At 54.9% G+C, this 139,064-nt stretch overlaps 5 protein-coding genes and 2 long non-coding RNA genes across 17 annotated transcripts in view; 2 read left to right on the top strand and 5 right to left on the bottom strand.

The window, feature by feature from the left end:
* The first annotated feature begins 14,865 nt into the window (after nucleotides 1-14,865).
* On the top strand, nucleotides 14,866-34,678 carry GRAP (GRB2 related adaptor protein). Its single transcript, XM_004266799.4, has 5 exons — nucleotides 14,866-15,088; nucleotides 21,266-21,363; nucleotides 25,530-25,652; nucleotides 31,590-31,758; nucleotides 33,720-34,678. The coding sequence occupies exons 1-5, from the start codon at nucleotides 15,011-15,013 to the stop codon at nucleotides 33,903-33,905; spliced, it is 654 nt and encodes a 217-aa protein (XP_004266847.1). The 5' UTR covers nucleotides 14,866-15,010; the 3' UTR covers nucleotides 33,906-34,678.
* On the bottom strand, nucleotides 17,283-22,668 carry LOC117200316 (uncharacterized). The gene is made up of 3 exons (XR_004481798.2): nucleotides 22,544-22,668; nucleotides 22,119-22,171; nucleotides 17,283-18,124 (listed from the first exon to the last, which is right to left on the bottom strand). It is a non-coding gene; the product is annotated as an uncharacterized LOC117200316 (long non-coding RNA).
* A 370-nt stretch (nucleotides 34,679-35,048) lies between the features above and the next one.
* LOC125962090 (sodium/glucose cotransporter 5-like) lies at nucleotides 35,049-56,494 on the bottom strand. 2 transcript variants are annotated; one of them, XM_049702005.1, is made up of 9 exons: nucleotides 54,148-56,494; nucleotides 53,636-53,678; nucleotides 41,714-41,821; nucleotides 39,853-40,003; nucleotides 38,497-38,547; nucleotides 36,058-36,226; nucleotides 35,735-35,950; nucleotides 35,488-35,545; nucleotides 35,049-35,371 (listed from the first exon to the last, which is right to left on the bottom strand). In XM_049702005.1, the coding sequence occupies exons 1-9, from the start codon at nucleotides 54,169-54,171 to the stop codon at nucleotides 35,265-35,267; spliced, it is 927 nt and encodes a 308-aa protein (XP_049557962.1). In that variant the 5' UTR covers nucleotides 54,172-56,494; the 3' UTR covers nucleotides 35,049-35,264. The 2 variants fall into 2 exon arrangements, with proteins under 2 accessions (XP_049557962.1, XP_049557963.1); XM_049702006.1 differs by lacking the exon at nucleotides 53,636-53,678 and having other exon boundaries at nucleotides 54,148-56,493.
* FAM83G (family with sequence similarity 83 member G) lies at nucleotides 49,258-79,587 on the top strand. The gene is made up of 6 exons (XM_004266798.3): nucleotides 49,258-49,272; nucleotides 49,724-50,377; nucleotides 64,174-64,341; nucleotides 71,194-71,318; nucleotides 71,997-73,239; nucleotides 78,617-79,587. Exons 2-6 carry the CDS (start codon nucleotides 49,856-49,858, stop codon nucleotides 79,007-79,009), a joined length of 2,451 nt encoding a protein of 816 aa, XP_004266846.1. The 5' UTR covers nucleotides 49,258-49,272; nucleotides 49,724-49,855; the 3' UTR covers nucleotides 79,010-79,587.
* LOC101283063 (sodium/glucose cotransporter 5) lies at nucleotides 79,066-90,138 on the bottom strand. The gene is made up of 9 exons (XM_049701955.1): nucleotides 89,768-90,138; nucleotides 88,749-88,820; nucleotides 88,381-88,485; nucleotides 87,991-88,050; nucleotides 87,184-87,288; nucleotides 81,156-81,261; nucleotides 80,779-80,859; nucleotides 79,148-79,353; nucleotides 79,066-79,110 (listed from the first exon to the last, which is right to left on the bottom strand). The coding sequence occupies exons 1-9, from the start codon at nucleotides 89,879-89,881 to the stop codon at nucleotides 79,066-79,068; spliced, it is 894 nt and encodes a 297-aa protein (XP_049557912.1). The 5' UTR covers nucleotides 89,882-90,138.
* LOC125962092 (uncharacterized) lies at nucleotides 81,326-82,764 on the bottom strand. Its single transcript, XR_007473497.1, has 3 exons — nucleotides 82,677-82,764; nucleotides 82,527-82,601; nucleotides 81,326-82,450 (listed from the first exon to the last, which is right to left on the bottom strand). It is a non-coding gene; the product is annotated as an uncharacterized LOC125962092 (long non-coding RNA).
* An 11,972-nt stretch (nucleotides 90,139-102,110) lies between the features above and the next one.
* PRPSAP2 (phosphoribosyl pyrophosphate synthetase associated protein 2) overlaps nucleotides 102,111-139,064 on the bottom strand; it is a 38,867-nt gene continuing 1,913 nt past the window's right edge. For 2 of the 10 annotated variants that reach the window (XM_004266789.4, XM_012531957.3), the window contains exons 2-12: nucleotides 135,788-135,882; nucleotides 135,396-135,546; nucleotides 134,573-134,625; nucleotides 131,770-131,836; nucleotides 127,931-128,103; nucleotides 125,612-125,727; nucleotides 118,044-118,099; nucleotides 109,994-110,142; nucleotides 108,076-108,146; nucleotides 106,759-106,905; nucleotides 102,111-102,778 (exon numbers count right to left, since the gene is read on the bottom strand). In XM_004266789.4, the coding sequence (XP_004266837.1) occupies nucleotides 102,620-102,778; nucleotides 106,759-106,905; nucleotides 108,076-108,146; nucleotides 109,994-110,142; nucleotides 118,044-118,099; nucleotides 125,612-125,727; nucleotides 127,931-128,103; nucleotides 131,770-131,836; nucleotides 134,573-134,625; nucleotides 135,396-135,514 (1,110 nt within the window). In that variant the 5' untranslated portion in view covers nucleotides 135,515-135,546; nucleotides 135,788-135,882 and the 3' untranslated portion in view covers nucleotides 102,111-102,619. Of the gene's footprint in view, nucleotides 102,779-106,758; nucleotides 108,147-109,993; nucleotides 110,143-118,043; nucleotides 118,100-125,611; nucleotides 125,728-127,930; nucleotides 128,104-128,640; nucleotides 128,765-131,769; nucleotides 131,837-134,572; nucleotides 134,651-135,395; nucleotides 135,547-135,787; nucleotides 135,883-137,174; nucleotides 137,612-137,674 lie in introns of those variants that run through there. The other 8 variants (XM_049701998.1, XM_033422729.2, XM_033422728.2 and 5 more) reach the window with 7 other exon arrangements.

A 139,064-nucleotide genomic window follows, 5' to 3' on the forward strand; every position in this document is an offset into this window, starting at 1 on the left:
CCAATTGGAAGTCACCCTCATGATCACATTTCACCAATGAGGAAACTGAGGCACAGGAAGGCAAAGTGACACAGCTAAGAGGTGGCAGCCTGGGGCTTGGAACCCAGAGTCTGTGTCCTTACCCACTCCCTCCACAAACGGGGGCTGTAAATAGCACTTAGAGCCTGTCCTGTGTGCATGGGAACTGTGCTCACGTTCAATCACATTTGAAGACTCACTGACCACATGTCTGCACTGGTGCCCCAGAAGCCCAGCTAGAACAAGGATTCAAATGGAAGCTGTTCGTTTGGATGTGACCCCAGGAATCACCTTCAGGGGCGTGGGGAAATGAGACAGGGAAAGGGAGGAGCCCACAGCTGTGGGTGCCTGACACAGCCCTTTGCTGTGTGGTCCTGGACCAGCCACCATCCCTCTCTGAACCCAAGTTTCCTCTTCTATAAAGGAGGCCGCAGCCACCCAGGAGATAGAGTGGGAGGTCTCCCGGGACCGAGAAGGGTCCCGGCTCGGCTCCCAGCCCCAGTCCGAGCTCCAGGAAACAGAGGGTGCCCCAGCGAGGGCTGTGTGTGGGCGCAGAAACCACAGGAGGGCAGGCACAGCGCCCAGTGTTACCACAGGGGCTGCAGAGAAACCACATCACAGCCACCACAGCCTCCACCATCCCACGGCGACTTCCGCTGCTGCCTCTCTCAGGGAGCGTCTCCTCCCAGCAGTTAGCTGTCCCTTCCATCAGCACCTGCCCCAGGTGGCCCGGCAGCCTTACCAAGGGAGGCTGGCCGCTGTTCCGGAGGCTGTGCAGCTGCAGGCCCGCTTTAAAAAGTTACGGACACTCCTGCGGTTGAGCTCACGTCCCTGCGTTCCAGCACTTGTGACCTCAGGCCAGTCAATTCCCTGCCCTGATCCTCAGCGGCCTCCTGACCTAGTCCACTGTCCGGCAGCCGAGCCTCCTGCATCCTCTTGACTTTCAGCCTTTGCACTTGTTGTTTCCTCGTCAGTCGTGCAATGTCCTTGAGGGGTGGGGGGGTAAGCCCCCACTGGCCACCCTCCTCAGACTAGCTCGGCACCTTTCGCCTCCCCTCACCTACCCTCCCTCAGTAGCTCTGAGCCCAGGTTGTGAGGTAGTGCTTACCCCCTCGCAGCCTCTGACTCCCCCACTGCAAAGCCCATGAGAGCACAAACTTATCTTGCCTCCTGCCAGACCTCAGGGCCTAGCACAGGGACTGGCATACAGCAAGTGCTCAATAAATGCTCATCAAATAAATGAATTACTGTCTGAAACACCTGTCCTTGGTCAATGGCTTGGTCTCCCAGGACCAGACTTAAATGCCACCTTCTCCAGGCAGCCTTCCCTGATTGCTTCCGTGATTCCTTTTCTAGGTTTTCAGAATCCCCCGAAATTTTTTCCAAATCACAGTTGCCTAGCCTGTCAGGCGTTGCCATCCAGTTACCAGGACCCCAGCCTGCCCCCCATCCCCCCTTCTCCAAGCGAGGAAGAGAGAGCTGGAGGGGGAGGAGGGAGGAGGCGCAGACTGTGTAGGAGGTGGCGCGGGTGACCAGGCACTGCCCAGAGCGGAGAAGTGAGCAAGGCCCGCGGCCGGAAGGAGGTGGGGGAGGGGCGGGGAGGTCGGTGGTGGCGTCAGCCTCGCGGAGGGCGTTGGGGGTGTGTGTGTGTGCTGGTATTTCCTGAGGCTGCCCGGAAATGCCTGGGGCCGACCTGGGGCCCCAAGAGGGGGTGGCCGGCGAGGTCCACACCCTCCCTCCACGCCAGCCAGGCTTAGGTCACTGCGAGCCTTCCAAGCAGCCGCAGGCATGTTGCGGGCGTGTTGTTCGGTGCCCGTCACAGACAAGAGGAAACTGAAGCCCAGAGGCCCAGGCTGCGCCCTCCAGGCACCGCCCCCCCCACCCCCGCCCCGCGCCCCGTCAGGGCTGCGTCAGCCCCAGCCCCTTCATCCCCCCAGCGGGGAGGGACCAGACACGGAGGTGGAAGGGTTGGCGGTTGCGTGGCTGAGCCCTGGCCTGCTGGGCCAGCAGAGGCCAGCTCCTCGCGCTGGTACATCTCCGCCCCCACCGGGACCACAGAATGGCAGGCTCCCGGCGCGCCCCATTTCACACGGAGACTGAGGCCCCAAGAGGGGCAGGTGGAGGAGTCAGAGTCCATCCTGGGCCGGACAGCTTCTACCTGAGTTCAAATCCTGTTTCATCTCCTGTAGCCGTACGGCTGGACAAGCTGCTTTGCTTCTCTGAGCCGCGGTTCCTTCCCCTATGGTGGAGATATAGCCGGGCCTGGCTCCGAGGACTGCAGTGAGAAATAAGTTGATCTGTGTAAATTGCTGTGCAGGGCACATAGTGTGTTTTCAGTAAATGCCAGTTATTATCATAGAAACATGATCAGGCCTCCCCCACCTCCAAACAAAAAGCCTCTCCCCTTGACCTTTACCCTCCACAGACTCCTGCCTAGCCTCTCCTTCTCCCACGTCTTCTGAGTTCTATCAAATACACATCTTCTATAAAGTTAAGCATGTGTTTGACTACAAAAAATAGAAAACAGATCAGAGTGGCTCAGACAAATAGGAGTGCATTTTCCCCCATCCCAATGAGCCTGGAGATCAGCTATGGCTGGCATTGCTTTACCAGGCCAGTGATGTCAGGGTTCATAACTCTGCAATTTCTTGGCTTTTCCCTCTTGTTTGCAATATGGCTGCTAGTGCACCTGGTGTTGCATCTGCATTCACATTTAAGACAGGAAGGAAGAGGAATGGTTAAGTTTAGGGTGAATTGAAAGCATTTGTCCCTTTTATCATGAAGAGAAATAATTTTCCAGAACCTACCCCTACCCGCCCCCACCCCACCGACTCCTTAGATCTAATCAGCCAGAACTGTGTCACATGACCACTCCTAACTGCAAGGGAGACTGGGAAGGTGAGTCATTTCTCCTCTCCAGTCTCTTAAGTGGAAGGCAGCAGGGGAGGGGGTGTTGGGGATGGCAGATAGGTCAGTCAGCTGATGTGGCTGCCACACTTTCCCTCCATCTCCCTCTAGCTCGGCCACTCCCTAGGCCGTGCTCTCCTAGTCGCCCTGACCGTCTTCCTCATCCAGTGGCCACCCCATTTCCATTTCTCTTTGGAAATTGGAAGCTCTGACAACTCTGGGTCTGCCTGCACTTCTGCAGGGCAGCAATCTGCTGATGCTGAGCAGGGCTGCCCCTTTAGGTAGGATATGACTGTTCACCTCAGTCTCTACCACTCCCTAATGTCTCACATGTATTCATATTTCTTGTCTAGCTCTTGTTGGTGTTGGAATTTGCACCCCTGAATTAATGTATTCATTTCCCCCCCCTCGACCTTATTTCAGGAAAATAACACACAAAAACATCCTTTTAGGTATTTCATAGGTGTGCAGCAAGAAGTTTCCTTTCCACCACAGACCCCAGGCACCCAGTTCCTCTGCTTAGGGATAAATAATCAGTACCTTGTTTAAAACTTTAGAGATATTTTATACACATACAGGCAAATCTACCTGTATTTCCCATCCCCCAACCCCTTTTTCACTCAAATGTGACCATACACTCCACATTGTTCTGTGCTTGGTTTCCCCCCAATTTACAATATCTAACAATATCACTTACAGATCACTTCCTGGGACTTCCCTGGTGGTCCAGTGGTTAAGACCCTGTGCTTCCACTGCAGGGGGCACAGGTTTGATCCCTGGTCGGGGAACTAAGATCCTACATGCCAAGCATCAGGGCCAAAAAAAAAAAAAAAGAGAGAGAGAGATCACTTCCTATCTACACACAGCCACCCTCTTCATTCCTTTTTCTGGCTGCAGAGCAAGTGCCTCTGTTTCTTCCTTCATAGCGGGGGTCTGATAAATAATACCAACCCCAGAGGACCAGTGGGAGAATTCAGAAACATTGGTTTATGATGTCTCTGAGTCTGGGAGACCAGGTTTATTGCACACCCTGCTGAATGTGAGGCGAGAGTTTCCAGAACCAGGAGAGTCAGAGGCACCCAAGCGGAGCCCATGGAAAACCAGCAGTCAGGTGCTTTATGTGTATTGTTTTATCTAATCGTCACAGCAATCTTCTAAAGGAGGTGCTATGATCATCTCCGTTCTACAGAAGGGGAAACTGAGGCACAGAGCAGCTAGGTGACTTGCCTGGAATCACACAGCAGAGAGTGGTACAGTTAGGATTTTAACCCACAGCTGCCCTTCCAGTGCCAGCACCCAGGCAGCTGGGCACCATCCCCTGACCCAGGGCTGACCGCCCCCATCCAGATGAGCAGTGCCCAGGCTGAAGGGGGCCCTCCAGGTCACTCTGCCTGGGGGGAGACATCTGGGGCCACATTTGTCTCTGTGCTCAGAGCAGGCGAGGTTCAGGGTCTCTTTATCCGTGGTATGGGGCTGGGTCACTCAAGTGACCTTAGGAACCCAGAGGCTCTGGGGCCAGACTGCTCCATCCCAGCTGCGTGGCTTTGGACAAGTCACTTCCCTCTCAGAGTCTCAGTTTTTTCATCTGTAAAAGGGGACCAAAAATTGCTCTTCAGTCATGGTATTGTTGGGGGATAACTTATCTAATAAATATGTTCATCACTTAGGAAAGTTCCTGGAATATAGAAACATCAAAAAAAAAGCTTATTATTATTATTATTATCATTGACAACACTGTCCCTGGAAGCTCTTGCAGCAGAAAGTGGGAGGGTCACCCAAGGAGCCAATCCTTCCTGCTGGCCTTGGACCCAGGACCTGGAAGGGGCTTCAGGCCACCCCCCGACACCCCGTTCTAAGGGGATCAGACTCAGGCCTGGGGAGAGGCAGCCTCGGTGAGGCAGGCCCGGTACCGGTACCGGTACTGTAGGCGCTCCCCTGCCGGGCCCCCTGCCACCCCTCCCCCATCTCTCCAGGCTCTCAGGATGAGGTCACCTCAGCTTCTCCCCCAGTGACCACAGACCTTCCAGCCGTGCAGGCAGCCCCTTGACCTCTGACCTGCAGGGACTCCAGGCTCTGACCTCAGGCTGTGACTGAGCAACGGTTCTGCCCTCATCACCCCTCCATGCGGAGCAGGGGAGAGGGCGCTGTGTAGGCCCTGGGGACGCTCCCTGGCAGGAGGTGGACCCCATTGTCCAGACCTTCCCCGGGAGGGGGAGCTGGGGCCTGGGGGGGTGCCAGCAGGGGGGCGCCCCCGTGGGAGCACCCATGTCCCCATGTCCACGAGCACCGGAAAGGCTAAGCGCTGCGCCTACCCCCGTGCCTCCACCCCTTGGGGCCTGAGCACGCATCAGCTCCGGGGGCCACTCCTGCCGTCCGCCCAGATCGCCACGCTCCGCCATTTGCGCGCTTCCCCAGTCTCGGGGGGCCTCCCGGGCCTTCCCGCCCCTCCACCGGCTCCACCGGCACCCCCGGCCCTGCTCCAGCCCGCCACCCACTCATTTTGCAGGACAGTTAAAAAGTCACCTCCTGGGAAGCCTGCCCTCATCCTGCTTTCCCTCCTCAGGCTGGTAAAGGTCTTCCTGTTCCGGGAAGCCCGCTCCGGCCGGATCTCCCCGCCCCACCCGGTGCGGACGCTCGGGCCCTCTCCCGCGGGGTCAGCCCTCCAGCTCCGGGCGCCCTCTGGCGGCGACTCTCAGATCGCAGTGCCCTCCGCCCGCCGGGGACGCAGCCTCGGCACCTCGGGGTGCCGGAGCTGAGCTGGGCCCTGGGATTCGGCAGATCCGAGGATGCGCAAAGTCACCGCCTCAGGACGCAGACAGGGCCTAACGACAGTCAAGCCGCATACGGTGCGCTATAAAGAAAGGAGGGGGACAGAGCGTGGCCGAGGAGGTGCTTCGGATGGGGCATGCCGGGGGCGACCTCAGAGGGAGGGGAGGACAGTGGTGTCCCCGCCTCGGGCTGTCGTGGACGGCAGTGTGTCGCACACGCGTCCCTCACTGCCTGCAGTTCTCTGGGCTCCTCGGCTGGTTCCTCCTCCCCTTGCTGGTCTGTTCATGTCGGGGCGCCCCTGGCGCACCCTGGGCCTTTTCTCTGTCTACCCTAACTCCCCGGGGTGACCTCAGTCCAGAGTCTCTAAGCACCAGCTATGCCCTGACATTTCCTAAAATATCATCCTCGGACCTGGCCTCTACCCTGGACTCCAGGCTCATGCATCCAACACCCCCGCATCTGGAAACAAGCTCCCCGTCTTTCCACCCACCAGCTGCTCCATCTCTAAGACCTCTGTCCTGCCCATCGCTCAGGGCAAGAACTCTCTCTCTCTCATTCCCTGCGTTGGGTCCACCAGCGAATCCCATTGGCTACCAGCAGAGGGTACCTGGAACCTGACCCTGGCCCCCTCCCTGCCCCCAATGCCGGTCACCTGGACTACACAGTGCCCTCCTCACCTGCCTCCTGTCCTCCACCCGTGTCCCCAGTCTGATCCTCACCCCTAAGTCGGACCTCATCCCTCCGCCTCTCAGGACCCTGTCTGGGCTCCCAGCTCGCTTGGAGTCTTACTGTGGTCTGTGAACCACCCTCAGAGCAGGGCCAGGTTTTGTGGGGCCTGAAACTTCTGTAATATAGGAGGCCTTCTCTATGAAAAATAATACAACCTTACAAATACAAAACGAGGGAACCTGGGAGGAAGGGGGAGTCAGAGTGGCAGAGAGTGGTCTTAACCAGTTGTGATGAAGATAGCTTGCTTGTCTGGTACAGGCTCTTCGGAAAGCAGAATCTGCATTGTGAGGACTGAGGAGGGTGGTCACCCCGGGGACATGCTGGCAGAAGCAGGAGGCGGGCAGGGAGCTGGGCCTCTGTGGACACTCCTCGAGCCCCTCGTTTCTGACGTGGGCCCTTTCCCGTAGGCATATGCTACTTCCGTAGAAACGTTTCCTAAGAGGATAAAATGAATTAAATACAGGAAATTCATGAAATATTATCAAAGGAAACATATTACATCTCCAACCTGGGTTTCTTGCAAAATGTTTAAATTGCCTTTTTTAATGGAGCTCCAGGAAAGGCACTTGCACATTTTACAAAAGCTGTGACTGCGTGAGCTCATTGCAAGGTCCCTGCCAGTGCCTTGGACACCTGGGCAGCTGAGGGGACTGCAGGTTAAGCCTTGTCAGCTTCTCTGTGAATGTGCTCCCATTCCCCTGCCTGTCGCCTCCTGGCTTCATCCCCCACCCCTCACCCAGCAGCCTCCTCGCTGCTCCTCAAACCCCCGGCACGCTCCCACCGCAGGGCCTTTGCACCTGCTCTTCCCTTTGCCCGAATGCTCCTCCCCCAGGTCTTCCTGTGGCTCCCTCACCTCATACTGTTTGTGAGAAACAGTATCCAGCAGTATTTCATAACTGTCTTGGTTTTATCGTAGTTTCCTTGTTATTATGTGTAAAGCAACACTAATTTTCCACTTAAGAGTATCGATGTGCAAGTTCCCCCTTTCAATACATTTACTGACATTTTAAAAGACGTCTTCAAAAAAAAAGTCATCTGTTCGTGGAACCGTTTTCAGTTTTATTAAGTAGTATTAATTCAGGGAGGTGGGGTGCAAGTCCGAGAGTTGCGCGAACGACTTGAGGGAAAGGCCGCCGGCCCTGGCCTGGCCCCGCCCCGGTGGCTCGGCCCCCGTGGGACCCCAGACCCCGCCTCACTTCTCAGACAGGAAGGCGGCCTGCAGTTCCGAGAGACGCCGCGGGAGGGCAGACGCGGCCGCCGACCGAGGGATGCGGGCAGAGAAGCTGCGGCGCCCGGAGACCTTGGTTCGATCCCCGGATCCTCCGCTACCCAGGCTGCTCTTTAATCCCTCCCCCGGTAAAACGGGTTCCTGTAAAGGTTAAATACCGTGACTATAACATATAGTTTCTGAACCCGTTTTCCCCCCAACTTCATCTCAGATCGGAACTGTGGACTTCCCACAAGAGCTGGGGGAGGCCATTTAATGAGCTGGAATAATTTAAGGAATTTTTATTTAGCTGGTGTGTGTTACGGAGAGCGTGGGAGCAGAGAAACGACGTGATTAAACAATGCAGAAAAAAGAAAAGAAAGAAAAAAAGAAGAAACTGCACTTAAAGAAAGCTACCTATAATCCTATTTCTCATCAATAAGCATAAGGAAATTGGTATAAAGCTTTGTGGTCTTTTAAATTTTTTAAACTGCAAACACACATACACAAATATAAATATATGAATATTTGCCCACAGACTCAGGGGTGCAAGAAATGTCACATTAGTTCATTAAAATTTTTTCTTTACTTTAACTAATGACTTGTTTTTGTAAAAGTAATACACGCTCAACAGAAAGAAATCCAAGCAATTTAGAAAGTACAAAGAAAATAAGCAGTAGAAAATCATCACAAGTGGGACTGTATATTTCATGAGTATGTTATAGAACTCTCCCTACCCAGCTTCACTCACTTCTACAGGATGAATGAATAGATGGACAGATGTGACTATTAAGACTGGGGTGGTCGTGATCCATGTTTTTTTTTTTTTTTTGGGGGCGGCGCACCACCGTATGTGGAAGTTCCCCCACCAGGGATCCAGCCCGTGCCAGGCAGTGGAAGCGCACAGTCGTAACCACTGGACCGCCAGGGAAGTCCTGTGTGTGTAGTTTTAAATTAATTGATTGATTGGGGGTGGCGGTTTTAGGTTTATAGAAAAATTTAACAGACAGTACAGAGAATTCTCATATATCCCCTCACACCCCCCTCCCCCATTTTCCTATTAAAATTTTGCATTATAGTGTGGTGCATCTGTTGCAATTGATGAGCCGATATTGATATGTAATTATTAAATAAAGTTCATAGTTTACATTAGGGTTCACTTTTTGTGTTGTACTTTCTGTGGATTTTGACAAATGTCTAATGACATGTATTCACCATTATAATACCATGTGGATTAGCTTCACTGCCCCCAAAACCCCTGTGTTCCATGTATTCATCCCTCCCTCCCTTGAACCCGTCAACAACTGGCCTTTTTCTGATACCTTTTCTGTAATGTCATATAATTGGAACCATACAATCATCTAGATTTTCTCCTATGATATCAGCCTATGCTGCTCTTAAAATAAAAGCCTTAAAATTAATTTTATTGCAATTTAGAATATGAAGAACAGTGAAACTGAATAAATTCTGGATTTGCGATCAATTTTTTTAACCATAAGACATGTGAGTTCCAAAATGAAAATAAAATGAGAAGGGGGAGGGAGGGGAGGAGAGGAGAAAGGAAAGAGAAAAAAAGTGAGTTCCTTTAAAAGAATCCCTGTATGGTTAAGATAGAGTTTATGAAAGTCATTAACACATTGCAGTGCTTTTTTTTTTAACCATATATTTAAATTTTAAATATGAGTGTCTCTCTGCAACAAAAGATAAGGTGACTGGATTTTTTTTTTTTTTACACTGAACCCTGGCAACTTCTGTTGCTTTCACTCTGTTAACATTTATAACATATTCACGTTCTGTTCTGCAGCCCTGAATCTCCCAATTTTGTTCTCGTTCTGTGTTACAAGAGATTCAGTACTCACCTTCAGTCCTTTTCTCATGGCTTTTCTGTTTCTGAGTTCTTTATTTCAATTCCTCATAGGTTGGTCAGATTTCATTACTGAGTAGTTTTTTCAAGAAGGTCCACATGGTGCAGGATCTGCTGAGAGTGGCAGTCAGGGTCTAATCAGGAGACTGGACACCACAGTTTAAACAGAAGTCTGGAGAATGAATTATTAACTATGATCAAAGAGTCACATAAGGGGAGCCCGTATGATACCCTAGTGCTGAGGGAGGGTACCCCAAGAAGGACAGACTTGGAAGGGGTTCAGACCTCCTGGGGAAAGTGTGGTCTGACCACTGGATAACAGAGAATTTCTGGTTTAGCCAGGCTGAGCTGCTGGGCTGACAAGAGGGTTCTCTCTTTAATTAAAAAACTTCTTTTTTTTTTTATTCTTGTGATGAAGACTTTTAAGATCTATCCTCTTAGCAACTTTCAAACACCCTGGGTCATAAATCGCTCTACCAACGAACCCCGTCAAATTCTGGCTTTTTTGAAGGAATAGTGGATGATCCATTATTTGTTCTGACTCCAGACAGGCTCCTGCTACTGGGATCATTCCGCAATTGCCTCCTGAAAACTAGCCTGCCTACAGTCTCACCTGTGCCTTGACTCTTCCCCTCCATGCGTTACCTCCCGCAGAACCGACACTGTCCTTGAGAGATCTTTAGGCTTGAATTTCTTCGCTCTCTGTTGCAAATGAGGTCAGTCCCTTCAGGAAGAGAGTAGGAGCTATCCATTTTATGGCCGGTTTCTATCCCCAGGCAGAACCCAGGGCACAATGGCAGGCTGCTCTCTGAGTAACACCCCTGCTTCAGGACCTGAGGTCAGAGGGGAGGGGGGGGCAGCAGCCCGAGGAGCCATGAGGGACCACCAGGGTGGTCAGGGTGCCAGGAGGCCCAGCGCACTGCACTCAGGGTGGAGCCCTGTTCCACGAGAGGGGCACCTGCCCCCCCACCCAGTCTTAGCCTCGGCCAAGAGTAGCTTTAGAAAAGCTGACACCCTGCTCCTTCCAGGAAGAAAGGCCTACTGGGAGCTGGGGGAGGGGCCCTGTGTTCTGGGTCTGGGGGGAGGGGCCCTGTGTTCTGGGTCTGGGGGAGGGGCCCTTTGTTGTGGGTCTGGGGGAGGGGCCCTGTGTTGTGGGTCTGGGGGAGGGACCCTGTGTTCTAGGTCTGGGGAGGGGCCCTGAGTTCTGGGTCTGAGGGGAAGAGCTCTAAGTTCTGGGCAGGACAGTCTGGAGCGGAGAGTTAGCTCACAGAGCTGAGAGGAGACTGAAGGGAGGCAGTGGTTTTGGTTCAAATATCACAGACTCTCACCTTTCTTATCAAATTTTCGTTACCTGTTCTTGAACAGATGTTTCTTCATTTCTGTTTACCCTGTGGGCCATTTCCAGAAACTTTGAATATGTTTTTCGTTGTTTTCCTACTTTTCACCAGTTTCATGGGGAGCAAGTTGGTGGACCTCTGGAGCTTGTGCTGTCAGCGTTGGTCTCTGCAGGCAGAGGTCCTGGCACGGGTGCGCGCACAAGTCCAAGCTGGAGCTGGGTGCGGGAAAAGGCTTAGCAGCAGTTCTCCAGTGAACGGGTTTTCTCTCCGTTCTCCTGGTAGCCACCCCTCCCCCCAACAGGATGGAGCCCAGGGAGGTGCCTCGGGTGTTTCAGTCAGTGTCTGATAACAAAAGCTCCCACCGAGCCTCCCTAGAGCATCCAAGGGTCTGGTCCAGTCTCATAACTACTGAGCCCCAACTTCACTGCACCGCGGTCCCCCGAGCCGCCCCCCCAGCTCTGGGCCTGCGATGGGAGGGGGCGGTCAATTCCTGCTCTCTGTGCTCATGGCCTGGTCTCAGGCTTCCATTTCTGACTCACCCGGGACCAGCGCGAAGGAGGGGGGAGTGTTTGCTGCGGCTGCTGTGACGGGTCACCACGAGCTTCAGTGGCTTCCCAACATGAGATCATTCTCCACGTTTCTGGAGGCCAGAAGCCCGGCCCCGCACCCCTGGGCCCAGGAGAAGCCGTGTGCAGGGCTGGCTCCTCCTGGAGCCCCCCGGGCAGAGACCCTTCCCTGCCTTTTCAGCCTCCTGAGCTGCAATCCTCGCAGCCCTCGGCCCGTCGGGCGTCTCCCAGCCAGCAGCCGGGCATCCTGCTTCGGCCACGGAACCTGCTGCCACAGAACCTGCTGCTTCTGCCTGCCTCTCACGGGACACTGGAGATCACATTTCGGGCCCACCTGGGTATCCCGGGCCCACCTCCCCATCTCGAGATCCTCAGTGTAATCGTGTCTGCGAAGCGCCTTTGTCATCTGCGGGAACGCTCGCAGGCCCAGGGGGCTGGCCCTGCAGGCCTTTGGGCCTAAGGACTGAGATAGGCTTATGTGTTCCACCATGGCCTGGCATGGCCAGTGGCTGACAATGACTTCTCCTCCTGGGGGCGGCTTTTGACGGGCCTCCCATGGAGAGCCAGCTGCAGCCCGTGATGGGGCTCGATGCCCTGCCAGCTCTGCCCACTCCCCCTCATTCTAGGCCCCAGCATCCACCCTCAGTCGGGGTGCCAAACCCACCAGGGGTCCTCCCAGTCAAGCCCCACTTGCGGGGTCCTGGGTGGTGTTGGGGGTTGGGCGCACGTGCCCTCCTAGCAAGATGTGCTGCTTCCTGCCCACCCTGGCCCTGGCCCCGCGGCTCTCCTGACGCCCTGCGGCGGCTCTGGGCCTCGTTGCACGGGGCTTCCGGCGCTGCCGCCTACTAGCCGGAGACCTAGGGAGACCTACTCACCTTCTTGTACCTGACTCGGCACAGAATAAGTACTTTGGAAAACAGAAAATAAGCCAGTCCCCAGGCCCTCAGGCCCCAGAGGACACACACTCAGCTTCAGAAGGGGAGCCCTCCCCGCTCTTGCCTCCAGGCACCTCAGATTTGGGGCGGGGTGGATCCCCCCCACTCTCACTGCACCGTTCTGAGGCTTTGAAACCTCAGCTGAAACGGAGCCGGAAAGAAGCACCTGCTAACATCCTGTCGTCCTGGGGTCTGGGCTGACGGAGCAGGGGGTGCTGGGGGAGAGGCGAGGACGGGCCCTGGGCTGAGCCTGGGCTGCTACCGCCCCCGCCCCCGGCCTTTCGGGGGGCTCCAGGAAGGTGACGGCTTCTGCAGTCTTCCTCTTATTTTCCCTCAACTTTCTTTTTGTTTGTTTGAACTAAACCTTTAATTTTGAGATCTCTGTAGGGTCACATCTATCTTACCAACTTTGTACATGGAAAACTTTCAAACCCTAAGCAAAGCTGTGAGAACGGCATGACATCCACATACCCCTCACCTGCACTCACCAATTCATATCTGATGGAGTTCATGGTTTTTAATCTACTGATCTAATCTACTATTATCCATAGCTATATAGATACACATAGAGATAGACACAGAAATATGGACTCACTCTGTCCGCTAGGAGATAGGAGATATATTTATTAGTATTATTTTTTAATTGGAGTATAGTTGCTTTACAATATTGTGTTACTTTCTACTGTACAGCAAAGTGAGTCAGCTATATGTATACATATATCCCCTCTTTTTTGGATTTCCTTCTCATTTAGAGCATTGAGTAGAGTTTCCTGTGCTATACAGTAGGTTCTCATGAGTTATCTATTTTATACATAACATCAATAGTATATATACATCCATCCCAACTCCCAGTTCATCACACCCACCCCTTTCCCCCTTGGTATCCATACGTTTGTTCTCTACGTCTGTGTCTCTATTTCTGCTTTGTAGATAAGATCATCTGTACCAACTTTTTCAGATTCCACATATATGCGTTAATATATGATATTTGTTTTCCTCTTTCTGACTGACTTCACTCTGTATGACAGTCTCTAGGTCCGTCCATGTCTCTACAAATGACCCAATTTCGTTCCTGTTTATGGCCGAGTATACAGGAAATATATTTCTAAAAATACAAACACATATATATATAATGAGTTTATACATATATAATGAACTTGTGTGTATATATATAATAAATTTGGGTGTATATATATATATAATGAATTTGTGATATATATATAAAATGAATTTGTGTATATATATATAATGAATATGTACATATATATATATATATATATAAAAAATTTTATTTAATTTATTTTTTTCCTGCCTCTGTCTGCGGAGAGGGCCTGGAAACAGTGACACCTCCGTACTGATGAGCACACCCAACACCAGCTGAATCCTGGGTTCTAAACACTGTCCTCCACTAAAAATACCATCTTCCACCCCTCAGAGATGCCTGGTTCCAGCGCTGGGGCAGAAGTCCTGGAAGAGCATGAACCTACCGTCAGAGAGATGGGAAGAGCTCAGAGAATGGTGGGGATGTGTCAAAAGGACAAGGGGACATCTCGAAGGGGGGTCCAACTGGCCAAATCTGGGACAATGTAAGCATCAAGATTAAATAATAATAGTAATAGAGCATAATCCATTGACTAAAATCTGAAAGCATGACGTAACCCTATTGATATAAATGAAGAAGAAAAACTCTTTTTTTTTACAGAAAAAACCCAGTCTGACTTCACGCTGATTCATCCAATTCCCGTCCAACAACACAGGGCTCTTCCTCGCCTTCCTCTTCCAGGTACAGGTCTCCCTCCTTCCCTGGAGAGAACCCTGGTTCCAAACAGCTTTGCTGTATTTAGTCGTTTATGGTGTTTCCCACGATACTCACACACCTGTCCCAGAATTGCCACACTGATTCCACTGCCCATAGCAAACCTTAGCAAAGGTCAAGATTATTTTCAGTCCTTGTTGACCTTAGGATTGCCATCCCGCTGAAGGTGCCCGGTGTTTAAATCAGAAGAGGCATCTTCTGAACTGGGCTTTGATGGATGAATAGGAGTCTCCTGGGAAGTGAAAGGGGAAGAGAGCACCAGGCAGAGGGCCACGCATGTGGAAAGGCTGGAGGACGAAATGGACATGTGGGGTGTCCCTCGGCCGTGGCTGGAGCCCGTGTTTGTTCAGACAGTAGGGGAGTAACAAAGGATGAGTCTGGAGAACTGGGGGTGGGGGTAGCGGCTTGGAAGGGCCCTGGTTGTCAGGCAAGGAGCGTGGGGTCGATGCAGCAGGCAGTGGGAAGTCACAGGAGGCATCAGAGCTTAGAAATGGTGGAGGGGACATCGGCAAATGAGGGGGCGTGGCTGGGACCGCAAGACACAGTGTCTGAGCTGGGGATGGCTTTGCAGCGTTTCTGCTCAGGGTCCTCAGTTTTTATCATCTGTAATGTGGGTGCAGGAGGAGGACCCACTCCCAGGGCTGCCCGGGGACTCCCTGGGGTCTGAGGTGGGCCTGCGGCTCACACGCCCTGTTCCGGGACATCTCTGCTTCCTGTTTCTCCTGTCAGGGGAAGTCTCGGTCTCAGCTTCAAAAGCACAAACACGCTCTCAAAACAAAGGAAGACGGTCCTCGACTGCAGAGGAAGCAGGAAGCTACTGGCCCTGCTCAGAGCCCGGCTGCCGGGGCTCGGGGACGGCGGCATGGAGTCCGTGGCTCTGTACAGCTTCCAGGCCACAGAGAGCGATGAGCTGGCCTTCAACAAGGGGGACACACTCAAGGTAGGGTGGCCAGAGCCGGCTCAGCTGGCCTCGCATGGGATGGGGGGGTGCTTAAAACCAGGGCCCGGACAGCCCCCCAAACAGAGTCCAGTCTCTGGAGGAAGACGGGCCCAGCTTCTCCAGTTATCAAGTCTGTGACTCCGGACAATCCACCTCCACCCTCTGAGCCTCAGTTTCCCCATCTGAGAAACGGGGAGATAGTTAGTGATCCCTCCTTTGGGGGCCGTTGTGAGGGTTCAAGGAGACATCAGCCTAGAGCCTGGCAGGGGTTGAGTCAACATTGTTTCCCAGGAAAGAATTTGAAAAGACAGCTGGGGACAGAGAGAGAGAGGAAGAGGCAGAGACGGATGCAGAGGGACAGAGAGAGGGTCTTGGTTATGAAGTACACACACTAACCTATCGGGGCTAAAACAACTATGATTAGGGGTCCAGACGAGCTTCCCTGCAGATGAGAAAGGGGAAGATAAGCCTCAACACCGCTCGGGTCCCTTGTGTGGCCTCTGGAGGAACACACGTCTTCCAGGGCGACCCAGGCAGATGGGCTCCCGGGCTCTGTCTCTCAGGAAATGTCCCTGCTTTCAAGTCTGCATCTGGAAGCAGAGCTCAGGGCCCTGATTTGGGAGGGGCCGTGCCACAGGTCGGGCGCTGGAGCTGCCACCAAGTCACGCTCAGGAAGCCCCTGCCCTGCCCTGGGCCTCGGTCTCTGCACCAGCACGGTGGGCGTGAGGCTTCCAGTCTGAGCCGGGGCCCAGGAAGGGACAGAGCCCCGGGCCCGAGCTCAGCGGTGCGCATCTAAGCTGCTGAGGCCCCACTGCACAGGTGATTGAATGAGGCACAGGCCGGCGCCACAGCTTGCCTGGTGTGGGGTCAGAGGTGAACCCCCGTCCTTTGACTCTGGAACCTGCATCGGAACCCCGTGACACTGAACAGCTGGGCTAGGTCAGGAGGTGGGCGGTTCCTAGAAGAACCGCATCTTTTTGAGGATGTCCCCCTTTCTCTGTGCTGGGATGCCAGCCCTGGGCCCCCCTGAGTGGCTGGTGGGGGGACCCGGGGACGTGTGGCCAGCTGGGGATGGGGCAGGCTTGACACCGGCACCACCGGCTAGGGCACGAGACTCTTGAGATCCAGGTCTGTTTCAGAGGCCCCGTTTGCCGATCCGAGAGCGTTTGGAGTCTCTAGTTCCAGACTTGGGGCTTGAGAGGCCGTGGAACAGTGGGGAGCTTGGAATGGGATGACCGGTGGGTTCTACCTGAGGTTCAGAGGGATGAACCAGGGTGGGGGGAGCAGATCCGTGGGGTCCCCCAAGGCAAGTGTTGTAAAGACAGTGACACCCCCGCTTCCCTCCTCGATGCCTGTGCTCACCCCTGCCCACCCAAGATGGGCCACGTTTCCCACTGAGCTTTGATAGAGCATTGGCTGACTCCTGCTGTGTTTGCTTCTAACCGAGGCTCCTGAGGGCAGGGACATACAACAGTGCCTGGCACAGGGCAGGCCCTCAGCAAGACACGGGGGTGTCGAAGGAATGAAGGAAGGAAGGAAGGAGATGTTAGCCGAGACCCTGGCTAAGACCCCAATGGGATCTGCTCCTAGTGTCCGTGGAGACCCAGGAGGGGACTTTCAAGGAATGACAGGCCACCAGAGGGGCTGCTTTTTCCTTCCTTCATTCAACAAACCCTCGTCAAGCCCTCGAGCACCTGCTCAACATCAGGCATTGTCCTAAGTGCTGAGGACACAGCAGTGGACGAAGCCCAGTCCCTGCCCTCCCGGAGCGGACCTTCCAGAGGGTGCGTGCTGTCAGGAGGTGACAACTGGGTGGAAGAAATCACCTGGGGAGATGGAATGGAGAGGGTGGGTGGGAGGGAGGGGCAGAGGGACAGCTTTAGACGGCGGGAGCGGGGGTGGTGGTCAGGGCAGTCTCCCAAAAGAGATGACACCTGAGCTGAGAGCGGAAGGATGAGCAGGACCCAGCCATGCAAAGAGCTGGGGGAGGAGAGTGGATGGAGAGAATGCAGCAGGTGGGGCTGTGGGGCGTGGGTGAGTTTGCAGTGTGGACTCCCCCTAGCTACCTGCCCAGGGGTGGCACAAAATATCACACACCCTCTAAGAATGCTCTTTGGGGAGGGGGGCGTTTAACGACGTAAAAAGGCTCGTGAAGCAACGTTAAGCGGCAAAAAAGCAGAATGCAAAGGAACACGCACAGAGATAATCAATAACAATCGATAGATGTTAGTTTTAGGGATGGGAAACTGACATTCATGCGTTGGCTTTGTGCCTAGAAAAAAACACCAGAAAGAATGTCTTGAGGAGCTGGTGGTCACTCCTGGGAGGCGTGCTGTGAGCAGATCACGCTTCCTTGTTCACACGTCTGCCTCTCCTCACAGGACAGAGATGAGCAAGTGATCCTTCCAGGGCCAGACGTGGAGTTAGGGTCCTTCCTCTCACAGCTGCACAGGTGCTGGGTCAAAGCGTGTCTTGATTTAAGATTTTTCTTTTAATTTAAAAAAATATTAAAAATGTTTGGCCATGCTGCACGGTATGCAGGATCTCAGTTCCCCAGCCAGGTATTGAACCCATGCCCTCTGCAGTGGAAGCTTGGAGTCCTAACCACTGGACCCCGCGGGAAGTCCCTGATTTAAGAGTTTCATGGAGTTTTTTGCACTAAATTTTAAATAGACTATTTTAAAAAATTAATTAATTAATTTTTGGTTCCGTTGGGTCTTCGTTGCTGCACGCAGGCTTTCTCTAGTTGCGGCGAGCGGGGGCTACTCTTCATCGCAGTGCACGGGCTTCTCATTGCGGTGGCTTCTCTTGTTGCGGAGGACGGGCTGTAGATGCGCGGGCTTCAGTAGTTGTGGCACGTGGGCTCAGTAGCTGTGGCTCGCGGGCTCTACAGCGCAGGCTCGGTAGTTGTGGCGCACGGGCTTAGTTGCTCCGCGGCATGTGGGATCTTCCCGGACCAGGGCTCGAACCCGTGTCCCCTGCATTGGTAGGTGTATTCTTAACCACTGTGCCACCAGGGAAGCCCCTAAATAGACTCTTTTTAAAACAGTTTGAAATGTACAGAAAAGTCGAGAAGATGGTACAGAGGAATTCCAATCTGACACCCTGCCGCCCCTTCCCACCGCCCACACACACTCACTCGCACACCCTTGGTAACATTTTATATTATTAACCTGGTGCCTTGCTGCATGAACGGAGCAATATGGATACATTGTTATTAACTAACGACCATATTCAGAAATATTGGTTTTTTAACATATTCCTTTAAAATATTCTTTATCTTGATTCCTGACAGTTTTGGAGCTCTCTTAAAGTTTGTACCCAAAGTGCCTCACCCATCCCACGCTAGTCCAGGGTCTCATTTCTGTAACCATAAAAACGTGGCTGCGATGTCACCCTGTGTCCCCTCGCCCTCCCCCGGGCCGGGGACAGCGGGTGGGGCTGGTGGCTCAGCTCCACGACCTGTCCCTTCGTGAGCATGTTTCCTGCGCGCTGTCTGTGGGCCAGGCCTGTCCCAGCCCAGCAGTGACCGGCGGACACGTAGATCCCAGCCTCTGGGAGCCGGCAACGATGCTACTCTTCCAGTCTGAGCTCTGCTCTTAGACGAAAGCCCGGTGGCACGTGGACCCACTCTGGACAAGGGGCCCCAAATGTCACTTCCCTGGAACAAAGCCCCCCTCGCCGACAGGCAGGCGTTTCTGGGTGCACAGGACCCCACTGCTCCCCACTGGAGGAGAGATGTGGGTGGTGGCTTCACCTCCACCTCTTCACGCACAGCCTGGCCCCCAGGACCCAGACTCGGGGAGCCCACGGCCTCTTGGCATTTCCCCGGTGGTGGCCGGTGCACCTCAGGCCCGACCCAGCCACCCTGAGCTTCCCCACCTCCTCTCGCACCTGTTGCACAGCAGCTGACGGTCACGACCGCCTGCCCGCGCTCAGGCCCAGAGCCTGGGGTTGTCTCAGCTGCTTCCTCTCTGTCTTGTGTATCTCGCCTGTCAGCCACTCTGCCAAAACCTACCCCGGATCTGACCACGTCTCAGCAGCCCCAGTCCAGGCCCCGTTCACCGCTCACCTGGGCCTGCTCTTCACAGACCCCTTGTCCCCCCAGTCCCGGAGCACAAGACCTTCAAGCTCTCACCCTCCCCATTCAACTCACAGCACTGCCCCCCCACCCGCAGACACAGGGGCCTCCTTTCTGTTCCAGGACAGAGCTTGCTCCCACCTTAGGGCCTTGGCACCGGCTGTTCCCCCTGCCTTGGACACGGTTTCCCACATCTTCTCATGTCTCATTCCTTCCTGTAATTTGGGCCTCAGCTCATGTGCCACCTCCTCAGAGAGGCCTTTCTTGCCCACCCCCACCTGTCCCCTGTTGACTATCCCCCTGCCCCCAACCAGGCATCTTCCTTCTATGTCATCCTGACGTATATTTTCAGACCACAGAGCAGAACATTAAATTACCTTGTTTACTTGTGTCCTTCCTGTTTCTTGTCTGCCTCTGCCCACTAAAATGTGACCTCCTGCTTCCTGCTATATCACTGGGCTGGGCACAGCGCCTGGCACGCAGGAGGTGCTCCGTGGCCGCACTGGCCAGGGGACGGTGGCACAAGACAGCGCCCTGGAGAAGGGCACTGCAGGGGCAAAGCAGGGGCAGGCCGAGGTGTGAGCTTCACCAGGGAAGGTCGGGAATTCCCATGTCTCAGAGGGTCTGGGGGCTTTGAACAATGTCAACAACAAGAATTCAGCTAATACAACCAATCAGAACATTTCTGGGTCTTTCCCTGGAGTGGAGGTGACAGGAAAACAAAACCAAAACAAAACTGGGATAGATTAGATACGTCACATCCACATGTCCACACAGGATTCTGCAGGTCACAAAACACTGCCATGTGCCATGTAGGCCGTAGATGTGCCCATTTTACAGATGTGGAAACTGATGCCAGGGCTGTGGAGAGAGTCAGCGGCAGGCAGAGTGGTCTAGAGCCCAAGGCCCCCAAGAATCTTCACTGAGTCTGTGACCCGCAGGCCCTAATTTTCTCATAAGTTGGGGGAGTTTTTTGTTTTGTTTAGTTTTCAGCAAAAGTTATCCTGAGTCAGCCACCTGCTTCCGGCTTTCCCTGGGGACGCGGGTCTGGCCCAGACTGCGGGGGGGGGGGGGGGGGGGGCAGGAAGGAGGGGCTCAAGGGACCTGGCAGACAGACAGGGAGGGGCCAGGCCTGGGCCCAGGGGGCAAATCTCAGCTCCTCTTGGTAAAACCAAACCACCTGAGTTGCTGTCCCAGCCTTTGCTCCCACGGTGCTCCCTGCTTGGGCTGCGGATCTGCGTCTGATTTTTTGTCTCAACCAATATCCCCACTGGGGTTGACCTGACGTGGGGACCTGTTCTGGGACTTAGGGGAGAGATGACCCGCGGGTTGGGGTCCAGAGACAATGTGGGAGGAGGCCCAGGGTGAAGACCGGGGTGGGGGGACCCGGTCCTAAGACCCCTGCCGTGTGGCCCTGCTCCCCTCCCGTCTGGGCCTGTGTCCTCCTCTGTGAAGTAGCCTTTGGTGAAGGCGGCCTCGGGGGCTGGTGTGAGAAGGGGTGACACATGGCGAGCCTGCCCAGGGAGTGGGGAGGGAGCCCAAGCGTCCCACTCGCCCGCCCGTAGCGGCCCCCCCACCCGCTCAGGTTTCGGTTCCCCTTGGCCCACCTGCGAGGCGAGGGGGTGTCCAGGCCTCGGCCCCGCCGCAGCGCAGAGGCCTATCGTTCGCTCCCCGGTGTCTGAAGCCCCCGTCTGACCATCAGCCCTGAGCTCAGACGTGAAGCTTGTAGATGCAAGTGACCCCCGTGACCACCGCTCGGCGGGGCCTCCGCAGACCTACCCCCGACCCCCGGCTCTGTGCCTCGTATCAACTGCTGTGGGCCCCCATGCTCAGGGCCACAGCTCAGGGACTGAGGGGCCCCGGATCTGTCCCCCAGCACCCCGGGGGTCTGGGTGGCACGACCTGAGAGTCGCGCTCCAGCTCCCCCCGTAAGCTCAAGCCACCGACCAAATTCTCCTCTGTGACCCCCGGACCGTGGAGTCACCCTGCGACCTCGCTCTCCTCCGGGAACTGGGCCCCAGGGCTGGTGTGGGCCTTCAGCAGGGGACAGCTGTCCCTCACAGGTGACCAGGTGACCGTGTCTCTCCCGCCCGCAGATTTTGAACATGGAAGACGACCAGAACTGGTACAAGGCCGAGCTCCGGGGTGCAGAGGGGTTCGTCCCCAAGAACTACATCCACGTCAAGCCCCACCCGTGAGTGGCAGGTCCCACCCCCGTATGTCCGCAGGGACCCCCTCACCCCCGGCCCTGAAGCCAAACGTCCACACCCAGCCTGGCCCAGGCTGAGCTGAGCTGCCTGCAAGTCTGCAGCCCGGCCTCCCGCCATCTGTCTGGGGACCCCCGTCTCTTCCCCAAGCAGAGGTGGAGGACAGAGATGTTAGGACTTGTCCCAAGTGGTGGCAGTCGGGGCCAGCCCAGGCCACGACACTAGGACCTGGGATACCGGAGTGCATCCCGGTAGGGGCCCTGGATAGGACAGGGCGCTGGGTGCTCAGCCAGCGGGGCCCCTGGCTGCTGTGTGGCCTCAGGCAGACCCCTGCTCTCTCTGTTCCTCAGTTTCCCTACCTGCAACACAAGGAGGGCCAAGGCTCCTCTAAGAGGCCGACTCAGCCCTGTGCCGGGGTGGGGAGTGAGGGGCTGTGGAGGGGCAGGAAGGAGGCAGACCTGTGGGCAGGGGAGCCGACATGGGCTGAGCAGAGTCTGGGACACGGCGGAGAGGGAGTCACGAGGAGCCCAGGTATCCTTGGGCTTGGGACCAGCTGTCCCAGGGAAGCCCCCTTCAGGCTTCCAGTGCTGAAAGCCCTGTTCTCAGCCCCAGAACAGGCCTAAGTGGCCAAGAATCTGGGAGAAACCAAATGGATATTCACAGTGGTGGTTGAAGTAGCCCCAAGTCACAGTCGCTCGCTCGGTCATTCGCCCAACACCGGCCACTGCCCGAGGGGACTCACCTGGGCGATGCTGGGGACACGTGATGAGATGCTGGGGTCAGAGCAGTTGTGTCCTGTGGGAGAGACAGGACATAAAGAAACTATGACAAGGGAAGGCGGTCAGCATCGAGATAATTAACCAGGGAGGGCTTCTCAGAAGAGGTGGCAACAAGTGAGGTTTTGAAGCATGTGTGTAGGAGTTAGCTAATGAGGAAAAGAGAAGGGCATTCCTGGGAGCGGGAACAACGAGAACCCCTGGCAGTGGGACCAGCAGGAGGGCCTCAAACGCCCGGCGGAGGGTGGTGGGAGCCATGGAGGCATTTGAGCCGGGTGGGGAGTAGAACTCCTGCAAAGGTGAAGGCAGGTCAGGGCCCGTGTGTGGCTGTGGGGTGGACGGGAGGGAGGTGCAGGGCCAGGATGGGGCCTGGAGGTCATTTCCTCTTTACCTGTCTTCGAGTTATTTCCAAAGCTGCCACCACCTCGGACTTCCTGTGTTGGGCAAGGGCCCGACCCACCCAGGTCCCCTGCCTGGGCTCCAGGCCCGCAGGGTCCCTCTGGGCTGTGTGACCTTGGGCAGGGGCCTGCCCTCCAGCCTTAAAGACTTTCTGTCATAGAGGGAGAGAGACAGCGAGAACCCGGCCAGGGCCAGGCCAGCGGAGGACACGGGGGGAGCGGGAGCCTCCAGGTGGAGGCTGTGACCCGGTGAAGGCCAGGAGGCTGGGAGGTAGGAGGCCGCTGAGAAGCCTAAGCAGAGGCTTCTGTTTGCTCAGGAGGAAAGAAAAGCTGATAGATTTTGGGGCTACGCCTGTCGGGGCAACGCTGGTGGTTCAGGCAAGCCTCCACCAGGGCAGCTGGGGGCCACGGAGGGTTCCAGTGTCCGATGGCCCGGGGCTCCCTGGGGCTGGCTCTGGCCACGTGAGTCTGGGACAGAGTGGGGATGGGGGTCAGGCCGCATGCTCACCTGCCTGAGGCCGTGCCCAGATTTGATCTGGTGAGGAAGGGTCTTCCCTTGGTTAGCATCCTTGGCTAACCTCAGCCCCTGCCCTGGCCCCGAAATAGCAGTGGGGAAAGTCCAGCTCTGTGCCTGACTCAGCCCGTTGGGCTCCAGGGTGTGGGGCGGGGGCAGGGCAGGGGTCCCAGGGGGCCTTGTGTCTACACCAGGCCTCTCCTTCCCTGAGCTCCACCATCACCTCCGCCTGCCCAGGGAGCCCACGGAGGGGGGCCGTGAGCCTCACGGGCAGGGGTCACCGAGGCACCTGACGCAGCCGCGTGGCCGGTGGGCGTTGAGGAGGGCTTCCGGGAGGATGGCTTCCTGGAGGCCGGCTTCCTGGAGGACGGCTTCCTGGAGGAGGGCGTGGTCTGCTGGGCCTGGAAAGTAGAGTAGAAGTTTGCTGGGAGGGCCGCAGACAGGCTAATGGGTGACACGTGGGAGGAGTTCACAGCAGCAGCGGTGAACACCTGCAGGCGGCAGCGCCCTCCTCCTCCCAAGGGCCCTGCGAGCTGGGTGCTCTCGTCAAGGTCTAGTGGGCAAGGAGGTGGCGGCACAGAGAGGTTGAGTGGCTTGTCCGGGGTCACACAGCTGGCAAGAGGCAGAGTGAGATCTGCCGCCAGTGCTGTGGGCCCCGGCTGTGCTCACTGGGAGGGGATGGGGGAACTGTAAGAGCAGCTGGGGGAGGGGGTGGGCTGGGGGAGAGTCAGAGGCCAGAGAATTGCGGAGCAACTTTTGGGGATCCCTGCCCTTCCCTGGGCCTCAATTTCCACATCATTAAAGTGGGGACCAAGCGAGGTGTCCACGCGCGGAGCCAGCTGTGCTCTGGGGCGTCGGGAGTGCTGCTTTTCCGGCACCCTGTCCCCGGGCCACCGAGGACCTGGTCGGGGCAGGGCGGGCCTCCTCGAGGCTGCGGTTGCAAAATCCTTTGAGGGTGACAGCCGCCCACACGCTGATGCCTCCTGTGGAGTTCTGTGGGTTCTTTGGAAACTCCCACGCAGGGCCCTGTTGGACCCCTGCTCCTGTGGCAGCCCTGCACCTGGGGCCTGCTGGGGGCTCCCCGGAGGAACGCCCTTCCGGGGCCCCATGAGCTCAGCCTCCGGCTTGGAGGCCTCATCCGGGACTCCCAGACTCCAGAGACCCAGGCCGAGCTCTTGGAGGTTCCCTGGAGCCCCGCCTTCGGCCCCCACCTCCACTGCCTCCCCTCCACCCGCCCAGAGATGGGCCCAGGGTCCCCCCCATTTTGGGGGCCAGCGATGGGCTAGAACCTCACTTCTGGGTGGGGGGCTCCGAGACACCATGTAAAGACCAGGACTTTATTTCGGACTGGAAAGCGGGCAGAGAGGGAGCCGGTGGCACTGCCACTACTGGCGGCCCCGGGCAACGGGCTCTCCCTGTGGCCAGAACCAGGGAGCCGGCACCCGAGCTGCGTGTTTGTCCTCCTGCCCCCCTGTCATCACCTGAGAACATCCGGGGGCCCAACCTGCCCCGCACACAGGCCAATCACGTTAGTAAGAAGCCCTCGGAGGAACTGCAAGGGCTCACACGTGGCTGGCGGGTGGGGTTCCCGGCAGGACCCGGTCTGTGTGCACCTGAGCCTCTGTGCTGGGCCTGGAGGGCTCGCTGTCAACATCCTGATACAACAGGAAAAGTTCTGCCTCACATCCGCCCAGGGCCACGCTCAGACTCAGGAAGCTCGGTTGAAGGCGGGAAGGGAAATTGTACAGGGAAGGGAGGCTCCGGTGGCCCTCGGGGCACCAAGGTCCCACCGGGAAAGTCCACCTGCTCTGGGCCTCGGTTCCCCCACTAAGGGACTGGGCTCAAATCCGGGGGCCAAGAAGCCAGCCAGAGACCACCTGGACCCTCCGAGGGTGGGCGAGCCCCAAAGAGCACAGTGGGCAGGGCTGGAAGAGAAGCTGGATCCCGGCCTCTCACCCCCAGGCCCTGCCAGACCCTCGGCATTTACAAGGCACCTTCTGTATACCCAGTTCTGTTTGGTCAGAAAGAAAAGGGACTTGAACCTGTGAGAAAAAGTCCAGGTGGCCTCAGGCTGTGCATCTGTGAAACGGGTACAGGGAGAGACCCTTCCTCACCAGATCAAAGCTGCTATGTTTTTTTTTTGGGGGGGGGTCATCTTTTAAAATATTTTTTTACTTTTAAGAATCTGAAATGGAAAAGCCCAGCTGGGGTTGGCTGGGTTGGGGTTCACCGAGGTGTGTGTTTGCCTGGTGTGGTGGGAAATGCTTGGGCTCAGGAGCCAGAATGCTGGGACTGGGCCCAACTCCTGCCTTTCACAGCGCATGACCTTGGCCTCCCTGGGTAAAGTGGGTGCCGTTGTATTTCCTGTGTCTCGGGACTGCTGTGAGGACCTGGCAGTGTTGGGTGGCTGGCATAGGGGCAGGGTAACCTGGCCTCCCCCCCCCTCACCTGCCCCCTCTCTGCAGGTGGTACTCGGGCAGGATTTCCCGGCAGCTGGCAGAAGAAATTCTGATGAAGCGGAACCACCCGGGAGCCTTCCTGATCCGGGAGAGTGAGAGCTCCCCAGGGGAGTTCTCTGTCTCTGTGAAGTGAGTTCTGACCCAGGGTGTGTGGAGGAGGGTGGCCAGGGACAGGCCTGCAGGGTGTGGAGGGAACGACAAATGCCTGGAAGCAGGCGACCCTCTGGGGGTCGGGGATGATGCAGACCCCAGGGTGTGGCCCGGAGCAGGAGGGCTCCACGCGGCTTGGGCTGGCTGTGAGGCCTCGAGCGCCGGGCTGAAGGCTCGGCCATTGTTCTACAGCAGCAAGTCACCAGGGGAGATTGATGTGGTGGGGCTGGGGGTGGGAGAGCAGCAGGGCACCCGGGGCAGGTGTCCAGGATGTGCTCCAGACAGGGTTCCCCTGTGTGCTACATAGTGGACAGGATGGACCCTGGGGCCAGGCTGCTGGGGTTCAGATTCTGGCTCTGCCATTTCCTGACTGTGTGACTTTGGGCAAGTCCCTTAACTTCTCTGTGCCTGTTTCCTCACATGTAAAATGGGTTATTGCAAAAACTATATGAGTCATTTAGAACCATTAGAGTAGTGGCTGGCACGGAAGCAGGGTGGCAGCCTCTGGGCAGCTCAGGACCCAATCCCAAAGGTCACAATCGGGCAGTGGAGGAATCCAGGCTGGAAGGAAGGGGCAGGAACCAGGGTCGGGGGTAAAGGGGTCAGGGCCCCAGCTGGTCTCTGTCCTTCCTACTCCCAGCGCCTGGAACAGTAGGATCTAGGTGCAGCAATTCAAGGAATTGTCACTGAGCTACATGCCACGTGCCAGGCTGTTCTAGGGACTTGGGAAATGACAGTGAAAAAAAACAAAGTTGCTGCCCTTTGGGGTTTATGTCTTAGTGGGGGAGGCAGACTGAACACATGAAAAAAGGAGACAAATGAATATAGCAGGAGCCAGTGGGCAGGGATCTGAACCTGGCGGTGGAGGCCGCCTGGGGCCCAGGAGTGAGGATCCGGAAGGAGAGGCTTCCAGGCAGAGGGAACAGAAATTGCAAAGACCCTGGGGTGGGAATGCGCCTGGGGTGAGTGGGGCAGAGCCAGCAACGGGGGGTCACAGCCAGAGAGATGGGCCTGACAGGTCCCGATGGGAAACCCCAAGGCAACAGGGCCCTGCAGAGGGTCAGCCCAGATGGCTCAAACTTTGGGGGTGTGTGTGTGCAGGACAGGGGAGGAGTCCCCGAGGGAGCGGGGGCCCGGGGTCTCCATGACGCCCGACTGAGGGAAGTTCAGTGGCAGCAGACACTCCACAGGGTGGAGGAGGTGACATCTGAGCTGGGCCCCGAAGCACGAGTAGGAGTTTGGTGCACAAAGAGGGGAGAGGGGATGCCAGGCCCAGGGAACAGCATGTGCAAAGACCCAGAGGTGGGGCAGAGAGAGGTGGGCTTGGACAGCAAGGCATTTGTCTGACCAGGAGGGGAGACAGGCAGTTCTGCGGAGCCAGCACCAATGCTACCTTGGGAAGGGGTGTGGGAGTGTCCCTCTGAGAAATCCCAGCACAGGCCCCCTCCCCGCCACACCCCAGGCATCCTGGCCAAGCCCCTCCCCCAGCTCAGAACCGGAACCTTGGGCCCCAGGGCTGTGGTGTGCTCACAGGACCACCAGGTGGCGCCCTCCAGCCTCGGTTTCGTCCCCCGGGGCCAGGACCGGGTCCCGCCCCGACTCTGGTCCATCGTCTCTTACGGGGGGGCCTTTCAGGGCCCTTGGAGGGCCACTGGGCAGGGATCAGAGCAGGAAACAGACTCAGGGCAGCTAGGAGGGGGGCTTCTGAGCAAGAATCTCAGCTCTGGTACTTCTGTATAACCCTGGGCAAGGTACCCCAGCCTGTTTCCTCGTCTGTAAAATGAACATCTATGTAAGGTGCTTAGTGTGACGCCGGCACACGGTGAGTCCTCCCCAAATGCCAGCTATGTAATCATCATCATGTTGACCCTCCCAGGGCCACACCGCGCCTCCTGGCCCACGCCCCAGGGTCCCGGGCTCTTAGCAAAGGGCCAGTGGCCACATGGGGGCGGGGAGCCCGTTTCTCGCCCTGGCCTTGCCCTGGACCTGCTGCGTAACCTCAGCAGATCCCGTCCCCGTCAGCTGTAACGTCCTCATCTGCAACGTGGAGATAGTAGCCCTGGACATCATGAAGACCAGTGACCCGATGGCCACCCTTCTGGGTGACGGTCACGCAGATCCGTGTGTGAGAGCATTTCCGCCCTCGCTGGCTGCGCTCCTGGGGACTCTGACCGCGTAGGCGTGGCGTCTCCTGCACGCTCACGCCGAGTCTCATAAAGCTGTCGGAGGTGGGGTTCACGGGCCTTGTTCTGCCTCACGGAGTGATGGTGGCCACGGCTGGCTGCCCTTTACGAGTTTCCAGGGGGCTGCCCCCTCCACCTCGGGGAGCACGTCTGAGCTGGTGGCCAGTGGGCCGGGGCAGGGGCGCACTGCCTGGGCTGTGTTACTTTTGCCCCACACTCTGATCCAGGCTGCCGTGGGCTTCTGTGTCAGAAATGATGGTTTGCTCCCAAGTGAGATGTTTTACTTCTTTTCAGGCCAGGGGTGCCCTGGAGTCAATGATGTGTTTGCTCTGCTGCCCTGGTCGCTGAGCCCCTCCTGTGCGCCAGGCCCTGTGCCTGGCGCTGGGGATTCAACCACCAGCAAATCGGACGAAGCTCCCTGTCCTTTAGGCACTCACGTTCCACTGGGGTGACTGACGACTTTATACATGTATGTATGTATGTATGCATATATGTACATATATATAATTTTCTAAATGATTAGTAAAATATATAAAATTTTTGAAGATGATAAAGGCTCCTGGGAAAATGAAGCAGGAAAGAATGGGGGGGCACAATTTTATGCCCTCAAAGACAGGGAGGAAGTGACCCTGGAAGCCCAGTGTGCAGGTAAGGAAACAAAAGCTCAGAGACGTGCAGTAACTTGCCCAAGGTCACACAGCCAGAAAACAGTGGAGCTAGAGCCCACTGACCCTCTGTGACCTGAAAGACCAGGTCTACCGTTCCACTCTTCTTCCCTGAGGCCTAAAGACCCAGGGGGAGTCTGTCTCCACCGGCAGTCCCAAGGTCAGTTTGATTCTCTCACGTTGGCTGCTGGAGAGGGAATCCACCCCCTCCCTCTTCACAGATGGGAAAACTGAGTCTAGAGAAGGGCCACGCCTAACGGAGATCACCTAGCGGGCAGTTAGCACCCTGGCCTCCACCCCGGGGATCCACAGGCCCTGATTGGGGGTGGGGGTGTGGTGCTGGGGCTCCTGACCTAACCCCAGCCTTGTTTATCCTCCCTGGGCTGCCGCTGCCACTCTCACCTCTGCTGCTGCCGCCACCAAGCCGGAAGAACCTGCTGGGCAGGACCGGTGGCTGCTAGCATCAGGCCTGAGTTCATCCTTGGGGTCTTCCGACAGCCCAGGGGCCAGGCCCAGCCCTCAGCCCCCTGGGTAGGTGGGCATGGGGGTCACACATAGAGACAAACACACCCGTGGCGGCTCAGACAGGGATGTACACGTCCGGTCCCTCCCACAGAGCAGGGAGAGACACATGCACACACCCCAGGCTCTGCCCACTGTGGTGCACCAGCTCCAGGTGCCCCCTCTTCTGGCCACGCCCGGGCCAGCCCACCACCCCGTGACCCGGGTCTGCCCTTCCCTCCAGCTCAGGAGGGCTTACCCCGCAGGGCCATCCTCCTTGCTCAGGGGCCATCTGGACTCAGACTCGGGCCTGGGGAGGCGGGAGACAGGCTAGCTGGGAGAGGGAGAGACTGCCCAAGTGCTGGGTCCTCGGGCCTGTCACATGGAGGCGGGTCACTGGTCAGGCCAGGGGCTGGCGCAGCAGGACGGCCACACCCACTCACAGATGCGGCAGCTCAGCTGGGCCCCACTCTCCCACCACGAGCCACGCACAGGCTGGGGGGCTGGACCACAAGAGCATCCCAGGTTTGAGAATCTGCCGATTGTCAGGTTGCAAGGTTCTAGAACTCCTGGGTCCCTTGCCCCCTTCCCAGGTCTCACCCCCTGACCTGGGTGTGATCAGGAAATGCTCCGTTCTGGGTGACCCTCTGGGTAAGATAAGCTTTTGAAGATAAACTTCAAACACCAAAGTGTTCAGGGTTGTGCTCATTTGGGGCTGAGATCTTTTCAAACCTCCCACACTCTCGTCCGCCTCTTACCCAGAGGATGGGGGCCGCCCGCACCCCGGGCTCCTTCTCGGGGCCGGCACGGAGTCAGGGCCTTCTGCCTCCCAGAATACGGTCCAGGGACCGGAAGAACACTGAGCCCGCCGGAACAGGGCACTAGGGAGTCCCAGGCTCGGGGGCGGCCCCCAGGGCCGAGGCTGCAGCAGGCCAGATGGGGCGGGAGGCACCTGCCTGCCTGGCCATCCTCCTCCCATCCCGGGACATGGACACGCGCATCCCACAGCCGACAGAGTGGCGGCTTAGCCATCTGGGAACGATGCTTGCTTACGGCACATGAGCGGCTTTGTCTCAGGCTGGGGGAGATGGCTGTGTCTGGTCACAGAGTCTCAGGCCTTCTCTGGCCTCAGTTCTGTGCAGAGAGCTTGCTGCCCTGAGAGTGGACACTGACCCCTCGGGCCATGCTGCTTCGCCCCTGAGCCCAGCCTCTCCAGACTGGGCTAGAGCTGGGCCGCCTCCTGCCTCCCTGCCTCTGGGTGTCTGTGAGCAGCGGGTTACAGGCAGGCTGTACAAGGGGCCTAGGAACCCAAGGAGTCCCCGGACTCTGACTGAGGGCACCTGAGGCAGCTTGCAGAGGTTGGGCCATTTTATGCGGGCCTTGAAGCATGAGTAGGAGTTTGATTCAAGTTTGGAAGAAATAGTGTATTTTTCAAGCCTGGAGGCATGCTTGAAAGTGGAGAGAGAGGTTCTGTGTGGTTTGGATCCTTGACTTGGGCAGGGTGGGAGGATTCCCCCCTCCTCCCACCCCAGATACACACACAGAACAGAAGGTATTTACCTGGAATAAATCTCTATCTTAAATCTTGCATCTTAACCTTTAACAAGGCAGCACACCAGCCCCAGGGCTGATAGGTGGAGGGAGTAAGCCACAGGCAGGGATGGGCAACTGGGGAGATGGACACCATACTCCTGTCCACGCCCTAGAAACACTTGGACTGTGGGCCTGCAGGAACTCAGGCTGCTCCAAGCCTGCACAGCCCGTCCTGGCCTAGAACGTGCTGCGTGTTCCAGGCAGGCCCCTCTGCCCTGCTGGCCAGTCTGGGAGACGCAGGCTATCCCCTCTGTTGGGCTGGAAGGCACTTGGTGGTGGTGGGTTGCAAGGCTGGGCAAAGGCTGGGAGAGGAGGCATCAGAGAGTATTTGAAGGAAACGAGGCTGGACGTGTCATCAGAGCCAGAACTTGAGACTGAGGTGTTAAGATTTTGCCCTGAGGGCAATGGGGAGCCACAGAAGGTTCTTGAGGTGGGGAGAGAATGTGGGGCAGGGAAGGACAGGAAGCATCCCACAGGCCTGAGCTCCTCTCACACCGGTGGCAGGATGGTCTTAGGACTCACCCCTCAAGGGACTGTAAGGGCTGGGAGGGGACGAGGTGGGGGAGGGAGAGGAGTGTTGAGGCTGGGGGACGTTGGAGAGAAGAGATGCTGGCTGACCACCTCTCTCAGAGAACCATTTAATGTTGCCAGTACACGAGCACTTCCCCAGAAGGGAGGTATTATGAGGAAACCGAGGTTCAGAGAAGTTAAGTGATTTGCTTTAGGTCACATAGCAAGAAAGTGGCCTGGTCCAAGGCCCACATCCTTTACTCCACACTCCACTCCCCGGTGGGGACTCACCGTGTCTTTCACGGAGCCGGTCAATGGGGCCTGGGACCCCCTCCCCCCGCTCCTCTCCTCCTGACTCCAAGCCTCACCTGGCGAGAAAAAGGCCTGGTGGCGGGGGGCAGGGACGGGGGGAGGGCCCCAGCCGCCGTGGGCCCCTCTGAGGTGGTCTGTGTCCTCTCCCCTAGCTACGGGGACCAGGTGCAGCATTTCAAGGTGCTGCGTGAGGCCTCGGGGAAGTACTACCTGTGGGAGGAGAAGTTCAACTCTCTGAATGAGCTGGTCGCCTTCTACCGGACCAGAACCATCGCCAAGAAGCGGCAGGTCTTCCTGCGGGACGAGGAGCCCCTGGCCAAGGTGGGCGAGTGCGGCGGGCGGGCGAGGGGGCCTCTCCGCAGGGCCCCGACCCCCCTTCCCACGTGGCAGGAGGTGGGTCCAGCCCTGCTTCTAAGATTCCGCCCGGGCACTGCAGGGAGACAAGCAGGGCTGGGAAAGGGGAGGCGGGGAAGGCAGGGAAGGGGCAGGTGGAAACTCCCCGGGTAAACTGAGCCTGCTGGCTCTCAGCCAGGAGCGGTGCATGGCGCCCAGTCGGTGCTCAGTGGTTGTCTGTTGACTGAGTGAAGGTACTGACACCGGCTGAGCCTCCTGGGAGCCTCCTGGCCCCACCTACAGGTAGGACACTGAGGTTCAGGGAGTGATGTGACTACCCAAGGCCACCTGCCGGGTGGGGTCCTGCTGGCTTCTGCTCTGTGGGGCGCGGGGCAGTGTGAGCGCTCGTGGGCAAGGTCCTGGCCGGGTGGAGCGGCGTCCGGCCGCCCCGGTCCTCATAATAACAGCGATTTGCCAGCCAGCTCTTTCGTCCAGGGGCCCCAGGGACCAGCTCTCACACTCATTAGGATGACGACACCAGCCAGTGGGCTTACTAGCCCCGACGTGCACTTTTACTTGGGAGGGGGTGTCGGCAAGGCCTGGGGCTGGAGGTCGGGACCCTGGACAGCCCAGTGAACTCGAACTCTGCAGAGGACGGTGGGCACGGCCGTGGCCAAGGCCTGGGGAGGGGCTGCCGGGTCGCGGCTCCGGTCCTGCCTGTTCCTAGACTCCACCGCCTCGCCACGTGTGACCTTAGGGCCAGTTCATCCCTCACCTGGGCCTCAGTTTCCTCTCGGTCCGGTAGGGTGAACCCTGGGATCTGATATGTCGGGGAGTAAACAGTGTCTCAGGAGGAACCCCTGCCCCTGCCACTCACCCTCCGTCCCATCAGCGCACTCGGCCTGCTCTGCCCGGCCTGCCCCTGGGGGCCGGGCCAGCTCTAAGCTCAGTCTCAGGGACTCTTCGCTCCAGTCCCCGCTGGGCCTGCCTCTCAGACCTCCATCCCCTCCCGTCGCTGCCTGGGCCAGCTCTGCCCTTGGCAAGTGTGAGGGAGCCAGGATGGAGCTGGGGGCCGCCGGAGGGCTCCCTAACACCCACCACCTTGCTCTGGCCTGGCCCTGGGGTCACCGGCCCTGCAGGGCGACTCCAGAGCTGGCTCAGTCCCCTGGGACCCACGCCCCCTCTTCCTTCCTGGGCAGAGAACCGCTAATTAGCCTGTCCGTGACGGTATGGCCTGTGCCGGATAAGATTCCGCAGGCTTGGGGCAGAGAGCCTGGTGGGCAGGCCGGGCCGGGGCACTGGCTGTGATCCTCATGGTGATGCCAGCAGGGGGCCCTCGTCTAGCTGCCATCTGAAGGGGGGGGCAGGGAACCAAGGCCCCCAGAGGGCAGGGACTCACCCAAGGTCACCTTGGGGCATAGATGGGACTGGAACCAGGCCTGAGAGAGGAAAGCAGTGTAAAGTGACATCCTTGCCCTCGAAGCCTGGCCACGGGCAACAGCAGTGAACTGCTCGTAGCTACACAGCACTTTATAGTTTATAAGGCCTGTTCCTGTGGTTCTAGGGCCTGGGGTCAAAAGTTATCACGGCTGCTGCAGAGTGTGGAGAGAGACCCCGAGACGGGCAGGGTCCTAACCAAAGTCCCACGCTGAGGCCCAGGACTCAGGTCCTTTGACCACTGGCCCTGTGGTCCCTACTGGGCCGCCAGGACACTGGCTGTGCCCTGCGTAGACACAGGGTCTGTGCCGCAGACATGCAGGGGGTGGGCAGCGGGAGGCCCACGGGCAGGGTGGCCATCGTCTGGACCTGGATACAGAGCTGAGTTCGACCCCAGTTCTGCCCGAAAGACCCCTCTCCACCTGTGGGAAATCGCTTATCTTGGGGCCTCCGTGGGGACAGCCCAGCGGGGGCTCCTGAGGGGCCCCACTGACGGCTTCCTCTCCTCGCAGCCGCCCCGGGCCTGCTTTGCCCAGGCCCAGTTTGACTTCTCAGCCCAGGACCCCTCCCAGCTCAGCTTCCGCCGCGGTGACATCATTGAGGTCCTGGAGCGCCTTGACCCCTGCTGGTGGCGAGGCCGTCTCTGCGGGCGCATCGGCTTCTTCCCGCGGAGCTATGTCCAGCCGGTGCACCTGTGACCCAAGTGGGCCCAGGGGCAGAGCCAGTGGACCGGCCATCCACCGGGCACTGAGGCCCAGAGAGAGGACACGGGCACCCCCAGCCCAGGGCCTTGGACTGCAACATAGGCCTCCTGACAGTCCGGCCGACCTCCTGTGCTTCATGTCAACTGGGACGGGCCCAGCGCCCCGGAAAGACGGCCTCATTCAGGGCCCCTGGGCTAGGGGAGCTCCGGGGCCTCCGCCGGCCTCTTCCCATTGGCCATCAGCTGTGTGATGTCACAGGGTGGCCGGCAGGGCCCGCCCACTCCAAACACCAATGGCACCACCTCCAGGGAGGGCTGAGGACTCCTGGGTTCCACCTGCTGGGGGCTCAAGCCAAGGAACCACGGGCTGGGTGGGTGAGCACCTGCTGGGCCTGCCATCCCATCCATCCAAAAGCCCCACAGGCCGGCTACTGGGGAGGCGGCCAGGGCCCCGCACACCTGTGCCTGGACTTGCTGGACAGACTCGGAGACTTTGGGCTCCACCTGGGATCCAACGCCCCTGCCCACCACAGACACTTTGGGGGGGGCTAGAGCCCTGAGGGAGGGTGGGCAAGGGTGAAAGAAACGGAGGCTGCTGCTCCTCCGCTGGCCCCGCGGGACGGACAAGCTCTTAGGGGCCGGCCCTGGACGTGGCCACCTGGGAGACATAGCTGCACCTGCTCTTACTTGTGCAGGCCCAGGTTCTACCCAGACCGGGGCCTCGGGAAGCGTGGGGGACTACAGCCCAGGTGGGGAGTTGTGGCCAGAGCTGGGCTCTGAGGACCAGCGGCACCCAGAACGGGGCGGGCAGCCTCGGTGGAGCCCCGGCTTGAGGAAGGGCAGGGTGTCCACGGGGAAGGGGCCATCAGCGCGGTCCCAAGCAGGGGAGCCTGGGGCCCTCGGGGCGCAGGCAGACCGAGGGAGCTCGGAAAGGGCTCTGAATGCCAGGCCGGTGGTGGAGGGGCAGTGAGCAGGGAGAGGGCAGCAGGTGGGATGGGGCCGGAGCCAAGGGAGGGGGGGAGAGGGGCTCCCTCTGCCCAGCGCTGGCCCGAGACCCTGGAGCCCTGAGCTCTGGCAGATTCGCTGCTCACGACCTGGGCCCGTGAACTCAAAATAAAAACAGTGGAAGAGTAGAAGAATGCTCATCAGAAATCTCGTTTTCTTTCCAATTACGACTACTGTTTTGGAAGCACCACACATTCTTTTTTCCCATTTCCTCCCTAATTTTTCAGAGCTCCTGCTTTGCGGGCTCAGCCAGCCCCTGGGCACTGACCTGCCCTGTGGCCACGAGGGGCGCCACCCTCCTCTGGGCCTCCGTATCCTTGGTGGGGAAGGGGGGCTTCCGGGGACGGTGTCAGGCGAAGTAGGCGTAGAAGAAGACGTTGACACACACGAGGAGGATGGCGTTGAAGCCACAGACGCGGGCCCAGAAAGCATGTTTCTGGGATGCTCGGGGGTCACCTGGAGGGGGTGGGAGGCGGGGACAGATGAGGGCCACAGGCTCCCACCCGGGGCCCTTGCCTCCAGCCCCGCCGTGGGTGGGAGTGAGAGGGAGCGCCTTAGGGTCACACACACACCTGTTTTGGCTCCCGAGGGCAGGTCCTGAGCCAGGGTCCACCAGGTAAGGTTCTCGATCTGCAGGGAAGGGTGAGGGTGAGGGCGAGGGTGGCGGGACGGGGGTGGGCCCAGACGGGATCAGGGGTCAGTGATGGCGAGAGGGCAGCCAAGTTCAAAAAGGGCCAGGAACCAGGGCCGGATGGGGTTACGGGTCAAGAGCTAGAAAATTCCTGAGACGGAGAGGGTCAGGGGTCAGGCCAGGCTCACCTGGATGCCCTGGGGGGCTGGCGTCAGCAGGCTCCCAGCCACCACCACGGCCCCGCTGAGCACGAAGAGCGCCACGGCGAAGTGCAGGTAGTGGATGCTGTGCAGGACGGCAGGCCGGTCCTCGGGGTGGCCGCAGGGCGGGGCCGGGTGCAGGAACTCCAGCACCAGCCTGGTGGCACCCACCGCCAGCCCCGCCATCAGGCCCCAGAAGGCCCCCTGGGGGGAGGAGGCAGGGCAGCTGGGGCCTCGGGAGGAAGGCCAGGCTTCCCCCCGACCCAGGCACACAGGCGGCAGGGGGAGATGTGCGCCCAGCCCCACCCCACCTGCTCGTTGGCCCGCCGCCAGAAGATGCCCAAGACGAAGACCGCGGTCACCGGGGGGGCCAGGGAGCTGGTCACCGACTGCATGTAGATGAAGAGCTGCCCACTGTTGGAGCCCTGCAGGACCGGGATCCAGGCCACACTCACGCCGATGAGCACCACAGTGACCAGCCTGCGGGCGGCAGCAGCAGGCCGTCCCTCGAGACCTCTCCTCAGCCCTGCCTCGCCTCCCACCGGTCCCTAAGGCTTGCTCTCCATCTGTCCCCTGCTGCTCAGCTCCAGCCTCCTCCCTGGCCCCTGTCCACTCCTCCAGGGACCTGGCCGATCTTGCCCTCTCCAGACCCTTCCATGGCTCCCTGCTGCTGGCAGGAACCGCCCCTGACTCAGCCTGTGTTCTCACGCTCATCCCTGGGGTCTCACAGTGGCCCCCGTGGCCCCCCGGTTCTCCTGCCCACCTTCAAGGCACCGTCCCAACCTCTCTGTGCTTGCTGTCCATCTCCCACTCGCGGCGGCAGCAGCCTCATCCTGCTAGTTCACTGCTGCATCTCCCGGCACACAGTAGGTGCTCAATGCACATCCTTGACTGCACGAATGACCCCCTGCCCTCACATTCAGGCCAGACTGACCTCCCAGCGTTCCTCTAACCCTGGTGGGCCTTTGAAGGAGCCGTGGCCTCTGGTTGGCACCCCCCCACCCCCTACAGCCCTAGGCTGTGGACTCACATCCACTACTGGGCGACCTCCAGCCGGAGTGCAAGGTTTGGAGCCCAGAGGTCTCAGCTGCGAAGCCCCTTCCCCGGCCCACCCTGCGTGGAATCCTCCTCTCAGCTCCTGCCTGCCTCCCGCTGGGCGTGCCCCCCCCCCGCCCCCGCAGCAGGGACACCCTTCACTCGTTCCTCCACGAGGCATTCACGAGGAGCCCACCGGAGAGCAGGGCGTGGCTTAGGGACCAAGACTTGGTGCCGAGCAGGCCTGAGACTTGGTGCCGAGCAGGCCTGGTCCCTGCCCAGCACCCAGAGTGGAGCAAAGAAAACAGATGAGCCTGTTCTCCTGTGCTAAGGGCTGTGCTGAAGGAGCCCAGAGGAAGCATCCAACCAGGAAGGCTTCCAGGAGGAGGCGACCCTGCAGCTTTGAAGGGGTGTGGAACCTGGCTAAGGGGACAGAGCTGGGGCGAGGTGTCCGTATGCCTCTCCCTGGCTGAGAGCCCCTCGGCTGTGTCCTGGGTCAGCTGGACGCCCCTTACCCTCAGAGGTGGGTGATGCGTGAGACCCCCTGGAACCCCGGACAGCACAATAGGAATGACAGAGGCCGTGTGTGCGGCTGGGGCGGGTCCTCCTGCCTCCTGTCCTTCCCTTCCCTTCCACGCCAGAAGGAGAGGGTGGAGGAAGGAGGCACCCCCTTGATTAGGGCTAATTAACCCTCTGCCTGGCAGGCAGCCAGCGCTGCCCGCTTCAGAGGCACCGGCAGGCTCCACCCTGCCCTCCTCCAACAGGCCCCGCGTCCAACACCAGACTCAGCATCTCTTGTGGGGCTGGTCCTCTCCAGCCCGGCCTAGACTGGGGCCCTGGCCCTCTTACTGCCCTCTTGGGTTTGGTCTGATGACTCAGCCACCACCAGGCTGTCAGAGGGACCCCAAACCCAGAGGCTGTTCCTTCTGCCTGGAATGCCCTTCTCAACTCCTTCCCCAGCAAAACCCCCTTGTCCACCGAGGCCCAGCTCAAGACGCTCCTCCTCCAGGAAGTCTTCCTGACACCCTGCCCCCCCCACTCTGCCGTCAGGACGACTGGCCCCCTCCATTGCCCCTGGGCCGCAGCCATGGTCGCAGGGGAGCCCCTCAAGGGCTGGGGGGCCTCTGAGACCTCTCTGGGTCCCCTATGTTGCCCAGTTTGATGCAGGGTCCCAGGGAGGGCCAGCAGTAGTGGACTGAATAACAGAGAAGGGTGGACAGAAGGGGCTGCAGGGGAGGACCGGGGAGCGGGGCTGGGGGCTGGCAAAGATCGGGGCCCCAGGCATGAGGTGGTCACGGCCCCAGGCTTATGATAGCTCCTCTGGCCCCCCAACCTGAGGAGACCTGGGTGGGGGTTCCTCAGCATCCCCGTGATGGCCGCATCCCAGGCTCAGGGTGCCCTCTGCTGCCCTGCGCTCTGGGAGTCCCATCTCTCCTTGGACTGAGCTCCAAGGATCCAGAGCCCACACGGCTGGAAACACAGCTTGAACAGCGCTGTTGGGCAGGGAGCAGGCTGGAGGCGCTGGGGGCTGTCCTGGTGCTTCAAGACGGAGGCGTGGTAGGGCTAAGCCCTGGCCGCACACCCAGCACCGGGCCCTTTCCACCCCACCGACCTGGCAGCTGAGATAACTGGGGCCCAGAGAAGGTGAGCAGCCCGGCCCACATCACACAGCCGGGTGCCCACAGGCAGGCTGGCAGGGCCCGGGGCGGGCTTACCTGGGTGGATGGGTGAGAAGGAGGGTCAAGGGTGCCCTGTGGGGGGCTGAGCTGGCATAGAGGGAAGACCGGCTCAGGACTCTGGCTTCAGGTGGGAGCGGGAGGCTGGGAAGTAGCAGGCAGGGGACGTGGAGCCGCCAAGGGGGGACTGAGGCTACCAGTGTCCAGGCCAGGGGGCCGAGGCACACCCTGGGCGGCAGGAGGACGTCCGGGCCCCAGTTCCCGGGAAGCCGGGGCTGGAGGGGCTCAGGGAGGAGCTGGTCCAGCAGGGGCTGGGAGGGGTGGTCCAGGTGCTGACACAGAAGCCGCCGGGGAGCCGAGGGAGAGGCTCCCTGTTCTGGACGAGGTCTGAGCTGCACCTGAGCTCACACCTGCCAGCCGGCGTGTCCCGACAGAGGCCGGCAGCTTTGCATCACGGGCTGACTGCCTGGAGCTCCAGGAGACCCCACCCTGAGGATGGGCGCCACAGGCTCCCGGCTGGAGGGGGCACTGCTGCCAAGCCCAGCACCAGAGGGCCGGGTCCCCCTCGACCGGCACAGTGGGGGCTGCATGGCTGGGAGGAAGACAGGCAGGGTGGGACTCCTGAGAGGGCATTGACTCCTCTTCATCCATCACTGAGTTTCACCCCAAAGGACTCCCGGATACTCGGCCAAGCTTGGGGATGGAGGGTTGTGCCAGGCACAACCCCCCTCCCCCCATGTGGAGGGGCATCGGGACACCAGTGGGACCGACAAGGCCTACATGTGCTATGGGAGCGAGGCTATAGTTCCTGTGGGAGGCTTTGAGGGGAGGGGGCTCATTCCTTGGTCTCAGGTATCAGGGAGGGCTGCCTGGAGGAGGGGCACTTGAGCAGAGTCTAGAAAGATCAGGTGAGTCATCAAGGTAATAAGGAGGGGACAAGTGGGGCTCGGAGGAAGTGGGCAGAAGCTCAGTGGGGCCAGGGGCACAGGGGCCAGAGGGACAGCTATGGTGTGGGTGTGGCTACACCTGAGTGCTGGCTCTGGCCCTCTCTGGGGCAGCTGGGAACCGTCATGGGGGCTAGGGGCTCAGACCTGGGGAAGGCAGATCTCTGCGTGGTTAGGGAAGGGGGCTCTCCCTGGCAGATTCCCTCAGAGATTCCGCTTGGGGTAAGAGATGCCTCCGAGATGGGGGTTGTGGCCATGAAGGGGTGGCCAGAAGAGCGATGTGGAAGGTGGGAGGGGTAGAATGTTCTGGTCTCTTCTCTCCTCTCCTTCCTGGTGTCATCCTTTCTCCAACTGGCAAACTCCTACTCATCCCTCAAAGCCCAACTCTGCTGGGGCCTCATGGGTTGGTGGTGTGGCTGGGGAAGCCCTCCTCTCAGCCCCTCCCCCATACCGTCCCACCAGCAGCAGCTCCCGCTCCCTGGCACGGGGCCGCAGCCACTTCCAGATGTCCATGGTGAAGAGCGTGCTGCTGCTATTGAAGATGGAGGTCAGCGATGACATGAGAGCAGCCATCATCACAGCGATCATCAGCCCCCGCAGGCCTGGGGGGACAGGGGCCGCTGTGACCCTGCCCGGGCCGCGCCCCCGCCCCCGGGAGCCCTCCTGCCCAGGCCCCGCCGTCTGACGCCCCTCCAAGTCCCTGCAAGTAGAGGCCCAGGAGGGAGGAGGTGGGGGGGTTGGAGGTGGTGGGAGAGAGACCCTGACATGGGAGGCTGGGGACAACGGCGGGGCTCCCGCGTCTGCTGCCTGAGCCTGCGGGCTGCTGGCAACGGGGATCTGTTCTCAGCCTTTTGCTTCTACAGAGCTTCCAGTTGACAGAGCACTTTCACACCCAGACTTCATTGGACGGTGAGGAGGTGGAAACTCAGAGAGGGGAAGAGAGTTGCCCAGGGATGCACAGCAGGCCAGCGGCAGAACTTAGGGGTGGGGCGGGGGAGTGAGGACAGCCTGGACGGGACCCTCAGCCTGGAGGCCCCGCCCTGGGCAGGGCCCAGGGACCCAGGGCCTGGGGTTTCCTGCTACTTCCTGTGTGTGGCCACACTGTCTTGTTGGCTCTGTGAGAGAGGAGATGTGGTTGCCCAAAGAGGAGACAAAAGCCGCCTCGGTCATGGGCTGAAAACGAATAAGGGGCCCCCACCGAGGTGGGCGAGGCCCTGCTGTGCAAAGCCTGCCGGGGGTCGTGGGCTTGAGAGGGGCTGAGTGTGCAGAGGACTCAGTGATGTGTGGCTTCAGGCTGGTCGCCTCCCCTCTCTGGGCTTCAGTTCGACTCTGTCTCCAAGGCTTCCTGTGCTTTTTCTTCAAGTGTCTAAGCACCTCCTCCACCTCTGCAGATTCCCTGTCCTCCACACCCCTTTCCCCCACCCCAGGATAAGCCACCTCCCCTGAGGGCTCAGACTTGCAGGTGCCATTGCTTGCCTGGCCCTGGTTCTGTGTCTGACCTGCTGTGTGACTTCCAGGCATCCCATGGCCCTCTCTGTTCACTTAGGCTGACTGAGATGGGGCCCAGAGGAAAGTGAGTTAAATCATGGTTTTCCTGCAGACATGTCTCCAACCTCCTTCCCTTGCTCAGGGAGGTGGATTAACTTGGGGCTTATTCTCCTCCCACTTCTCACACAGGGAGCTCAACACCTGGAGAGGGGTTATGGCTCACACGGCTGGGTGTCAGCGAGCCCCCAGAACAGAAGGGGCAGACGAGGCACCAGGGTGGGAAGCCACAGTGCGGCCAAGCCCCGTGCCAGTCAGTTTCCCCGTGCGGTTGCGTTTAATCCCAGCAACCATGCTGAGGGGTGGCCCGGGACAAGTCACTTTCCTCTCTCTGTGCCTCAGTTTCCCCATCTGTAAAACGCAGCTAAGAACTCTGCCTCATAACCTTACAAAAGTGGGGATGATGAGGGACTTCCCCGGTGGTCCAGTGGTTAAAACTCCACGCTTCCACTGCAGGAGGCACGCACGGGTCTGATCCTTGGCCGGGGAGCTAAGACGCCACATGCCGTGCAGTGTGACCAAAAAAAAAATTAAAGTGGGAATGAAGATCACAGCGCCCAGGGTTCCTGAGAAGAGGACGCGAGTTAGCCGCATGTGAGGCCCCGGGCGTGGCACCTGGCGCACAGTGGGTGCCCTGTGTGTCTTCTATTATTGCTACTTTCCTCACGCTATGCTCATCCCACCTGGATGTCACACAGAGTCACGCTGGATCCAGAGTGGGCTCCACCGCCCCCAGGGCTCCTCCCCGGACCCAGCTGGAGCCTCACCTGTGGGCATCAGCTCCATGACCAGCTTGGGGTAGGCGATGTTGGAGCAGCCGATCTCGGCCCCGCAGGCCCGCAGGCACTCAGAGGGCACCACACAGCCCACATCATCTGCGCGAGAGGGATGCCTAGTGTCCCCCGCCTGCCCCTCGCCGCCCTCCCTGGGGTGGGAGAGCCCCGGGCTGAGGACAGGAGCCTGGCCGCACCCGCTCTGTCACCATCTGCCACCAGCGGCTGCTCGGCCCTGGGCCTCAGTTTCCCAGCCTGGGTGACGAGGCGGGGGCCGGCCTCAGAGACTCCTCTGGCCCTTGACACCCTCTCCTCCAGCCTGCTGCCCATCCCATGACCCCAGCTCCCTGGCCCACACCAGGCCAGCTCCCCTGCAGGGCAGCCCCGCCCAGGTGAGGCGTCCGGTCTCCTTCCCCCCACCTCTTGCCCTCAGCCCCCCTCCCCAGAGGGGCAGGTGGAGGCCCCCCACCCGGGCTGACCCCTCAAACAAGAAGGGAGCCCAGAGCTCCGCACAAGACCCTCCAGACTCCCAGCTCCTCGGGCCGGTCTCCTTCCCTGCCCCCCTCCCCGCACCCCAGTCTCCTCCCACCCGAGCCTTTGTGCTGGGTGCTGCTCTCCCAGGCCCTCCCAGGGGCGGCTCAGAAGTCATCGCCTCCCTCTGAAATAACCCCCCTCCCCCATGACCCCCTCCCCCCTCATCGCTCGTTTTCAGCACTTCACCTCCCCTGGACAACTGCGGGCTGTCGGCACGGGAGGTGGTTCTGCTGCAGACCCTCCCCCGTGGCGGGGGCAGCGCCCACTGCTCGCCCTCTGAGTGAACAAGGATTGAGTGACCTGGCCTGAATCCGAAATCCCAGACTCCCCACCAGCCGCTGGAGCCTGACCCTGTTCAGGGCCTGACGGAGGGGGGCCTGGCTCCCGAGAGCGGGCGGAGGTAACAGACAGGGTCGACCCCCGTGCTGTTGTTCCTCTGGGAAGCACTCCTTAAACACCTTTGGCCCCTGCCCCCTGGGTTCTCAGCAGGGCCCGCAGAGGAATGCGCAGAGCAAGCAAACACGGAGACACAGAGATGCGATTACGGGGAAAGTTCAGAAACAGCGGCCGTCGCTCAGCCGCGCGGCCACAGGGGCCTGTTTGGGGGTAACGTTCCCACGCGTGGGCATTGATGTTTCCGTGACTTGGAGCCCCTGCGCGGACCAGGCACTCCTGGGTTAACGCCGCTCCTTAGATGCCCAACCCACCGTCGAGGGTCTCAGGCCCCCTCCCCAGGGCCAGAGGGGCTGGAGCGGCATCATCCCCTCCCCCATGACCCGCGTCCCCGAGTGCCAGGCTTCCAGGGCATCTGCCCCGCCAGGCCCCCACCCCTGGCACCTCCGGCTCAGTGTGTCCCACTGTCCTCCCTCCTGCCACAAGGTGGGCACCAGCTCCTCACGGCCTCCCTTCCATCCTCTCCATCCTTCCAAAGTCACCGCTTTGCTCACATCACTTACTTCTCAGGAACCCCCTCCCCGCCATGACATTCGAGGCCCTGGACAACTGGTCCCAGGTCCTGTCATCCCAGCACCGCGCACTGGCCACTCCGACCTGCTTGCAGCTCTTCACACACGCCCAGCATGCTGATGCCTCTGTGCCTTTGCAGACGCAGTCTCCTCCTGCTGCTCTGTCCCTACCCTCGCTCACCTCCCTCTTCATGGTCTGCTGCGAAGGGCTTGCTCTCCGAAGCCTTCCACAGCTCGTCCCCACCCGCTAAGGCAGAGTAGCTTCCTCCCAAGGGCTCTTAAAGCCCAGAGTTGAATCACAATTGTTTGTTTGCATATTTTACGCCCTCCACCAGACTGGGAGCTCCGCAAGGGTGGACACTGGCTTTGAATCATCTCCTCTCCCAGGTATCTCCCTGTCCAGGGCTGGGCCCAAAGGAGATGCTCTGTGAACAGTTGTAAATGAATGAAAGAGTAAACAAGTGAATGGTTGGGAACAAGGGGAAAGGCACAGAAGGAGAGGAGGAAAGGGAGAAAGGACCCCACAAAGAGCTATGGAGGAGTTCAGGCACTGTTTGATCCAGCTGCCCTACCCTACCACCTCCCACCCACAGCTATGCATATGAGAGAACTCAGGAGCAGAAAGGGCATAGCTTTCCTAGGACACGTAGTCAGACCCGGGACAGAGCCTGGGGTCCCACGGTGGGACTCTGGAGCCACTGGGGTTCAGGTGGGGGCAGGTGACAGGTCCCTCGTGACAGGTTCTGGGCTTGGACTGGCTGGCTCTGGCACCGGGAGGACCCAGCCCTCCTGGGAGGGACGGGTGATGCGTCACGGCCACATGATGGCTCAGAAAGGCCAAGTCAGGAGATTCTGCCTGGGTTTATTCGCCCGGTTGCAGCCCATTCCAGGCTGCCAGGACGGGGCCTTGCCTCCGGGCGCCTCGGGCTTGCCTGCCTAAGCAGCAAGTAAGAACCACCTCTCCTTTGTGACAGCAGCAGAGGTGCTGCCACCTACACAAAGTCCCCCATTTGTGCCAGCTCAGGAGGGAGCAGCCCCAGGCCAGGGGCCTGGCCTTGCCTGAGTACCGGATTCCACGGGCCTGGGAGCTCCCCGCTGGGCTCCACCTTGACATCAGCACCCCTACCCAGCCGGGGCCCACGCCAGAAGCCTGAGGGCTGCCTCTCTCCTTGCCCCCCACGTCCTCCCTCCCTGCGGCCAATGCCAAGTCCAGCCACTGGGCTTGGGGACCAGGGGAGCTGCACCACCTCCCCCCTCTAACCCACCTCCCCTAAAACCATGACTCTGCCCACTATCCTCCCTGCTCACAGCCTCCTGTGGCCTCCATCCCCTGCAGGAGGGATCAGGGGACTCTAACTGTGCACTACAGCCTCTGCCCACTTGGCCACCTGGACCACTGCCAAAATTTCACCCTCAACTCTGGGCCTCTGTACCCTCTCCCTGGAACACCCTTCTCAAACCCAGGGAGCTCATACTGATTCCTCCCAGCTCGTTGCGGATGTCTGGGCTCTACAGGCTTTGAGGAAACACCCTCCACAGCACCAATAACTCTGTGACTTGTGTCCTTCCTGCCTCTCGATAGACTGTGACCATAAGGCCCATGGAGAAGCCCGGACTCCAACAGCGCACAGCACAAGCCAATGGGTGGCAGGTTCTGCCTGTGTTTGTTGACTGACTAAATGACCCTCTTCCAAGCTGGTCATTGGACACACCACCCCGAGGGGTAGTCAAGGTGCTCCCCACTCCCAAGCAAGCCTGGCTTATCCCTGGGAGCCAGTTCAGATGCTGATATCACAGGAGCGAGCACACAGACCTGGCTCTGAGTCCAGTTCTCCCAATTCCTTACTATGTGATCCTGGGTATTTATTCTCTGGGGCTATATCTTTCTCTGTAAAACCCTTCTGGGGACATCCATAGGCCAAGAAATCAACTTCAATCTAAATGTCATACCTTACACAAAAAAATTAACTCAAAATAGATCACAGATTTAAATGTAAAACTATCAGACTTCTAGGAAAAAAGTAGGAGGATATCTTCAGAACCTAGGGCAAGGTGAAGAGTTTTTAGACTTAACGTCAAAAGCGTAATCCCTTAAATGGGAACTTGATAAAATAGAGCTCATCAAAACTAAAGCTTTGGGACTTCCCTGGTGGTCCAGTGGGTAAGACTCCACACCCCCAATGCAGGGGGCCCAGGTTCGATCCCTGGTCGGGGACCTAGATCCCCCACGCATGCCGCAACTAAGAGTTCACATGCTGCAACTGAGAAGTCCGCATGCTTCAACTAAAAGATCCCGTGTGCCGCAACTAAGACCCAGCACAGCCAAAATATAAATACATAAATACTTATTTAAAAAAACAACAACTAAAGCTTTTACTCTGCATAAAACACCTGTGGGAAGGATGAAAAGAAAAGCTGCAGAAACAAATTCAGTAAAGTCGCAGCAAACAAGAGCCATACATAAAACCAGCTGTGTTTCTGTACACTAACAATGAACTACCAGAAAAAGGAATTAAGAAAACAAGCCCATTTACAGTAGCATAAAAAAGAATAAAATACCTAGGAAAAAATTTAACCCAAGGAGGTGAAAGGTTTGTACACTGAAAACTGTAAGATGCTGAAAGAAATTGAAGAAGACACAAAAAAATGGAAAGGTATTCCATGCTCATGGATTAGCAGAATTAATATTGTTAAAACGTCCAAAGTGATTTACAGATTCAGTGCAATCGCTATCAAAATACCAATGAGGGCTTCCTGGTGGCGCAGTGGTTGAGAGTCCGCCTGCCAATGCAGGGGACAACGGGTTTGTGCCCCGGTCCGGGAGGATCCCGCATGCCACAGAGTGGCTGGGCCCGTGAGCCATGGCCGCTGAGCCTGCGCGTCCGGAGCCTGTGCTCCGCAATGGGAGAGGCCACAGCAGTGAGAGGCCCGCGTACCGCAAAAAAAAAAAAAACCCCAATGATATTTTTCACAGAGGTAGCAAAAACCATCCTAAAATATTTGTATGGAGCCATAAAAGATCCGGGACCTTAAGAAAGAAAAACAAAGCTGGAGGCATCATACTCCCTGATTTCAAACCAAATCACAAAGCTATAGTAATCAAAATAGTGTGGTATTGGCACAAAAACAGACACACAGATCAATGGAACAGAACAGAAATAAACCCCTCGCATATATGGTCAACTGATTTACGACAAAGGAGCCAAGAATATACAATGCGGAAAGGACAGTCTCTGCAACAAATGGGTGTTGGGAAAACTGGACAGCCACAGGCAAAAGAATGAAACTGGACCCCTATCTCACACCACATGCAGAAATCAACTCAAAATGGCTTAAAGATTTGAAAAAAGACCAGGAACTGTGAAACGCCTAGAAGAAAATATAGGTGGTAGCTCCTTGACATCAGTCTTGGCAATGATTCTTTTGGATTTGACACTAAAAGCAAATGCAAAGAAAGCCAAAAACTAACCAAAAAAACCCCAAAACAAACAAGTAAAAAACAAGTGGGACTTCATCAAACTGAAAAGTTTCTCCACGTCAAACGAAACAATCAACAAAATGAAAAGGCAACATACAGAATGGGAGAAAATATTTGCGAATTGTGTGTCTGATAAAAGGTTAATATCCAGAATATGTAAAGAACTCATACAACTCAATAGCAAAAACAAAAACCCACAAACAGACCCCAGAAATCTGATTTAAAGATGGGCAGAGGAACTGAACAGACATTGTTTCCGAAGGAGACATACAAATGGCCAACAGGTACATGAAAAATACTTGTACAACATCACTAATCATCAGGGAAATCATCACACCTGCAAGAATGGCTATTATCAAAAAGACAAGAGATAACAAGAGTTGGCCGGGATGTTCAGAAAAGGAAACACTTGTACATCGTTGGTGGGAGTGTAAATGGGTGCAGCTACTATGGAAACAGCATGGAGGTTCCTTAAAAAATTATAAATAGAACTACCATATGGTCCAGCAATCTAGGTTACATATTTTAAGGAAATGAAATCACCACCTCCAAGAGATATCTGCACTCCTGTTCACTGCAGCATTATTCACTATAGCCAAGATACGGAAACAATCGAAGCGTCCTTCAGTACTTATAATAAACGGATAAAGAAACTGTGACGTTTACATATATAAGAAAATATTATTCAGCCATGAGAAGGAAAGACATCCCACCATTTGCAACAACGTGGACGGACCTCGAAGGTGTTATGCTAAGTGAAATATGTCAGAGAAAGATAAAATACTGTATGATATCCCTTATATGTGGAAGCTAAAAATGCCAAACTCGTAGAAACAGAGAAGGCAGCAACAGAAGGAACACAGCCATACGCACCAACCTGGATGAATCACCAGAGAACAGATCGGTGGCGCCCAGGGTTAGGGATGGAGGTGTGGGTTTGGCTGTAGAGGGACAGCTCTGCATCTTGATTGTGATAGTGGTTACACAAACGGACACATGTGATAAGGTTGCACACATCTACACACACGCACAGAAACAAGCACACGTAAACTGGGGAAATCTGAACGAGATTTCTGGCTGTGGTATTACTACGCTATGGTTATGCAAGATGACACCATTGGGGGAAACTGGGTGAAGGGTGCATGCAAGCTCTCTGTTGGTTTTTTTTAACAGCTTCCTGTGAATCTATAATTTTGGGCAGGCAGCTGGAGGGCTGGAGGCCCTTCAGCCCTGAGAGCCAGGACTCCCTTCATGAGCCCCAGGGGCTCCGTGCAGGGGAAGAAAAAAAGGAGAAGCTGAGGCCAGAGCAGGTCTTGTCTAGATACCCAGTGGCAGAGGCTGTAAGTCAGGCTTCAGGACTCCCAGGGCAGTGCTTGGCCCTGGGACCACCTTCCTCCCCCTTCTGACCATGTGCAGGGGCGGGGGCGGGGGGATGCAGGCATGTGTGCAGGTACCTGGGAGGGGCTGGGGGCACTATGTTCAGACACATTGTGAAGCCCCCGGGCCAGGGTGGAATGCAGGACTAGAGGGGTCAGCGATGGGGACCACAGGCATGCGGGGGCTGGGACACCGCATCACTGCTCGAGGCAGCAGACCCAGGGAAGACGCTGACAGGCAGATGGGTGGTGGTGAGGGTCCTGGGGGAGGGGGGTTCATGGGCCCAGGCCCAGTGACATCAACAGCTGGCCCTCGGCAGCAAGAGCAGTGTCCTCGGGGCCCCAATCCCAGGTGAGCACGAAGCAGCTCCTTGCAGGGCAGGCGAGGTGATGGTGGTGGCAGGACTGGGCCAGGTGCCTGGCTGGCTGCCCGCGGCATGCAGCGGGATGCGGGCCGTTGTCAGGCCAGGTTTCGTGGGCTTTGCTGTCCCCACCCTGGCAGCCTGCTTTCAGATGTGGTCCCCATACACCCCCAGAACCGGGGTCCCAAGCCCCAGGACGCAGGGCAGAGGGCTGGACCTGACCCCAGCCCACAGCCGCCCTCTGAGGCCCTCCCTGCCCCCGGGTTCATCATGCGGGACCAGTCCTGGGTGGGCGCGGCTCCCAGAAGGGAGCGGGGCTGGGACCTAGAACTGGGTACCTGCTCTATCCACACCAGGCTCTTTGCAGGCTCCTGAGGTCGGGTCAGACCTGCCCCACCTCTGCCTTGGTGGCTCCCAGCCCGGTCCCGACCCTACTTCCGCAACTGGACAGCTGAGCATCTGCATGGACTTCCGTCCCACCTGGGAAACTGGACACAGTTAGGGTGGGACCAGGGTTACCAACAGTCTGGGGGCTGGGTGTGCTAAGGCCGTTGACTGCTGTGTGTCCTCAGGAAAAACACTGCCCCTGTCTGGGCTGCAATGTTCCAGGAGCTCTTGGACTTGGGTCCCTGAGCCGTTCAGAATTCGGCTACCTGGGGCTGGTGGCAGCGGAGGAGACAGACACACACCGCCCAACGTCTGTGTCCGTCGCGGGTAGGAGTGAATCGGTTTCCGGCTCCGCCCCCGGTCTCACGTCACCGCAGGTGGCGGCAGCGGGGTGGGCGAGGCGGCACTGAGTCACAGGCCGCCTGTGCACCCGCTCCGCCCGCGCCGCCCGGTAAGCGAGACCTGGCCCGCGCCCCCAACCCCGGGCCCCCCGGCGACCCGCCCGCCGGCGCGCTGCCCCGAGCCTCCTCCGCACAGGCCCCTCGGGCTGCCGATCGCGGCGCCGGGGGCTTTCGAGACCCCATCCCATCCCGGAAGCCCTTGGGATGCGGGGCGCCGCCGAGCAGGGCCAGAGGTCGTCGGAGAGCGGACGACCTCCTGCCCCTCTAGGAAACTTCTGGGAAGTCCCCTTCCTGGCCTAGTTCCCCCCAGAGGTCGCCCTGGACCTCTGGCATCTCCAGAAATCCTCTGGGACGCCGGCCCCCGTCCCCTGCAGGTTCCGGCACCCGGGGCGGGAGGCGTGCCGCCCACACACACCCCCCGCCGGCCCCTCCTCCGCGCGGCCGCCCCTCCGCGGCCCCGCCTGCGCTCTGACCCGACCCTGCGGCCCGCCCCTCCCGCAGGCTCCCGGGGGCAGAGGATCGGCGGCGGCGGCGGCGGTGGCGGCGAGAGGCCCCAGAACGCGCTGCGCCAGGCCGGCGACCGGGCTCCAGACCTGCTGAGCGTGCGTCCAGCCCGCGGCAGAGGCTCCCGCCATGGCCTTCTCCCAGGTGCAGTGCTTGGACGACAGCCACGTCAACTGGCGCTCCAGCGAGGCCAAACCCGAGTTCTTCTACAGCGAGGGGCAGCGGCTGGCGCTGGAGGCCCTGGTGGCCCGCGGCCCCGACGCCTTCTATGAGGTGCTGAAGCGTGAGAACATACGCGACTTCCTCTCGGAGCTGGAGCTCAGGCGCATCGTGGAGACCATTGAGGTGTACGACCCCGGCTCCGAGGACCCCCGGGCCAGCGGCCAGCCCCGGGGGCCCGAGGACGGCGAGCTCGGTGACGGCGAGGAGGGCAGCGGGGAAGAGGGGGCCCGCACCGAGGCCGAGACGCTGCCCTCGCTGGAGTACTGGCCCCAGAAGTCTGACCGCTCCATCCCAAAGCTGGACCTGGGCTGGCCGGACACCATCGCCTACCGGGGTGTGACCCGGGCCAGCGTCTACATGCAGCCCCCCATCGACGGGCAGGCCCACATCAAGGAGGTGGTGCGCAAGATGGTCAGCCAGGCCCAGAAGGTGAGCCAGCGCGAGTCCCCGGAGAGGACGCGGCAGCCTCGCCGGCGCCGAGCACACTCTCACTCAGAGCCCAGCCTGGTCTGTTGGCTGCCTCCCCTCCTGCCTTCACGGGGCTCCTTGGTTTCTTTGCAGAGGGGTAGGGCCCCTGGGTCCTCTGAAAGGTGACAGCGGCCGCCCCATCTCAAAGGGCCTTTGTGCATTGTTGGGGGCTGTTGCTGACTTCCCCAGACCTGGCGAGCAGGTTCCCCAGACGAAGGTGCTGCGATGGGGTGGGGCAGGGAAGATCACGCGGCTTTCTCTCACTGCTCCTCGGGATGGCTCTGATTCACACCTGAGAAGCAGGAGGCTCCCAGGCCCACGCGCCTGCATGCCGGGAGCTTTCTGGCGATGCTTTTGTGGGGTGGCGGAGAGAGGCTGGGGCGGGAGGTAGGCATGGAGACTAAGAGGTAGCCTGAGTCCATCTGAGGCTGGCTTGGAGATCCAAGTTCAAGCGTGCCTGCTTCCTGGCCACGCTGGGTGACCCTCCCGGAGCCTCTCGGTGAGCTTTGCAATGGCAGAACCTTTCCAGGCTGGGATGTGAGGGATGGCGATGGTGCGGACCTCAGGGGTGGGAGCGGAGCGAGTCCAGATGAGGGTCGTTTGCCTGGACTGGAGGAACCTCAAGCGTTGTCCGGACCTCCCCGGGAGCGACCCCTGCCGAGCTGTGCAGTGTGCCAGCACACTGACACGCGTTCTGAGAAGGGGTCTCGCCCCTGGCAGCCAGCCAGGCCTCGGCTGGTAGCCGGTGCTTCTTCACGCTTCCGTGGTTTCAGAGCACGTTCTGAGATGACTGATAAGGCCTGCCTCGTGAGCTGTGCTGAGGACGCTTCTGAAGCCGGGTCTGGGCTCAGGAGAGAGCAGCGAGTGCTCAGCAGTTCTGTCCTGGCCTTGGCTTGTGGGACGAGGTATTTCTAGCAGAGTTTAACACTTTCAGTCTTCTGGGTCTGCTCAAGACCCAAACGGTGGCTTTGGGGACCGTGCTGGAGGACAGACAGGGGCCAGGGGAGCTCTTGGGCACAGAGAACAGAAGTGGGTAGGAGCTGCCAAGGTGGCCATGGCTTAAGTTTCCAGAAGGGTGGAGTCCCGTCCCCCGAAGGGCCTGGCCGGGTCAGACAGCCTGTGCTGGGGAGCCTGGCCCTTGGCCTGGTCCCAGGCAGCTCTGGGGCTTCGGGTTTCTGGTCTGTGAAATGGAGGTGGCGAGGATGAAAGCTGTGAGGATGGAGTCCGGTGACTGAGTGAGAAAGAGGTAGAGGAAGGGGGGGAGGGGCCTTCACCGTTTTCAGGCTGAATAACCCACACCACTCCTGCTGTGGGGTAGGAGGGCGCTGCTGACGTGGGCGCCTGGCTGGAGGTCATGGGACCCAGTCCCCCGGGAGGGCCTGTTGGGATCCCATTACCCAGCCTCCTCTCCCTTTTTAAAACTGGGGAAGTTGAGGCCCTGGGTGGGGACTTGACCTGCGGTGCCCGGGCTCCTCCCCGCCCCCCATGGCCCTGCTCCCCACCAGGAGTAGGACAGAGGCAGATCCCAGATCCCAGACGGCACAGGAACAGCTGGAGAGTCTAATCTCCCCCAGACAGAAAGACAGACGGCCTGGCCCACTGATGGGGCCAGATAGGGGAGCCTGGGGCCATGCTGGGCACCGGGGCCTCCTCCCTACGTCTCTCATCTCTATGGCCGGAGCTGAGACCCAGCCACCCCATGCAGTCCCATGCCCCCCCGTAACTTAATATGCTCCCCACAAAAGCCCCCCAAGATTATCAGCATCACCTGTGTAAGGTGACAGCCAGGAGGAAGTCCATCCCAGGTCTGAACCCCGGTCTGTGTGGTCCCATTTGGTGCTGTCCTGCAGCCCCCAACAGGTGGGACAGGTGGGCATTGCCCCCTGCTTTCATCCCTCCTAGAGGGAGGCTCACTGATGCCACCCCTGCCCCCACGCTCAGACAGCAGGGAGCCACAGGCCCAACAGGAGGGGCCTCAGAGGCCAAGTGCCTCCTCTCAGACGGGGACACCAAGGGCGGAGGACGGGGATTTGTTCACATCTGTCCCCTGCTTTCCAGCCTGCATCTTCCCTGCCATGTCCACCCTGGGGCCCATGGCCAGTGTGGGGTGGGTGTGTGTGTACGGGCTGCCCTGATAACCGGAGGTGCTGTTTATTGAGTGCCGGGCACTATATAATCTCGTGTAGCGCCATCTGTTCCATTTTTAAGATGTAGTAACTGAGGCCGCACTGGTTAACCCCTGCCAAGGTCACCTGGTTAGCTCTTGGGTGGAGAAGTGGGGAGGGACCAGACCTGTGTTGTCCTCAGACTCTAGGACAGGTCCCCTGCCTGTCCTGCCCTGGCCTTGGCAGGATGCAGTGAGAGGCAGGGCAGGGAGGGGCAGCTCATCCAAGCTGCCTGCAACCCTCCCATCTCCCCTGCTCTGCTGCTTCCCAGGCTCCCAGGGGCCGGGCTGTGACGCTGATGGATGCTGACAGGGTGTTTTGCCTGGGCTACCCGCCTGTCTGCCGGGAGCTCTCCCTACCTTATCTCTCCCCGTGAATCACCTCTTTTCCCCTCGCCCCCGCATCCTCCTCTCACCCCCAGTACCAATGCAGGGACAGTGGCCTCTCTCCCCCACTGGGATGGGGATCCCGCTGTCCAGCTGCCTGGACAAGATGCTGGCCCCCTGCCCACCAGGGCGCCTGGGCTGGAACTGGTGGTACTGAGTCAGGGCGGCCCAGCCCACTGCCTCCTCAGCCTGGCCTGTCGTCAGCACAGCGGGCCGACCCTGGGGCAGGGAAGTGACACAGCACACATTCAGCCCGTCCCCGCCGGGAGCGGCTGTGTTCCCGTCAAGGCTAACGCTGAGTCCCCCCATTTCCCAGGAGATTAGACTGGAACTAATGGGCCACAGTGCCAGGAGCCAGGGGTGCTGGGGTCAGGTCCCTGCTCTGCCTCCACCGCTGTGTGACCTGGCACGAGCCCCAGTCATCCCATCTGTAAAATGGGTATAGGCATTGACGCCTCTTAAGGATCCCTTCAGCTCTGACACCCTGCTGCCCTGTCCTTCTGGACTCCTCTGGGACGAAGACCAGTGGGCCCAGGGTCTGACTCCACCGGCTGGGTGGCCCTGAGCAGGCCCCAGAGATGGAAGGTCATCTGCTTGCCCCTCCCCCAGCCCCCGGGAGCCAGTGATTTATCCAGGGAAAAACCTGCCGTGGGGTTCCAACTGCATACCAGAGGCCGGGCCTGTAGCATCACGCCTAGGCTGCTGCAGCCTCTGCAAGAGAGGGGTGAGGCTGGACTGGGTTGGGCTGGGACTGGGGAGGGCCTGCCTCGGCCAGGAAAGGGGGTAGATGCTCTAGCAAGCTGTTCATCCAGGAGATGCTAAGCACCGCTCCACCCCCCCCCAGGACCCCTTCACCAGGGACCCCAGGGGCAGGGGTGGGTCGTGTGCGCGTGAGGAACCTGGGGGAGCACGAAGGAGAGTGAGTGGTGGAGGCTGGACCAGAACCCGGAGCTCGTGCCTGCCAGGCCAGGGGCATTAAGCTTCTTGCCCAGGGCCACACAGCAGGAAGGGACTGGAAGCAGGTGCCACAATGCCCGCCTGACCCCACGTCTCTCCTGTCAGGCCCCTGCCTTCCCACACTGCAGTCCTGGCTCACGGCTTGGCCCCAGGAGAAGAAAAGCACTTAATGAGGCACTTATGAAATCCCAGCTGCACATCAGGTGCTGAGCAGGTACTTTACCTGCCTGGATCCTCCCAGCTCCATGGCGTCAGCTATCGTCCCTTCCGTGCAGATGAGGAAACTGAGGCCTAGAGGGGCTCACACAGGGCAGGTAACTTGTCGCCGAGCCGGCCCCTGGAGGAGCTGGCCCAGAGCCCAGCTCTGGGGTCAGTGAGCCCCCGTTTCTCCGGAGAAGCAGCGTCTTGGATGTTCTTTCGAGCCCTGCCCCTCTGGGGAGCCGTGGAGCCTTGCTGCGGGCCCCCAGCTTGACTCAGGGCAGTAAAAGCATTTTCACGAGGCTCCTAGACTCTGGGCTCCGGCAGGGGCAGAAGTCTGACCACACCAAGGCCTGGTGAGCACAGGGTCATGGGGGGCCAAGGCCCCTGGGACCAGGAGGGGGGCTCTTGCTGTCCCCAAGCAGGCGGTACCAGCACAGCCTCGACGCCCTGAGAGGCCCCAGGGGCGGCCCGGTGGACTGTTCCCAGGGACACACTGGAGCCCAGAGGGGCAGCGCCCGCGCAGCCTCATGCAGTGGGTCTGGGGAGCACTTCCCAGCCCGGGGCCCCACCTGCCAGGTGGCGAACCATCTGATAACATAATCCCAGGGGTCGGCCTCCCGTCCTCTCCAAAGGCTTCCTACCAGCGGTGTTTGCGTCTTAATTGAGTCTGGGGAGTCAGAAGCGGCTCTGCCAGCAAGGAGGGCTGGCACCTCTGGGCTGGGTGCACGCCAGGCTCCTGGGGCGCCCCGGCGGTAGCCCCACCCCGGCCGGCACTGCCCTCCCTCCCAAGACCCCGGGAGGCAGGGCCTGTCGTCACACTCACATCACAGATGATGATACCAAGGTTCAAAGTGCGCCAGGGCCTGCTGAAGGTCACACCAGTCTTGGGTGGCAGGTCTAGACTGAGCTCCTGGTCTCCTTGGTCCGGCAGGCTCGCCCTGCAGCCGAGGGTCCTCCCCCTGGACCAGCAGAGGCGGGCAGTCCTCTCAGAGGCCCCTGGTTCACCCGGCCCCTTGCCGCATGACCTTGGGCCTCACATTCTTCATTTGTAAAATGGGGATCGGGCACTTGTCTTAATTAAGGCAGTAACAGTCATGAGAATGCTCAGCGCGGGGGCAGGACTGCGCCCCATTGGGACCACGCCCCACGTCCAGGCAGGCCCAGCCGGTGGGCCGCACCAGCCTTTTTCTTGAGGCCCCGGTGATCCCCAGGCTCACGCCCTTCCCAGATTAAATGCCACGTGGGGCGGTGGTGGGAAGACAGTCTTTCTCGTATCACAGGACCCCGGCCACGTTGCCCAAGTTAGCCACTCCGCCTCTCTGACCTTCCGTCCTGTCCTCCTCAGTGCCACGTGATGCCAACACCTGCCCCAAAGTAGCGGCAAGATTGACATGGAAAAAAAGCGTGGTGTCTGGCACGGATTCAGTTCTCTTCCCTCTGTCCCCATCCATGGCCCCTCTGGGAGTGGTCTGGCTGGAGAAGTGGTGAGCCCCCCATCCTGGAGGGTTCAAGCAGGGGCTCAGGAAAACGCAGCAGAGAGCACCCAGGAGCCTCTGCCCTGCCGGGCTGGCTCTGTGACCTCAGGCAAGTCCTCTCCAGGCCGGTCCCTGGGGCTGTAGGGTGCTCCGTGACCTCACAGCGTCCGCTGCTCTTGGATCCTGGAGAAGCTGAGCTTTTAAACATCTTCGAATTTGTGACTCTAGGATTTTCCAGTTTGAAAATCCTTGGCTCGTGCCATCCTCTGAGACTGTGGGCTGGGCTGGATCCTGCGCCCGGAAGCTTGGAGGACTCCGAGGCCCCTGGGGGCTGGCAGGAAGCGGGAGGGGCTTCTCCTCTGGTCTCCTCCGCCGGGCACAGCCCTGGTCAGCTGACCCCATGCTCCGCAGCCTCTGGTCTCTGCAGCATTCCTGAGCTGTGGTGAGGAGGCTGACGTGTCTGGGGAAGGCCAGAGACTCGCCCCTGGGCTGCGTGGGACGCGCTTGCCCTTCTTGACCCCTTGCCGCTGCAGCTCCTTTAACTGGCCTCAATGAGGCTCCTGTCTTAGTGCAGAGGGAAGGTGCCAGAGCTGATAACCGTCAGAGGGGTGGGACTACAGGCCTTCCAATCTAACTCCCCCGCGACTGAGGAGAAGGGAGGTGCTTTGCCACAGACCCCACCCGCCCGTAAGGTGGGGCAGAGCCCCGGGCACTGACTCTCCGGGCAGTGCTGATGGCCAGGGCTTAGTTTCAGGAACCAGGATGGCCTCTGGGAGGTGGTGGGTGGAGTCACAGCTAGAACCCCCTCCAAGAGAGGAGCCCAGGAACAGGAAGCCTCTGCCACCAGCGGACTGTGTGGCTCTGGGACGGTGACTGCACACACCCCACCCCCAGCCCCCCCCCCCACCCCCCCCCCCCCCCCCCCCCCCGGGAAAAGGGACAGCTGTACCAGCGTTAGCAAGCTGGTCCTGGCTTGGGTCGGCATTGTTACCACGTACACAGACTCCCTCCCCATCTACCCAGGAGGCCTCCTCCCCAGGCCGTGCAGGTCCTGCGAGCACCAGGGTGGGGTGGGGAGTGGGGCCATGTCTCAGTGTGGGAAACTGAGGCACAGCAGCCAGGTCTGCCCAGCCCTGCTGCTGGAGGAGGGGGCTGGGGGCAGGAGGGGTGCTCTCCCCGTCTCCGCTGCACACCCCAGTGAGCGAGGGGCAGCCTGAGCCTCGCTGCACCCTGGGGGCACGTGCAGCCCCTGGGGCCTCAGCCCCTCTGTCTGTGCAGGTCGGCCTGTGTAAATTCTCTCAGCATTCGTGTCCCTGAGGAAGTCCTTATTTCCGTCTTTGGTTTTGAAAGCTGTTTTCACTGGGTAGGGAATTCTGGGACTGGGTAGGGAATTCTGGGTTAATCGTTCCTCCGTTTAGTTGCTCCGGTGTCCCCTGGCTTGTGTTGACTCTGAGACATCTGCTTATCTTTGGTCCTCAGTATTCGATAATCTTTTCCTTGCTGGCTGCTTTTAAGATTTTCTCTTTGCCACTGATTGTAAGCGATGTGATTATGACGTGCCGTGGTCTGTTTCTTCACGTCTCCTCTGCTTGGAATTCATCGAACGTCCTGGGCTTGGGGATGAATAGTTTCCATCAAATGTGGAAATGTTATGGCCATCTGTTTCAAATGCTTTTCTGTCCCCTCTCCCCCACCCTCTGCCTCGGGACCTTCTGAGACTCCAGTTACACATACTCTAGACCTGTGAAGTTGACCCAGGTTCACTGATGCTCTGGTGTCGGTTGTTCGGTCTTTTTTCTCTGTGCTCTGATAGGTCTTCAGGTTCACTCTCTCTTCCTCCGTAGTGTCTAATCTGCTATTAATCCCACCCAACGTATTTGTCATCCTAAATGCTGAACCGTTTCACTTCTTGAGTTCCGATTTGGTGTTTGTTTTAAAAAACCTTCCATGTCTCCAAGTAACTTTTTGAACATACAGAACACGGTTGTAACTGTTTGCCCATCTTCGTCTGCCAGTTCTAACATCTGTATCCATTCTGGGTCCACTTTGGTAGACTTTTTTCCTCATGTGGATCATTGTTTTCCTGTTTCTTTGTGTGTCTGGTAATTTTTGATTGGATACCAGACGTGATGAAAATTTTATGTTGTGGGAGTTTTGTTTTTTCCTTTAAACGTTTTGGAGCTTTGCTCTGGGATGCGGTTCTTGGAAACAGTGTAACACTTTTGAGGCTTGCTGTTAAGCTTTTTTTACTTTTTGCGGTACGCGGGCCTCTCCCTGTTGTGGCCTCTCCCGTTGCGGAGCACAGGCTCCGGACGCGCAGGCTCAGCGGCCATGGCTCACGGGGCCAGCCGCTCCGCGGCATGTGGGATCTTCCCGGACCGGGGCACGAACCCGTGTCCCCTGCATCGGCAGGCAGACTCTCAATGACTGCACCACCAGGGAAGCCCTGTTAAGCTTTATTAGGTGGGACCAAAGCATATTTGGTCCAGGGTAGGAGTCGGCAAATTATGGACCAAATCTGGCCTATGCCTGCTTTTGTAAATAATGGAACGGAGATGTATACATTTGTTTATTAGCTGTCTGTGGCTGTTTTCAGAGTTGAGAGGTGTGTCAGAGACACGTGGCCTGCAAAGCCTGAGACATTTGCTATATGGCCTTTATAGAAAAAGCTCACTGGCCCCTGGTCCAGGGCTGTTTGCCCACCAGGTAGGTCGTATCCTTCTGAGAATCCTCCTGTGTGCCCTGCGTGTCAGAGGGGCCTGCGCTCTGGCTGTGGGGACGTAAATGACTCCTGGTCCTGTGTGAGCACCGGCCGTTGTTCCAGCTGCTCCCTTCCAGCGGGCCTGTCCCAGCCTCGGTGGCTTCTTCCTGTTCGTGTGCTCCTCCGTCTCCAGCTGAAGCCTCAAGAGGCAGCTCCCTGCAGGTCTCTGGCCTTTGCTCTGTGCAGCCCTTTCCTCTCCTCTGTCCTGAAAATTCTGGCTGCCAGGCTCTGAGCAGACTTCGTCTCCTCAACTCAGGGAGCCCACTGGACTCGGCCGTGGCCTGGAGGTGGCTGGGGCGGTCCTACAGCTGACCTCGCTCGTCTCCCTTCTGCCGGGGGTCATTGCACTTGCTGTGCTGCCTGTTGGCCGTGGCTTCATAGGCTCTGCCTGGTGTTTATTGCTACGGCAGGTGGGTAAGTGTAGGCTCCGTTATTCCGTCGTGGCTGGAAGTGGAATCCCAGGTCTTGAAGGCACTGTCCCCACCTTAGGACAGTGTGCAGCACGCCCTCTGTGTTCCTGTGCGTCACTGCCCTCCAGCTGGCACAGAGGGAAGCAGGAGACGCTGAGGTGATGACCCCCAGCCTGTCCACCCCGAGGGCACTGTGGGTCAGTGAGGAGGCAGGAGAGCCACCGCGGCGTCTGCTAAGCGCGGCTCCCGGGCCCGAGCGGCTTCCCAGGAGGACAGTCTGGAGCCCATGGTGCCACCATCCTGCGTCCATCTGAGCCTTAGGGTCAGACAGACCCAGAGATGCGGACCCACTTCCTCCTTTTCCAGGTGGTGAAAGTGGCCCAGTGAGTGCCAGGAACTTGCCTGCTGTGCACTGTGTCTGCGGCTCCCTCTGGGCCTCCTGCAGGCATCTCCGTGGCCTTGGAGGGTGGGGCAGGCAGGACAGGTACAGAGGGAAACTGCCCACGCCGACCTGGGTCTCAGGGTCCGGGCCTCGGGGAGGCGGCCTGCCACTCGCTGGGTCGCTGCCGTTTCTCCAGAAACACAGACGTGACACTTGCTCGTGGCAGCATTTGAGTCAGGGCTTGGAGGACGGGAAGGAGTTACTGGCTTGGAGGAGGAGAGGGAGGCGCCCGGCCAGGAGGACTGTGTGTGCGGCTGCGGCGGGGTGTGGGGTGTGTAGGGAGGGCCCGTAGGGTCAGAGCCCCTGTGGGGTCAGGGCCACCGGGGAGGGATGCTGCTGCAGATGCTGGGCCCGTGGCCAGTGGTCTTCCAGCTGCGTGCAGACCCCTGGCCACCTCACCCCTGCGCCTCGTCCTCCAGCCCTGCTCTACCCACTGGTCCTGTGAGCATGTCTCTGCTCCAAGACGGATTCTGTGGTCATGGGGGAGCGGTGCCTCTAAGGCGGCTGTAGGGGCGCTGGGAGCCTCAGGCTGAGTGTCAGCCGGGCGAGGCGGGAGCCCCGGGTTGGTGGTGCAGAGGGAGGTGGGGCGTGGTGGTCAGAACTGCCTCTCCCAGACCCCTAGACACAGCCAGGTGCTCCAGCCGGCCCAGACAGGCTGTGCGGGGCACCCGGGCAGGACACACGGACTCAGGGCTTCCTTGGCAGGGACAGCCTTGGGTATCACATCCACCTTCCTCCCCATTTCACAGATGAGGAAACTGAGACCCAGAGAGGATGCAGCTCACCCAAAGCTAGACCCCAGCCTGGACCCCGGAGCTCCAGCTCCGTCCTTGCCTGGGCCCCGGGGAGGATGGGGCGCCCCGACCCCTCCACCAGCACCAGCAGCGGGGGTTACAGGGCTTCAGGCTGTGTCTGCTGGGGCGGCAGCCACAGGTGGGGGGTTGCTGCCCCGTGCGCTGGAGCCCCCAGGAAGCACCTGGGCGATGGAGGTGCTCGTGGCGGGGCATCACCATGAGTCCGTCACCTGGGGCCGGCCCCTCCCCTCTCTGGCCAGCGTCTGCGTCTCTCACGGGGTGGGGTGTCCACCATCCCAGGGAGATTTGGGGGATTCTGGAACCGTCAGTGGGAGGATCGGTGGGAGGACGCAAGGAGGCCGCAGAGCAGCCCCGGCTGCACAGAGCGAGGCGGGGGTTCGGGACCCACGCGGGAGGCAGGGTGGAGAGGCCGCGGAGCTGTTGGTGGGGGGGTGGGGAAGGGAAAGGGAGGTGTGGGCGCCGCTGGAGGGTCACGTTTTGAGCACACCCCCAAGAGACACACGGGGAGGGCCTCGGGTCTGAGGCACGTCGAGCTCAGTGCCGATGCCAGTCCCTGCCTGGGCCCCTCTGCTCTGGCGCCACCCGGCCCCGCGCTGTCGGCCCCGCGCTGTCGGCCCCTCCCGGCACGGCCGCCCTCCCACAGCCCCACCACCCTGCTGCTCTGTGCAGTTAGAACCAGGAGGGTTGTGGTGGCTGTGTGGCCCCTCCTGGTTCTGTGGCTGCACCTCTGAGAGGGCTTTCACGTCAGGCACGCACAGGGACCACTGGACTCCCTCCTTCCCTTGGGAACCGGGCTGGGGGGCTGGTGCCGCGACGCCGGGCCTGGAGTTCGGGACACACACCTGCCTGCCGTCCCGCCCCTGGGAAGCGGGCACATGGTCCGGGCGCTCACACGGGCGAGCCTCGGGCTGCCCGCCTCGTGCCCGCTGCGGTCTCCTGACCCACGTGGAGTGGGGACATCCCCAGATGCCAGCCTCCTTGCCGTCTTTCCCGCAGTCTTGGCCCTGGCCTTGCCCGGGGCCTCCGCGGGATATGTGTGGGCTGGCGTTGTCCTCCGGGCGGGACTAGTGTCTGTGCTCAAGCCGCGCATGTGTGAGCTGGACAGAACACAGGAGTGGGCCAGGCGGACACCCCATTTGGCAGATGGGGAAAGTGAGGGTCTAGGAGGGGCTGTGGCTTCCCCCAGGCCCAGCCATCTGGCACATTCTGAGTTGACAAGCACTCCCGAGGCCGCCTTAGGCCGGGCCGCGTGCCGGGCCAGGGTGGGGGCGCTGTCTTTGAGGACCTTGCGGAGCCACGGGTGAGCCGGGCCACCCAAACAGGTAATTAGGCAAGGGAGTGAATCCCTCCGTGCCTCAGTTTCCTCGTCTGTAAAATGGGAGTAATAACCGGTGCCTCGCGGCGTTTTTAGGACTTGACGCAGTAGCGGTTGTCAGGCGCAAGGCTCTGTGGGCAGGGCGCAGGGCCCTGGGACTGGACGCGGTAGCGGTTGTCAGGCGCAAAGCTCTGTGGGCAGGGCGCAGGGCCTGGGTTCTAGTCTGGACTGGACGCGGTAGCGGTTGTCAGGCGCAAGGCTCTGCAGGCCGGGCGCAGGGCCCTGGGTTCTAGTCTGGACTGGACGCGGTAGCGGTTGTCAGGCGGAAGCTCTGTGGGCAGGGCGCAGGGCCTGGGTTCTAGTCTGGACTGGACGCGGTAGCGGTTGTCAGGCGCAAGGCTCTGCGGGCCGGGCGCAGGGCCCTGGGTTCTAGTCTGGACTGGACGCGGTAGCGGTTGTCAGGCGGAAGCTCTGCGGGCCGGACGCAGGGCCCTGGGTTCTAGTCTGGAGTCTCTGGCCCTGGGGACGGGCACGCAGGGCTCGAGGCCTCTGAGAGACCCTGTGGCCCCCGTGGACAAGCCGCGGGGGCCCCCCTGGGAGCACCAAGCCCCCTCCTGCCCCAGCTCAGCTGGCACCTGTACAAGCCCTCCTTTGACCCTCAGCACCGAGCCCAATGCCTGCGACCCTGTGGGGCTCCACTGTGGGGGGCAGGCCCCGGCAGTCCCAGCCCGACAGCAGGCGGCCTGGGCTGGGCACCCTGCCTGCCTGGGCGCCGCAGGGAAGGCTCACATGGGGCGGGTCTCGCTGGGGCACGTCCCCCAGCCCGGGCCCAGGGCAAGTCCCCGTCTGCCACGCTGGGCAGAGCCTGGAACCGGGCCTGCTCCCAGGAGAATTGTGTCGGCCGAGCCGTCTCCAGGCTGGCACGTGAGGCTGTGGCCTGCGGGAGGGCTGGAGTGGCTGTAGGCCTGTGAGGTCCAGACAAGAGGGTCCCTGCTGTCACCCCTCCCCCACCTCGGGGTCCCGTCACCCTCGACCGGTGGAGCCCAAGGGCGTTGTGAGCCCACCAGCTCTGATACCGTGTCTCATCTGTCCTCTCGTCCACCCCCTCAAGCAAGCTCTGGCCTTTGCACACGTCCTGGGACATGGAGCTCACTTCCTCTCAAGACCCGGCCGATTTGGGGTCAGAGAGCATACCGCCCCCCGCCGCCGGTGCTGCCGTCCACCTCCCTGCGGCCCCTGTGCCACTGCAGGCCCTGCACAGACTATACCTGCTCCCCCTGCCCTGCCTGAAACATCCCTCAGAGACTCAGACAGCGAGCTATTTTTCCCCAGGGGTCAGAGAAGACCCTGGGCCTCAGCACCGGGGAGTCCTGGCTGGTCCCACGTGAGAAAGTTGGGCCTGGAAAAGCTAGGTGTCGCTCAGGGTCACACAGAGACCCCGTCCGTGGAGGGCAGGGCAGGGAGGAGCCCCCAGAAGTACCGGCTTTGGTGCCAGGTGTGTGACGAGCGTCAGCAGGGGCCCGGGGCCCAGGGGGAGCCCAGAGGGGCCTGCAGGGGCCAGCTGGGTGAGCTCACGGGAGTGTGTAGGCACGTCCCTGGCAAGCCCCAGGCCACCCGCCAGGTCACACTCCTAGCAGGGGTGGGGGTAACCCTGGCCCCCTGGCGGGCCTGGGTGGGTTCTAGCCTGACTGTCCCCAGCTTGCTTTGTGGCCCAGCGCATGACCCCTACCCGCCTCTCTGGGTAGGGCTCCTCTAGGGGGTTCTCAGACCCAGGATGGGGCCCTGGCGCCGGCTCTGGCGGGTGGGAGGGCTGGACGTCTGTTCGGGTCAGCAGCGTTGGGCCCTGGTCTGCTGTGTTCCCCTTTGCTGCCCAGTGGGACGGGGAGGGGAGGGGAGAAGCGAGACTGAGGGCCAGGGCCTGCCGGCCACTGAGCCCGCTGGCTACCACGCCCCCTGGCCTTGGGCTACGTGTGCCCCTTCCCTCCTCGTGCCTTGGCTCAGGCCAGGGCCCTTGCCTGCCAGGCCTGGGCATATCACCACCCATGCTGGGCAGTGGCTGGGCTGGGCTGGGGTAGATGTACTCTGATCTCTGGGGCCCCACCCTGAGCCAATCCACAGGCTGAGGGCAGCCGTTGTGGCCCAGGTGTGGTCAGATGACAAGAAGAGCACATGTAGTGGTCTGGGGTGTGTCCAAACCAGAAGGAGAGGTGGCAGCGAGGGAGCCTGTCCAGGGACCCAGGGTGACCTCGGTGGGCGGCCCCAGCTTCTACCTTCCTCCCTGCCCTGGACACATCTGCTCCATCTCAGCATCCTGGGGTAGCAGGCGGAGGGCATGGTGCGGCCTGCCCGGCTCGGGAATGCAACCCAGGAATAGAAACAGGGCGCCTGGACAAGCCCTGAGCCCCGGCAGAGGCGAGGGCCGCCCGGGGGCTGGGGGTGGGGGCAGGCGCTCAAATCTCAGGACGCGCACCCTTCCCACTCCTCCCGCGCTCCTGCTGCAGCTTCCCCTACGCATTCCTCGCCTGGGTTTTGTTTTCTGCGGTCTTGTGTTACGGAAACAGCAGCGCGCGAACCGTGCATCTCTCCATTCCCTGCCCCCGGAGAGTGCAGCCTGCGTCACCCACTGGGCATCTCGTACCCTGAGCGTCGATCCTACGCCTGCAGCTTCAGCGCCAGGAGAGCCGGCGCTTCCCAGTCCCGAGGCCGCAGGGAGCAGGGCCAGGGTGGGCACCAGGAGGGTGGTGGGCGCGGGAGGGCCAGGCGTCCTGGCGAGGCACCTGTCTCCCCGGCCGCGTGCCCTGACGGCCCCGGTCTCCCTTCCTGCTCACAGGTGATCGCTGTGGTCATGGACATGTTCACCGATGTGGACATCTTCAAGGACCTGCTGGATGCCAGCTTCAAGAGGAAGGTGGCCGTGTACATCATCGTGGACGAGAGTAACGTCAAGTACTTCCTGCACATGTGTGAGCGGGCCCGCATGCACCTGGGGCACCTCAAGGTGAGCCGGCTCCTCATTCAGTCAGTTGACAAACACTTGGAGCACTGCCTTGTCGGTCCGGATCCGGGAACCTAGAGTTCAGTGTCCTAGAGCCGCCCACCGAGTGGTCACGCGGCCTCTGCTTCAGTATCAGGGGACAGGACACTACCTGTGACCAGGTGCTGAAGCCCACGTGAGGTGCTCCCTCACAGGTGTTTCAGAGCAGCCCGTGCCGCAGTGGTTCTGTCCTTGCTCACCTCCAGTGACAGGGTGCTCACCCCCCTGGCTCTGGCAGCAGGCCCCAGCTGGACAGCTCCAACTCCCAGGAAGTCCTTTCTTGGTTTTAAACCAAACTCTGTTTCTGTAAAATGTCCACGCACGGGCTTTAGGATCCGGCTCCAACAGAGGAAGCTCCCTTGGGCTGAGTTCAGGGAGGGCTTCTTTGGTGGCTGCGGAGTTGAAATGGACTTGAGGAGTGAGCAGACTAGAAAAGGCCTTCCAGGGAGGGACACTGGGGACAGAGGTGGAGTTGTCAGGTCGGGCCTGGGTTCTCAGCATTGCTTTGCTGTGTGTCCTAGAGCACGTCACCTCCCCTCTCTGGACTCCGGGATCTCACTGGTCCAACAGAGGGGCTGATGACCCGTGTGACTGGGCTCTTCTGCTCAGACACCCTGGCATCCGGTGCCTTGCTTGGGAGTGGAGGGAGCCCTCCTTCCGCCCAGCCATTGCTTGCTACGTACTGTGTGCAGCTCGCGCCCCGGAGCACAGATCAGTATGCGTAAGGACAGCTAATACTTCCACAGCTCCCGTCCCAGGCACGTGACATGGTTAACTTAGGTACCCTCACGGCAGCCGGTGGGAGGAGGCAGCTGTCCCACTTTACAGATCAGAGGTGTCACTTAACGTTAGTAAGCGAAGGATAAGGGGGGTGGGGGCCAGCACCGAGCCCTCGGGCTGAGCACAGGTCAGAATTCCTCGGGGCAACGCCAGGCTGGTTAATTAACAAGGGGCTGGGCTCCCGGGCCTGTCAGTTGTCGGCATTGTCAAGTGATGCCCAGCCCAGCTGAGACCCTTCCAGTGGGTGTGAGCTCTCTGGGCTGCGAGTCTCTGGCTGTTGGGACATGTTTATGTGGCCTCTCTGGTGGGTTGACCCCAGCCCCGTGCTCGCCCGCTGTGCTGCCCTGCCTGCTGTGTAACTAGCACCGAGAGCCAGCTCCCGGGGCAGACAGCTCAGGCCGGGAGGCCCGGAGTGTGGAAGAGGCGTCTTTTCAAAGGTGACTGCAGGGGCCTCAGCCGTGCGGGCAGCAGATCACAGAAACTCAGGGCTCTCCCTCCAGCCCTCTGCCGTGCTCAGGAAGAGGCTGACGGGCCCACTCCCCCTGAGCCCCTGCCCCACGCCCAGTGGGGACCCTGCACACCTCGCATCCCTCTGCCTGCAGGCATCCCCCCGCATGCGGACAAAGAGGCAGGGAGGGGGCTTGTCTGTGCTGAGCGGGGATCCAAACCCTGCGTGGCCGCCCCAGAGGCCTCTTCTTAGTGGGGAAACCCTAGATGCCAGGCTCCTGGGAGGGTCTGGAGCTCCCGGGAAGGGGGGCAAGAGGGGCAGGCCATCCAGACCAGGTTTCCAGACCAGGACACCCAGGAAAACCGAGGCCTGAGGGAGCCTGTGCCTTGCCCAGAGGCATTCCACCAAGTCGGGGCTGAACCTGAAAGCCAGTGATGGAAGCTGGCACAGACGGGGCCACACACCCTTGGTGCCCAGTGCCCCGGCTGAGGCCGCATCTAGCAGCGGGGCCGCCCTGGTGCTGCCCGCACAGGCTTCCTGGCTGCCAACCCCGACGCCGGGCCTACCTCCCTGAGCCTCCAGGGCTTTGTGACCACAGGACGCCTCACCAGGTTGTTTGAGGATGAAAGCAAAGGAGACAGTGGCTGTAAAAGTGCTCTGAGCTAAGGAGAGGCACACGGTTGCAGCAGTAACAGGAGTTATAAACGCCGGCCCTGGGCAGAGGGCGGAGGGCTTGAGATGAGGCTACAGCTCGGGGCACGGAGGGGGTCTCTGGCCCAGCCTGCCCTTCTCGCCACCTCCCTGCTCTGGGGAAGGTGGCAGGTCCGCAGGGTGACGTGCCCAGGAGCCGGATGCTGTGGGACGGCCAGGCGTCTTCATGGGAAGGAATGTGTGACCCTGGCCACCTCATTCTCGCCTCCGAGCCCGCCCACTCCCAGCCTGGGCAGGTGGCCAGAGGCTCCTGTGGGCCCGGTCCTGGCCAAGTGTCACCTTGTCTAGAGCCTGCCTCCCTGCCTGCAGGCAGGCTGGGCCCGGACCTGTCTCGGGAGCACTTCCTTTGCTGGTAATCCCTGGCCCCACCCTCGGCGTCCGCTGCCCCTGCCCAGCTCTGCAGCGACCTGCCTTCAGGTCATGTGGGCCCAGGGTGTAGGTTGTGCCTGGTGGGGTCATACTTGTGACCAAGGGGGTGCTGGGCGCTAGGAGCCAGGCCTCGGCCCCAGCTCTGCCACTGCACTGTAACCTTAGGCAGAGACACTGAGGTTCTGGGCCTCAGCCTCCCTGTCTGAAAAATGGGAGTATCGCCATCCATCCGGCAGGGCTGCCGTGAAGAGTTAAGGAGGCTGCGTGGGGGCAGGGCACTCGGTCACGAAGTCCTTTCCTATCTGCGGGCGGGGCAGCTGCGGCCCCTCCCGCGAACCGCCAGCTCTGCTCTGAGTGCCAGGGGGCTTCCCGTCCCTCTCTGAGCAGTGGTCTGGCTGGGACCCCCCCCCAGTCTCCCCCTCCGGGCAGCCCCCAGCCTGAACCCCTGAGCTCACACAACACATTCTGGAAACAGCTGCAGTATCGCTTGGGTCCCCTCCCAGTTTCCAGGTGAGGCGGGAGGACAGAACCTCCCTGACGCGAGGTTCCCAGCTGTCCCGAGCGTCCCCACCCACCGGCTCAGCTGGGCCCCGACTCCCCCAGGCAGGGAACATGGGAACGAGTGCCCATACTACACGTGGGAACGGGCCTTGAGAAGACGACCCAACCCTCTCATCGCAGGGCCCGGGGCAGGCCACACCTGGGGGTGATGCCCAGGGCCGGTGGGAGGCAGGCCTCGAGGCTCACAGCCTAGCACGGGACCGGAGCTGTGAGATGCCTGGCTGATCCGAAAAGCTAGTCTGCTTTGTGTAGCTGAACTGGAAAAACCAGCAGCCACTTGGGCGAAGGCTGGACCCGTTTCTGATGAACAAAGAATCCCCAGGCAGTGTGGTCACGGGAAGGCGCTGGGTGAGGGTTCCGGCTCACGCTAGACAGGCCAGCACTGGCTCCGATCTGGTGCCCGGGCCTCCTCCTCTCCCGACCTGCCTTCTCTGAGCCTGGCCTGGCTCTGTAATGGACTCAGGGCACTGCCTCTCAACGTTTGGCAACGTCCAGAGGTGTTTTTAATGGCCGTGGCATCTGGTGGGTGGCGGCCAGGGATGCTGTTCAACGGCCCACAATGCACAGGACAGCCGCTAACAGAGAACCACCTGGCCCAGAACGTCACAGAGCCAAGCGGCCTGGCCCAGGGGGAGAGCCAGGAGCCCCCAAGCCCTGCCCTGCCCCCTGCCCCCAAGGCTGCTTCCCATCTCAGCTTCACAACAGCCCGGGGGAGGCCAGGGTGAGTATTGGTCTCCCTACCCCATTACAGAGAGTGAAACAGGCCCTTTAGAAGAGAGCAGAGGTTGGCTGGCACACGGAGACACGGCTCTCTGTCCCTGACCTGGCCAGATCTTGCTGTCACCGCTCAGGCCTGCTCAGGATGGTCTCTGGGCCTCCCCACTCCCCCTCCGGCCCAGAAGGTGCGAGCAGACCCCTGGAGGGTGAAAGGGCCGCCAGGGTGCAGCTGCAGGCTGTCCTCGGTCCTAAGGGGCCGGACCCTGTCCACTGGGAGGCCCTGGGGCAGGTCACTCCTCTCCCCGAGCCGCCTGGCCATTGCATACGGCCAACAAGCCTGGCCTCCCTGGGCCTGAGTCCACACCATTCCAGATGTTCTCCTGTCCTCAGTGTCGGTCCCTCACTGGTCCCCCACCAGCCCCCCGAGAGGCAGGGATCACACCCCCGTCCCACTGCACGGCACAGCCCCCTCGTCCCCTCTAGTTTAGGGAGCAGCCACTGAATGCTGGGCCCCTTCCTGGCCCCTCCCCTGATGCACTGAGTCTTCACAGCAGCCCTGAAGCCGGGGGTGGGCAGGCCCATTTCACAGATGAGAACCCCAAGGTGTGAGGAGGCCAGGTTGTGTTCATTTGCGCCAGGACTGGAGCCTTGTTTGACCAGAGCTCGAGAGCGACCCACCTGCTCCAGTAGGGGCCTGGGCTTGTCCCCCCAGCTCCCACCACCCCCGTGTGAGCACAGGAGGCCCCGTGGAGGTGTGGGGTGTGGCGCTGAGGCTAACCCAGCCCTCGTGCCCAGCACGGCCTGCCCTGTACACGCTTGGGGCAGATGCAGCTCTGCCATCCTCCCCGGACGTCCCCTCAGGGGCGATCACTGCGGCCCTCTCATGTGAGGTAATGAGGCTCCAGAGGGTCTGGGGACTCGCCCAGGGCACCCCACTCGTCCTCCCCCTGCCTGCCACGTGCTCTGCTAGGGGCGTTCCAGGCTCAGAGACAATGCGGCTTTGTGGGATCCTCCAACTCTGCTCGCCCGAGCCCTGGCTCCTGAGACGTTACCTCATCTGGGCCAGGCCCCACGGGGCGGTGTCGCCCAGGAATAAACAGAAGCTGCAGAGCTGGGCTGCCGTTGGGCACAGGTGACAGGGGAAGGCCTCCCAGGATCTCTGCTCAGGCTTCCGGCCCCCAAGTGTGCTGCGCGTTCAGTACAGTCACAGACACTAATTGACCTGGGCCTCAGCCAGCTTCCTGCTGTGCAGGCTGTGTGCAGACAGGCAGCCGGGGGAAGGGCAGGCAGGGGAGCCAGCCTGGGAGCAGAGGCTTATCCGCCTTCTGGGCCGGGCCCCACGGCCAGGCGGGCATCCATGGGACCTGCCCCTCACCCTCTGTGGGTACTGCCCTGAGGCTGCCCCGGCGGAAAGGTCCGGGACCTGTCACAGGTGGGACGGGCGCAGGAGCACCGAGGGCTGTGGGCTGGAGCGGAGATGGCCTCCAGTTCTCTCTTTTCTCCCCTCTGCCCCTGCCCGGACTCACATCCCTCAGGTGCAGAAGCCCCTCCTGTCCTCTTCCTCTGCTCCCTGTGTGTTTCATGCACATTCCCCGCTGGACGCCGGGACTGGACGGCTCTGACCCCTCACTCCCTGCTCTAAGCCCTCTGTGGCTCCCTACTGCCCCCGGGCCCCACCAGGCCCCTCAGCGGCCGTAGGGTCTTTCCTCGGCATCTGTGTGGGCCCGCTCTGCTGGCTCCTTTGCCCGCCCCCCTCCCCCAAAATCCTCCCATGTCTGAATCAGGCCTTTGTAGTCCTGGGTCTGGGGTGCTGCGTCCTCTTCCCACCCGGCCCGCTCTTCCTTGTCTTTCACACGTCAGCCCAGACGCCAGCCTTCCTGGGAGGCGCCCCACAGCTGGGGTCGTTACTTATCTGCTTCCCCCTCTCCTCCAACGAGGGATCTGTGTCACAGTCATGTCTGTGTCTGCGCTGGGGACCTCGGCAGGGGTCAGTGAACGAGTTAATAAGCTGGGGCCGGTGAGTGGGTGAGGGTCAGGGTTAGGGGATGTCGCAGAAGATGTAACAGACCAGCACCCCCCGCAGGCACAGACCCCTCTGAAGGGACTGAGGCTCCCGTCACCGGGGCCTACAAGGGGTTTCTGTCCTGGGCATGCATCAGATCACTGGGGCTTATGTTAAAAACGGAATTCCTGACCCCAGTCCCCCCGAGTCGAACCGGGGGCAGCTGCGAGCCTGCGTTTCTAACACACTGCCTGGGCGATGCTTGCACCCCCGAGCCCAAGTCTGCTTCCTGCCCTGAGGTCTACGTTGGGGTGCCCTCAGCCGTCCCCTTGACTCTTGGGGGTCAGCCAGGCTTGCCCCGCCCATCCTGGGGTCCCTCCACCACAGGCTTTTCCCACCTGCCCCTCCCTTGGAACGAGCAGCTCTCCTGATGAAAGGGGAGCCAGCCCCTGGCCCACACACACCCACAGGCTTGCGCAGAGGGAGAGCCCTGATGCCCAGAGAAAGGCAGGAGGGACCCAGCCTTGACACGGGCCATGCTGGGTGTGCGTATGACGCCTGGGAGACCCCCCCCACCCCGGCTCTCGGCTCCCCTGCCGTGGTTTCTCAGGGCCTTTCTAGCCTGCTCCTGAGCCGACGGCGCCAGCACAGGGAGGAGGGATGTGGCCATTCCCTGAGCTGCCCCTGGGTCCCAGGCAGGGGTCTGGCCCACGGGGAAGTAGGGGAGTTTGCCGGCATCCCTGCCCACAGTGCGCAGGGCTTAGGGGGACAGAGAGACAGCGGTGCGGGGGAGACCGGGGGCGAGGCCCGGCTGGTCACCCGTCCTGGCAAGGCCACTGATCTGCCCAAGTGCAAGACCTAGATTCCCTCAGGGCAGCCCCTCCCCTTCCCGAGCTGCACAGCCCCCCAGCCATCAGGGGGACCTTCCTGAAATGTGTCTGCATCCCCCTCCTGCTCGGGACCCTGCAGCAGCATTCTCCAGGCTGGCCCGCACACGGGGCCTGTCCGGCTGGGCTGCCCTGTGGACCCCTTCAGGCCACACCGAGACCATCCTGCAGCCCTTCATCTCCAGCCCCTGCCCTCCTCCCACCCCAACCCACATCGGCGCGTCCCCACATGCACCGCCCCTTTCCCCAGGCCCGTCGGCGATCCCCCGAATCCCTCCCTGAGCCCGGGCAGGGTGGTCAGTGCTGGGTCGTGTAACTCTGCCCCCTGTCTCCCAACACAGAATCTCAGGGTGCGGAGCAGCGGAGGGACCGAATTCTTCACGCGGTCGGCCACCAAGTTCAAGGGTGCCCTGGCCCAGAAGTTCATGTTCGTGGATGGAGACCGGGCCATCTGCGGCTCCTACAGGTGACTCTGGCTTTCTGGGGGCCAGGGGAGGGGCGGCTCCAGTTCCCAGCTGGTTTCTGCCCTTAATCCTGCCTTGTGACACCCCAGTTATTCCAGTTCACTGGTCCCCAGACTGCTGAGGTGTGAGTGGGGCTGGGCATGCCTGCACGCTGCCCACCCGTCTCAGAAGCAGGCAGAGCGACGCTTTTAGCCATGAGACTGTTGTTCCTGCCTCGAGGTGTCAGCAGCCAGAGGTGGGCTGTGGGCCAGGCCGGCTGCGTCCTCCCAGGCCCACAGGGCGGTCACTCGGAGAGCTGCTCTCAGGGAGGGGCCCGGATGAGGACGGTGCGGTCTAGCTCTGCCAGCCCTGCCACGCAGGGGGCAGCAAGGCAGGGGCCATCCACGGCCACACGGGGTGGGCACAAGTCGCTGTGCCGACGACCCCCGCTGTCCAGGCTGCACACCCGCAAGGAGCTTGCCACACAGGCGCTGCCTGAGGTCCCACACCGGGCCTGACGCTGGGGCTCGGGCCCCGTCGGGCCCCGTCCTCTGCCCCTGCTCGCTTCTCTTTAATCCCTTCTGTGGCCACGGTCTGATGGACGCTGGCCTGTGCGTGCATGGGGGTGGGGGGCTGGGGGCTGCTCCCTCTTCCCGGGCCCTGGGCCCTGCGCCTGACCAGGCTGCCGCCCTTTGTTGCAGCTTCACGTGGTCGGCTGCAAGGACGGACAGGAACGTGATCTCCGTGCTGTCGGGCCAGGTGGTGGAGATGTTCGACCGGCAGTTCCAGGAGCTGTACCTCACGTCACACGGCGTCAGCCTCAAGGACATCCCCATGGAGAAGGAGCCCGAGCCCGAGCCCGTCGTGCTGCACTCTGTGGTCCCGCAGGTGCCCTCGGGCACCATGGCCAAGAAGCTTGTCAACCCCAAGTACGCGCTGGTCAAGGCCAAGAGTGCTGACGAGATCGCCAAGTTGTCCTCCGAGCAGCGGGAGGCCTCCAGGACCCTGGGGGTGCGGGGCACGGCCCTAGCCGAGCTGCCGGGAGACCTCCCCGAGCCGCCCCTGCCCATCCACCCGGGGCTGCTCAACCTGGAACGGGCCAACATGTTTGAATACCTGCCCACGTGGGTGGAGCCGGACCCGGAACCTGGCAGCGACATCCTAGGCTACATCAACATCATCGACCCCAACATCTGGAACCCCCAGCCCAGCCAGATGAACCGCATCAAGATCCAGGACACATCCCAGGCCAGGACCCAGCTGTGGAGGCAGAGCCAGGACTCCAGCCCCGCCCCCCAGCCCAGATCCCCCCGGGACGGGGTCCCAGCCGAGAACAGCCGCCCCCAGGGGGACACCGAGCCACGGCCTCCTGTGGCCAAGCCCCGCACAGTCCTAGTGGCAGACCTGCTTGCCCAGGAGGGCGGCGGTGTTGGCTGGGCCCTGGCAACCCCAGAGGGGCAGGCACCCCATGACCAGACGGACCACGGGCTCCCCAGGACGGCAGGCCCAGGCCATGCCCCGCTTCAGTACCAGCTGTCTATGACCCAGGATGACCCCGACGGCGGGGGGCCCGCAGTCCCCAATGGGCTGGAGGGGGAGGAGGAGGAAGACGACGACGACTACGTGACCCTCAGTGACCAGGACAGCCTCTCAGGCAGCTCTGGCCGTGGCCCTGGCCCCGAGCGGCCCTCGGTGGTCTCCTCATCTGTGTCAGATGAGTGTTCTGAGGTGATGGAGCGCTCGGCCGCCCTCCGGAGTTGCCACTCAGAGCAGGTGGCCAACGGGTCAGCCCAGCCCCCCCGCCAACATCTGAGCACTCCCCACGTGACCCGTGGGACCTTTGGTGGACCCCTGGGTGGCTCCTCGTGGGCCCAGGGTCAGGAGAGAGAAGAGGCAGGCGCTCTGAGGATGCAGGCCCCACACCTGGCAGACAAGGAGGCACAGGTGGGTCGGGGCCCCTGCGCACCGGGGTCCTGGGAGCCCCTCCGCCACGCGTGAGCACCCAAAGGTGCCGTCTGCTGGGCAGCCGCCTCCCCAGGTTATTACCCAGCATCCCATAAAGGCAACCTGAGCCAGCTACCAGGATCCAAAAGGAAACACACAACACACCCAGAGGTTTCAGGGGTGTGGTGTTATGTGGGTGGTCTGCTCCCTAGTTTGTGGATGAGGAGATGGCGGCGGCACAGAGATGTTCCTTCACACCCTGAGATCACACAGCAGTAGATAGTCTTTGCCCGGACCTTATGTCAAGCCATCTCCGTGTCGATCCCTTTGACTGTGGCCCTGGGGACCACTCCCCTCCCCGCTCCCCCAGGCCAGGAAACAACTTGCCTCTGTCCTTGACCTCTCCTCCTGGTGACCTCTGCACCCTGCAGCCAGCCCAGCCCCCAGGGCCCGTCCTACCTGGGAACAGCACACGGCTGATCATGCCCGGCATGATGATCAGGCCCATGGGCAGCATCTTGAGGTAGCTGGCCAGGATGGAGCCCCCCTTGGCGTGGTTCAGGTCCCTGGCGGACAGTGAGCGCTGCACGATGACCTGGGGGCAGGGGGAGGCAGTGAGCCCCAGCCTCCTCGGGGTTTCTCGCCCGTGGGCCTCAGGGAGTGTGTGAGATAGGTGCTGTCCCACTAGCCCGAGACCGGCCTGAGACAACCGCGCCCACCCTGACACCCAACAGCATCCCTGCCGGTTGTCTGAGCACCTGGGGCCAAGGTTCTCTCCGGGGACTCAGTCTCCCTAGCTGTCGAGGAGGGAAGGTGTTGGTCCTGACCAGCCCGTCACCCTGGCAGTTGTCAGGGCGGGAGGAGACCCTGGGTGGGTAGGTTATCAGGGACACCCCCCCACCTCCTGCACCCTCACGAGAGGCTGGCAGGCTCCTGCACGTGCCAAGAGCAGACGCTGGTTCCAACTGTGTCGTGTCCCTGGCAGAGGTCTGGGGCTTTAGGGTCTGGGTTTGGGGAAGCTTGTGTTTCAGTAATGGAAGGAGCTAGAAGCTGCAGCATGAGGGCAACTCTTCATATAGCCTCAGGCAGCTCCTGCCTGGGCCTCGGCTTCCAGATCTGCAGAATGGGAGGCGGGTAGTTGGAACTGATGGCATCTGAGATCCCTCCCAGTTCTGACACCAAAAAAAGAATGTGGGACCTTAAACAGCTTTACTGAGACGTGATTCACACACAGTTCAGCCACATAAAGTGTACACCTCCATGGTTTTTAGTATGTTCACAGAGTTGTGCAATCTATAACTTTGAAATACAAGTATTTTTCCTTCGGTGTTCTGCAGTTTAAATCACCTCCTGCAATCCAGAAGTAGGAATTCTTTGTGATTTTAAGTTATTTTCCAAACACGCAGGTTTGACAGGTAGCTCCTAGCATCTCCCTCTAGACACAGCTCTTGATGAAGCATTAATTACAGGGTGCCAGGGCAGGGCAAGCTCTAAAACAGATTTTTCTCTGGTAGATCAGGCAGGGATGGGGTCATTTTCAAAGTTCTCGGGGTGCAGCCCACTGAATCCACTAGAATATTCCTTGGTGTCCATTGGGAGACTCCACCCTCCCCGGCTCATCCTCCAGCACCTTTTCATCAACGGGAGAAAATAACCTGGGTTTACATCAAAGCAAAGGGGCTCCAGGGCATTCTGGGAAATAGTGGCTTGTAGCCTGTTCTCCGTCAGAGGACCTCAGATGCTTTCTCTATGTGGTCTTTTCCATCTTTTCCTAAGGTCTTACCTGGCTGAAGATAGTCAGTACTTAATAGTCGTGGACCTAGTGGGCCATGCTTGATCTAATGTCTGACGCCTAGGGAACAGTTAACATCCAACGGAACAAATGCAGACTCATCACGTCAGGCGTAGGAGTGGAAACAGCCTTTGTTTTAGGAGAAACCTGTTTCCACCACTGTACTCGAACTCCCTCCACTTTCACAAAAGTGGTTTTTGTAAAGGCCCAAATTTGCGTGTGTCCATCTCCGAGGCCCCTCAGTGCTCGTTTGTGTTTAGGGTCCTTAAGAGAAACTGTCGTGTGCTTCTTCAGAGGCCCATCTAAGTGTCTCAGAGGAAATGAGATGAAAATCGTACTCCTGTAAAGGAGCTCTGGATCAGAGGTGATTATCCCTCAGAATTTAGGCTTCTGAGCAGTTTGTAATATTCACCTCAAGGTCCAGAAGCGAAGGCATGTCCTTGGAGGTGTGCTCACTCGCACTTACTGTGGAGCGCAGTCCCACAGAGGCTGAATAGCACTTGGATGTTGGCTGGACCGCATCTAAAAATAGAACTCTGGGACTTCCCTGGCAGTCCAGTGGTTAGGACTCTGTGCTTTCCCTGCTGAGGGCGTGGGTTCAATCCCTGGTCGGGGAACTAAGATCCCACAAGCCCCGTGATGCAGCCCAGGGGAAAAAAAAAAATAGAACTCTGACCTGCCCGGGAAGCCACCCCGTTACGTACAATAAACAGCTCTCAGAGCCACGCAGGAAGGCCGACGGTTATCTCTAGTAACCACTGAGGAGGCTGCACGATGACTGCTCTAACAGTTAGCCCCAGGTGGCCAGGACCTAATCAGTAACTGACAGCATCTCTAACTTTTGTCCCCTGCTCGCTTCCTACCCGCACCAATCACAGGGTCGCCCCACCTCCCGTGTCCCCGGGCCTCGGCCTCCCATCAGGGCCTCCCATCAGGACCTCTGCAGAGCTCCCTGGCTCATCTGCCTGCCTTTCAGCCTCTGCCAAACGTGAGGGACGGAAGCTGCCTCCCGTTTGCTGTAGCTCAAAACAAACTGCCTTTGCTTTTCTTAATAAAAAAAAAAAAAAAAAAATGACAGGGTGCCCGGGCTGGCGGCGCGGGGTCTGCAGGGCAAGCTGATTCCAATCCTGCCTCTCTGCCAGCTCCTGTGATGTGCCGTAAGTCCTTTCCTCGCTTTGGGCCTCAGTCTCCCCATCTAGACAGTGAGGGGGTCAGACGTGCTTCTCTGTAGACCCTTCCCCTGTGATGTCCTGTGATTACAAGAGCCCAGGGCCGCGCTCCCCACAGGAGAGAAGAGTTTCCCTAAATCCCTGCGTGTCTTCCCTTATTTTGCTCCGTGCTCTTGGCGGCCAGCCCCGGGAGGTGGGCGGGACAGCCGTGGTCGCCCCATTCTACAGCTGGAGAAGCTGAGGCTCGGTGCCCCAGCAGGCAAGGCCGGGGCCTCCCCGGCAGCACCCTCCCAGTGCCTCTCTGCACAGGCCCTGCCGGAGGCCAGCTCCCTCTCCCGGCCCGGCCACTGGACCTCCCCGAACCGCTCTGTCCTCGCCTGCAAGATGTGACATGACCCCCGACCTGCAGGGTTGCTGCAAATCCTGGATGAGGCCGCGTGTGGACGGCCAAGCCCGTGCCCGGGTGGCCGGCTGCGAGTCACCAGGTTTAGGCGTTCATCAGGGCCACCTCGGGGTCAGCTACGGCCCTGTGCCACCCAGGAGCATTTGGACCCCTTGGCTGTGAGATGGGGACAAGAGAGCCCACGGGAACACGGGGAGAAACGAGGTGACGGGGCCCATGCACTTGACACTGCGCCTGACCTGCGTGGGAGCCTGAAAAGTGGTGGCCGCCATGAGGACTGACCCAGCTGCTGCCTGAAAGACAGCCCGTCTGAAACTGCAGCAGCGGCAGGTGACGCGAGGAGCGCCGGCACCACGGGAGCGGGCAGGCCCCAAGGCCCCTCTGGTCTGTGCGCCTCCTGGGGGTGCTGACTGAGCGGCTGAGGTCGGGGAGGGGTGTGGCGGCTCTCTGCCCACCGGGCCTCTGCCTCCTGTTTTATTGGGTTTGCTGGGCTCTGATGTCACCTACGCACTGCGGCTGAGCTGGGAGACACTGAGAAGCCTAAAGAAAACGAAAAGCGCCCGTGGCCCCGGCACACAGAGCCGCCGCTTGCCGCTGGCCACACCGTGGGTGTCCCGGGGGCTGAGGAGAGTCCTGCCAAGCCCCCAGGGCCCAGTAGGTCGGTACCACGCAGGCGGGGGTTCTGGTCCAAGGCCCAGCAGTCGCCCAGGCAGACCCAGCCTGAGCAGAACGATGCGGGGGGGGAAGGCTGAGGCCAGGCGCGGGCCCCCAGTGCCGGTGGCACTCTGGACCACCTTGGGGTCAGCTGCCTCCTTGTGTGACCTTATCCAGGAGGCAAGCCCAGTCCAGCCCTGACCTCCAGGCCACTCACCTGGCCTTCATGGGAAAATCTCCTGAATGCTGCCCCACCCAGAGACGCCAATGCCATGCCAGGCCATGCTGAGTGGGGAGGGAGCGAGAGGTGCCCTGGGGCGGAGGGGCCCCGGCTGGCCCACAGGGCAGTCTAGACACTTCCCTGCATGCCCTCCACCGCCGGCCTTTCAACCAGCCCCTCGCTCACCCAGGCCGGCGGCCCCCAGGCCCCCCAGGGGTGCTAGGCAGACACCTGTGGTGGGCGCAGCCTACAAGGGACTCTCCGGCACCATGTCACAGATGGGAAAACTGAGGCCCAGCCTCCCAGGGTTCCTGGACCCTCCCAACATAGATTGCCTCCCACCGTCACAGCCCAGGCAGGGTCTCCCAGGGAGCACACAAAACACCTGTGCTCGGGAGCTGCAGAGCGCTCCTCGCCGGGCAGGCACTCCACCCTGGGCCTCAGTGTTCTGGCCTGTGGATGGGGCCGCCAGGCCTGCCTCGCAGGGAAGCTGCCCCCCTTCACCCCACAGTGACTGGCTGGGTCGACTCTCGGGCTGGCTGCCTCGCTCCTGGGTGGGGCCCCCGAGGCCACGGGTCCAGAGGCGAGGACGGTCATCAGGCCCGTGCCTGCTGAGGCTCTGGTGCTCACGAGGCCCCTTCCCGCCCAAGTGCCACCTGGAGCTACCCGTGGCCCTCGAGGCAGGCAGGGCGGGGGCATCGTCTGCTTCTGCCCAGAGAGGGAGCAGGGCCGCCTGGTGCCACCTGGTACGTGCCCAACTTGGGAAGGCCTAGAGTCAGACTCCGGAGGAAGACCTAGCCGCCACACTCACCACACACGCGGGCGCAGGGGGAGGCACTGTCTCTGGCATCCCCGTCCGTCCCTCTTACAGAGAATGTGGAGGAGGGGGGCGGGGCATGGGGAAGAGTAGGCGCTGGCCTTAGTGTGACCTCGCAGGCAGACCGTTCCCCTGGGACACGTGGGGAAACCGAGGCACGGAGGACTGGAAGACACTTGTCTAGGACCACCAGTTGGTGAGTGGCAAGGCCAGGAAGCAAACCCAGGTGTGCCGGCTGCAGCCTGCCTGGCAAGGGCCCCTCAGGAAGGGGCAGAGCTGCCCCAGCCCCTGGGTCTCACTCACTCTGCTCTCTCTCTCCCAGGGCCAGCGGTTCCACCACTACCGAGTCCCTAGGGATAAAGATGCCTTCCCGCAGCCGTCGAGGACCCTGGGACCCCCGCGGTACCGCCCCGCCGCCAATGGCGCCCAGAGCTCCGGCAGGAAAGCGGGCCCGGCTGTGGCAGCTCCCCAGCACTGGCAGGCCAAGGGTGGCCCGGAGCCCTGTGAGCTGCCGGGTCCTGGGACCCCAAGACTGGCCCGAAACGCCAGCCCCCAGGCCGACGTCAGGGCCGCCGAGGAGCATTCCAGCCCCTTCGGAATCCCGTACTCCAAACTGTCCCAGTTGAAGCACCTGAAGGCCAGGATGGGTGGCCAGTGGGCTTCATCCGACTCTAAACGGCAGGCCCAGGCCCCCCGGGACTGCAAGGACCCCTAACACCTCGTGCCCGGGCCTGAAGCCACGCCATCCACGGCTTCCACCCCAGCCCGGGCTCACCGCGCAGGTGCTCCCTGGCCGCCCTGACCTCCAGAGACACCCTGGAAGAAAGGAAGGTAGGGAGGGCGGTGACCTCACCTGGTCGGTGCACCAGTACCAGGTGGCCATGACGGTCAGGCCGAAGGTCATCCCGGTCCACGGGAGGTCCCCCGTGGAGGGGTCTCGGAACATGTGCATGGCGTCTGCCCGCGGCACGTGGCAGGTGGTGTTGGAGATGATCCTGGATGGGACGGCCCGGGCGTAGGCTGATGCCAGCTGATCATACCCGCCGATCTGCTCGAACGCTGGAGGGGGTGGGCGGGACAGGCACGGTTGGTGGCTGGTGGCCGTGACTCCCAGCCCCACTGCCCTCATCTCACGAGTAACTTCTTAATGCATCAAACTCAACTTTTCCCACTTCACCTTTTCCAGTGTCTGGAAAGGTATGGAGGTAGAGGGTTTTAAAATAGGTGAATTCAAAGGACTATTTTATTTGTATTTAAAATGATAATATTAAATGAGCATTCCACACGAGGGCACCCCAGTGTCCCGCCGGCCTCTGGACGCCCACCAGCCTGAGGCGAGGAGCTCTCTGCCAGGCTGTCGACCCAAGGAAGCAAACATGCCTTTTCTTGGCATTCGAGGACCTTCCTGAGGGATCTGAAGGGCTAACGTCCTGACCCAGGGGCTTCCAAAGGACATGACTTCGGCAGAGCTGAGTATGGCTGGGGGATGTGGCACTGAGAAGGGACACAGAGTCCCCAGAGGGGCAGGGGCACCACCAAGGCTACACCGCCAGCCGGCCGGCGCGAGCCAACCACGTTCACCCCCTCACTGCTCCTGTCTGCCTCGGGGTCTGGGCCCACCTGTGGCTTTTGCTTTGTCTGTGGTCACTCCCCCGCCCCCATCCAGACCAGGCCTGGCTGCCTGGGTGCCTCTCCCGCAGTGGGCTCCGGGTACACAGGCCCCTGGTCTGTGAGGAGGCTGGGCAGCCACAGGCCCCACTCCCCCGCCTTCCCCAGCAGGAGGCCCGCTGCCCGGACTCTGGGCTCCCGGCACCAGTGCCACCTGTAGCCCAGGCCAGGCCAGGGGGAGTGCTCAGAGCGAACGGACGAACACCAGACACGGGTCAGAAACTGCCCAGCCACAGGGTCCTAGAGTCTGAGTCTGGAAGAGACCATTTGCTCTCCGTGGGATCCTCCTGGCTCTGCTTGCATACTTCCCGGGATGGGGATCTCACTACCCCTGGGGCAGCCCCCACCCCGAGCTTCCTCCCTGTTCCCAGACCAGGAGATCCAAACCCCCCTCCTCTCCACCTTGCCTTTGTCCCGCTGGCTTCTTGAGATCTTGGACATGCTTTGAAACAATGGGGGCAGATGTCCAGGCAGGTCTGTGGTCTCCCAAGTGTGTCTGCACACCCACCCGCAGCCCTGCTCCCATTCAGCCCCGAGCCCGCGTGGGTGCGGACAGCCCTGCCTCCTGAGTCAGGTCCGCAGCCAGATGCCAGCCGGCCCGGAGCTGGTGACAGAAGTGCCACTGGGCAGCAGGGGTGGGAGGGGAGCAGGCCTCTGTCACCCAGGGGAGGCCGGTGGGGGGCTGACTGCCTCGTGGCTTGACCTTGGCTTGACCTCGTGAGGCCACCCACCCCCAGTGCGGACACCGGGGCCCTGACAGGGCGGCACCCAGACCCCAAAGGACTCACTGCTGTGACAGTCCCCATGGCCTCTCACCTTTGACCGTCAGGATCACGGCTCCCACCACCATGATGAGCGTTTGCAGGGTGTCTGTGTAGATCACAGCGGCCAGGCCCCCTGTGGGTGGAGACGAGAGAACTGGAGGGGCCCTGGCCTCGACAGGGGAGGGACAGGGAGGTGAGCAGAGCTCCGGGAGGGACAGCTGTTCCACATCGACGTCCCCTGCCCTTGCACGGGTGGGTGAGCTGTGGACGCAGCAGCCAGGCCAGCGGAGCCAGCTGCAGAAGCCCAGGTGCCTGACACGAACTGGCCAGGTCCCAGGCTGTGGGAGGGGGCGGCCCCCTGCCCCCCACCAACCGCTCGGGTTCCCGTGCATGTCCACAGGCCACACCTGCCACCCGCAGGCGCCGTACCTGCGATGGTGTACAGAGCCGTGACGGCGAGCATGAGGATGGTGGACAGGTAGAAGTTCCAGCCCAGGCAGATGTGCACGAAGAGGGCCCCCGCGTACAGGTCGATCTGGGGACGGGAAAGGGGTGTGTGCAGGGGCCCGAGGTAACCGCAGGACCCGGAGCGCCACACACCCGACGTAGAGGAAGAAGGGGAGACCCCCCCCCACCTTCCAGGGACTGTTCTGAAGGGGAGGAAGTCCTGGCTGTGGACAAGCAGTGTGCAGGGGACGTTGCTGATGTTAATAAAGTCCTGAGTGGCCTCTGCCCACCAGGGAGCGGTGTTGCTGTTCAGTCTGGCCCCTGCCTGGGGATGGAAAAGGGAGTCCGGGAGGGCTTCCTGGAGGTGGGGGGTCCAAGAAGACGAGTGAGCCTCCATCTCCAGACCCACGTCTGTCTGGGTCCCTGGGTCCCTGTTCTCTGCTCCCTGTTAAGCAGGGCACCCCAAGAAGAAACCAGATGTGTGCCAGGGGTGGGCTGGGGGAACAGAGGGGCCGTCTCACTTATTGACCCACCATGGGGTTGACACTGAAGCCAGGACCACGGCTCAGGCCGAGGCTGCTTCCTAGGGCTGAACTGGACACAGTCCTGCCATCCCAGGCCCTGGGGCAGCACAGAGGCAAGAGTTGAAGCCCTGAGGCGAGTCTTCTAGCCTCAGCACTGGAATGGGCCTTACGGACCACAACTGCCCGCCCCTCCCCACTGCGCAGTGGGTGCCCAGGGAAGGAGGGAGGACCCGATCCTGCGGGACCTAGGGCTGGGCCAGGGTCCCTCCCCACCGCAAGTTTCCGAAACTGCCATTCTGGGCTTGCTTAATGGCAGGGAGATAACCCAAAATACAGCCTTTGGGGCCAAGAGGCTCCTCAGAGAGCTAGGCAAGCCCGCGGGTCAGCTGAGCTTGCCGAGTGGGGGACAGTCTGCCCGAGGCCTGGGGCACCGGCCGAGCTAGGAGCTGACCAGCCCCGCTCGGAGTCAGGCTTGTGGAACCCCTGCTTCCCCCAGGCTCCTCCCCTCCCCTCTCCTGGAGAGGGCACCTGCCAGCGTGGGCACTCAGACAAGGTGTTCTCGGGAGTCGGCGGCCCCTCACTCTGGCCCCCCCAGCCCCCGGCTGCGAGTGTGTGTGTCCACCTCCAGCCCAAGCTAAGAAGCCCAGAGCTGCTGGATATCAGAGCAGGAAGGACTCTCCAAGTCCCCTGTCCCGTCAGACCAGGGACAAACGGAGGCCCATGGAGGGCAAGCGACCTCCCCAAGGCGAGGCTCTGGCAGGTATCAGAGATGGAGGAGACCGGCAACGGAGCAGGGGGGGCTCTAGAAAGTAGCAGCCCCTCCTCCCACCTGGCAGGTATCAGAGATGGAGGGGACCGGCGACGGAGCAGGGCGGCTCTAGAAAGTAGCAGCCCCTCCTCCCACCTGGCAGGTATCAAAGACGGAGGGGACCGGCGACGGAGCAGGGGGGCTCTAGAAAGTAGCAGCCCCTCCTCCCACCTGGCTGTCCTCCAGCCACTGCTCAAGACCACTCCCTGGACCCCATCTGCCTCAGAGGACAGCCCTGGCCTGTGCGCCCAGCCTCCAGGCTCTGGCCACGCATCCCTTTAAGCCCAGGTAAGTCTGGTCACGCCGACATTCCACGCCAGGCACTTTGCTGCCTCCAGGCCTTGGCCCGCCCAAGTCCCTCTGCCCTGGGACCTCCCATCTCTGCATCTCACCGCTCAGGACTCAGCCCGCCCCGACGCCCTGCTCCCCGACTGCTCTACTGCTCAGGGACTTCCTTCCAGGGCAGCAGATCTGAAGAGTGATGCGCGGGCAGCGGGAACAGCACAGGCACAGGTGTGGAGGTGGGACTTTAGCCGCCGACCCCCTGGGGACCCTACGCAGCTGCCGCTGGAGGCCAGCAAATGTGCGGTTGCCTGCTGGCTCTAAAGGAGACCCCGCGAGGAGCCTCAGACGACCCCCGGCCGGATCTGACCTCTCCTTCTGCCGACGGAGCTCCCTCTCCTGGGGCCCCAGGTGAGCTGCAGCCTGCTAGAAGCTAAGAGCCCCGCTCGGACCTGGGTCTGTGTCCCTGGTGAGCACGTCGCCTTACCTCCTGAGCCTCTGGGTAAAGTGTGGGTGCAGATGTGGAGAAACACAGGCACTTGTGCTCGGCCCCCTCTGGCCCTGCTGGCCTCTGCAGGCCCTGCGCAGGGCAGGCCGCGGAGGCGCAGGCGGGACCCCTGAGGGAGCCGCTCCACTCCATAGAGCGGGGCACGGGCGCAGAGGCACGAAGCAACTGGCCCAAAGCTGCACGGTTGTGAGCAGGGCTGCGGGTTTTAGGGCTGACCCTCGGGGCCCCTGAGAGGGTTGACCCCCCCCTTCCTGCACCATCCCACGGGCTTGCAGGGGCCATGAGCCCCGGACATGGGAGGGAGCTGGGCTGAGCTGACCTGCAGGCTAGGGCTGATCCGCTGGCTCGTCACAGCTTCTCAGCACCCCGAGTTCCCCACAGGCACGTGCCCCCTGGCTGGGCCCTGCCCTGTCCTGGCCACCTTCCTGCATGGGACCCTACTGCCCCCTCCCTTTGTGGATAGCAGAGAAGCTGGGCAGGTCCCTGCACTGACATTTACCACGAGTTTACCCCAAATCAGCCTGTGTCCCCAACCCCCAACCTCGCCCATCTCCACAGAGGCCATCGCTGTCCCTTCAGTGTTCTGGACACGTCTCACCTTTGCCACACTCCCTGCACCCAACCCACCGGCCACGGCTGTTGATTCCCAAAGTACTCCTGCCCGCCTCCACTTTCCCCACCCTGGGCCCCATCCCTTTGGAATCCCCTCGCTGGTCCCTCCTGCACTCGGCTTGTTCAGAGGGAGCGCCGAGGTCTCTGCATCTCCACTCGCGCAGAATGAAACCCACCTCCCGGCCCAGAGGCCCTGCACGCACCCTCTCCCCAGCCCCATCGGCTTCCCTCGGCGGCTGGACCACTGTCTCCAAAGCAAGCCTGTCCCTTGCTCCTTCTCTTCCGTCCAGATTTTAGCCCTGCATTTGCTGCACTGATCACCCTTGTACCACTCAGTGCGGATGCACTGCTCTGCTGACTTATCTCATCTGCCTGGAAGGAAAGGTCCTTGAGAACGAGAAATGGGTTCATCATGGGTGCCCACCCAGGGCCTGGCACACAGTAGGTGCTCAATAAACAGGCACGTTTGCATAGACCAGGGGCTGGTACACTACAGCCCACAGGCTTGATCCCATCAGGCGCACTGGTGTGTCTTTCAAACGCCAACAGCAAACTTCAGTGGTGTGTAAGTGGCATGCAAAACTGAGCATACTTTCTATCTGGCCCCTCACGGAAAACCCAGCCGAGCCTGACATAGATGATTCCATTCAGTCCCATGAGGTGTGCCGGGCACCTAGTACCACTGGGGATACACCAATGAACAGAGAAAAAATGGGGGAGGCAGACTGTGGCCATTCTAATGAAATCATTTAGCATAAGAAGGTAGCACATGTGTGAAAGACAGGGGCGCAGGTCTGCACCTGCGGGGCAGCCGAGGGCCTCGCTGAGAGGGTGAGCTGTGAAAGACCTGAGAGGCAGGGGCGTGAGCCACATGGATATCCAGGAGAAGAGGTTCCAGCCAGAGGACACAGCAGGTGCAAAGGCCCTGTGGCAGGGTCATGCCTCGGGTGTGCTCGGTGTAGCTGGAGTGATGCCTGCGTCGGGAGAAGCAGGAGAGGTGAGGGTCTTGCTGGCCACGGTTGGCCTTTACCCTGAGTGGCCTGGGGTGTCAGGTCGGGTTTCTCTATTTCCCAGAGCACACGGTGATGGAGCTCGGTTCCCCCCGAGCCCGTGTGAGGCCCCCTGCCACCCATGGCTTGCTCTCTCTGCAGACCACTGTCCCCACATGGGGGCTGGTGGCAGGCGGGCCCTGTGGTCTCTGGACAGGCTGCAGCTGGTGAGGGTCCTGGGCGTTCTTGGGGCTCCACCCAGCAAGGTCAGGGCCTCTGGGGGCCGGCTGGGCACACACACTGCAAACAGCTTCAGCCCAAAACATTAGCTGGGGGGCCCCAGTCCCTCCCAGACCCAGCGCGGCAATCCGCATTCCTCCTGCTTCCCTGTCCGCTTCATCCAGGCAGCCCCAGCCTTGAGGCTCCCCATTTTATAGGTGGGCAAACTGAGTCATCCCATCACAAAGTGGAGTCTGAAGTACCACGCCTGGCTCCTTCAGTGCCACACGGCAGCGCTCGGGCCCACTGGGCTCTAACGGTTGTCCCTGCCCGATTCAGCAAGTGGTGGCCACTCCCTAGGCCTCAATCGTCTTGTCTGTAAACAGGGCTGCACACAAGGGGGCCTCGAAGGATCCCCCACTTTGCCCCCCAACCCCGACATTCTGGACGTCCTGCCCAAGCTACGAGTGTGACGTGTGAGCTCTGCCTCAGAGCCACCAGTAGGACGAACAGGGGGGTGGGCGGAGACGAAACCCCTTCCACCAGGGGTTGGCCTCACCAGACTGCCCCCCGCCCCCCGCCTCTCGCCCCTGTCCCCTCCAGTCCATCCTCTGGGGGTGCCGGTGGCACTAACACAGACCTGACCGTGTCACCTCTGCTCAAAGCCTCCAGGGCCCCTGGGGCACTCCTCACTCATCTCTGACGGAGCCCCCTGGGCCAGGGCAGGAACTGCCACCCAAGAGCCAGCTGCGGCCCTCAGGTCTGGCTCGTGTGATGGCTGGTCCACCTCAGCTGCCACCGCTCCCGGTCACCTCCCTCCCAGCTCCTCCTCTGCTCCCGAGGCGCCTGACTCCTGCAGTCTGGGCCTCCGGACGGGACCACCCCAGACGCGCCCTACGCCGCGCACCTCTCTCCTTGGCGTTTGCACCCCCCATGCCGTGCGCACCCCCTTCTCCACTAGACCCCAACCAACGCAACCCCAGCAGGCACCGCCAACCCCTCTTCTGGGTCCGCACTGTCCCCGCCGCCCACCGTGACACACCTGCGTCCCCCTGTACTGAGGCCCTGCTGCCAGGGAGGCGGCCGGCACGGGGTGGGGGGGGAGGGAGGGGGAGGGGAGGAGCCCGCGTGGGAACTGGGCCTGGAGAGCAGCGGCGCCGTCCTGGTCAGTGGAGGGAAGCCCCAGGGGAGAACTCTTAGGATCTGTCCAGGGAAGAAGGCGGCGCCTGCTCTCTAAACACCCCGAAACCCACCCAGAAGGAGACGTGCAGACGTGCAGCTCCGGTGAAGGCCCGGCCGGCCGAGGCTCCCGGGGCTGCAGGGGCCGCGGAGGAGGAAGCCCCGGCCACGCTCTCAGAAGCGCCAGGCCTCACGCGGGAGGAAGCAGGCTCGGGGCTGGGCGGGCTCGCTCGGCCGGAAGCAGGCCGCCCAGGACCCGCCGTCCACCTCTGAGCCCTCGCAGGGGCCGGAGCTGGAGCGGCTGCACGGCCTCAGGGGACCGGCAGGCACTGAGGACTCGGGAGGGAGAACCCGAGGCCTGGTGCTGCCGCGGAGTTCTCGCGCGCCGGGGACCAGCTCCCCGCCCTCCCGGCCTCCGTCTCCCTACCTGTGGAACGCAGGGTGTGGACAGGACGCGCCCCACGCTGGCCCTCCAGCGGGGCCAGGCCAGGCCCCCAAGGGAAGGGGGGCGCCTCGGGGTCAGCCTAGCGGAGGACTGACAACCAAACGGCCTCACGGGCCAGAGACCTCGGGCTCTGGGTGCCCCCTAGTGGGCGGTCCCGGCTCACCCGGTGCCGGCCCTTAACCGTAACCCCTGACACCCCGCATCCAGAACCTGGGCAAAGCAGGAGTCACGGGGCCTGCGTTCTGACCCCAAATTCGCCGGCTGCTGAGCCCAGCCCCAGGGTGCTGGGCCAGCTGTGTGACCCTGGGCAAGTCAGTGTGCCTCTCTGGGCCTCAGTTTCCCCAGCTGTTAGACAAGGCAGAGACAGATCAAGGGATGTCAGGTCCCTTCGAGGACCCCAGAGCAGGGATGTTCCAGCCAGAAGCTGGGGGTGGGGCAGCTCACCGATATCTTGGTGAAGACAGACAGCAGCAGCGACAGGACAGACAGGTACATGCGTATCCGTTGGCCTCCATAGCGCTTCTGGATGTATTCAGGCATGGTGACAATCTGGCGGGGGCACGGGGGCAGGGGTTAAGCGTGCTGCGAGACCACAGCCCACGTTCAGGACCGGGAGCTTCTCACACTCCCAACGCCAGGCCTGGAATTCCAGGCTAAGCGCTCTGATCACATCCTGAGGGGCTCAGGCCTGGGTGTGGCAGGCTGAGACAGGAGGAATGGATTCGGGGGACTGTGCCTGGGGGCACAGGGATGAGTTTGGAGGCCGTGGTGACAAATCCAGTGAGCTTCGGCTGGTTGGGGAGGCTGGCTGTGCCCGACTGAGACAACCAGGAAAGGGGATCCCCTGGACTTAGTGACAGCCCAGCTGGGGCTGAAGGAGTGGTGGAGTCAAGGACAGCGTCCCCTGGGTGTGCCACCCAGGTGTGCAGCCCAGGTGTCTCACCCAGGTGTGTAGCCCAGCGCACAGCCCAGGTGTGCAGCCTGTGTGCTCGGGTAGATGCATCGTCCCCCAGATGCAACACGCAGGTACAGTAGAAACCAACAGACGAGGCCCATGGGCTGAGGTCCGAGGGGACCTGTCTTCGTGGGCTGATGGGAATGTTAGTTGGACTAACAACAAACCCGGAACTGAGAGTTGTGGGTTCACTCACCTTGTGAGTGAAGCCAGGGGTCCTGCCCATCACCACCACCCACTCCAACCAAGGCCCGGACGCAGGCGAGGCTGTCCTGAGGCCCCAGGAGCAGACTCACCTCCGAAGAGATGTAGATGGGCACGAACACCCACGCCAGGGCCAGCAGCACGTACGTGGCCTGAGGGGGACAGAGGCAGAGTAAGGACAGCAGATACCAGGGGTCTGGAGGCCTGAGTTGCCGTGAGAACCTGGGGCGGCCCCGCCCCCGCAGCCCTATAAACAGACGGCCAGGCAAAGGCTCACGGCTTCCCGTGGCTCTTCAGCATTCTGAAGACCCAGCTTCCCCAGGAGCGCCGCCTGCCTGGACGCTGGCCACCCCGGTTGCTGGGAGCTGCCCCTCTGGCCACGGAGGGGTAGGCTCTGATGCAGCCCCATCCAGCGTCTCTCAGGGTTGCTGTGCTTCCTCCCACGGCCCCACACAGCCTGGGCCCGCCTTCCAGGAGCTCACATGCCACTCGAAGCCTGCCACCGCCAGGCCTCCAGCTGCACCCGAACCCGCCAGTCCGATGAAGAGGCCCGAGCCCTCGCTGCTGGCAAAGAGGGAGGCTCCCATCTGGAGGAGAGAGAGGAAAAGGATCTAGCAAGAGGCCCACCCCGACTCCGAGCCCCACCCTTGCCACGTTTTCCAGCACCCCAGCTTGGGGACCCCCTGTCAGTCTCAGCCTGCCCCATCACTGCCTGCTTGGGCTGGCCTGGGGGGTGACATTGGGTGAGGAGGACACACATAGTGACCGCAGGGATGCAGATGAGGGCTGACCTAGAGATCAGATGCGGCCCCACCGGAAGGAGGGGCGGGAGGAGACAGGGTGCACTCACCGGCCCCCACGTCATGTCCCGGCCCGCCAGGAAGTAGCCGCTCACTGTGTTCCTGCTGGCCCGGCACGAGGACTGCAAGGACAGAGGTGGAAACTGGAGCCCTCGCGTGGCTCGTACCGCTGCTGCGGAAACAGTCCGCTGGCTCCCCAAAGACTTAGACACACAGATTATCCCGGGCCCCAGCAAATCCACTCCCAGGATACAGAGAACTGGAAACAGGTGCTCGAGCAAAACCTGTACTCGAATGTTCACAGCGGTGTTATTCACAACAGCCAAAGGGTGGAAACAGCCCCCAGTGCTCATCAGCTGATGGCGTTAGGAGTAGACAGGAGGAGGCCCTCCCCTCTGTGCAGGGTCCTGGGGTTCACTGCGCAAGTCCCTGTCCCCTGAAGCCCCGGGGTTCACCTGTAAATGGGGCTGGCCTTTGGCCCGTGGCTGTGGGACAGTTAGGGTGATGTGCACAGTGCCTGCATAGAAGGGGCCCCGCTGCTGCCCGTGATGACCAAAATCGCTTCTCTCCTATCAAAGGCGGGAGAAACTGGCTTATGAACTAGGCTAGGCTGGTGGACACGGAGTTGTCAAAACAGAGACCCCCAGGTCCTGCACGCCCCTCCCCGCCCCTGGATTCTGGCCCAGCTGGTTTGGGGCAGCCGAGAACCCCTGTGATTCTATCGTTCAGGGCGATGTTCGCCCAGTGAGTCAATCTGACATCGGAGGCGAGGCCAGGAAGACGGCGTGCTGTGCCCGGGCCCCCAGCGTGTCAGCCGCATAGAAGGCCCCAAGCCTCGCACTCGGCCTGCCCTTAGAGAGACTTCCTATTCCTCACTTTAGAGACTGAGAAGCTGCTGCCAGAGAGTGAAAGGGGCTCGGTCAAGGCTCTGACGAATCTCCCCCGGGGCTGGGAGGAGGACCCCGCAGGCACCAGGCCTCCAGGGAGAGGATGCAACGCCCAGGGGACGTGCCGGCCGGTTCCCGCACCCCACTGCCCACCCCAGCTGGTACCACCACCGTCCTCTCACCCATATGCCCACGGCCACGTTCAGGGCAAAATACACGGTTATGATGGTGATGTCGACCACGCTCAGCTGCGGCCCGGGGGCGTGGGGACCGCCGGTAGAGTTGTCCGCAGCCATCCTGCAGCAGGGCCAGCTCGAGCGGGAGGGACTGAGGCCAGGCCAGGGCAGAAAGGGCTTCCCGGCAGGAAATAAATTGATGATTAAACCGAGCCGACGGTGCCACCTCCTGCCCACGGTGTGGCCGCGTGCAGGGAAGCTGCTTCAAAGTGCAGCAACATCTCCTCCACCCCCAGTGGGGATCGAGGGAGTGGGGAGCGCTCGGGGGAGGCTCGGGAAAAGTAAAGGGAGCCTAGTGGATCCAGAGGCAACCAGAATCGTCCCAGAAAGGGGTCGTTACTGAATGGGTGGCTGAACCTGTATGTAATTCGGATAAGAAGCACGGAGGGTTGGGGACAGATGCCCCACTTCTGGGGACACTGCCATGATGGCAGCCACATCCTTCTGCACCCAGCAGGCCGTGAGTGGACCGAGAGGGTCCTGGGATAGTGACTTGCGTCACACGGTTCACTTCCAGCCACGGCAGTCCTGGTCCTAGAACACCCTTCGCTGGACAATAAAGGCCTGTCACCAAATTTCCTGCTCCCTTTTCTAGACCAGTGATCAGGCCAAACCGTCCCATCCTGACCATCCCCTTGGGTCCCCAGGGTCTCCCAGGACCCCAGATACTGGGTCCTAGTATCCAGCAAGCGTCTGCCAGGGGCTGAGAGCCACTATGCTTAGCTCTTCTGCACACTGTCCCCTTTTGCGCTCAGAGTAGGTGGTACGGGTCACAGTCAAGGGACGAAGGCAGGAGGCTGGCCACCGGTCCCTGCACGACCGCTTGAGGGCCAGAGCTGGGCTTCAGCTCCACATCTGACCCCAGATGCTCCCTGTTGGTGGCAATGATGTCTCTGGTTCCACTGGGTCCTTCCTGTTCAGATTGCTCACTAATTAAATCAGTGTGTACAGCCGGGTGGGTCTCCGTGTGTGACATTTGGGGTTTAACCAGGACACGCAACCCCTCCAGAAGTGTTAATGAGTGAACGGCTGCCACTGGGAACACACTGGCCTGCAAAACCAACTGTGCCTGTTACTCGGTAACCAAGGCAGAGGGTTTAAAGATTAATCCCCTCACATGCGGGACTAGACGGGGAAGAAAAAGTAAGTCACTGCTTACGGTAAAGTCAGGCAGGCTCAGACCGCCCCTCCCCAACTATCCTCACCTTCAAGTAACTAGCCTCTCAGGTGGTGTTACTTCCCAAGCCATTGCTAGAAATGTATCGTGAATCAAAAGATCACTTTGTACTGGTCAGAAGGACACAACGGGATAACGTCCAGATTTATGAAACTGGTCTCCTAAAGATGCAGTAGCTGAAAGAACAGTATTTGGTCCCCGCTCCGCAGCCTGGGTCTCGGAAGGAAATAAACCACTTAGAGACAACACTGCCACCCACTCCACCTTCTGATCAAAAGGCCTGGGTAAAGGAGGCCAAGAAGAGCTGATGGATGGGGACAGCGAGAGGGCGGCAGTGGAGGAAATGAAGGAAGCCTTTACGTCCTGTTTACAAACACCACTTCTGACACCAAATGTGTGTGGGTTTTCTCCACTCCGACCAATTCTCCATCCCTCTGGACACCAACCGGGTGTCCTGTGACTCAACTCAATTCTGACATTATCTGCGAGTTAGCGCAGACCCCACAGGCTAAGGGCTCAGTCCGGCAAAACTGCTCCCACTTCAGATGCCAGGTGCAAGTCCTGGGCCTCCCGTACTTCTGCTGAGCGTCTGTAAATTGGGAGCTCCCATACCCCTTCTTCAGGGTTGATAATTTGCTAGGATGGCTCACAGAACTCAGGGAAACACTCGATTACTTATGATTATTATAAAGGATATTTCTACAGGATTCAGATGAAGAGGTCCATTGAGTGAAGTCCAGAAGAGTCCTAGCACCAGTGTGTTCACCAACCTGGGACAGTGTGTTCCCTTCATCGTGTGGGGTTTTTATGGAGGTGTTATCACCTAGGCATGATGGATGAGATCACTGACACTAATAATTAGCTCAAGACTGCAAGTTGCAATCCTCTCATCATGCCTTGGTCTTTCTGGTGTCCGGCCCCCATCCTGAAGCTCTCTAGGGGCCACTGGACTGTATACTTTAAAATAGTTTAAGTGGTGAATTTTATGTTATGTGCATTTTACCTTGAGGATAAAATAAATAGGCTTCTGGAATTTAAAAGGCTTTAGAGGTCTTGTCCTCCTGCAGAGATGTACTGAACCAAGGTAGAACCCTGCACCTATTAAGATTTTCTTCAAATAAACAGCAATACAATAACAGTAGGGGACTCTAATGTCTCACTCTAACAATGCATAGATCATCCAGACAGAGAAGCATAAGGATACAGTGATTTGAACAACACTACAAACCAAGAGACCTAACAGACATATGCAGAACATTCTATCTAATGACAGCAGAATACATATTCTCAAGTGCATATGGAACATTTTCTAGAATAGACTATATGTTGGGCCACAAAAGAGGTCATAGCAAATTCAAGAAGAATGAAATCATACCAAGTATCTTCTCTGACCACAGAGGTGTGAAACTAGAAACCAATAACAAGAAGAAAACTGGAAAATTCACAAATACATGGAAATTAAGCAACACCCTCCTGAACAACCAATGGATCAAAGAAGAAATTATAGGGGAAATAAAAAAGTTTCTTGAGACGGATAAAAATGGAAACACAACATACCAAAACTTATAGGTTGTAGCAAAAGCAGTTCCAAGAGGGAATTATATAGCAATAAATGCCTCAATTAAGAAGCAAGAGAGATCCCCCCAAAATAACCTAACACTATGACTCAGGGAACTAGGAGAAAAACAAATGGAGCCCAAAGTTAGCAGAAGGAAGGGAATAACAAAGACTAGAGTAGAAATAAATGAAATAGAGAACAGGAAAACAATAAAAAAGATTAACCAAACTAAGAGCTGGTTCCTTAAAAAAATTTAAAAATTGACAAAACTTTAGTTAGATTAACCCAGGAAAAAAGAGAGGACACATATCAACAAAATTTTAAATGAAAAAGGAGACATTACAACCGATACCACAGGAATACAAAGGATGACAAGAGGCTACTATGAACAACTATATGCCAACCAACTGAACAACCTACAATAAATGGAAAAATTCTTAGAAACATACGAACTACCAAGATTGAATCAGGAAGAGATAGAAAGTCTGAACAGACCGATTACTGATAATGAGATTGAGTCAGTAATCATAAATTTCCAAATGAAGAAAAGCCCAGGACCAGATGGCTTCACTGGTGAATTCTGCCAAACATTAGAGAATTAATGACAATCCTTCTCAAAATCTTCCCAAAAACATCAAAGAGGAGCTTGAACACTCTCAAGGTCATATGACAAGGCTTGCATTACCCTGATGCCAAAGCCAGAAAAGGACACTACAAGTAAAGAACCAATATCCCTGATGAATTTAGATGCAAAAACTCTCAATAAAATACTAGCAAACCAAACTCAGCAGCACATTAAAAGGATCATTCACCATGATTAGGTGAGATTTATACTGGGATGCAAGGATAGTTCAACATATGGAAATCAATGTGATAAATCACATTAATAGAAAGAATGAAAAAAAACTCATATGATCCCTCAATAGAGGCAGAATAAGCATTTGACAAAATTCAATATCCATTCATGATAAAAACTCTTAACAAAGTAGGTATAGAAGGAAGTTCCTCAACATAATAAAGGCCATGTATGAAAAGCCCACAGCTAACATCATACTCAGTGGTGAAAGGCTGAAAACTTTTCCTCCAAGATCAGGAACAAGACAAGAGTGTTCCCTCTCCCCACTCCTATCCAACACAGCACTGGAAGGCCTTGCCAGGGCAGTCAGACAAGAAACAGAAACAACAGGCCTCAGAATTGGAAAGGAAGAAGTAAAACTGTCTCTATCTGAAGATGACATTATATGTATAAAAAATCCTAAAGACTCCACCAAACCAAAACAAAAACAAACAAAAAAACCCTGTTAAATCTAGTCAACAAATTCAGTAAAGTTGCAGAATACAAAATTAACATACAAAAGTCAGTAGCATTACTAGACACTAACAACAAATTACCTGAAAAGGAAATAAGGAAAATGATCCCATTTACAATAGCATCAAAACCAATAAAATACTTGGGGATAAACTTAACCAAGGAGATGAAAGATCTCTACTCTAAAAACAGTAAGACACTGATGAAATTGAAGAAGATGCAAATAAATGGAAAGGTATCTTGTGTTCACAGATTGGAAGAATTAATATTGTTAAAATGTCAATACCGCTAAAAGCCATCTACAGAGTCAATGCAATTCCTATCAAGATTCCAATAGTGTTTTTTAGAGAAGTAGAAAAAAACAATCCTAAAATTTACAGGGAAACACAAAAGACCCCAAATAGCCAAATCCTGAGAAAGAAGAACAAAGCCGGAGGCATCACACTTCCTGATTTTAAGCTATATTATAAAACTGTAGTAATCAGAACAGTCTGGTTCTGGCATAAAAACAGACAAATAGACCCATGGAACAGAACTGAGAGCCCAGAAACAAACCCAAGCATGTACAGTCAACTAATATTTGACAAGGGATCCGAGAATACTCAATGAGAAAAGACAGTCTCTCTAATAAATGGTGCTGGGAGAATTGGAAATTCACATGTAAAAGAATGAAACTAGACCCCTATCTTACACCACTTACAAAAATTAACTTGAAATGAATTAAAGACTTTAATGTAAGACCTGAAACTATGAAAAACTCCTAGAAGTAAAATAGTAAAAAAAGCTCCTTGACATGGGTCTTGGCAATGATTTTTTGGATATGACACCTAAAGCACAAGCAATAAAATAAAAAAACAAGTGGAACTATATCAAACTAAAAGATTTCTGCATATCAAAGGAAAAAATCAACAAACTGAAAAGACAACCTACAGAATGAGAAAATATTTGCAAACCTGTATCTGATAAGGGGTTAATATCCAAAAAATAAATAAATAAATAAAGAACTCATACAACTCAATAGCAAAATAAATAAATAAAAGTTAAAACTCTGATTTAAAAATGGGCAAAAGGCCTGAATAGACATTTTTCAAAAAATGATATATGAATAGCCAACAGGTACATGAAAAGATGCTCAACATCACTAGTTGTTAGGGAAATGCAAATCAAAACAACAATGAGATATCGCAAAATGAGAATTTCAAAACATTGCTGAAAGGAATTAAAGACCTAAATAAAATGGAAACACACCCCATGTTCATGGATTGGAAGATTTAATATTGTTAAAATGGCAATACTCCAAGTAGTTCATTCTTTTGGATGTTATATTCTTTGGGGGGGGCAATACTTGATATACATCATACATTTATTAGTGAATATCCCTCTGAAATCAGCTACAATATTAAAAAAAAATGATTGCACTATTTGGTCAAGCAGAACCAGGAACTTTCATTAAAAAAAAGTACAGGACTTCCCTGGCAGCACAATGGTTAAGAATCTGCCTGCCAATGCAGGGGACAGAGGTTCATTCCCTGGTCCGGGAAGATCCCACAGGCTGCGGAGCAACTAAGCCCATGTGCCACAACTACTGAGCCTGTGCTCTACAGCCTGCGAGCCACAACTACTGAAGCCCGCGCACCTAGAGCCCATGCTCCGCAAGAGAAGCCACTGCAACGAGAAGCCCGCACCACGACGAAGAGTAGCTCTTGCTCACCGCAACTAGAGAAAAGCCCGTGTGCAGCAACGAAGACCCAACGCAGCCAAAAAGAAAATATAAATTTATTTTTTAAAAGTAAAAATCTGTTAAAAATTTCAATTAGTATACACATATATATAACATACTAGTTATGTTACATGCTACAAACCAAGGTGAATCCAATGGAATGGAAAAAAACATACATTTTCTTTTTGAAAAATATTTATTTATTTGGCTGCACCAGGTCTCAGCTGCAGCATGCAGGATCTAGTTCCCTGACCAGGGATGGAACTCGGGCCCCCTGCATTGGGAGCACAGAGTCTTAATCACTGGACCACCAGGGAAGTCCCTCAAAGTATTTTCTAATTCACCTTCTGATTTCTTCTTTTATCCCACTGGTTTTTAAAAACTGTTTTCTAATTTCCATGCATTTGTGAATTTTCCTGATTTCTTTCTGTTACTGATTTCTATGTCATTACATTGTGGTCAGAGAAGACACTTCGTATGATTTCAATCATTTTAAATTTATTGAGAACTTATTTTGTGGTTTATCATGTGGTCTATCCTGGAGAATGTTCTATGTGCACTTGAGAAGAATGTGTATTTTGCTCTTGTTGGGTGTATTTTGCTTTTGTTCTGTACATGTCCATTAAGTCGAATTGGTTTATACTCTTGTTCAAATCCTCTGTTTCCCTATTGTTCATTTATCTAGTTCTATCCATTATCTTCAGGGGGCGCTTAAGTCTCCAACTATTATTATTGAATTGCCTATTGTCCCTTCAATTCTGTCAGTTTTTCCTTCACATTTATTGGGGGGCTCTGTCGTTAGATGCATATATAATTTTTATATCGTCTTAATGAACTCTTTTATAATCATATAATGTCCTTCCCTGTCTCTTGCAGGAATTTTTGTGTTAAAGTCTACTTTTTCTGATATTTGTATAGCCACCCCAATTCTCTTTTGGTTACTCTTGTTTTTTAAAATATTTATTTTTCCTTATTTTTTTGGCTGCGTTGGGTCCTAGTTGTGGCACGTGGGATCTTTCGTTACAGCGCACAGGTTCTTCTTTGCAGCGCGCGGGCTTCTCTCTAGTTGTGGCGCACGGGCTCCAGAGCACGCAGATTCCCTAGTTGAGGTGCACAGGCTCAGTAGTTGTGGCAGGCAGACTTAGTTGCCCTGTGGCATGCAGGATCTTAGTTCCCTGACCAGGGACAGAACCTGCATCCCTTGCATTGGAAGGCGGATTCTTTACCACTGGACCACCAGGGAAGTCCCTCTTTCGGTTACTCTTTGTATCAAATATCTTTCCATCTTTCCACTTTCAACCTTATTTGTGTCTCTGGAGACAATTCTTTTGCACACAGCATAGAGTTGGATCATTTTTTTTAATTTTTTTAACATTGTGTAAGTTTTGTTTGTTTGGCCACACTGCATGGCTTGTGGGATCTTAGTCCCCTGACCAGGGATCGAACCTGGGCCCTAGCAGTGAAAGCACCGAGTCCTAACCACTGGATCCCCAGAGAACTCCCAGTTGGATCTTTTTTTTTTTTTTTTTTTTTTTGCAGTACGCGGGCCTCTCACTGTTGTGGCCTCTCCCATTGCAGAGCACAGGCTCCGACGTGCAGGCTCAGTGGCCATGGCTCACGGGCCTAGCCGCTCCGCGGCATGTGGGATCTTCCCGGACCGGGGCACGAACCCGTGTCCCCTGCATTGGCAGGCGGACTCCCAACCACTGCGCCACCAGGGAAGCCCCTGGATCATTTTTTAAAAATCCATCCTGCCAATGTCTGCCTTTTGATTGGAAAGTTCTATTCATTGTCATTAATGTAATTACTGATAAGGAAACACTTCTGCCAGTTTGCTATTTGTTTTCTACATGTCGTATCTTTTTTAGTCCTCAATTCCTCCACTACTCCCTTTTTGGTGTTGCATAGATATTTTCTAGTCTACCATTTTGGTCCCCTTCTTTCTTTTACTATGTATTTTTTACTTATTTTCTTAGTGGTTGCCCTGGGGATTACAATCAATATCCTAATACGATGGTTAGTTTTACTCGTCAGCTTGGCTAGGCTATGGTACCCAGTTTTTTGTCAAACCAGTCTAGGTTTTTTTTTTTTTAAAGACTTTATTTTTTTAGAGCAGTTTTAAGTTCACAGCAATACTGAGCAGTAGGTACAGGGATTTCCCACATGGCCCCAGCCCCCAACATGCACAATTTCTCCATTATCAGCAACCCCACCAGAGTGGTACATTTGTCACAATTGGTGAACATACATGGACACATCACCACCACCCGAAGTCCACAGTTTACATCAGGGTTTACTCTTGGTGTTGTACATTCTGTGGGTTTAGACATATGTATAATGACATATATCCAGCATTATAGTATCATACAGAGTATTTTTCACTGCCACAAAAATCTTCTGTGCTCTCTCTAGTCCTCCCTCCATCCCCCCACCAACCCCTGGCAACCACTGATCTTTTAGTCTCCATAAAGACTGTCATATAGTTGGCGTCGTATAGTATTATAGCTTTTTTCAGATTGTCTAATAAGATTCATTTTAGTTTCCGCCACATCGTTTCATGGATAACTCATTTCTTTTTGCTGCTTGAATAATATTCCACTGTCTGGAAGTACCACAGTTTATTTATCCACTCACTTACTGAAGGACATTTTGATTGCGTCCAAATTTTGGCAATTATGAATAAAACTGCTATAAAATTCCATGTGCAGGTTTTTATGTGGACATGTTTTTGACTACTTTGGGTAAATACCAAGGAGCATGACTGCTGGATAACATGGTGAAAGTGTGTTTAGTTTCCTGCCAAAGTGGTTATTTTGCATTCCCACTAGCAATGACGGAGTTCCTGTTGCTCCACGGCCTTGTCAGCATTTGGTGGTGTCAGTGTTCCAGATTTTGGTCACTCTAATAAGTGTGTAGTGTATCTCATTGTTTTAATTTTTAGTTCCTTGAAGACATACAATAGAAAGCATCTTTTCATATGCTTATTTGCCATCTGTATATTTTCTTTGGTGGTCTTCAGCCCAATTTTTAATCGGGTTATTGTTTTCTTATTATTGAGATTTAACTGTTCTTTTTACCAGTCTTTTATCAGTTAAGTGTTTTCCAAAGATTTTTCTGCCTGTGGCATGTCTTTTACTCTCTTAACAGTGCATTTCACAGAGCAAAAGTTTTTAATTTTAGTTAATTCCAGTTTATCAATTATTCCTTTCATGGACCATCCCTTTGGTGTCATATCTAAAAAGTCACTGCCATACCAAGGTCATCTAGGTTTTCTTCTAGGAGTTTTATGTTTTTGACTTTTACACTTAAGTCTACATTCATTTTTTTTTCCATGTAAATATCCAGCTATTCAAGTACTACTTGTTGAAAAGATGATTTTTGGTCCACTATGTTGCCTTTGCTCCTTTGTCAAAGACTGGTTGACTATATATATGTGGGTCTATTTCTGGGTGCTCTGTTCAATCGGTCTATACGCTTTAGTTTTAGAGTTGTCTTGAAGTGGGGTAGTGTGAATACTCCAACCTTGCTCTTCTCCTTCAATACTGTATTGGTGATCCTGAGGCTTTTATCTCTCCATGTAAACTTTAGGATCAGTTTGTCAAAATCCACAAAATAACTTGGTGGGATTTTGATTGGGATTCCATTGAATCTTTTTATTTATTTACTTTTGGCTGCACTGGGTCTTTGTTGCTGCGTACAGGCTTTCTCTAGTTGTGGTGAGCGGGGGCTACTCTTCGTTGCAGTGCGTGGGCTTCTCATTGTGGTGGCTTCTCTCTGTTGCAGAGCATGGGCTCTAGGTGCATGGGCTTCAGTAGTTGTAGCTCGTGGGCTCTAGAGCACAGGCTCAGTAAGTGTGGCGCATGGGCTTAGGTGCTCTGTGGCATGTGGGATCTTCCTAGACCAGGGCTCGAACCCGTGTCCCCTGTACTGGCAGTTGGATTCTTAACCACCGCACCACCAGGGAAGTCCCTGGGATTGCACTCAATCTTTAGATCAAGTTCGAAAGAACTAACATCTTGACAATTAGTCTTCCTCTCCATGAACATGGACTCTCTCTCATTTAGTTCTTTTTCATCAGTTTTGCAGTTTTCCTTATACAGATCTTATACATATTGTTAGATTTATACCTAAGTATGTCATATCTGTGGTGCTAATGTATATGGCATTGTACCTTTATTTTCAAATTCCACTTATTCATTGCTGGTATATAGAAAACCAATTGACTTTGTATCCTGCAATCTAACTATAATCACTTATTAGCTCCGAGTTGGGGTGGAGGCATTGTTACTCTTTCAGATTTTCTACATTGATGATCATATTATCTGAGAACAAAGCAGTTTTATGTCTTCCTTCCCAATTGTGTACCTTTTAAATCTTTCTCTTATTGCATTAGCTTGGCTTTCCAGTACAATGTTGAAAAAGAGTGATGAGAGGAGACATCCTTGCCTTATTTCTGATCTTAGTGGGAAAGCTTCTCGTTTCTCACCACTAAGTATGATGTTCACTGTAGTTTGTTTGAAGATATTCTTTAAAAAGATGAGGAGATGCCCTCTCTACTCCTATGTCACTCAGTTTTTATCATGAATGGATGTTGGATTTTGTCAGATGATTTTTCTGCATCAATTGATATAATCATGTAATTTTTCTTTTTTTAGTCTGTTGATGTGATGGATTACACGAGTTTTCAAATGTTGAGACAGCCTTGCATATCTGGGATAAACCCACTTGGTTATGCATAATTCTTTTTATACACTGTTGGAATTGTTCTGCTAATATTTTGTTGAGGATCTCTGCACCTATGTTCTTGAGATACTGGACTTTGCTTCATCTTTCTTACAATGTCTCTGTTTTTTGTAGTAGGGTAATGCTGGCCTCAGCATGAGTTAGGCACTGTTCCTTCTTCAACTGGAGGAGGAGGAGCTTGCAACAGTGGGGGAGGTGAGGTAACAATGGCTACCAGCCTCTTTGCACTTCTGTGATCAGAAGCCGATATCAGCTATCAGAGCACAGATTCCTGCTATCTGGAGGACGGGGCCTTTTTGCCTATCCTGGCTCCCACAAGCTGGTGCAGACTACTCCAGAAGCATGTGCAGAGCTGCCTGCCACAGGGGTGGGAGTGGGGGCCGGGTAGCTCCAACTGTACTAAGAGCTGGTTTTGACCAAAATTAGCTATAATCTACTGTGCAACACTTCCCCTGGAAATTGCAAACCTTCAATAGACTCCAGAATTCCAAAATCATCAGATGTATTTGCCACTGCAACTGTCTAGGTGGAGAGACAGATTCCTGGTGCTTCCTACTCCACCATCTTCCTCAAATCCTCTCTGTCTGGTTCATTTTTATTATTTCTCTCTCCTTATTGATGTTCTCCATTTGGTGAGACATAATCCCCATGATTTCCTTTAGCTCTTGAGCATGTTTGAAAGAGTTGACTTAAAGTCTCTGTCTAGTAGGTCTAAAGTCTGGGCTTCCTCAAGGAAGATGCCGTGTATGGGCCCAACCTTCCTGTTTCTCTACATGCCTCGGAATTTTTTCTTGTTGTTGAAAACTGGTATTTTAAATATTATAATGTGAAAGTCTGGAAATCAGATTCTCCTCCCTCCACAGGGTTTGTCTGCATAGTGGCTTTTCAAAACTGATTTTGTAAAGTCTGTATTCTTTGTTGTTTGTGGCAACTGAAATCTCTGGACAGTCAGCTAGTGAGTCATCACACACTTCCGTAAAACCCTGAAACCAAGCAAAAAAAAAAAAAAAGAGAGAGAGAGAGAACAACTCTCCCAGTCTGTAGATGGGCTGTGTGTCCTGGGGCATGCCTTCAACCCTGCCTTGGCCCTCACTTCTTGCTTACACAGAACCTCAGGGCAGCCACACGTGCAAGCTTAAAGGCTTTCTCAGGTCTTTTCTGAGCATGCACTCAGAAAGCAAAGGTTTAAGGTCTTTTGGAAGAAAAAGTAATCTTAATTCTTTCCTGCATGAATTGGAGGGGACTGCCATTACATGACCTTAGTGGCATAACTCATGGGACCCCAGTGTCTCCCAGCCTGATAAACTCTAAGGTAGAGTTCTGAACTCTGACAGACAATACTAGGTGCTTGACACTGACAAGGGTCACATCGCTTGCCCTCTGTAACCCCCTCCCCGCCAGCATCTCATTTTCCAGAGCATGCAGTGCTGCATTTTGTTTAAACAAGGAGCAGAACAAAGATGCCACGCCAAGGAGCCACACCAAGATGCACATGGCAGCTCACGCCAACTCCTGACCTGCCCCAGTGGCTCACAGCTGGTGTTCCAATTCCTCTCCTGCTGCAGTCAAGTGACTACGCGTTGAGAACGTGCAGGGTCCTGGACAAACAGAACAGGGAACATTACATCCCGAAGAGACTACTGTATCACCCCAAAGCTGCAGAAATCTCAACAAGCTGATGAACATTCCAACATCCACAGCATGTATATTCAGCTCTCATTTTATTTTAGTTATAAAACAATTGCCAAAACACAAAGTTAAAAAAACACACACACACACACACACAGATACAGTTTTTATTCCTTCTTTTGTTGCAGAAAATAAATAACGGTCACATATTCCATATGCGTGTCTATAACAGCATTTCTAAAAATGTAATTTACTGGACTTAACAGCATAACCTTTTTGGCTTTTCACCTGCATTATCATACAGTATATCATTTTATTTTATTAACTTTTTAAAGCACCTGGGCTCCAGCAACTTTGGGAAAAGGTTGTTTGTGAGCTTAAAATCTTTTTTCCAAGTTATTTTTTCAACAGGTAAACTGAACACAACCAGGTCTTAACTTATTTAAGAGGAGAATATAGTTTTTCTTTTATAAAAATTGCCCCCATAAACTCACAAACACCCAAATGGAATTAAAAAGTTGGTCTATCTTCATAGGAATTAACAAAAGGAAGGAACAAGACACAGACGGTCCCTGTGAAATCATCAGTCAGGCACACGCCTCACAGTGCTTATTCTTACTATTCCAGTTTGGCCCTTGAGAGTTTTAAGAAAGGAAAGCTGTTCAGTCATCTAAACCTATGTTTCTGAAAAGGTAGGACATGGACTCCCCATTGTGAATCCGACGGATGGCTTCTGAAAGGATCATGCTTATATCCACAGTTTTAATTTTGGGGCACTGGAGCTTCTGGATTTCGTGTGGAACTGTATTGGTAACCACCACCTGCAAATCAAGAGCAAAACAAGAGATCATAAAACCAAGTAGCCTCCTGGCTCGACCTGAAAATCAGATACATTCTCACATCTCTGAAGTGGGTCTACTGTGCCTTCAGCAATGTTTTCAGTCAATGTGAATGCTACCTGTACCTTAGGTTAAGGTTTGAAAACCTTACACCCACTATGACAGCTACAGGCAAAAAGACAGATAACAGCAAGAGCTGGCAAGGACATGGAGAAACTGGAACCCTCATTCACTGCTGGTGGGAATGCAAACTGGTTCGGCTGCATTGGAAAACAGTCTGGAGGTTCCTCAAAAGGTTAAACATAGAGTTACTGTGTGACCCAGCAATTCTCCTCCTAGGTAGACACCCAAGAGAAACGAAAACATCTCCATTTGAAAACATGTACATGAGTGCTCATGACAGCATTATTCACAACAGTCAGAGTGGAAACAACCCAAACTATGAACAGAGAGCAAAAAAATTACAGGCATGCAGTGAAATACTACATGGCAATAAAAAGGATGAAGTACTGACACCTGCTACAACATGGATGAACTTTCAAAAACCATTATGCTAAGTGAAAGAGGCCAGAGATCAAAGGCCACATATTATATGATTCCATTTATATAACATGGCCAGATTAGATAAACCTACTGCAGAGACAGAAAGCAGATTAGTGGTTGCCTAAAGCTGAGTGGATTGAGAAGAAATGGGGTGTGACTGATTATGGGTACGGAGTTTCTTTGTGGGGGGCATGAAAATGTTCTAAAAGTGATTGTCGTAACGGCTGCACAATTCTGTGAATATACTAAAAACTACTGAAGTATACACTTTAAATGGGTGAATCATATGGCATGTGAATTACAGACATCCCCCACAGCCCCCATCTGAGGTTTCACTTTCCACAGTTTCAGTTACCCACGGTCAACCTCACTCTGAAAACACTAAATGGAAAATTGCAGAAATAAATAATTTATACGTTTAAAATTGTGCGCTGTTCTTAGTAGTGTGACGAACTCTTGGGCCGTCTCACTCCGTCTGGGATGTGAATCGGCCCTTTGTCCAGCAGATCCTGCCCGTCAGTCACTCAGCAGCCATCTCGGGTATCAGACCACACTGCTTATGTCCAAGTGATCCTTATTTTACTTAATTTTACAAAAGTAGTGAGGCTGGCAATTCAGATATACTAAAGAGAAGCTGTGAAGTGCTTCCTTTAAGCGAAAAGGCAAAAGTTCTCGACTTAAGGAAGGAAAACTGGGTGCTGAGATTGCTAAGATCTATGGTATGAATGAATCGTCCATCCGTAAACTTGTGAAGAAGGAAACAGAAATTCATGTCACATATCAAATTGTAAAAGTTGCAGACACAGTATGTGAAAGTGCTTAGTTAAGATGAAAAAGGCATTAAATTTGCACAAGAAGGTATATTGCCATAATTGTTCTATTTTATTATTAGTTATTACTGTTAATTTCTTACTGTGCTTAATTAATAAGTTAAACTTTATCATAGATATGTATGTACAGGAAAAAACAGACTATACATAGGGTTTAGTACTATCCGTGCACGGTTTCAGGCATCCACTGGGGGGTCTTGGAAGGTATACCCTGTGGATAAGGGGGGACTACTGTATGTCAATAAAGCTGTTATTTTAAAAAGATTTGATGAAAATCAAAAAAGGGGAAACATGCATTTTTCAACAGCTACAAATGGAAAAAAAATACTCAGCCTTCTTAAAAAGACAGATGGGAATATTTTTAAAGTTATTATTTATAATACATACTCCCTACTTCCAAAATAAGCCTCAAGACAGCTTATAATAAAAAACGTACATATACCATGAGATTGTTGAAACAGACGGATGATCAGGAATCATTCAGAACCAGCAGCAGGGCCATGAAAACCTAGCCCATCGTAATTACTGTGTGACTCCTTTCCTTTTTTTTTTTTTTTTTAGCGGTACGCGGGCCCCTCACTGTTGTGGCCTCTCCCATTGCAGAGCACAGGCTCCCGACGCACAGGCTCAGCGGCCATGGCTCATGGGCCTAGCCGCTCCGTGGCACGTGGGATCCTCCCGGACCGGGGCACGAACCCACGTTCCCTGCATCGGCAGGCGGACTCTCAACCACTGTGCCACCAGGGAAACCCGTGACTCCTTTTCTGTTTGATCTTCCTGGTAACTAAGGCAAACGTGGGAACATGAAGGGTCATGTAAGTCTCATGACCTGTAAAAGAACAGCTCCCAAAGGAAAAACACCTACCCACTGGTATCAAACACAGAATTTTCTGCCCCATCCACACAGCATCAGTGTGAAGGGCGACCCCAGGCAGGGCTGCACCTGCTCTGAGCACAATGCCTCGGGGACGGTGCCCCCAGGAGGGACTGTACCATCTGGTCACCTTGGAGGGTCAGTTTTCTCACTAGATAACCACCCTCAGTCGGGAATGAATTTTCCAAATGTATTCTAACCACTTTAAAAAATAACAGCTTTTTGGTGATATAATTCACATACGATACAATTTGCCCATTGAAAGCATACAATTTAATGACGTTCAGGATACTCAGAGTTGTGATTAGTATCTCCCCCCAAAGAAACGCTGTACCCGCTTCGGCCACTCCTCATTTCACCCTTCCTCAAACCCCCCTGGCAACCACCAATCTACTGACTTTATAGAGGCCTATTCTGGACGTTTCATTTAACTACCTTTAATTAAAAAAACAGAAAGAAAAACACTTCAAATCTTGATTTATCAACTCCAGGCCCTGCTTACTGGCTCCTCTTCTGAGAGACAGGGCAATCAGCCTCTCTCCTCCTCTCCCACCTCCCACCCTGTCGATCCTGCTGTTACTTTTACAGGGTTCGTAGCTTTATTATCTACTGGGCAACTGTGCTTCGTCTACAGGCCTATATGGAACCCCGCTTATCCATCAGTTACCGACCCGGCTCCCCAGTATGGGTATCAGTGACAGAGCCCCCCTGCTGGCCTAGGATGTGCGACCTCCACGTCCGGGGCTTCATGCGTCCTCTCCAAAGTCCACTCTGTTCCGAGGGCCTGGATGCAGCAGCCCCCCACACGCTCTTGCTAACCTGCCCACACACAGCACCCGCGAGAACCCTGCCTAGCGCCACGCGGACAGACCAGTGAGCACCGCCGTGGGCCTGAAGTCTTCCCGCTTTATGTGTGTTTCGTGCAGCGGAGAAAGGAGGCCGGATCGAGCTAAGCCGTGCGAGCCTGGCTTTCTCTCTGTGCTAAAGCATCCTGAACCCATCAGAGATGATGAGCATGGGCCAGGCTCAGGGAGAGTGACTGCTCAAGAGGAAAAGTGTGGGCCTCAGAAAAGTTAAAGGAGTCCGACTAGTTTAAGATTCAATACCCAGGAATATACAGGAGACAGCATTTCTGCTTCTTAAAAGATAATAAAAACGTGATTCACACAATCAACCCCCGCAGCTAGCTGGCCCCTGGAATGAGGGGTGGACAAAGGAGGGCGAGGAAACCTGGCTGGCCTCACTTCAGCCACTCTGGGAGCTGCAGGCAGTTTAGGAAGGTGGCCCTGTGTGCCCTCCTCTCCCGACGTCATGCCACGGGCGTCTGTACCAGGAAGAGAGCTGGGCTTTAGCATCGGGTAAACTAGGGTCTGAACCCTACGAGCTTGGGCTCGTAGCTGCCTGACCTTAAGAAGTCACTGAACTTTTCTGGTGCACAATTTCTCACTCTCCCTGCAGGGCTGTGCTGGAGCTCAGGGACGGCATGTGCCCAGCATCAGGCGGTTCCGTCAGGGCCAAGGGCTCCACTTACGAGAGTCACTAAAACTATCACCCACTGCCACGGGCAGAACACAGAGGCTGCAGGCAGTGACACGCAAACAGAACTACCACTCTGAACTACAGAGCAGCTCACTCTCCACCTGCTCCCGTGACCACAGGTCGGGATGGGCACGGGCACCAGGCAGCTGTGCCCACACTCAGCCCGGCTCTGTTACCTCATCGATGGCAGATTCCTCGATCAGTCGAGGGGCGTCGGAGGATAACAAGCCGTGAGTCGCCATCACGAAGATCTTATACGCACCCCTTTCCTTCAGGGTCTCTGCTGCAGCGAGGAAGCTGTCCACATCATCAATAATGTCGTCCTGGCATTACAGATTCAGCAAAAGACATGAACACTTTTGTAAAGGTGGGTCTAGACCACGGGGAAAAAGGCTGGACTAATTCTACTGTGACACACCTGCTGTCCACGTTGACGTGTCCAGACAGCGAGGTCACCGGGCTCCCGCTGCATTCCCTCCGGGCCTCCCACAGTGCAGCACAGGCGCCCTGGGCCTATAGTTCTCTATCCCTACCGTCTAGAGCTACACCCCACCAGGCAGGTGCTCCAGAAATACTCACCCTAGACCTTTTTAATGCATAGTAAAGCACCTGTTAGAAGATGCTTTTGACTCTAGGTGGTTCTTTCCTCTTTTCTTGCTACTTTTCCTTATTTTCTAAATTTTCTGCACTGGGTGGATGGGAAATGTGTTTTTTCCATATATTTTTATAATGGGAAAAATAATAATAATTATTATTTTAACAAAATACTCAGTCCAGTGGTTTCTAATCTCGCAGACTCCCCGTATGAGATAATAGAAAATATATACATTGGTCTCTTCTAAAGCCCGTTTTACATGTTTTAGCGGTAAGAGCACTAGAGGAACCTCTTGTCCTGATGAGATGACTCCGGGCGAGCTCCTGGATGGGCACTGGCCACCAGAAAGACCAGGGAAGCTTGGAATTTGCAGCACCCGCACGGCCGGCCCCAACTGCTCCACAGAGGGGAGGGGGCTGGAAATGGGGTTAATGATCCATCAGGCCTCCAGGAAGAAGCCCCCATAACATCCCAGCAGCACGGGGTTCGGGGAGCAAACCAGGTGGGTGAACATTCCACACCGAGTGGGTGATGCACCCCAACTCCACGGGGACCCTTCCCAGCCCTGCCCCGTGCCTCTCTCTCTCCATCTGGCTGCTCATCTGTGTCCTTTATCACATCCTTTAATGACCTGGTGAACCTAAGTGTCTCTCTGAGTTCTGTGAGCTGCTCTAGCAAATGCTCCAGTCCAGGGGGGTCCTGGGAGCCTTGGATTTGTAGGCAAGCCGGACAGAAGCTGTGGGTCACCTGGCGAGTCTCAGTTTTTGGACCAAAGCAGACATTCAGCACAAGGCGCCCGTGAGACCTACCTGGCACCGTCCCCAGCACGACTGGCAAGCCAGCCAGCAAAGCACCAGCGGCAAGCGCGACAGAGTGACAGGAAGAGAGGCCTGCGTACCACAATGACGGCGGTCCTTCCTCCCACGTCACCGACCACTGTGATCGGGGGCTTCTCCTTGGGGATGAGCACTGCCCAGGACAAAACACGCACACGTTTCTCGGTTAAGAGCCCAGCCGAGGCCTTAGCAAGTCACTGTCTCATGACAGAGGCCCAAGAGACCAGCAACAGCAGGGAGTTTCCCCCACCCGATAAAGGGCAACTACGGAAAAATCACTGCTAACGTCATATGGGATGAAAGACCTTTCCCCTAAGATCAGGGACAGGACAAGGATGCCCACTTTCACCACTGCTATTCAACAGAGCACCGCACGTGCTAGCCAGGGCAGTCAGGCAAGAAAAAGAAATAAAAGGCATCCAGATTGGACAGGAAGACTTAGTACCGTTAAGACGGCAATGCTCCCCGAGTGATCTAGAGACTCAATGCACCCCGTCAGAATCCCAGCCTCTTTTTTTGCAGAAATAAACTGACCCTAAAGTGCAAAGGACCCCAAAGAGCAAAAACAATGCGAGGGACTCACTGCCCTCGGGAGCGTTCTGCTGCCACCTTTTCCCCATGTCTTCCCTCCAGGGAGCTTCGGTGGTCAGGGTGGCGTCCTTCCTGGCCACCCATGGCCACACACAAAGCCCAGCCCCTGCCCCTGCCATCCTGTCCCCAGTTGAACCCATGCCTGAATGCCTTCAACGTCCACCTCAGCTAACCGGGATCCACAAGGCCCAGCTGCAGTCTCGCTCCTTCATGGCCATCCCAGGACCATATCTCCTTCTCGGAGGTTTTTTGTTTATAAACGAGCAAACTCCTAGGCAACGTGAGAACCCGAAGGGGTCCAGAGTACACCACAGCGGCATGAAAAGTATTTTAAGCTGAAGGCATTTGAATTCCTGAAGTCCCTTATCTGCCTAAAAGCAGAGCTCCCCAAAGGAACTCAAAAGAACTCAGTTGTCCTAAACCCCCTCCCAGCAACAACCGCAGGAAGACTGGCTCTCATCACCCAGACCAGAAGTCGGCACCACTCCTACACAGACACTGTCACACACCGTCCTGTCTCCCATCCATCCTCCCTACGAGCCACTGTCCCTCCCATCAGCGCCCTTCCTCCGCTCCCCTTCCCCTATGAAGACCATATACAAGCCCCGAATTGCAACCTCCTCTTAAAATCTTATCTTTTCTCTTCTTGATCTGTCTTCTGTCAGTTTTATTTGCAACCTCCTGAGCACTGAAGCTACAGAGGGTAGAGGAAAAGTCTTTTCTCCCCAGCAGACTCAAACAAAAGCAGTATTTTTTTTTAACTGAAAAGATGTTATTAAAGCTTGAGGGAAGTTTCTTAAAAACAAAAACAAATTCATGCATAACTCTACCACCCAGTCACAACCACGTTCATCCTTCATATTCCCTCCTCGCCCTGGCAAAAGACAGGCCTACACTCTTGTATTCTGCCTTATTCACATACATTCCATATATTTTTCTCTTGTTTCCAGAGTCTTAATTATTTCAAAGGGCTGCATAATGAATTGTGCTGATATGACATTCTTCACCAAGCCCCGCCCTCCAGTGAACCATTCAGACTTTTCCAATATTTTGCGTTAGAAATAACACTACAGTGAATAACTTGTGCACCAAAAGCTTTCTGCTTGTGTTAAACTTTACTTTACTCTAGGACATGTTAGTGAATGAACAAGTGAAATCCCTGATGTGCCACAGATGCGTCTAAACTGAGCATGTGCATAGGTCTTGGTATGACCAGACAGACTGCTTCTAAGAGGCCACCAGAAGTGCACTTGCCACAGCCAAGCCACGAAAGGTATCAGTTTTTGCCAATTTAAAAAACAAAAAGAGAAGTAGCACTTCACATTCGAAAAAAAAATTAAGTCAGCCTTAAAATCAAAGAGGAAAGCGACACGGGGGCAGCACACTTACTGGGGATCTCGAGGCTGGGGTGGATGGCGGCGGCGCTCCTGACCATGGGCGGGGAATGCCGCCCGTCCACCAGGTCGGACTCGGCGTCCTGCGCTTCTCCGTGAATCACCGCGATGCCCAGTCGCAGGCGCTCAGCAAAAGACTGTGCCCTGGAGGAGAGCAGGAGACCCGTTCACAATCACGCAAAGCTGGTTTCTGATAACATCTATGGAGAAACATCATGGGAACTTTAAAAAGGTAGTTTCCAAAAGGGTTAATGAGAAAGGAGAATTAATAATCTTAGACTCTCAGGATCCAAGACAAAGTGTGGAGACCCCACATGACCACACATCCCCCTGGCAGCTGGGCCTAGTGTGCACTCGGCCAGCGAGCGAGCCCGTGTAAGTTATAATTTGGTTCACCTCCTCTAAGCCTCCGTTTCCTCACTTGGAATTGGTAATTAATTCTACCTATCTACCTAGTTAACAGTGAGAACCAACCACACGATACAAAGTGCACTAACTACTCAACAGAGTATGAAGCATCAAGGTTTTGTCGTGTAACTGAGATACGAGACACTGTACACACCTAAACCACATGACTTCATAAGCTCAGATGTATTTCTATATCCGTACAACTGTCAGCACAACCAAGTCACTGAAAGTATCTACCCCTGCCAAACGTCACCTGTGCCCCTCTGCAATTTCTCCTTCCAGCATCAGCTACCAGTGAGCTGCTTTCTATCACCATGGTTTTACGTTTTCTAGAATGTCGTAAGTGGAATCGGAGTCTGTAGTCCTTAATTTTGTCTTACTTTGTTCACTCGGCGTAACAGTTTGGAGATTCACCCACATTCATCAAGAGAGCATCCCTTACATCGCTGAGTAACAGTCCATGGTGTGGGTCTATCACTATTTGTCCATTTACTTGTGGATGGACTTTTTTTTTTTTTTAAAGATTTATTGTTTACTTATTTATTTCATTTATTTTTTGGCTGCATCGAGTCTTAGTTGCAGAATGCGGGATCTTCACTGAGGCACGTAAGATCTTTCTTTGCAGGGCATGGGCTTCTCTCTAGTAGTGGCGTGTGGGTTTTCTTTCTCTAGTTGTGGTGCACGGGCTCCAGAGGGCGTGAGCTCTGTAGTTTGCGGCACGTGGGCTCTCTCATTGAGCTCAGCAGTTGTAGCACATGGGCTTAGTTGCCCCACGGCATGTGGGATCTTAGTTCCCTGACCGGGGCTCGAATCTGTGTCCCCTGCATTGGCAGGCGTATTCTTAACCACTGCGTCACCAGGGAAATTCCTGGATAGACTTCTGAGTTGTGTCCAGTCATGAGTTGTTACAAAACCGTGTGAACACTCACGTACAAATCCGTCTGGACTCATGTTTCCTTTTCCCTTGGTGTGACTGGATCACACATTACCGTTTCCCCAAGTGGCTGTCACACGCCCACAAGCCGTGTGTGAGCACTCGGCTTTTCCACGCCCTCGCCAGCATGGGCCGCTGTCAGCCCTTTCAATGTACCCATCCCAGCGGTATGCCGTGGGTCGCTGTGGTTTCAGTTTGCATTGAACCCTCATGACAAATGGCGCTTATCTGCCACCTATATATATGCTTTGGTAAAGGGTCTGTTTCTCTTTTGCCAATTTTTTAGTTGGGTTGTTAGTTCTCTTAGTAAGTCTGGAGAATTCTTTATATATTCTGAATTTACGTCCTTCATCAGACGTATGCTTCACAAATGTTCTCCCCCGATCTGAGCTTTCGCCTGTTATTCTCTTAATGATGTCTTCTGAAGAGCAGTTTTAATTTTCATGACATCCAATTTAACAATTTTTTCCTATCAGTTGGGCTTTTAGTGTCATATTTAAGAAATCTTTACCTAAACCAAGGTCACAAAGACTTTTTTTCCTCTGTTTTCCTCTAGAAGTTTTATACTTTCAGGCTTTACATTTAGGTATATGATTCATTTGAAGTTGATTTTTAAAAATGATGTGAGATATGGCTCAAAATTCATTATTTTGCACACAAACATCTGATTATTCCAACACTTTTCATTTGTTAAAAAGACTAGCCTTTCCCCATTAAATTGCCTATGCACATCTGCTGAAAATCAGTCTTCCAGATACCTGTGGGTCTATTTTTGGACTCTATTCTGTTCCACTGACCTATTTTTTATCTTTATTCCAATACCACACAATCACGATTGCTTTAGCTTTATAATAGGTCTTGAATTCAGGTAGTGTTAGATCTCCAAACTTTGTTCTCCTTTTTCAAAGTTTTTTTTTTTCTTCGGGGGGGGGCATTATTCTAGTTTCGTTGCATGTCCATATGAATTTTGGAATCAGCTTGTCAAATTCTATAAAAAAAAGGCCTGCTGACATTTTGATCGGGATGGTGTCAATTCTACAGACCAATGTAGGGAGGAGATACGCTATCTTAACAATATTGAGTCTTTCAAGCCACAGACACAGTATATTTCTCCATTCATTTAGGTCTTTAATTTCTCTAGGCAATGTTTTATATTTTTCAGTGCGCAAGTCTTGAACACCTTAGGTTTATCCCTAAGTGTTTCACTTAGTTTGATGCTATTTGGGTTTTTTTTTTTTTGCTGTACGCGGACCTCTCACTGTTGTGGCCTCTCCCGTTGCGGAGCACAGGCTCCGGACGCGCAGGCTCAGCAGCCATGGCTCACGGGCCCAGCCGCTCCGCGGCATGTGGGATCTTCCCAGATCGGGGCACGAACCCGTGTCCCCTGCATCGGCAGGCAGACTCTCAACCACTGTGCCACCAGGGAAGCCCTAGAATTTTTATACCTAGGTTCATGAGGAATATTGATCTGTTTTTCTTTTCTTGTAATGTCTGTGTCTGGCTTTGCTATCAGGGTAATGAATGCCTCATAAAGTGAGCTGGGAAGTACTAGTTCTTCAACTTTCTGGAAGAGTTTATGTACAGTTAGCATTATTTCCCCCTTAAATGTTTGGTAGAATTCACCATTGAGGTCTTACTCATTTTTCCATCTTCAGCACCTAGTGCACAAAAAAATGCTCAAGTGCTTGAAGATCCAACAAGTTCTCCCAACCTTGGTTTTCAAACATCAAAAATTCAAAACAAGTTCCTTACAGCCCACAAGAACAGCTAAAAAGGAACAAAAACAAGGGCTGTGGTCATAAATTAGGGATTTAACAGAACCCCATCATCAGGACTACCTGCACTAGACACAGCCAAGGCATTGCAATGCCACAGGGAGGCACTTAAAGGCACGACTGTGCTCCCTGGTGGAACAGAATCTCCCCTGTGCCAGGTTTCCTGTCTGCACTCCACGACCAAGGAGAGTTTTGTCACAGTGCTTGCAATCAGTTCAAGAAATTTAAATGGATGCTACATCCATTGCAAATTACTTTCTTACGAAGTTACACTTTCCTCCCTCAGTAGAAGATGTCATTACACAGCACATGCAGTTAAGTCTTCTGTGGTTTTGAGAAAATCTCAAATGCACATAAAGAAACATCTACTGGTCTGGCCCTTCCTACAATGAATCTAACTTATATTTCCAAAGAAAAGACAACAGACTTCACAGGAGCAGAGCTGTACTGCATAACCTGATCCAGAAAAGTGTATCTTTGTGTGTGTGTGTGAATATTTTTACTTAAGGAAAAGAGGGAGAGCCTCAGGGGGAGAATATTTTTAATAAAAATTGCTAAAGATCCTAAGAGTTAAGATGTAGTATTTGCATAACTTTAAATTCACCCTTTAAAAAAATTCAAAACAGTTTTTAAAGAAGTCCTCAGAAAAAGATATGTTCAGACAAAGACCACGGCAGAGCCTTCACTGGCTTCTGCCCCACGCTAACCTCACAGCACCACAGAGATTAAGTGCTCCTTCAAATCCAAGACTGGCTTCACAAACAAGATTACTGTCAAAAGTCCTGAGCTCTCAGTTATCCTCTAAGGAAGTCTTTTCCCATCAGGAATTCGTAGAGGTTTGCCAATTCCTAGAATAATGCTGTTTCAACACTACTAACCTACTATAACACTACTAACTATAAACCACAATACTTTCAAGATAAATAAAAGCATTACCTGCACAATGATGTTAGTTTCTGATACTTCATAGAACAGTAACGTAACTTGGGTTCCCACCTGATTCCAAAAAAGGAATCAGGATGGTTCCGGTAGGTCATACTGCTTTAGACACTGACGGCCACAGAGGAATTCCAAAGCAACTCAGTCTCGCTTCTGATTGTACTATGATGAGGGTAAATGTACATCATGGGTCAGAACAAAACACAGGATCTCAGACTTTTTTTTTTCTATTCCCTCAATTATTCTAGGAAAACAATTCCAAACAACTTGCTCACTAAAGCAAGTTCTGTTTGTTAAAGCAACGTTATGTTCTCAGATGACCTCTTTTACTCAAGACAACGGCTCATTGCCAAAGGGCTGCACAACCACAGCTCTGCCCTCAACTCCACCGACATCTGCAGAACTGCAGGGCTCACCGTGCTGCTCAATCTGTGAAGTCTCTCCCGCCTTCTTCGGCGCACGCCGCTCTGTAAGATAAGCAGTGCAGGCGTCACCCCCCACTCTGCCGACGAGGAAATGGAGGCCTGCAGAGAGCCTGGACCGTGGTTCTCAGCTCTCTCACAAAGACTGGGTAGGCACCAGCTGGAAGCCGGCGTCTCTTGACTCCTAGTTTAACTATCTTCCTGCTGCCTTAGGGTGTCTCTTAAATGAACTGTAACAGTTTTCTAAGGTGAGGCGCCAAATAAAAGACTTGGAGAAGGAAGCCGGAAACAATCAGATCAAAACCAGCGTGTTGCTGAGCTGGAAATGCCATCTCAAGCCCTAACTCTGGATGAGTATGCAAATCAGGACGTCAAAATGAGAGGAAATCACAGCACAGCGCTGTGGGAGATGCCACGGCAGGTGCTACCGACCAAGAGCGCTCAGCACACCTTCGATGCGGAGTGCAAAAGCCATAACTACACTATTTTATACCCTCATCCCCTTTGGAGCAACCATCTCCGTCCTAAAACATTTATTGAATGCAGTGTAACCTATGTGGACTCCATTACAGAAGGCGGGAAAAAGAGGCTCGACCCTTCATCCCAAACTACTGGCCAAACAGCACACGGGGTGATCTGCGAGCCCCAGAGGGGAGAAGCGGGTTGTACTGCTCCCCCCTTAGAAAACGGCTGGCACAGCACACACGTACCGAGTGAGACGGACTGAATGGGCAAGCCAACCTCAAGCCTATTCGGCCCACGCCCAAATCCCAGAATCACTGGTGGGGAAGACACTCTAAGAAGTCATTAGCTGGGACTTCCCTGGTGGCGCAGTGGTTAAGAATCTGCCTGCCAGTGCAGGGGACACGGGTTCAAGCCCTGGTCTGGGAAGATCCCACATTCTGCGGAGCAACTAAGCCTGTACACCACAGCTACTGAGCCTGCGCTCTAGAGCCCGTGAGCCACAACTACTGAGCCCTCGCGCCTAGAGACTGCGCTCCGCCACAAGAGAAGCCACTGCAATGAGAAGCCCGCGCACTGTAACAAAGAGTAGCCCCCACTTGCCGCAACCAGAGAAAGTCTGCGCACAGCAACAAAGACTCAACGCAGCCAAAAATAAAAATAAAAAATAAATTTAAAAAAAAGAAGTCATTAGTTGTGCTGCTACCTTCCTGTAAACAACACAGCAGAATCACCTTGGATCCGTTTCCTCACCTCCCTGATGTGTCTCCTCACCTGTGAGAGGGAACACGCAGTGGCGGGTCCTCTCATCTGTCTTTCTGCCTCATTACCCCAGGCTCACAGCTGTGCCCAAACAAAAGCCAGACCAAGCAAGGGGCAGCCTCACAAGCCAGGAAACTTTAAGACAAAAACTGCGCTACTCCAGCCAAACCCCACAGGCTTTTGGGGGCAAAGAGCAGTTCAGTTTGGGGTATGTTAAGTTTAGTGGTGCCTCAAAAATGGAAACATACAATTACTATATGACCCAGCAATTTCAGTCCTAGATATATATCCACGAGAAATGAAAACATGCCAACACAAACACTTGTACACAAATGTTCACAGCACTGTTATTCCTCACAGCCAAAAGGTGGGAACAACCCAAATGCCCATCAACAGATGAACGGATAAACAAAGTGTAGTACATCGCTACAATGGAATAGTATTCAGCCATAAAAAGGAATGAATTACTGATATATGCTACAATGTAGATGAACCCGAAAACATTATGCTCAGTGAAAGAAACCAGACACAAAAGGCCACATATTATATGATTCCATTTATATGAAATATCTAGAATAGGTAAATCTACACAGACAGTAAGCAGATCAGCAGCTGCAAGGGAATGGGGGAGAAGGGACCTGAGACTGGTCACTCAGTGAGTTCGGGGTGGTCTTCTGGGATGAGAGCAAGTTCTGAAACCAGAGAGAAGTGGTGGCTGTACAACACTGTGAACGCACTACCTGCCAGTGAATTACACACTTTAAAGAAGTTAAATGTATGTTATGTAATTTTCAACTTAATTTAAAAAAGCACGTGTATCAGAGAAAAGGAAATTACTAAATCAGCATTAATCCAGCCTTTGCACAAATCTCTGGAAAGGCTGTTTGAAATGTTTATGTTCCAGCATGAGTCCCGGACACTATGACTTAATCAAACGGACACTATGAGGCTCCATGACAGAGCTTCTCGAAGGAAGCCTGTGTGGGCACAGCCCTGGCTGACTGGGAGGCTGGTCCCACGAACATGGCAACTCCATGGCTTCATCACAAATGCCAACTTTATTTAATACAGTAACTGCTATTCTTACTTTGTAATGGAAAACCACTTATCATAACGCCTGTGAAGTCAAGGGCTTACGGCGTGCAAGCCGCCCTTCCTCCTTCCACATTAACAACGGTGGGCACAGGACGGAGGCACCTCCGCTCCCTCGCTCCATGGGCTCAACGATGATCCAGGGAGCAAAGGTATTCGATTGTGGGAAGCTATTTTAAAAGAGCATTTTTAAGAAAAAGCCTTCATTCCTATGTTTGATTTTGTTCTTACCCTCCCCAGTGGAGCGGCTTCTCCAGGGAACATTAGTACAGGCAGACCTCGATTTACTGCACTTCGCAGACACTGCACTTGTTACAAGTTGAAGGTCTGGGGCAGCCCTCCGTCCAGCAAGTCTATCGGCGCCATTTTTTCCAACAGCATCTGCTCACTTCATGTCTCTGTGTCACGTTTCGGTAATTCTCAAAGTATTTCAAACTTTTTCATTATTATTATATTTTTTATGGTGATCTGTGATCACTGATCTTTGATGCAAAAAGATTACAACTCACTGAAGGCTCAGGTGATGGTTAGCATTTTTTAGCAATAAAGTATTTTAAATTAAGGTATGTACAATGTTTTTTAATACATAATGCTATTGCACACTTAACAGACTACAGTATAGTGTAAACATAACTTTTATATGTGGTGGGAAACCAAAAATCCATGTGACTCACTTTACTGTGATATTGGCTTTGGCAGGGGTGTGGAACCCAACACGCTATCTCCAAGGCCTGTCTGTGTGTGAAACCTTTTCAATTCAAACACAACTTTAGGTTCTGTATCCCTGACTCATCAGTTACTCCAGGTTACATGTAACTCTCAGCACTGCCCCATTTGCACACCTTGTAGTGTTTGTAAATTTTGTAAAATGTCACCTTTTAACACATACCAATCCAGCCTCTTGGCTGGATACAATTCTGTTAATAAATTACTGAGTTCTCTGAGTAAAAGGCAGTAAACAGCCTCAAAATACATTCACTGGTATTTGAAATGGCAGATCTGCCTAAGCACTGGGCTGGGATTCCCCAGCCCTGGACAGCTTCTGGTAAGAAATGTGATGGCAGTCACAGACTGGGACTGGAAAGAAGGGAGGAAAATAAATCATCATCACTTAGCACGTGGAGTATTAAACTATCAGTACACAGGATAAAAAGTAAGAGACACAGTGGGAACCGCTGAGATCGAATCCAGAGCACCTGGGATTCGACGGGGCTGGGACCCCGGGTGTGGCTCGGAGGAGCTCCCACCTACCTCTTAGCCGAGGCTGGAGACTTGGCCACGATCACTGCATTTCTGTAATCCGGGATCTGTGACAGAGGAGAGGGTGGGGATTACTGCCATGTCTCCACAAGGCTATTCACACCAGTACCCAGTAACTGATAAAAATGAACATTCCAACAGACTCAAAAATGTCATCTGGTCACTTCAAAGTTTTCCAAAAAGACAAAAAGTTCAAAGTAAATTTCCTCTTTAGAAGATGAAGAAACGCCTACCTAGGAATAAAAAAAATTATTATCAAGGCATGACTCTCATAGACTTATTTTAAGAAAAAAGTAGGGTTAATCAGTAATTAGCTCATATCTATGTGGCAGCAAAGGTGTTTTTATGAAGTCAACAGGAAGTACTCTCATGAATCCCAGTTACATGTAATTTCACAGGGCAAGGATGACATTCATCGAATCTGAATTCAAGGCACCTGTTGAATTCCAAATAAGTGCGGTCCAAACAAATAACTACTTAATGTGTCTCTGTCACAGCATAATGAAGAAACCAATTTGTTAAAGGAATCACCCCGCCTAGCACTGCTTCATAAAGATATTAAGAGCCCTTAAGAAAATAAGCAAAATATCAGTCTACTTTGGAGTTCTTTACTTTAAACATTTGAAGTGATCTGTACTAGGATAATTACAGTTGAAGATACACCCATTACCAACTTCTGAGAGTTTAGAAGACAGAACTACTTTTTTTTTTTTGCGGTACGCAGGCCTCTCACTGTTGTGGCCTCTCCCGTTGCGGAGCACAGGCTCCGGACGCGCAGGCTCAGCGGCCATGGCTAACGGGGCCAGTCGCTCTGCGGCATGTGGGATCTTCCCAGACCAGGGCACGAACCCACGTCCCCTGCATCGGCAGGCGGACTCCCAACCACCGCGCCACCAGGGAAGCCCAGAACTACTTTTAAGCTGAGCAGTAGTTTGTTGTTTCTGATTTCATCTTGGCAATATCTTCAAATTATGTTCTTAAAATCTAATCATTTCATTAAATTATATTATTTCATTCAAATATATCCCCACTGATTTCTCACAATTATGCTGGATCAATGAATTTTAATATAAGCACTTAATAACATCTAGCACCTTGTACAATACCTAGTACATGGGAAGCACTAAAATAATCAATATTTAGTAAACAAAAAAACCAATTAGTTTGAACAAGGCTCTATGATAGATATGTCCATATGGATAAGAAATCTCTACATCTGATCCATCTATACACATAAAAAGCCTAACTTATCCAACATTATCAGGGAGTAAGGTAGCAAAAAGTATTTTCATTTAGGCGTTTTCCTTATTTTTGCTGGAAGTCTTTCTAAACTGCTTTATGCACTTCTTTGCCTCATCAAACATCACCAAACAGCACCAAACCCAGCCAAGAGAAAAAATAACAAATGAAGAAACAGTTAATAGAGCAAAGAAAAAGAAACTTTAAAAGAAAGGACTCTTTAATAAAAACAGGTCTATTTTCTCCTCAGGAGTCAAAACAGGAAATCATACGCATAAAGAAAGAACAAGTTGTTATGAAAATGAACCAAAAAGAAATCTAGACGGTGGAAGTTATTATGGTGCAAATAAGAAACTCAGCTGGCTTGAAGGGCAGGAGGGACACAGCTGAAAAAAAAACCGTGGGTGAGATTAAGCCATGGAATTTTCCCACCAGGCAGCATGTAAGAATGCAAAACTTGAAAAAAAATTTAAAAAGTTAAACAATATACAGACTAGATCCAAGATTTTCAACTTCTAACAGTTCCCAAAGAAAGGAATGAAAAAACAGAAGGGATGAAATACTCAAACTATAGCAAACAAAATTCATAGAGAATGAAAGGGACCCACTGAGCATCTAGTGAGGTGAATGGAAAAAAGATCCACCTGGACACATTGTGCTGAAATTTCAAAACCACAGCAAAAAGATAAAACACTGTTTTACATGGGGAATTCTGTCCAAGTGTAAATGAATACAGCCCCTTCAGACAATTGCAATTTTTGTAATATCTATTAAAATATGAAAAATGTAGATACATTTCAATTAAGCAATTCCACTTCCTAATATAGCTCAGAAAAACACTTGCGTAAGTACTCAAAAGGGCAGGTACAAGAATTTTTAATGCAACATGACTTAAATATATTTTGAAAATAAAATATTTCACTTAAAAGAGTGAAAAATTAAAACAACCTAATATCCAAGCAAGAGGGAAATGGTTGAAAAAACTGCGGCTCATTTAAACTTGTGCTTTAAACATCTCAACAGGTAGCTATTTAAATTTAAATTAATTAAACTTAAATAAAATGAAGGATTCCATTCTCCAGTCACAGCAGGCACATTTCAAGGACTCAACAGGTACGTGTGGCTGCCATTCTGACAGCAGATAGAACATTTACACCATCATAGAATGATGATGATGTACTATGTAGCAATCATGAAGAAAGAAGTAATCCTATATAGCTGAACATGGAAAGACCTCCAGACACCAGCACAGGAAAGGAAACAAAGTTACAGAACAACACAATATATCAATGTGTTTTTTGTATTTTTTGTATTTTTTTTTTCAAAAAGCCCCCACAAATCAATTTCTGTAACTAGGTGTACAGAAATGGGAGGTAAATCAGAGGCAAAGTTCTGAGAGGATTCAGGACACTACGCAGGCTGGTAACCAGGGTGAGCCCTGCAGAGGGCCTGGGCCCAGGCTGGTGGTCCAGGGAAGCTGCTTGTTTCATCACTTCTGTCAGAATTTCCCTAACTGCCACTGTAAACATAAGTTTTCATTTTTCACATTTTCGAAGATTATTCTTATTAATCTTATCAAGTGGAGGGGAAAACACACCACATGTCATGCAAGTCTGACTTCCAAACCCTGTAGTAATTTCCTCGGAACCATTAAGGGAAAACATCACCAGGGCCACTGTGGGACCACAGAGAATCAAATTGCCTGACACCCACACTCCTTTGCTACACCCCTGCCTGTGTCCCTGGTTTTCCATTTCTTGCCAGATCTCATTTCTCTGACAGTGAGAGTGAACTGGTATAAAGACACTAAGAAGAACACAGGGGGGAATAAAGCAACTCAAGAATCAGAAACAGGATCACTTTATAAGTTCCTATTTTAAAAACTGATGGGATGGAATCTCTCGATACACCACAAAAGTACACTTGGTAGCCTCCCCTCTTCCTAATTTCCTTAAAAAACCCTGGTGCAGACCAATGATTACTAGTACTATCACTATAATACTTAGTCATTTTTTTTAAAAACAAACACTATACTGAATCAATACCCAAACCTCTTTTGGGTTATATTTTATTATGTCTACAACTTGGATGTCTTACACTCAGTGCTGCCTTACAGCCGCTGTCAGCCCAACAGCAGCCGCACTGTGTGCTTTCACTCCTTCGCGTGCATGAAGGTGGCCACGGTGTTCCTATGTCCTCCATTCACATGAATCACAGGCACTGTTGGTTCTCTCCGGGCCAGGCTTAACTGCCATTTAAAATGTCGCCAGAGGGCTTCCCTGGTGGCGCAGTGGTTGAGAGTCTGCCTGCCGATGCAGGGGACACGAGTTCGTGCCCCGGTCTGGGAAGATCCCACATGCCGCGGAGCGGCTGGGCCCGTGAGCCATGGCCGCTGAGCCTGCGCGTCCGGAGCCTGTGCTCCGCAACGGGAGAGACCACAGCAGCGAGAGGCCCGCGTACAGCAAAAACAAAAAAACAAACAAACAAAAAAATGTCGCCAGGAAAAATAAATAAATAAAATAAAATAAAATGTCGCCAGAAAGAGCTCACTATGATTCAGCATTAAAATGACGAGTTACCATGCACGCAGAAAGACACAGGAAGAGGGCAGCACGATGTAAATTTCATATTCATGAATCAAAGGGTCATCACTGGAGAATGACCACAATTCCATATTTTCTTGCAAGGCAACAATCAAATGCTTTCTGGGACCTACGAAAGGAAGACTCCCTGCCAGGAGGTGAAGCTGTGGAAGGACTAAATCTGAAAAGGATGCTTAACCCATGCACAGCAACACGGCCAAGGCTGGAGAACAGTTTCCAGGCAATGAGCACCCATTAGCTGAACGTCCACTTTTGGCAGAAAGTGCTCAAATTCCCTTGACAACCCAAGAAAAACAGAGGGTGAGCTGTCAAATAGGATGACATCAGTGTCAAAGCTTGCAGAATAGAGCCACCAGGTGACACGAAGGCAATGCCTCACAGCAGGACTGGCAGCGCTGCCTTCTTTCTTGATGACATGAATAACATAAACCTTAACTGACGGCAACTTAGATTCAGTAAAATATGGTGAATCTACCCCCTGCCTGAGAAACTCTAATGCATGAAAACAAAAGGCATAAAGCAAGTACATATACTATAAAAAAGTAAACAGTGAGCTCCCATATAGTGTCTCATTTTCTATAGGCTGTTTTAATTTACCTCTATGAATGAAGAACAGAGAATTTAAAACTAAAACACTTGAGGTTACCACTGTTAGCTCACCGTCAGAAACAAGGACCCCACTTCCCATATCTGCTGAACCATGAGCAGTTTAAGAGGGTTCAGGTCCGACTTCTTTTCAACAATGAAACCTAAGACGGGATTCTTCAAGTGGCAGGCAGCCTTGCACCAAGGCAGACGCCTACATGAAGGGCAATGACCTTGCCCTGACCTCTGGATCAGCGCCAAGGGTGCTGTGGCCTTGACTCACCAGGCCCACAGGGGCCTCTCAAGAGTCGCTCTTGCCATGTACGTCTCTAGATGTCAGCACACAGCACTCCTGGTGTCTTGAGAGGAAACATCCCCCAGACCAAAAGATGAACATTAGCCTATAAAAGTGCACACCGAGGGCTTCCCTGGTGGTGCAGTGGTTAAGAATCCTCCTGCTAATGCAGGGGACACGGGTTCGAACCCTGGTCAGGGAAGATCCCACATGCTGCGGAGCAACTAAGCCCGTGCGCCGCAACTACTGAGCCCGTGCTTGAGAGCCAGCGAGCCACAACTACTGAGCCTGTGTGCTGCAACTACTGAAGCCCACGTGCTGCAACTACTGAAGCCCACGCACCTAGAGCCCGTACTCTGCAACAAGGGAAGCCACCTCAATGAGAAGCCCACGCACCGCAATGAAGACCTCTCGCCGCAACTAGAGAAAGCCTGTGCGCGGCAACGAAGACCCAACGCAGCCAAAAAAATAAATTGATAACATAAATAAATTAAAAAAAAAAAGTGTACACCGACTGCTCTATTTCTTCCAAAACTAGAGGCATCACTGAGATGGCTCTTCCCGGGACCATGCTGTGTGAAGCCCAGCCTTGCCCTCACGCTCCTCCCTCGGCCCGGGCCCTTTTCCTCCTGTGAGGACAGGAGCTGTGCTCTCGCACCCTTTCTCTCTCAACTGAGAATCATATTCAAGTAAATTACATTCATATTGTTTTTTGAATGTATTAGAGTTTGTATGTTTCTTGTGCATAACTTTAAAAAACCAAGTAGAATATTTTCTAGTGTTCCCTTTCAAAAATACTTCAACCCATTTTCACTACTGAGGGCCTACGTTAGTTACTGGAGGATGGGGAAGGCCTGTACTCTTGACAGAAAGAAACTGCTCAGAAATCTACAAACTGCTCTCTTTTAAATACTGTTAAAAGTGTTCTCTGGAAAAGTTATTAAAGAGACAATTCACGTGAGAAAAAGAGTTCCTAAAAAAGCAAAATAGCTAAGTGCATTATAAGTTAACATTTAAAAAGGCTTCTTAAATAATGAGTCACAAAAGTGCTATTATATCCAAGAATAACAAATGTAACTATATTAAAATTACGTATGTTTGATTTGCCCCAGGAACACGAGTGATTCAAAATGAGAAGAATCAATCACTGTAATATATCACATTAATAAAATGAAGGAGGGTTTCCCTGGTGGCACAGTGGTTGAGAGTCTGCCTACCAACGCAGGGGACATGGGTTTGTGCCCTGGTCCTGGAAGATCCCACAGGCCGCGGAGTGGCTAGGCCCATGAGCCATGGCCGCTGAGCCTGTGCATCCGGAGCCTGTGCTCCGCAACGGGAGAGGCCACAGCAGTGAGGGGCCCGCGTACCGCAAAAAACAGATAAATAAATAAAATGAAGGAAAAGAATCCACGTGCCCATCTCAAATGATGCAGAAGAAGCATCTGATAAATCCAACACCCTTTCATGATAAAAACAGAAAACTAGGAATAGAATACAAGGGCACTTCCTCAACATAATAAAAGGCATTAATGAAAAACCTACAGCTCACATCAGACTTGACAGTGAAAGGCTGAAAGCGTTCCACCTAGGATCAGGAACAAGACACAGATGCCCACATTCAACACTGCTACTCAACACTGTACTGGAAGCTCTAGCCACAGCTATCAGACAAGAAAAACAGGTTCCCAAGTTAGAAAGGAAGAGGTCAAACTGTGTCCATTCACAGACCATATGATCTTACATGTAGAAAACCCTAGAGAATCCACATACAACACAAAACACTATTAGAGCTAATACATGAGTCCAGCAAAGGTGCAGGATCAACACACAAAAGTCAGTTTCATTTCTATTCACCAGCAGTGAACAATCCAAAAGGAACAACTCCATTTACAACAGAGCCAAAAAGTAAAACACCTGGGAATAAATTTAACCAAGGAAATTGAGAGAAAGATGAAACAAGATTCAGGATAGTGCTTCCCTTGGGCGGAAGGAGGCAGGGGGATGGGACACAAAAGGACCACATGTGTGGACGTAAGTTACTATGATGATGCTAGTTTTCTTGTTGGGTGGTAGGATCACAGATGCCGACGACTACAGGTGCATGGACAAAGATAAGGCAGGAAGAGGGACACATAAAAGAGGCCCAGGACCACCCATGGACCAATGATGACAGTGAGATATTTGTCACAATCACGACTAGGTGACTCTAGGCACCTGAGATGCAAAAGAAAAAAAAGCAATTTTAACAGCTTAGCAAAAGAAATAAATTGCAGATTAAGAATTTAAAAATACACCGAATTCAGTACTTTGTGACCACCTAGAGGGGTGGGATAGGGAGGGTGGAAGGGAGACGCAAGAGGGAGGAGATATGGGAACATATGTACATGTATAGCTGATTCACTTTGTTGTAAGGCAGAAACTAGCACATCATTGTAAAGCGATTATACTACAGTAAAGATGTTAAAAAAAAACACAATGGTGTGTTAGTTTCAGGTGTACAGCAGGGTGATTCCGTTATGCATATACAGGTATCTATTGTTTTTCAAATTCTTTAATTGGGAGCTTGGGATTGACATATACACACTACTGTATTTAAAATAGATAACCAACAAGGACCTACTGTATAGCACAGGGCACTCTGCTCAGTATTCTGTAATAATCTAAATGGGAAAAGAATTTCAGACTGAAAAAAAAAAAAAAACACTGAATTACATTTATAAAGTAAATAGTACTTTAAGCAGAATACATCAAGTTTTAATCCTTCATGGACAGCCCAAGGAAATGGAAATGCATCTTTCAACCTTAAACAGAATGTTAAAAAGTTTGAGCTAGCTCACCTCTTCTTGAATATACTGTAATAAGAAGGGAGATGCTCTTAAATTATCAACAGGAATATTGAAGAAGCCCTGAATTTCCTTCTGGTGTAAATCCATAGTAATAAGATGAGTCAGACCTTTGAAAATAAAGCAGACACAAACACACAAATAATTTCATAACCAGTTGCACTGTATGAATAAGTACTACATAAAACAAGATACCATATATAATAAATTACTATTAAAACTTGCTCTCATCAAAAACTCAGTGTCTTTATTTCTCAGATTTTTTTTTAGTACAATGAGATTATGAGATAAAAGAAAATATAAATATTGGTCTCTGCCCCCCGGTTCCCAGCACAGAGCTCCTAAAACCCTTGCCATTCCCTCAGTGCTAAGAGCACCAGGGGCATCTCTTATTCTAATATCTGGTCTTTGACCCCACCTCTGACACAGAGCTCCTGAAAGCCTTATGAATTCCTTAGTTATAAGAGTACCAAGAGTATCTTTTGTTCTAATGAGGCGACCCAGGATGGGCTCCGGGATGGGGGCCGGTCACCACGATTTTCAGGCTCCCCACCCCCACTCTCGAGATGGGGGACGGGCTGGAAATGGAGCTAATGAACGAGCACGCCCTTGTGAGGACACCTCCATAAAGTCCCAACAGCACGGACTTCAGGGAGCTTCCAGGGGGGTGAACACGGGCATAAGCCCCTCCCCATACCCTGCCCCACGCACCTCTTCCACCCAGATGCCCACCTGGATCCTTTATCATGTCGTTTTATAATAAACCAGTGAACAGTAAGAGAACAGTGTTCCCGAGTTCTGTGAGGAGTTCTAGTAAATTAATCAAACCCAAGAGGAGGTCATGGGAACCTCTGATTTATAGCCAACTGGTCAGCACAGGTGACAACCTGGACTTGCAGTGAGCGTCTGGGGGGGTCAGGGGAGCAGGCACGTGGGACTGAGCCCTTAACCCGTGGGATCTGACGCCATCTCCAGGTACACAGTGTCAGAGTGGAACTGTACGACACCCAGCTGGTGCCCTGGAGAATTGCAAGGTGTGGGGAAAACGCCTACACATTTGGTGACAGAGGTGAAGTGTTCCCTGCGAGGAGTAAAGGAAACTCAGAGGAGGTGGGGAACTGGGTTTCCCCCCTCAGAAGGGAAAGACTGGGTGGCTTTTCTTACACAGAGATGCATGGTTTTCACATCAATTTAAAGTCTTAAAACAGCCAAGATCATAGCAATGAAGAAATGTCTGATAATTCTATGAGAGTGGATTTCATCTCCCCGAAGTCTTTTCAATAGGCATGACAAAGCCATATTGAGACAAGTATTTGTCTTACTATATTAAGACAAACTGCACAGGCCTGTCTGTAATTCGAAAAAATGAGGAATCTTCATCCCATTGGCTCCTTAAAGGATATTTGAAATGGAAATATATATATATATATATAAACATACATATAATTCAACTGGAAAATTTTTTTAAAGCACAACTTGCCCAAATGAACAGGAAAGCGGGCCTGGTGGCCCCCCAGGAGCAAGCCTAGGGGGGAAGGGCAGGCCTGCTCCCTCCAGCAGAGTCTCAACTGGGTGTGCTCTTCAGGTTGCTGGGGTTCAGGTTTATTCATTTTTTGTTTTGGTTTTGCCTTCTTTGAAATGCTACAGTAGAAAATTTATTCTGCAGTAAGTGTCTGTGTTAAAATGTAGTGATATGGGGACTTTTATTCTTTTCTCTCTGTGCAAACGCTCTGTGACATGTGCCTTCTATAATCATACACACATACACAGGCACACCCGTGCACGTGGGCGCAGATGCGCGCGCGCGCACACACACACACACACACACACACACACACACACACAGAGTAACAACTCTGAAGATTATTTAGAAACAAGGAGGAGACACTTAGGATGTTACCTAAAAAATGCACAACACGAAATAATTTGTATGGTCTGCAAAGTATGCCAGGGTGTACTGGGAAAGGGAAGAGACGAAAATAAAAATAGTTGCTGTGTTATTAGAGTTGTTGATTCCAAATGCCTTCTTCCCCGTTAAAAACAACCTAAAATATGATTGTAACTTGTCATTTCAATATTAATTTTTTAAACAAAAAATTTAGGAAAAAATAAGTTGTTCTCATCAGCTTTGTGTTTAGGGAGTTGGGAACAGGAGAGAACTCTCTCTAATTACAAATTAGCCATCTTAAAGCTGTACCACTATTTCTACTCTGTTCAACATTCTAATTTAGTTAAGACAATGCTTTACAATTTCTCAGGTAAAAATAAAACGCCCAGACCCCCAATAAACTGTCAAATATCTGCCTTTCTTACCAGCTTTGCACATCATGGAAGCTAGCAGTTTAGAAACAATGGAGCCTCTCTTTCTCATCTTGCACTGTTTGCTGTAAGGAAAGTAGGGGATCACGCCGATGATGCTTTTGGCACAGGAGGTCTTACACGCGTACACCATGATAAGGAGCTCCATGATGGTGGTGTTCACATCCCTGGAACCCAAGGACAGAAACCAGCAAGGAGAAACGTCATATACACGATAACCTCTCTTGGTTCCAACTAAGCGTTAGCCATGTGTCACGCCCGCCTCGACCGAGACAGGCTCTAGACACAAAAGAAACCACATCCCTCTCTTCTAGGGCCTCCATCAGCCGCCCCCATGCTGCCTCTCAGCCGATGCCCCTACTTCCTTTTCCACTGAGAAAAGCACTGTCAGAAAAGAGCCCAGGGCCCCCACTGCCACATGCGCGTGCAGCCCCCATGTCTGCCTGCCCCGAGCCATTAGCCAGAGACGAACTTTCCACACCAAAGTCACTCTAAAATCAGCCCTCCCGTGACGCAGGGATCCCAACCCCCCTGCCCACTGAAGCAGGGCTCCAGCAATCCCCCCGGCCACCCCATCACTGTGTCACTCTCCCCTGCTCATACCGATGGGCCATTTCTCCCATTAAAAGCAGCTCAGGCCACTTTCTCCACTGCCCCATTTCTTGGCTCCCCTGGGCAGCACATCTCAAGACGGTCGTCCGCACTTGCTTCCAACTCATCTCTCTCATCCTCTCCCACACACGCTCCGATCCAGGTCACAGATGACCTCCACGTGGCCAAGGCCAACGCTGGGTTCTCACTCCACCTCTCTCCATCCTCGCCTTGACACACTCCATCACTCCCCCACCGCTCCCCTCCCGCCCCGCTTCATTTCCTCTGCTGCTTCCTCTCCTCCCCAGCTTCCTGCCCTGACACCTGATCATTTGTCCTCTTCTCCTCTCTCCTCCCTCATCCCTCGCTCAGGCTTCTCATCCAATTTCAGAGCTTTGTAAATGCTGGGGACTCAAATTTATTGCTCCAGCCCAGGCTTCTCAAGTCCAGACTAACAAATTCAGCTGCTTCTTGACAATTCCACTAGAAAGTCTTGTTAAGACATCTCAAAACGTACCCCAAACTGAACTGCTCTTCGACCGGCAAAGCCTGCCTCGTCATAAACCTCTGCCATCTCAGCTGATGGCAACACTGCTCCTGCAGTTTACTCAGGACAAAACCCCCAGAGGCGTCCTTAACTGCTCTCCTGTCCACAGTGACAGCAACCCACCACTCCACTGCTGCCCTGGGGCCGAGCCTCGACTCCCCACAGTGAAAGCCCCCCCCCCCGCAGTCCCTCTGCAGCCCACCCTCTGCACAGCATCCAGCTGGAGCTTAAAGTCAAAGGCAGATCATGCACTCTGCTCAGGAGCCAGCGATGGTTTCCCGCAGACGTCAAGGCCCTGCAACAGCTCCCGAGGCCCCTTCAGGGTCTGGCCCCCGCCAGCTCTGCCCTGCACTCCTCCTCCGTGCCCTCCCCTCATGCCAGTCCTCACGCCGACCTGAGGGCCTTCGCCTCAGGGCTCCCTGCCCCTGCCTGGAGTGCCCTCGTCGCCAGCTGGCACCTTCTTCCAGTGTTTGTCAGATGTCACCTCCCCAGCCTGCCCTCTCTCCATCCTTTACCATCGTCACGTCCGACTCCTTGCCAGGCTGTTTTGGTTTGGTCTACTTGTTCATTATGTTACCTGCATGTCCTAGAACACAGGCTCCATGAGGACAAAGGATCTGTGAACTATTTTAATCCTTCGCGCATCTCACACACCTGTAACAGTGGCTGGCACATAACAGACATTCAGTAAATGTCTGTGAATGAGCGACTGCGTGCAAGAGTGAGGGAAACACGGAACATTTGCGTGAGTAGGTTCTCTGTTGATACCAAACAACAAGCCTGACATGGGAGGAGTTAAAGTCGCCTTTCAGAAAGCATTCTGTGTCGGGGGTAAGAGTAGGGGAACCAACAGCGGATGTAAAGTTACACCAAGGTCCCAAACTATACTCCCAGGAACACCATTTTTCTGTGAACTGGTACAAGGCTTTCCATCACTAAATTCAAATAATAACTTGTCTGAATTACAGGAAAAGTTAAGTTAATGAACAGAATTTTCTTAATTTAAAATTTTTCTTATACTTTTAGTGCCTACCACCAGTCCACACTAAGACAAGGTACAAGGTGTATCTGACGACACCAAATCTCAGTGTTAACTGTTTCTTAAAGAACACAATATCTAAGCTTCCTGCAACCTGGACAAGACAAGCCTATGGCACAGTCTGGAGCACTCCAAAATGAGGCATGTAGAGAAAATTAAGGGAATGGTTTTTTGTTTTGCGGTACGCGGGCCTCTCACTGTTGTGGCCTCTCCCGTTGTGGAGCACAGGCTCCGGATGCGCAGGCTTAGCGGCCATGGCTCATGGGCCCAGCCGCTCCGCGGCATGTGGGATCTTCCCGGACCAGGGCACGAACCCGTGTACCCTGCATTGGCAGGCGGACTCTCAACCACTGCGCCACCAGGGAAGCCAAGGGAATGGTTTTGGCTAGAGGAATAAGAAACTGACGAGAGGCAGGGGCAGAATGAAAAGAGTATCGAAATGTCCAAAAATAAATGTAAAGGAAGGAAGGAATGAATGAATGGAAAGAAATGGAAGGTATAAAGTACTGCAAACACCCGGGAGCCAGAAGGAAGTCAGCTGTTCTGCGCTCTGCACTTTCCCCTCCTTGATGAGGGCGTGGGCATGGAGAGCGCTCTACCAGCCTGGCGTCTGGCCTGGGAAAGAGAGCGGCAGCAGGGGCAGCACGAACTCTCGTCCCCACAGCCCAGCCCTGCTGAGGGTCCTAAGCGGAGGGAAGACATGAAGCCAGGGCCCCGCCGCAAAGGCCCCCCGCAAAGGCCCGCACACTTGCGCTCCAGGACGATGGGATGCAGTGACAGAGCACCTTCGCTCCTCCTGCCAGAGGAGTCAGGTGGCTTCGAGATTTCATCCCCATGAACCAAAGACCAGGACAGAGATGTTCAAACCTTAGGTGAAAGGTCATGTGTTCCAAGTCTAAATTCTCCCAAAGTTTGGCTCATCTTCACTTTCTTTGGTATTTGCTTTACATGTAACCACAAATTTAGCTTGCGGCAATTTTTGGAATCTCTAGGCTAAAAACTGTTGCACTACACAAACCGATTTCTAGACATTATTAAAAATTGTACTGAGTTAAAAATTTCATCTATAGAGGCCTTGAGGGACACCTGTGGACAGAGTGGCATTTGATCGAAGAGTGGTACAGACACCCTCGCTGCACTGAATCTTCTATCCCCAGCGTACACATTTGTGACCTCAACAATTTCCAGAACACGCGGCTATCAAATGTCACAGGAGACAGGAACACACATGCCTTCAACACACCGTCTATCTTCTCAGCTCCTTTAATTTATGCAACAGAACAGTACGTTTAAATTATCTGCAGGAAAAGCTTTAAGAACCCCAAGTAAGCAAATTCCTCTCCTCTCGCCTGTTTTCTTTTTTGGAATTAGAAGAGCTTCCCTACAAATTTTATGAAATTCCGGCTACTGAGAGCAAACGTAATGGGCTCTCTTATCGTTAAGCGCCTCCACCCCAAAACTTGGTTATTCCCACCCTTGAGAACACTGAAAGAACACAAAAAACGTCAGCAGCTATGTCAGAAAAATTAGCAGAGTGAGATCATGGCAATTTTAAAACAATCGTAATTCTCCCTGTCTAGGCAACTCTCATTATTCTAAACATTCATGCCCAAACAGAGACCAGAAAGCAACATTTCTGTTGGATAAGGTACTCACTTTGAAACAGTTTGGATGATGAAAACATCTTTCCCCCTCACAGACTCTTGAATTTGTACTCTTGTTTCTGGCAGGAGAAGGGGAAAAGAGAAGAAGGGTGAACAAGGCACATAACTTTAAAAAACACAAAAAAAAAACCCTGCAGCATTCCCCAATATTGTAAAATATGGAAACTGGAACTGTTTCAACACTCACTAGGTTTTCAGTTCTATGAAGGATAACGAACACAGTTCGATTAATCACACCTTTTAAACATGTTAAGTTATACAACATGCTTAAGAAGGAATCACACTTGTCACTTAAAACAAGAAAATATCCCCTCCTCACTTCCTATACATAAACAGCGAGTGCTGGGGCTGCTCTGAGCCCCATATCCTTACAGGAAATGATAGACTCATTCATTCAACCAGCAACAATTAAGAACCTATTAGGCACAAACGTTAGAATAACATTGTGAAAGTAAAGATAAATAAGGCCCAGTATCCCTACTCTCAAAAAACTTGTGATCAGCCACAAGGAAACAATTAGACAAATCCAGAGTGGGAAATTCCACAAGACAAACTCTTCAAAAAGTCAGTGCTGTGGGGAAAAAAAAGAAAAGGTGAAGGGACTGCCCTAGTCTAGAAGAGAATAAAGAGATATAAAAAACACCTCACTTGGGCTTCCCTGGTGGCGCAGTGGTTGGGAGTCCGCCTGCCGATGCAGGGGACACAGGTTCATGCCCCGGTCCGGGAAGATCCCACATGCCGCAGAGCAGCTGGGCCCGTGAGCCATGGCCGCTGAGCCTGCGCATCCGGAGCCTGTGCTCCGCAACGGGAGAGGCCACAGCGGTGGGAGGCCCGCGTACAGCAAAAACAAACAAACAAACAACAACAACAACAAAAAAAACCAAAAAAAACACCTCACTTGAACCAAGAATCCTGGTTTAAAAAACAAACAAAAGGGACTTCCCTGGTGGCTCAGTGGTTAAGAATCCGCCTACCAATGCAGGGGACACGGGTTCGAGCCCTGGTCCAGGAAGATCCCACATGCCATGGAGCAACTAAGCCCGTGCGCCACAACTACTGAGCCTGCGCTGTAGAGCCCACGAGCCACAACGACTGAGCCAGTGCTTCTACAGCTTGCAAGCCACAACTACTGAGCCCATGTGCCTAGAGCCTGTGCTCCGCAACAAGAGAAGAGAAGCCACCGCAATGAGAAGCCTGCACACCGCAACAAAGACCCCACGCAGCCAAAAATAAAAAAACAAATAAATTTATAAAAACAAAAACAAAAACCAGCTAGGACAACTAAGAAAATTAGAACGTACATTAGCTATTAGATGATAGAGAATTATCATTAATCTCTTTAATGTGACAATGGTAGCGTATCTACATGGGAGAAAGTCCTCCTTAGGAGACACATGGTCAAGTATTCAGGGGTTAAGTGTCAATGTCTGCAACTCAGTTCCAAATGGTCCCACAAACACACATTCATACAGCAAAGTGTCACCTGCTGAAACTGGGTGGTACTCATTCATATGGGTATCCATGGCACTACTCTTTCACATTTTTTATAGGTTTGAACATTTTCATTAGAAATGTTGGAAAAAATAGAGTACATGTTTACAAAAAAGTGTGGCACCATGGAAAGAAAACGAGCTTTAGAGACAGGGAGATTGAGCTTTGAATCCCGACTCTGTTCCCTCTGGGGCCTTAATCCTAACGTCACCCCTGAACTCAGTTCCTCAGTACCTGGTAATGGTAAGGACTCTAGAGACGTTGGTTCCCTGCTTCCTTCCCCTCGTTCATGAACCTGGAGGGTGGACAGGCTCCTCCTGAGTCTTCCGCCACCAGCCTCCCTCAGCCCCCCTTCTACACTAAACAAAGGACTTCATCCAATTCCTTTAGCAGCAAAATCTTCTCCAAACTCCCTGTATATTTCCCTCAATTATACTTTTTTCCCACTGAAGCCACATGGGGGATATTGGGAGACAGGGAAGAGGAGGCAGTAATGGAGAAATAAATAGGGGAAGAGGAAATTTGTGCCTTTTCATCTAAGTGTCTTGTAAGTTCTCTAATATTTAAGTATTAGACAAAATCCTGCAGTGGAAAAGGAGAGGGAACCAGTGTTTACTGAGTGCCTACTATGTGCCAAAAACTGTGTTAGGCACACAAATTATCCCACTTAATCCTCAGAACAGCCCCAATTATTTGCAGTTTAGACAGCTAAAATAACTTGCCAAGGAGAAGTTGTCTGACTCTCACACCTATGCAGGTCATCTGTCGCTCCTGCTAGAATAACTTCAAACATCCGCCATTTCTACAGAAAGTACAAAGGCTAAATAACATGTGATTTTCACAACTTGAGGTGTTTATACAACATCATAAATCAGTTAGCAAAAAGCACTTCCTGACATGACATCATGGAGTCTAGCCCAAGGCAGTGCAGGTTGGGGAAAAGAACACCCACCACCTGATACTGTGGCTACACAGGGCATACGCCCCCCGCCTAAGGGGACGGATTCAACCAAGCGCTGCGCTTATGCTTCCTTCAGGTGAACAGCTTGTTCACGCACCCACGCAGTTATCGGATGACGTCTAAGGACTAGACTTTAAGCCCCCAGATGTGACTGCCCCAGAATTCCCTATCGAGCTGGTATTAGTGGGAACACCGCGCTCGCCCACCTTGCCTGCCTGTCTTCCTGCTGGCAGAACTAACTGGACACTGAGGCCGACGGTTTCAGCTACGGAGGATGGGGGACTGGGCCAGCACGGCATGTACCACAAAAAGGCCACCGTCACGAAAGCACAGGATCACTCACCTCTGTCAGGCTCCTGGTAAACCTGCACTTTGCCCATCTCCACCCCCAGCCGCCTAGAGAAGAGAAAGATGGAAAACGCTGAAAAAGTAACAGAACAGATGCAACCACTTTACTATTAAGGATGATTTAGAAATTGATAAAAATAAAACAAATGTTTTAAAATAGAGGTATTCCTATTACGAGATTTAAAGTGGACGTAGAATTGTTCGGTCACCTAACTCATCACATCCCCACCCTATGCCAACCCAAGAAGGCCTCTCAATGCTGTCCTGGTTCTCCAGGGTCCTGGGCTCCCTAAGACAGAACAACCTGCCCTTGCCTCTCCGTTCTCCCCGCTTTACCACCATCGGAAGTGATCCTGTTTGTTTGTTTGGCTGACTCGCTTCTTGCCTGGCCCCTCTACTAAAGAAGGGAGGGTTCTGACTGGCTTCTTCACTGTTACTCCCCAGTATCTAGATCAAGGTCTGGTACACAGTAGGGGTTCAATATTTATTTAATAAATAACCAAAATTATACTGAACTGTAATCTATAAAGTATCTTCATATAGTATATACCCTTCATTGTTCTTTATACTCAAATAATTCTATACATGTGTAGCACCTAACACAATCTCTGGCACTCAGGAGTCACTCAATAAATGTCTGCTGAAAGAACGTGTAGGAGTGACAACAGTTTACAAGAAGGTGAGCCTTTAATACACAGATGATGAGCAGATTAACTATAAAATATCTGCTTTCAAATTTAACAATCAGTGCCAATCCGTTTATCAAATGTAAAACACCACGTAATGAGTACAAATTTTAATACTATGATTATACTCACTCAGCGATTTTCTTTGAAAGCTCCATACATGATGAATTAGAATTTGCCGAAAACAACACCAGACCCCCTTTGGTTATGTTCATCTTGGCTTCTGATTCAGGTGGCGCCACACAAAACATCAAAACCTTCTTGGTTTTCCAATTCTCAGAGCCTGGAAAGATACAAAATATATTAAGAACTGTCATGTGATATGAAATACACCAGAAAATTTTTTAATAGCAAGTGACTTAAGCTGAAGGAAATTAGTTTTTACCATGATGGAGTCTTTTATATTAAACATGTATATAGACAAATAGAAAGTCTATTGAGTTTTAGGGTCCCAAATTTATGGAAAGATGCTATCACATGACTCAATTATTTTCATGACCACTGGGAATAAATGATAAACTTACAAGAAAGGTGGAGCTGAAGAGCTCAGTGTTTTACTGTTTGCTGCTTAAAGTCAATTACGACAACCTCCTTTTAGTCTCTGACAACAAAATTCCTCCTGGATTAACACACAGAAAAATGGCAAAGCCATTAGCAAGGACAAGGACTGACTGATCCTTAACAATGAATAAAAAACCCGTCCATGCCCAGCTTTCCTTGTAATGCCTGTTCACCATGAAACCTCCCCCTGGCCTTGCAGCTGCCCCAGGTCCTGTCTAAGCCTGACCTTGTCATCTGCATTTTTCCTCAACTGGAACACAAGGTTGACCAGGTAACAATAACCTTGAAGGAAAGTGACTCAGCCATGCAACTGACCAGCGGCAGGGCACAGACAGAAAGAGCCTGGCCTGGGCTTCCCTGGTGGCGCAGTGGTTGAGAGTTCGCCTGCCAATGCAGGGGACACGGGTTCGTGCCCCAGTCCGGGAGGATCCCACATGCCGTGGAGCGGCTGGGCCCCGTGAGCCATGGCCGCTGAGCCTGCGCGTCCGGAGCCTGTGCTCCGCAACGGGAGAGGCCACAACAGTGAGAGGCCCGCGTACCACAAAAAAAAAAAAAAGAAAAGAAAAGAAAGAGCCTGTCCTACAGGTCATCAGAACCCTCCATGCTCTCCTCCTCCTCTGGGCACTCTCTGGGCTGAGTGTCCTTATGGAGAAAGGCAGGCACGGGTTAGATGCAGGAGCAACAATCCACTAGGCCTTCGGGGACAGAGGCGCCTTCCCAGCAAGCCCACTGCATTTCCCCAGTCATATGTTTACGTGGGTGGCTCTGGGAAGGCTGGTGGACAGGAGCAAAAGGCTGAAGCCAATTATCTTATTTGTTATTCTTAACTTTTTTTTTTTTTTTTTGCGGTACGCAGGCCTCTCACTATTGTGGCCTCTCCCGTTACGGAGCACAGGCTCCGGACGCGCAGGCTCAGCGGCCATGGCTCACGGGGCCCAGCCGCTCCGCGGCATGTGGGATCCTCGCGGACCGGGGCACGAACCCGTGTCCCCTGCATCGACAGGCGGACTCTCAACCACTGCGCCACCAGGGAAGCCCCTATTCTTAACTTTTAATTACACAATAAACAAATACATTCTCCTTGTAAAAAAAACTGAAACGAGGGTTTAGGCTAATGTCACTAGCTCCGATCCCAGGCTCCTTCCCACCCACGTCCTTGGACCTGACAGTTCTTATTATTAGTTTGAAAGAGATACCATCAGGCTGTTACACGTTCACACATGTGATCCCCATAAAAAATACATATAAAAAATCATTTCTAACATAAAAAGGGATCATCGTACAAATCTACTTATAATCTGCTTTTTTAAAAAGCAATATATTTTAAGATCCCAGGTAGAAAGTACAGACCCATCATGTCCTTTTTAACTGCTGCCAGTGTTCCCTGGTGCAGGCACGCCACACTCAGCAGGTCACCAACCCAAAGAGGCCTCCTTATGCATGTGTGTGCCTCTCTCTGCAGTAACCGCCAGTGGGGGCCAGTGGGTCACTCACGGTCCCCCACGCAGGCTAGGAGAGCACATTTCCTCCTCAGAGGCATCGCTCAATGGGAAACACAGGCCACCCCAATGCACTTGACCTAAAGCCTATGAATTACAAACAGAAATGTATGAACAGCTGGCCAAGGCCCTAAGGAGACCAAGAAGGACCATTGGTGTGTACCGTGGAAAGTGGCTTTGGAGCAGGGATCGGCAAAGTACAGCCCACGGGCCAAAACAGGTTATTTCTGTAAATAAAACTGTATTGGAACACAGCCATGCTCACTGGAACACAGCCACGCTCCCTGTCAACAAGTTGTCTGTGGATGCAGTGGTAGAGTTCAGTATGGGCTGCAAAGCCTAAAATATTACCTGGCCCTCTACAGAAAAAGTGTGCCGAGCCAGCTTTACAGCATAGCGTGGGGCAGGGTGACTGGTGCAAAGGAAAGAAATAATATTTAACCATCAACACTCAGAATCGGAGGAGATCCTAGGTGTCTTCTAACACCACCTCTCAACTCTTCTATGCCTGTGTTTAGGAACAGAGTCTGGAAAAGGAAACCACAACAAAAATAAAACTCATTCTCCTGTAGTTATGAATACAGGCTTTGGAGTCAAACCCAGGTTTGCATCTCAGCTCCTACTTCCCCGTAACTCACCGTGAGGCCTTGCATAAATTAGTCACTCTCAGCTTCCGCCCCCTCATCCATGCAACTGCGAATACTGACCTTACAGGGTCACTGTAAGATTAGTTCCTGTACGGCACTTAACACAGTGCCCCACATACAGGATACGCGTGGTAAATGGAAGCTCTGATGAGTCAACTTGTTAATATTTTGGTTATCTACCAAACGAGTACATAATATGCATGGGATGGCCACTTTTCTACATCCCCTAACCTTCAAATTAAGCAGCTTCTTAAAGGACAACAGTGTTCTTGAGAGGACGTTCTTGAGAGGACGTTCTTGAGAGAACACTGAGAATCAAACTATCTGAGGGGAAGGAAGAGATCTTGGAAGTAACTCAGTCCATCTCTAGGACTCCTACCAAGGAGCCACTCCAGATACCTGAACAGTCCCGGGCCTGATGCCCACATCCTAAGGGTCCAGCCTTAGAACACGCAGATTCCTCTCCCAGCAGCCTCCCCATCCTGAGCCTTGTCCTTTCTTTGAAGATTTATGGGAAACCCCAAATTCCTTCTCCCCAGGGCAGTCCTCGACCTATCTCAAGATGGCTCTCTTGCCTCTGTGTATTCTCTTTTCCTGGAACCTTTCATTAATGGTCATGGTTTAAATGTCCTTCATCACTGACTATGGTCTCTAGGGTTTCAGTCTCCAGATACCACGTTTCAATAATGGAAACCTAACCTAAGACCTCAAAACGGCACAGGCTGGGAGTCCCTTTGGAAACAGTCATCAGTATAGTCATGTTCTGTGACTACCCATCTCACAAGTCGGTCAAACAATAAAACTAGTTGCTAGTTTTAGTTCTCCTTTTCCTATTGGAAATTCAAGTTGTGCTCTTTACCAAGCTTTAAGAAAAGAGTTTTAAAGATTCTCCTCGTAAACAAGATAGTCACCAGCATGGGGCTGGCAGAAGGCTCATTACTACAAGGCTATAGTGTGAAATGGAGAGTAAAGAGAACATTCCCATTTTCCCCCCATAAACTACAGTTGCTTTTACCTTTATCCTAAATTCACTCTAGAATGTGTGAGAATTATATACAACACATGAAACCACAGCCTTTTCAGAATCTCAGAAC

Source organism: Orcinus orca, chromosome 19 (assembly GCF_937001465.1).
Source record: "Orcinus orca chromosome 19, mOrcOrc1.1, whole genome shotgun sequence".
Classification (NCBI taxonomy): domain Eukaryota; kingdom Metazoa; phylum Chordata; class Mammalia; order Artiodactyla; family Delphinidae; genus Orcinus; species Orcinus orca.

Coding starts and splice junctions, on each gene's coding strand:
- GRAP (XM_004266799.4), top strand. CDS start 15,011: ATGGAGTCCGTGGCTCTGTACAGCTTCCAGGCCACAGAGAGCGATGAG. Junction 15,089..21,265: donor ACAAGGGGGACACACTCAAG/GTAGGGTGGCCA, acceptor TCCCGCCCGCAG/ATTTTGAACATGGAAGACGA. Junction 25,653..31,589: donor GAGTTCTCTGTCTCTGTGAA/GTGAGTTCTGAC, acceptor CCTCTCCCCTAG/CTACGGGGACCAGGTGCAGC.
- FAM83G (XM_004266798.3), top strand. CDS start 49,856: ATGGCCTTCTCCCAGGTGCAGTGCTTGGACGACAGCCACGTCAACTGG. Junction 71,319..71,996: donor GCCATCTGCGGCTCCTACAG/GTGACTCTGGCT, acceptor CCTTTGTTGCAG/CTTCACGTGGTCGGCTGCAA. Junction 73,240..78,616: donor TGGCAGACAAGGAGGCACAG/GTGGGTCGGGGC, acceptor TCTCTCTCCCAG/GGCCAGCGGTTCCACCACTA.
- LOC125962090 (XM_049702005.1), bottom strand. CDS start 54,171: ATGGAGCTGGGAGGATCCAGGCAG. Junction 40,004..41,713: donor CATGGAGCTGATGCCCACAG/GTGAGGCTCCAG, acceptor CTGTCCCCCCAG/GCCTGCGGGGGCTGATGATC. Junction 38,548..39,852: donor GAGCTGCTGCTGGTGGGACG/GTATGGGGGAGG, acceptor CCTCTATGCCAG/CTCAGCCCCCCACAGGGCAC.
- LOC101283063 (XM_049701955.1), bottom strand. CDS start 89,881: ATGGCTGCGGACAACTCTACCGGCGGTCCCCACGCCCCCGGGCCGCAG. Junction 79,354..80,778: donor CGTGATCCTGACGGTCAAAG/GTGAGAGGCCAT, acceptor CACCCCCTCCAG/CGTTCGAGCAGATCGGCGGG. Junction 79,111..79,147: donor GGTACTGGTGCACCGACCAG/GTGAGGTCACCG, acceptor CCTTTCTTCCAG/GGTGTCTCTGGAGGTCAGGG.